Source organism: Zootoca vivipara, chromosome 11, assembly GCF_963506605.1.
Source record: "Zootoca vivipara chromosome 11, rZooViv1.1, whole genome shotgun sequence".
Classification (NCBI taxonomy): Eukaryota; Metazoa; Chordata; class Lepidosauria; order Squamata; family Lacertidae; genus Zootoca; species Zootoca vivipara.
The window spans coordinates 17,355,127-17,499,305 of record NC_083286.1 but is presented as its reverse complement, the minus strand read 5'-3'; the positions used below and the strand labels follow the sequence as shown (position 1 = coordinate 17,499,305).

The 144,179-nt window shown below is 43.1% G+C and overlaps 2 protein-coding genes and 1 pseudogene across 3 annotated transcripts; all 3 read left to right on the top strand.

Annotated features, from left to right (window-relative positions):
• Positions 1-23,165: 23,165 nt before the first annotated feature.
• SNCAIP (synuclein alpha interacting protein) lies at positions 23,166-141,797 on the top strand. 2 transcript variants are annotated; one of them, XM_060280139.1, is made up of 12 exons: positions 23,166-23,603; positions 84,249-84,352; positions 94,027-94,099; positions 101,355-102,208; positions 106,176-106,355; positions 112,685-112,798; positions 117,290-117,415; positions 120,273-120,442; positions 127,792-127,884; positions 129,797-130,844; positions 133,935-134,005; positions 140,841-141,797. In XM_060280139.1, exons 2-12 carry the CDS (start codon positions 84,293-84,295, stop codon positions 140,923-140,925), a joined length of 2,874 nt encoding a protein of 957 aa, XP_060136122.1. In that variant the 5' UTR covers positions 23,166-23,603; positions 84,249-84,292; the 3' UTR covers positions 140,926-141,797. The 2 variants fall into 2 exon arrangements, with proteins under 2 accessions (XP_060136122.1, XP_034955557.2); XM_035099666.2 differs by lacking the exon at positions 133,935-134,005 and having other exon boundaries at positions 140,841-141,796.
• Positions 74,909-80,234, top strand: LOC118076731 (uncharacterized). The gene has a single exon (XM_060280140.1). The coding sequence runs from the start codon at positions 76,682-76,684 to the stop codon at positions 77,684-77,686; it is 1,005 nt and encodes a 334-aa protein (XP_060136123.1). The 5' UTR covers positions 74,909-76,681; the 3' UTR covers positions 77,687-80,234.
• LOC118077041 (U6 spliceosomal RNA) lies at positions 89,672-89,771 on the top strand (annotated as a pseudogene).
• Positions 141,798-144,179: the final 2,382 nt, after the last annotated feature.

The window sequence follows — 144,179 nt, the reverse complement described above, 5'->3', positions numbered from 1 at the left end:
TTGTTTATATACTTCTTGGCTCCCCACTGTGGGAGGGATTGGATTCCCTGAGGCCTGGCACCCCCTTTATTTGACAATGCGTAAGTGGCAACCCATAAGGTGGAGACTGGGATTTTATCCCTCCTCTTGAAATTTTAGAGGATCTGGTGTGTGGATTTCAAATTTGAAACACGGAATATTTAGAGCTGGACAATCCTTTGTGGTCATCTACTCCAACCCCTACTCAGTGCAAGGTCTTGTAGCTGCAGCATCCCTGACAGATCGACTGAATGCAGAGGCTGGGTGGCAATGAAAGCAACTTTGCACAGCTGTTAAATTTACAACAAAAATGAGAAATGGCATCTCTCTTCCCTGGGGAGACACATGTGCGGATGTCTCACACACACACACACCCTACTCACGAGGAGAGCCTCCCTTCAGCTGTTACGTGCTAATACAACTCATCCACTCTGTCTTTCTGCATGCCACCACTAATGTCTAACACTGCTCTGGGATTAAAAGATTAAAGGAAACATGAAAGAAAGCTCCTAACATTTCACATCCCTTTTGTGCAGTATTTGTGTGAACCGTTAGAAAGGAAGCGAAAATGGAAGGCCATTTGGGGAGCCTTATTTTTTTATACAAACTTTTTATAAGATAGAAAAGGCTCGAATCGAAACAAAACCCTGTGCTCTGAAGGGGCAAAACTGACAGGATTTCTTATCAAGCCCTAAAATAATCGATGTGTCATGTTGCTCATTACAATAACAGATTTGTGGGTTAGAAACACCACACATTCCTGCTTTTTTCCCCCATCTTAAAAAGTAAAATTTATTTTAGGGGGTGAAAACTCTCTTGCCTGCATAGTAAACATTGGGGGGGGGGGCTGTGAGCATTGCCCTGCTCCCTTCCACCACCACTTCTGGAAAAGAAGTGAGGAAAAGACTCATATTTTTCTCTCAGCAAACAGTTGGACTTGTTTGGCTTATGCCCCCGTTTTGAAACTATAATCACAAAAGCTACATGTGCTAAGGAGAGAGGCATGTCAGGGTCTGGGTCCTGGATTCCATACCTTTCCCCTCAAACATGCTAATCCAGTCCAGCTCTTTTTACAAGGTCTGTGCCTCCGAATTCAATAGGAACAGGAATTGATCCAAAAACTATTTTTGCTTAGCAGACACAGCTGCTTGCCACCTTCTCTGATTCGCAGTGAACCAATGAGCACAATGTTTGTGTTGTGCCCCCCCCCCCGGCCAGCCCCAATCTCTTCCCCATCTGGTAATGGTCTCCTTTTCTTTATATTGCTTCTCTGCGTGTCATTTGGTAATGTTATTTGAAGACGTTCTATCATTAAGGAGCAATTCCCCCCCGTATATATATAGATATATATATAAAATTGGCGACTTTACCAAGTCATGTAGAAGCCAGACTAAAGGAGAGCGAACAGAAACATTGTACAAGCCAGTCTCTGAGTGTTCCCACACATCTCTCGCAATCCGTGAGCCGTATTCCATTTCGCCCTGCACAATCACACATATGCAAACACATACGGACGACGTGGAGCAGGCAATAGTCTCTTCCAGAGAGCTGAAATTAGAAGATGAAGCCAATGTTGCTCATGCTGGAGAAAGGAATTTCTTTCCCCCTATAATGGTCTCCAGTCAATCAGATTTTGCCAGTTTTTGTACTGTGTCCAAAACTCTCTATGAAATCTATTGGAACAGATACAATAGTAGAGCTCTTCAGTGCTATCCCAGGGTCAGGGGCGTTGCAATGGGGGGGGGGCGAAGGGGGCGGTCCACCCCGGGTTCTACTCTGGGGGGGGGTGCCACTTGGCATCCACTCCAAGCAGACTTTTTACCAGGAGGCTGGAGTCTCGGTTTGGGAGTCACAGGGGTGGGAGCGTCAAGTGGCACCCACCCCCCGCCGCACCGCACGGATTGGAGTCACCGCGGGGGCAGCAATACCCCGCTACGTAATACGCATGCGCAGCTCAGCTTTCTACCTGGAGTTTGTAGCTGGAGGCGCGCGGCTCTGGAGGCGCGGGGGGCGGCGATACCCCGCCACGTAATGATTCCCCAAGGTGCATGGCAATTTGCCGCCCCGGGTGTCGCGGCGCCTCACCACGCCCCTGCCCAGGGTTGAAGAGCCAGTGTTGTGTAGTGGTTAGAGCACTGGGCCCTGGGAGGAAACCAGGGTTCAAATCCCCACTCAGCCATGCAATTCACTGGGCGACCTTGGACCAATCACCCTTTCTCAGGTATGTGAGGATAACATAGGGAGGAGAAATGTTCACCAGCTTGAGCTCCTTGGAGAAAAGGTGACATGGCATATAATGTAATAAATAAATAAAATAAAATAAAACCCATGACTGCAGTCAGAGCCTGGTTGTTACTGTCTTTACTTTTAGATTTTCATATTCCATTTTCTCTAGAGAACAAACTGGAGATTTCAAAGCTCCTCACAAATGGTCCTATGGCCATTTCTTCCCCATCATGTGATGCAGTAACCAGCAACCTCTAGGGATCAGAATACAACGTTAAATCTCTCATGCTAGGGATGCATTACAGGAGGCAGCCCTCTCTTCCCTAAGAGGAGATCCGAGGTAATTATTCTATTCCTGTGTCCCTAATTGGGCTGGGACCCTGAATATATGTTTAACGCAGATGCATATGAAGCTGAGCAGTGGACAGCAGCGGCTGACAAAGACAATAGATATGGCCTTGCCTGTTGGCCAGCTGTCACCCAAACAGCTGGTGTATTGAACACTTATGCTGATGAGGAAGCTAGCTATATGTAATGCCTTTACGTCTCCCACAATGCATGATGCTCTCAGGGAGCAAGACACCAGCCGTCCTGACTGCATCAGCGGTCAAAATATTTGGCAACTGGAGCAAGTTCAATACAGTCAGGCATACCAGGAATCAAAGGATCAAGCTTGACCGAAAGTCATATTTAAGGGAATTTAAGGTATTGAAGAACAGTAGTTAAAAGGGAGACTTGTTGGCAACCAGCGGGTACCTCCCTCCGAAGTCCAGTTGCAGTGGCAAGGAAGGAGCTTTTTGTCATAACAATGGCAAGAGAGGGAAGGGTTAACAACCATCCCTGTGCACAGCAATACACAATTTGCCATGTAAAACCACACCAATGTAAAATGCTAAAATAAAAAAGGTAAAGGACCCCTGGACGGTTAAGCCCAGTTCAAAGGCAACTAGGGGGTTGTAGGGCTCATCTCGCTTTCAGGCTGAGGGAGCTGGCATTTGTCCACAGACAGCTTTCCAGGTCATGTAGCCAGCAGGACTAAACCGCTTCTGGTGCAAAGGAATACTGTGACAGAAACCAGAGCGCACAGAAACGCCATTTACTTTCCCACCACAGTGGTACCTGTTTATCTACTTGTACTGGTGTGCTTTCAAACTGCTAGGTTGGCAGAAGCTGGGACAGAGCAACAGGAGCTCAACCTGTCGGGGGGATTTGAACCGCTGACCTTCTAATCGGCAAGCCCAAGTGGCTCAGTGGTTTAGACCACAGTGCCACCTGCGTCCCAATACATGCAACACATGTAATGGCTTTTATTCTCTGTATCAGGGGTGGGGATCCTTATCCAGCCCAAGACTCTCCTTCCCTTCTGGGTTACCTTTCCAGGCTCACGCGACAGTGGTGGGTGCAGGCAGAGGCTAAAAATGGGCCGAGGAACAAATGCATGTTTTAAAGTCTTTTTTTTTTACAGTGAGCTAGTTTCTACACACTCCTCTCGGGCAACCAGAAGGCATTATGAGGGGTCGAGACACATTCCAGCTGAGCGAAATCACTCGAGGAGAGTGTGATGGGGGAGGGGAAGTCCAAGGGCCACAGAGAGAAGCTTGGAGGAGTACATTTGCCCCCATGGCCTGAGGTTCCCCACTCCTGCTCTGCCCCAAAGCTAGGGGACCTGTGGCACCCCAGAAGTGGTCAGACTTCAGCTCCCATCATCCCTGACCATTGACCATGCTTGCTGGGCATCATGGCAGTTGGAGTCAAACAACAACAAAAAAGCTAATGCTATTCTAGGGAAGAAATAGTACCACTCTATTCTGCCTTGGCCAGACCACACCTGGAATATTGTGTCCGGTTCTCGGTGTCACAATTTAAGAAGGATATTGACAAGCTGGAACGCATGCAGAGGAGGGCAACCAAGATGATCAAGGGTCTGGAAACCAAGCCTTATGAGGAACAGTTGAAGGAGCTGAGTACGTTTAGCCTGGAAAAGAGAACACTGAGACAAGATATGATAGCAAACTTCAAATATCTAAAGGGCTGTCACATGGAAGAGGGAGCAAGCCTGTTTTCTCCTTCTCTGGAGAAGGACTCGAACCAATGGCTTCAAGTTACAAGAAAGGAGATCCCGACTAAACATCAGGAAGAACTTTCTGATGGTAAGAGCTGTTAGTGGAACAGTCTCCCTCGGGAGGTTGTGGACTCTCCTTCCTTGGAGGTCTTTAAGCAGAGGTTGGATGGCCATCTGTTATGGATGCTTTAGCTGAGATTCCTGGACTAGATGCCCCTTGGGTCCCTTCCAATTGTACAATTGGATGATTTGATGAACAACTGGAGAGCCAAAGGTTCCTCTCCTCTGCTCTATCCAATGAAAGACTCTGTTGAATCAAAAGTGACTCCCCCCCCCCCTCAAACAACACACTCTTCCCAACCAATGCTGTGCTGCATGGCAAACTGCTTGGAAAGTGTTTGTGACCATGGCATGGCGGTCAGTTGTACAAAGGGGTGGGGTAGGAGCCATAGCTGCCAAGTTATTCCTTTTTTAAAGGGATTTTCCCTTATGCTGAATAGGCTTCCTCGTGAGAAAAGGGGAAACTTGGCAGCTATGGTAGGAGCCACATTCCACTGATTGGGCACCAGGCATTATCCAGGACAGGGAAGGGATTGAAGAGGCCAGAGATGGAGTTGAGTGCTGATGTCTCATAGGCAAATAAATATTCTTACTACTATTTTAGCATATGGCAGCTGTTCGGAAAAGCATCCTGCCACCAGTCACCCACTTCTGCTTTAGTGGTAGCATGCCATCAGCCAGCTCTAGCAAATGACCAATACATCAGCATAGGCTGGCCTTTGCCCACAGTTGTCTCATACTGGAATGACTGCATGAAGGGGCCTTATCTATTTCTGCTGCTTACATAGAGCAGAACACTTCTTGGGTGAAGAGGACTGGAATATTTAGAAACTCATCTTATTAACTCAAGTACATCATCATTTTATACAGTTGTGTGGAATGCAAAGGAGTATATCAACTGCAATATGGATTGTGTTGTTTGTTTCTTCCATAGCTTTGTTTTCTGTGGGCTTTGGCAGACCCTGGCGATGGGAAAAAAGGTGAAATTCCTCAACAAAGGGTAATAAAAATCGGACTGCTGCATCTTTGAGTGCTGCAGGCAAATTCTTTGAGACAAAATTATGGAGTCTAGCAAACACATTGATAGTTTCCTGTTGACATTCGTGGGTGAAGACCAAGCTTTATTTTTAGTGTCTATCCAGCTGCTGCCATCAGTTTCAATAAGCCGAATGTTAACAACCTGGAAATATCATTGCAAATTTTGTTAGAGAGATACTGACAGGCTATACAGTATAAGGAAGCCGTGCAGTTAGTGTAATGCAGTGGTTCTTTGGAACAGCCGGTGGCTGGGTTCAGATGTAATGTTAAACCATAGTTTAGCGCTCTATGAAACACAGTCGGAACAATTTGGCATCAGGAAAAGCAGCTGAACAGCCTCACGTCTCCCTGCCTGCTATCATTGTCTGTCTGCTTTGGAACGTCACCACTGTCCCATTTTAGACCACACTCTTTGCCTCTGTCCCTATGGACCTTAGTGAGTCTGGGCCACAGCCGGGTCTTCAACTGCAGGTTGTCTCTGAGCTTGGCTGGAGTCTAACATTAGATTGTGATTACGATGTGGACACTTCTTCATGCTTTTTTTTTGGCATGTGCTCATTTTATATCAAATTGCAAATTTGGAAGCCATTACTGTAGTTTAAATAGATTTGCAGTAATCTTAGCACAGTGGGGAAGACACTGACCCAGTGATCTATGTGCTTGCTCCATTTCCTTTCCAGGTAGCCACTGTTGTTGGGCAACTTCAAAGCCCCTGTTGCTCTCTCTCATCTCAGCCCTCCTTATCTGTAGACCAGACTTGGACTGGGCAGTCATTCAAATAAAAGACTCTCCTCTGAGAAGCAGGACACATAAGTACCCTATTTCAGGCTAGTTATTTTCTTTAAAATAGACAAGAGTCCTGCTTGATCAGACCCAAAGTCCATCTTGTCCACTCTTCTGGGTGATATTCAGCTCAGTTGTCCCACTGAAATTAAGGAACATGACTAAGTTAGGCCCAGTAATTCCAGTGGATCTGCTCTGAATAAAACTTAGTTGAATACCAACCCCCTTTTCCAATGGGGATAGAGACCTCTAGGACAGTGTTTCCCAACCTTGTGCCTCCAGATGTTTTGGGACTACAACTCCCATCATCCCTAGCTAGCAAGACCAGTGGTCAGGAATGATTGGAATTGTAGTCCGAAAACAGCTGGAGGCACAAGGTTGGGAAACACTGCTCTAGAAAGCTTACAAGAAGGGCATAAAGGCAACAGCCATCTCCTGTTCTTTGTCCTGGCATCTGGTTTTCAGAGGCATCCTGCCTCTGGATAGGGAGGGCCCATTTATACATCCTGGTTAAAAACCTTTACACTTATCCTCCATGGCCAGAAATAGCCATTGTGGTGGCTTTCAGATGTTATTGCAGCACCATTCCCATCACCCTTGACCGGTTGAGACTGATGAGGGTTGGAATCCAACTACTTCTACAAGGCAGTGTGTTGGCTACCCTGATTGAAGTCATGTTAAAGCTATCCAGGCTTTTTCTAACACTGAGGTCCAGCGTCAAGGGCCTTCTGGCGGTTCCCTCACTGAGAGAAGTAAAGCTACAAGGAACCAGGCAGAGGGCCTTCGTGGCAGTGGCACCCGACCTATGGAACACCTTCCCGTCAGATGTCAAGGAAATAAACAACTATCTGACTTTTAGAAGACATCTGAAGGCAACCCTGTATCAGGAAATTTTGAATGTCTAATGTTTTACCATTTTTTATGGGCTGTAAGCCGCCCTAAGTGGCTGGGGAAACTCAACCAGATGGGTGGGGTTTAAATATTATTATTATTATTATTATTATTATTATTATTATTATTATTACCACCATTATCATAATTATTATTGCAAATCAACTTTAATTGTGCCACCTGACTTTGACATCATGTGATTGAATCCCGCCCAAAAACAGTGACAGTCTAAAAGCATGCTAGACATCACATACCCTATCTCCTGATAAATGCAAGTGGAAAATCCATAATGTATACTGCAGATAGATAACAGCAGTGTCCACATTAATTATCCTAGTGTTTCTAATTTCATTTCCCCTAATCTTGAGCTTCACCTTGCCAGTTTGACTGGGACAATTCCCCCTCTTTGGTGTCAATGATTAGCGATTGCCTGAATGATGATCACATTCAAATTCCGTGACTATCATATCAATGGGAAATTGCACAAAAAATGAAACCTGTGTGGCCAAGACAGACCATGGTACAAAATATAATTCATTTTTATTGCAGTCTCAGGAGTTTAATCTCCTGGCTCTCTTCAGATGCAGCAGTTTCATTACTCTAGAATGGTAGATTTATTTTTCAGCGCTTTCATGGTACTGTTCGCTATAATGTAAAGGCAAAAGAATGACTTCAGGCTCCAGCTTGTAGTAGTTTTATAGTAATGGTCTTTTTCAAACAGAATTGTCGCCTTTGTTCTCTTAATCTAAGGGCATGGAGTCTGTAAATATACTCTCCCTTCTAGATCTGCATGCTATTCCAAATCGAATGCTACGATCCTGAAACTGGAGGGGGGAAAACATTTATTTAAATAAGCTTTGATGAGGTGATGTAAACTGGGTAACGAATTCTGCTTGCGTTGCAAAAAAAATACCAAGCAGAGAAGAGTTTTGGTTTAATTTAGAATACCCGCTGGCCCATGCAGTGCAACATTTTCTTTCATGGAAAAATATCCCCACTCCCCTCAAATTATGACAGAATGCAGTTTGCAGGAAAGATCTATGAGCAAGAAAATGAGGCTGCTGTCCACTTCCATTCACAAATCCTTCCTGTGACCAACATATACATAAGACATATTTTGTTCACACAGATTCCACTATGGCAGTGATAGTCAATGCTAAGGCTGCATCTCTCCCCAGAACAGTCTTCCCCAACCTGGCTTCCTCCATATGTTTGGGTTATAACTGCATTCCATTCCCCCCCCCAAAAAAATAATTTTTATTTACAATTTTCAGTTATATACATTTCAATAGTTTTACAGTCATTTTAACATTTCAAAACTCGGCTTCCTTGCCCCTCATTCTGCAGTTCCTTCAATTTATCTTTTATATATCCTGCATATTCCAAATTAAATTAGCTTATTCATTCCTTCATCAACTTTAAATACATGCTCTTATAAAACTGCAGGTTATTCCAATAATCCTGCCAATGTTCTTATCTGTTTACGGTTTGTTTGTAACTATACAATAAACCATTTCCATTCCAAGTTTGTCATCTTGCTTTCTTATTTTTCCAGTAAGGTTTGCCGTTTCTGCATATCCCAGAAGTTTTTGTATCCATTCTTCTTTCATCAGGACTTCTTCTTCTTTCCATTTTTGGGCAAATAACATTCTTGCCGGTGTAGTCGCATACATGAATAAATTTCTATACAGTTTGGGTAGTTCTGCCCCTATAATTCCCAAATAATGCCTGCATTCTTGACCATCATGACTGGGGCTGAGGAGACCCACGTTGAGGAAGGTTGCCCTAGAGTAAGTGCTTCGGGTGTGACAGGCAGTGTGAGAGAAAGTCTTGATTGTCCAAAGATGATGTATGGGGTTAATGTTGTCTACTCCCCCTTTATGGATCTTCTTCCACAGAGTAAAAAATAAATAAATCAAAACGGGCCTTCTGGGTGTCTCTTACCAATTAAAAATGGAAGCCAAGAAAGAAATTGCAGTTGTTGTCTCTTCCAAAAGGTCACTGCAAAGCAACAATATGGTAGAAACAATGCAGCATATCTCACTGAACATTTAGATTCATTGAACACGTATTTTTATAGGAACCAAGAATAAATAGGAACCTACAAAATTAACTGGGACGCAGGTGGTGCCGTGGTCTAAGCCACAGAGCCTAGGGCTTGCTGATCAGAAGGTCGGTGGTTCGAATCCCCATTCCCATTGCTCGGTTCCTGCTCCTGCCAACCTAGTAGTTTGAAAGCCTATCAAAGTGCAAGTAGATAAATAGGGACTGCTCTGGTGGGAAGGTAAACAGCTTTTTTGTGCACTGCTCTGGTTCGCCAGAAGCGGCTTAGTCATGCTGGCCACATGACCCGCAAGCTGTATGCCGGCTCCCTCGGCCAATAAAGCGAGATGAGCACCACAACCCCAGAGTTGTCCACGACTGGACCAGGGGTCCCTTTACCTTTACCTTACAAAATTAACACAAAGAAAAAGATATTCTTGCAACACCTCAAAATCTACCTCTCCAAAGGTTCCAGGGCTGCAGGGAGGAGGAATACTTTCAAGCTGATTCATTGTGGCATAAACCTTCGTGGACGAGAGTCCACTTTAGCAGTTGCAAAACTAATTGATTTGTCTTATATCACCAAATTTGCACATATTTCCCTACGGTGATAAGCTGTGCTTAAAATGGCAACTTAGGGTGGAATCTATTCTGTCTTTGATTCCAGTAGGCATCGTCTAGATATAAAACACCTACAGTATTATTTACAGTTAATACCATTTGTGTTTTCTCTTCCCCAGTATTATCTAAAGAATTAATTTGTAGATGTATATTGGGAATTTAATTCTTAGGGATTAACTGAATGCCTAACATCTTAATAGGAAGGTTCAAACTGACTTTTCTCAGTGCTGGCTCACTAGGCTATCGTACTGTTCTACCATATAGCGCCCAAGTTTACAAGGATGCTCTGTTCTTGCTAACCCTGAACATTACAGACATGCATTCATAAAATGGCGCACTGTACTTCAACCAAGAGTTTTCTAATTTCCTTTCTTCAGTCTTCGCTGAAATTTCAGCATCACTATTAGTGAATTTCCATGTGTTGCAAGGCTGATTTTGGCGAACAACCACATGTCTCCAAATGGCTTGGGTGACATCCAAGCACTTGAGTAATCAAAAGTTTGGATAAGGAGCAGTGATATTTAATGAGGTTAGCATGACCAGAGAAACACACAATAAATCCAGATAACTTAATTTTTTGAATAAGCAAGTAGTACACCATGGGATTCCCACTGTGTGTTTTTTTCCCAAATTGGGGGGGGAGGTGATACCGGTAATTGTACAGTTTATAATTGTAGATGTCAGCAAAAGTTTGCATCTGATTGTAAGCAGCATGAGTTTTGTAAAGCCACGGGATTTTTTTTATAAACAAGACATAAAACTGCAGAATATGGTCCACAAAGATGGCCTCTCTCATGCTTCATGTGGAAATTCAATTGTGCTTAAGCAATGAATTATTACCCCTATAGATACCGGTTCCAATAATTCCCATTGAGAAGTGCAAACACGGGTTTAAACCAAAGGCGCTGACTCTGATTGAGATATTAGCACATGTAGTGTTTTAAAAAAAAATAAAAAACAACTCTTGGTAGGCATTTGCATAATTGGCAGCATTTAGACATGGTGTGCATTTATAGTTCAAACAATTATAAAAATAAGTTTTCCTTTCATGCAGGCAGCATTCTACAAGCAGGCCTGGCTCTTTTGTGACATGCTGTTCTGCAACTGACCTGCATTCCTTTCAAAACCGTTTAATCACACACAGCTGACCAACATTCACTTTTTAAAAAAGAAGCAAAAACACAAACAAATCCGAAACCTTAATCAAATGCGTTTCAAATGCCCCAAACAGTTATTTAATCTCCATATATGTACAAGTGTGAAATGTGTATTGTCCAAATACTCTTTCCAAAGAGCGCGGCATTAGTCAGATGTTTCCAAAATAAACCCTGCTCAGTATTTCTCCACCTCATCTCATTACGAGCATGCTCCACGTTCGTAATACTAGAGTATATGGTTACTTATTTTTCATGCGGTTCCGAAATATGCTTCCAGAGAGCTACAGGACCATTTCCCAGCTCCGGGGCACAAGAGTGAAAAAAAAAGCCCTGGGAAACCATAGGAGCGATACCTTCCAGCTTATTCTACACTCACCGTCAAGGTTTTGGCTTTAATATTTCTTGGAGTAGATCCTTAAAACACAAGCCTTGCTTTGTGCTGGCTGTGCTGGTACAAATTCATTTCATCTGCAATTAGAGAGGGATGGTGTGGCTTGCAATTGACAAACCATTTATGGCAGAAGTGAGGACAACCTGTGTTCCTCCAAATGTTGTTGGACACCAGCTCCCCTTTGCCTCACCTGGCATGACTTCACCCCTCTGTTAGAGCTACTAGTTCACATGGACTATAGCTCTGTCGGTTAGAGCATGGTGCTCATAACACAAAGGTTGCTGGTTTGATTCCCATATGGGACAGCTGCATTTTCCTGCATTCCAAGGCATTGGATTAGGTGATCCTCAGGGTCTTTTCCGACTCTATGATTCTAATTTTTGCTATAACTAGGGTTTCCCAAACTTGGGTCTCCAGCTGTTTTTTGGGACTACAGTTCCCATCATCCCTGCCCACTGGTCCTGCTAGCAAGGGATGATGGGAGTTGTAATCCAGCAACAGCTGGAATACCAAGTTTGGGGAACCCTGCTATAACCTTTCAAGCCTTGAACCAGGAATGGGCAGAAAGCAGACCTCAAACCACCAGTGGATCTTAGCTTGTTTCTGGCAATTCACCCATGTCTGCCAGTTGAAATGACTCTTCCAAAGAATGCTGGACTATGGCCAGGTCTGATCCTGTAAGTGTAACTCTGTTTACCTCCCATATCTACAAAGGCTCAGCGCACAGACAGGGAGAGCCATGTGGTGATCATGTCCCTGCATTGATCTGAAGGTCAGAAGAACAGATTTTACCGTACATGCATCCACATAGACTCATGTGTAGAGTTCCCAGTTGTGCATACAGCATCTATGTAGGCACATCTTATACATTTCAGCACATACTCAGTACATACAAAAAGGATCACAAAGAATAGCTTTTAAGGAATCTTGGAAATCGCCTGAGTTCTGCGAGTGCAGCTCCCCCCCTCCCCAAAGCGCCAAGTGTTTGAGGACCAGAACATTCACAGGGAAACCACAATGCTTGTTTACAAAGCCATTGTACCACCAACCTTACTGTATGTTGTGAAACATGGACCGCTTATAAACACCATCTCCAACTCCTCGGAAGATTCCATCAATGGTGTCTCCGAAACATTTGACAAATCACTTGGGAAGACCGGCAAACTAATGCCCAGTGTACTGGAAGAAGCAAAGATCACCAGTGTTGAAGCAAAGATTCTTCAACATCAACTTTGTTGGACTGGTCATGTTGATTGGATGCCTGATTATCATCTTTGAAAGCAACTACTCTATTCCGAACTTTAAAAAAAGCAGAAGCATTGAAATTTTAAAACACCCCAATGACTCATGATGAGGAATCCTAATAGTGATTTTTAAAAGACTGCAGGGCTGTCTATTGAGCCTGTGTTGTAGTGCTGCTTCCAGTCATCATGCATTTACACCACTCCATTTGACATACATGGAGCCATTGCATGTGATGATAATCTGCATACAAACTACAGATTACCTATACAAAATGCTTTCAGTGTAAGGTTTCTACCCCGTTCTAAGCAGGCTGTTATTCAGAAACAGTCCTATTTAGTGACTGTGGAGGCCAATTCTGGATCCACACATCCTTCCACAGAGGGGACAAAGGTTTCCGGGCGGGAATTGATCATGGTGAAGGTTTGCCAAAAGTGCCTTCCTCTTAGCACATTTCTCCCTTTTGTCCCGAGTTCAAGTGTCTTCAAAGTCCATGGCACCTTTGGTAAAGACTGTTCTCCAATTGTAGCGCTCACAAGCCAGTGTTTCCCAGTTGTTGTTGGTGTTTATACTTCTTTTTTTTAGATTTGCCTTGAGAGAGTCATTAAACTTCTTTTGTTGACCACCAGGATTACGCTTTCCATTTTTAAGTTCGGAATAGAGTAGTTGCTTTGGAAGACGATAATCAGGCATCCAAACAACATGAACAGTCCAACGAAGTTGATGTTGAAGAATCATTGCTTTGACACTGGTGATCTTTGCTTCTTAATGGCATTGGCAGCTACCTGAGAGGTGCCAGAACTGAGTTCTGATGAGTTCCGGCTGAAAAAAGCCCTGTTCCTATTCTTTTTAAAAGGGATGCTATGGAGAACCAAGGATGTTGGGTGTAACCTTAGCTAATTCCTATCCACTGGTGATAGATACTTACATTTTTGAAAGTCCATGCAGCTTTCCACAAGAGTTGCATGATGGTATATGAAAAGGACTGGATACTTAAAGGGTTCTGTTCTTGCCTTGCATCTTCATGTCACCAATACGGAATCTACTATGGTCAAAAATGGGTCAGGGCTGCAATGTAATGATATTCAAAGGACAACGTTAAATAAATTAAATGCCAAGTTCACTTATATAACAGCACGGTGTGTCATTGTCTTTGAAAGCTTTATTGCATCACTCAGTAGGAAAGCCAAGAAATGAATAATCACGGTGGTGGCTAAACTACCTTCTGAACTGCTGAGGTTATTCAGTTGAGAATCAGGTTTTGGAATGCTGAGGAGGCATTGTGTGAAATCTTGCATTATTTCTAGCCATGCTACGTGAGATCTATCTATTTAGGAAATTTCTCAGCTACTGGTATTGTCAAATATTCCATATGCATGTCATTAACTTTAGCTCATGCCACATATTATTTGAGTTTCAGCTGCATCTGCTCATCTGAGACAAAAATGAAAGAATATGTTATTTCTATTTTGAAATGTAAAAGCAACACCCAGCCCACAAAGGATATATTACAGGAAAACCCCAAGGAAGCATAGAAAAAGGCATGCCTTTCACTAGGGAAAAAAATCTAGTCTCATATAGATGGAGAAAACATGCTTTAAAAAAAGGGTAAAATTAAAATATAAAACATAAGGAGACAGTGAAACATGTTTTTAAAAGCTCATTCAGTGCAGCCAAAACAATACTTACTGCACAGTAATTATTTCCCCCCATAGTCATGTGATTTCAGTGTGACATAATATCAGTTACCAGGTTAACTCCATTACGAGAATTTTATTATTATTATTACAAAGCAAGTAAAGCAGGATTTAAGTACAACGATCACCTGGCTCACGTTTGACAAATATACATACTGGGAAAATTTGGACACAGCAACATTTTCTAACTTCTGGTAACCCTCAATGCTATAAAATAAAATATGGTTTTCCAACAAAGCGAGTTAAAATTAGTTTAATGGAAATGTGCTTCGTGCATTGCAATGGTGCCACCAATTCCATCTGTATCTTCTGGAAGGAAGCAGCAAGATGTGAGCTTTCCAATGTTTTAACAAAGCCAAGAAACATGGCTTTATTTTAAACAGATGTGTATGAATTCTGTTTAGTGTTTTCAGGTATTTTTAGTCTAATGCATGCAAGTAGGTAATTAATGTTTTATAAAATGGTGCAATTTAAGAACATACGATGTGATGTGCTGGATCAGAGCAAAGTTCCATCTCAGGGGGCTTCCAGACTGTTGCTGTTTTGGGGAGAGATTCAATCACATACTGGGAAATTCAGATGGTGTAATCAGAGGCATACCTAGGCTCCATTGCACCCTTGGCAAGGAGATGTATCACCACATCTGAAGCCAGGAGAGACCATGAACTAGAAACTCAAAAGTTAGCTTTTAGTCACCTTACACACTCCACAAGTGACTTCCTCCATGGCCATTGGGTTCCGCCCTGCTGCATCTCTCCCATAGCTGCCAAGTTATCCCTTTTTTTAAGGGATTTTCCCTTATGCTGAATAGGCTTCCTCGCGAGAAAAGGGAAAACTTGGCAGTTATGATCTCTCCCCACCCTTCCTCCTCTGTCAGTCCAACTGTCTGTCTGCCTCCCTGCCTCCTTCTGCTCACTGCTTTTCCTCCTAGCTGCTCTAATAATAATAATAATTTGTTTTTCTGTATGCCGCTCATCTGACTGGGTTGCCCAGCCACTCTGGGTGGCTCCCAACACAATAAAAACACAACAAAACATCAAGCATTAAAAACTTCCCTATACGGGGCTGCCTTCAGTTGTCTTCGGAAAGTCGTGTAGTTGTTCATCTGCCTGACATCTGATGGGAGGGCATGCCACAGGTCAGGCACCATTACTGAGAAGGCCCTCTGCCTGCAGGGCCGGCTCTAGGTAGACCCCCGATGGCGCGGTGTGCCAGGGCGCCGGGCCGGTAGGCCGGGTGCCGCGCGGAAACCATGCTGCACCCTGCGAGGGTGGGGGTGGCGGAGCGATCTCTGCCCCTCAGCACCAGGGCGTGTGACGTGCTCGAGACTGCCCTGTGTGCCTGGTTCCCTGTAGCTTCACTTCTCACAATGAAGGAACCGCTAGAAGGTCATCAGAACTAGACCTCAGTGTCCGGGCTGAAAGATGGGGGCAAACAAGCTCCTTCCCTCCACCCTCATATAACCCTAGCATATTTGAATCTAATTCGTGCACGAAGGGGTTAAACTATAGTGCAGGGTTGCTCCAGCCACTCTAGGCAAATAGCACTACTGGGTGGGGAACTTTCCCTCGCCTTTCTGTTAAGACCTGCATTCACTTGGGGGCGGGGCAGGATTTGCTGGGGATTGCATGCCTCTTTCTGCTTTGGGGCGAGCGGCGAGGGAGGGCTCCGTCTGGGCCGCTTTCCCTCCCCCCGCCCCACAGTGAGCCAGGGAGAAGGGAGACGCTGCCACCCGCCCCTGTGAGAGGTAGCAACAGGATCAGTGCCCCGAAAGCACTCCTTTCGGGGCAGTCATCCCACTGCCACCTCTCGCAAGAGCAGGCTTCCCCCCCCCCCGCAGGCTGGCCTAGTTCGCCTTAATGGACGCGCCGGCCCTGCTGCCAACCCATTTCGACTCTCCCTCCTGAAACCCTTCCTGCCCAGGGATCGTAGATCACTCTTACCAAAGGTCTGCTTGTCTAGGGCTTTTCCTCCCATCCTGTTTTGTCTCTCCCTGCCCTCCCCCCAATGTTTTTTTTTTCATCCTGCCCCTCTCTTTCTCTCCCTATGGACTCCCCGCTCCACATGAAACAAGGCTACGTGCAGCTTTCAGGATTCTAGTTCCCCACCCTTGCCCTACCCGATCAGCTGTAATCAGAAAATGGCTGGTGAGATAATCATTTTTCTGCAGACAGCAGTGAGTATAGTTATTGATTATGCCATGTCCATTTAATACTGGCTAATATGTTTTCACTCACATATCTGAAATCAGAGGAGCAGGCTTGACAGCATGGCCTGCTGTTGTCGTTGGGCGTAAGCAACCGAAGAAAACATAGCCACCGTTGTGCAAGAGAAGGAATTTAAGACCTCCCAGAAGCATATGCTGACTGTCCACCTGAAAATACATACTGTCCCAGTTCTTCGTTTCTAAAATGAGAAGTGTCCTGGCTCAGGCATGACTTAAAAGTCCCTTACCCATCCATGTGCGTGGGCTTGGTTGCGGTTACAAAGTGCTGCTCTTGGCACATCATCAAAGTTATCCTCTTCTTTCTTATTAATTCGTATGTTCTAGGGCCTAGGTTTTGGCACTGGAAACCCTTTCCAAGGCTATGTTCTGGTGAGCACTTGTTCAAATTTAGTCTTGTATGGCCCCTGTTGGTTTCTGACCCATTTGCACATATGTATTACATATTCCGACACACGGGCAACTGCGAGGTTTGCATACCGACTTTTCTATCTACTTTTCTAAAGCTATTTGGAATTCCACTAAGTTAAAAGGATTGGACCAGTACAATTTTTTCTAGAAAAAGTGGTGCCTCCCTTGTTCTCTTAAAACAGCAATGGCTCCCATCTGAGAGGTGCCAGAACTGAGCTCCAGCAATTTCCGGCTGGGGAAAAAAACGCCATGGATTTGACTATGTTGTCCTCACTGGTAGACCCTTCCTAATTTGGCTGGAGGGTTAGTGTTAAAAAATAAATAATAGTATAAAGACTTTATTTTTCATTCATCATTCTATCAACGTTCCCAAGTATAATGTCTTGGGACAGACCAAACTCATAACAATTCCCCATTCCTCTCCATCCCTCCTATGCTTTGAGAAAAAGAGAAGAGATTAGTGTTCTTTAAACAAAGGGAACAAAAAGAAAGCAAACACCTTCTGAATAGCCAGACAGGGGCAGTATGGCATGTATGTATATATGTAAATCAGGCATGAGTGCACTGACAAATAACTTTCGGACACTTTCCCCAGACCTAAAACAACGAGTGTCAGCTCTTCTACATTCTCATATGTTCTGCAGTTAGGGTCGCCATATTTTGAAGAGCAAAAAAAGAGGACACATTTGCCGGCGCCTGGAGTGGGGGGGGGGTTGCGGGAGTGGGTGCATTCTACAAGGTCCCTTCAAAATATACAAAAAACAAGGACGTGGTCCTTTCCTGCAATGCAAAACTCACACAGTATGTAAATATTTTGCACTTGGTTGTCTAGTACTACATATGCAACATAAAAAGTAGCCTGCTCCCACACACACACCGGACATTTTGCCAAATTCAAAAAATCCACCCAAGCAGACATTTTACCCCCGAATAAGAGGACATGTCCTGGAAAAAGAGGACAAATGGCAACCCTATCCACCATCCTATAGCAGCAGCAGCAGCCCTGAATCCCTATCTACCTGATATATCAGTATCCCTGATAACTGTGCTCATTGATCCTCTCTCCTGCTGTCAGAGGCCCTGGGATCCTCAGGACAACCTGTTAATTCAACATCCATCCTGATTTGTTTGCACAAAGCTTACACGGCAGTTAGATTATGTCGAGTCTTCACCGAGCATTCATTCTGATTTGCTTGTGGGGAAGTTATATGACAAGCATTCATCCAGCATTGATTCTGATTTGCTTGCGGGATGTTTACACATCTTCCAGTTAATCATTTGCTCATCCCACACTTTCCCACGCATTTCTGCATCACTTTCCAAACCACAAAAGCCCACTCTGTGTGTGTGTGTGTGTGTTTAAGTGGATTTGCTAGGGCAACAGAGCGCTTTAATTCACTTGAATTGCACAAACCTACCATTCTGGTATGTACTTGAGTTTCTCCTGCAAAATAATGATAGTTTGGAGGCTGAATTAAAATTTAGAAACTGTGGGACTTGTAGTTCTTGATGCAATGAATGATATACTCCCCTCTGTCTCCCAACTACAAGTCACAGAGTTTCTTATACTAGCAACTTTCTTCCTATTTCTGCGTTGAGGCCCTGGGGCCCCCCCACCTCTGTTTTCATTAGCTACACACACACACACCCCAATCTTACAACATCTGAGCATCACATATAAATAACTGGGAAATAAGTTTGCACAAACTTCCTCAGGCCTTATTAACAATTTAGCCTTAGTTTCCCCCCATGGTAATTTACATATCCCCGGGCTGGGCCTCCCCAGGCCCCAAGAGATTGTATCTTCCCTTCCAACAATTGAACCTTGAATGAACAAGCTGTCTTTGACAGTGCATATGATAGAATGACTAGATCTGAAGAACTGCTCTGTCAATCCTGGAATTTATGGCTGAAAATGAACCTACAGGAGTTAGTGGAAGTTTTGCCATTAACTATAGTGGGGTGAGCAGAAGGTGGGAGGGCCTAGACATTCTCTCCATATATTTATTCTGTCCATGCTCACCTTAAATGACCTCATTAGAACAGTCACTAGTGATGTACTAGATAATCTGTACTAAATAAACAAAAGAGTCGATATTTATTTGGAAACAAACAAAGCAGTATCATCCTCATCTACTCATTAATTGCAGCTGGAAATAAACTCCTTTTATTTATGATCTGATCTGGCAAAGAAAACATGTATCGCTTTGCACAAAAGTTTAATTAACCCTTTATGCTCTCAAACATTAAGAGTTGGTGGAATCAGCTTCTCACCTCCCGTTACATGGAGAAGGTGCAGTTATGAAAAGGCCAAGAATTCTTTTGTATTAAAAACCCCATGGGAGTTTTGTACTTGATATGAGGGAAGGCTGTCAGATTTCCAAAGGGTCAGTTCCTTTACATGGAAATTATATTCAGCTCCAACCAACCTGGAAAGGGAAATCCTACAACAACGAAACAGAATAATGATAACTAATTACTGATTGGATCATATTTTCTATAGCTTCTGAAAGAGTAGATTTGCTGGTAACAATAAAATGTGGCAATAATACAGACCACCTTATGGTGGTGCAAACATTCATAGGGAAGAGCCTACTACAGTGGTACCTCTGGTTAAGAACTTAATTCATTCCGGAGGTCCGTTCTTAACCTGAAACTGTTCTTAACCTGAAGCACCACTTTAGCTAATGGGGCCTCCTGCTGCCGCCGCGCTGCCGGAGCATGATTTCTGTTCTCATCCTGAAGCAAAGTTCTTAACCTGAGGTACTATTTCTGGGTTAGCGGAGTTTGTAACCTGAAGCGTTTGTAACCTGAAGCATTTGTAACCCGAGGTACCACTGTAATTTGTACCTTTCCAACTTCTTTTTTCTATAACCCAGAGGTAGGCAACCTAAGGCCCGGGGGCCGGATGCAGCCCATTCGCCTTCTCAATCCAGCCTGCGGACGGTCCGGGAATCAGCGTGTTTTTACATGAGTAGAATGTGTCCTCTTATTTAAAATCCATCTCTGGGTTATTTGTGGGGCCTGCCTGGTGGCTTTACATGAGTAGAATGTGTGTTTTTATTTAAAATGCATCTCTGGGTTATTTGTGGGGCATAGGAATTCGTTCCTTTCTTTTTTCAAAATATAGTCCGGCTCACCACATGGTCTGAGGGACGGTGGACCGCCCCACAGCTGAAAAAGGTTGCTGACCCCTGCTATAACCTCTTGACTCTTGCAATCTCTCTGCCTGCCCCATCTCTCTTAATGTCATTTGTTGACTGTCCACCCTAATGACTTAAATCTTGGAAGGTGTAGAAGGTGTGGTCTGTTGTCTACAGTAGCGATAGGGAACCTGCAACCCTCCAAATGTTATTGGACTCCAATTCCCATCAGCCTCACCTGACCTCTTTCTCCAGACTACTTCTTCTAACTCCACCCCTTTGTGAAGAACTTCAGATCCTTAATGGGCCAAACCCCTGGCCTGAAGACAAGCACCCCTTCCTTCCATAGCTTCTGTCCTAGCATGTTTCCTGCTCCACTGGACTGTGGTGTGCAATTGGAGGCATCTAGTTCCTCAGCCTCAGGACCAATGTTCTCCCTATTTGGTGCCCTTGCAGCTTCTGACTCTGTGTCCAGATCATTGCTAGATTCAGAGGTCATGACAACATTAGTACAGTGGAACCTCGGTTTATGAACACCTCAGTTTATGAATTTTCGGTTTATGAACGCCGCGGACCCATCTGGAACGGATTAATTCACTTTCCATTACTTTTAATGGAAAAGTTCGCTTCAGTTTATGAACACTTCAGTTTATGAACAGACTTCCGGAACCAATTACACCCATGTTTCAGTTTATGAACGCTTCAGTTTAAGTACTTCGCGGACCCGTCTGGAAGGGATTAATCCACTTTCCATTACTTTCAATGGGAAAGTTCGCTTCAGTTTATGAACAGTTACTCCGCGGACCGTCTGGAACGGATTAATCCACTTTCCATTACTTTCAATGGGAAAGTTCGCTTCAGTTTATGAACGCTTCAGTTTATGAACAGACTTCTGGAACCAATTGTGTTCATAAACTGAGGTACCACTGTATCTGAATTCCAAGGTGTGATAGCAACTTGGATGAATTTTTAAAATTCATTTTCCCACCCCCACCCCCAGGAGCTTTCAAATCATAACTTGTTGCTGCAGATCAGCTACACTGTTTCAGATGAAAAGAGAAATGTTTGGGGTTTTTTTTTTTTAAGATACTAGATTGCTATTCCAACTAGAAACACTCATAAGCACGGTTTATGTTATGTGTTAAGGTTTTCCACAATATGTTGTGGGGCATCAACAGACTGCAGGCTGGCGTTTTACAGTATTCTCAGCAAAGAGCAGAATTCTCTAGGTAGGAGAATGTGGAACAATAACCAGGGGAAGGTACAGAAACAAATGGAAGAACCCTCCATCCCTTTTGTGGACTATTAAGCAAGGAAGAGAAAGCTACAAGGCAGTGCTAAGACAGGCACTTATATTATAAGGCTTTCTCTTGCACGTCCTGAAGCTGCATTTTCAATGCAGCAGGTCACGGAGGGAAAGGCTGCAAGCAACATGGCAATTTGGTGGAAAGTCTGGATGCAGCACGGGAGCAAGCATTGCTACTGCACCAGACACATGCAGACAATTGTTGCATGATCTTAGCGGAGCCACTGTGAAGCTGATGAGAGCCTGCTCCTGAAGGATAGCGACATGTGGAAGCATCCTGAACCGTAACAGCGCAAACATTTCACATGCAGAAGGGTAACTTGGACATTGGCCAAAACAGTCTGTTCCTACCGGTTGAGGCCTGCCTCGGGCACTTCTGCCAAGTCTCAGAAGAGGGCAAAGTCCTTAATTAAAGCCCAGGCAATCCTGCTGAAACTGGCTAATTAGGTTTGAAGGGAGTGTCTCCCATTTTAAGGGGCTGCCTCTTCCTCCCCGCCTCCCTTCACTGCTGTAGCTTCATTGGTCTTCCTTTATTTCAGATCCCAACAGGTCCTTAGAACAGCACAAACAAAGGTGAACAACAAAGATGTCATCTTCCTTGAGATTTTAATCTTAGTGACGGGAGGAGGGGTGTGCAGCAGACGGAGCAACAGAAAGAGTGTTAAAGAGAAAGAGAAAAATCGAATGACAAATTGCCATAGACATGAGCGTAGTCAGGGGGCAGGGGGGGCAGCTGTCCCCACCCCAAACACAAAAGCAAGCAAATAAATTAAAGCACTTAACTAAAAGTAGAAATTGTAGAATGGTTTTGACAAGGTTTTCTGAGCCCTTGGGGTCAAAAGGAAGTATGTTGTTGGACTCCTGCTCCCATAGGCCTCATTCAGCATGGCTTCACCCCTGAGTTAGGGCTGCTAGTTCACACCTACTATAGCTCAATTTGTTAGAGCATGTGCTGATAATGCCAAGGTTGCAGGTTCGAGCCCCATCTGGGACAGCTGCATATCCCTGCATTGCAGGACTTTGAACTAGGTGATCCTCGTGGCCCTTTCTGACTTTATGATTCTAAGTTTTGCTACAACCAGGGTTTCCCAAACTTGGGTCTCCAGCTGTGTGTTTTTTTGGGGGGGGATTACAAATCCTATCATCCCTGACCACTGGCCCTGCTAGCTAGGGATGTTGGGAGTTGTAATCCAACAACAGCTGGAGTACCAAGTTTGGGGTAGCCTGCTATAACCTTTTAAGCCTTGAGCCAGGAATGGGCAGAAAGCAGACTACAAACCATCAGTGGATCTTACCTTCCGAATCTATGAGTCTAAACAACCGTTGTCGAGACATTTCATCCGAATCTGCTAGACAGAGCCAGGCAGAGGATGATGATAGGTGGGTGTTCTGACCCCCCCCCCAAAAAAAACCAACCCACCATAAATCCTAGCTACGGGCGTTGGAGAAAAGTCACCCCAAAAGGTGAAGAAAGCCAAATGCGGGGTGGGGGCGGAAAAGACGGATGAAGAGGTAGGAGCGTGAACAGAACAAGAGAGGATGGGGAAGACGAGAGAAAGTGTGCCGGATGGGCAAACATGGAAAGTGTTGCCAGAGAAAAATGACACGGGGGGGGGGGAGGGCGTGAAGCAGAGAATCGGGAGAAGGAGAGCAAAGGAATGCGTGCCAAAGAACAGCAGAACAACTGCGCGAAAGAGAGCGAGAGAAAGCTAACGTGTGTCGCGGAGAGGGGGGGTGGCGAGGCGACTGGGAGGGGGGAGAAAAGCGAGCGCCAGACGAATGAGCAGGAGAGCCTGGGAGCGCGTGGCCGGCGAGGGGCGGCCGGGGGAGGGGGCTGCCAGGGGCTATTTCAGCATCCAGCGCCGGCCGAGCCGGGAAGCTCCAGACGCAGCGGCGAGCGCGCGGCGGCCGCTTCCCATCCCGACCACCTTTCCCCATCTCGCCGTGCCTGCTCCTCTCCTTCTCCTTCTTCTTCTCCTTCATTCCGCCCCCCCCCCGGCTCAAGGCCTTCCTTTGAAGTCACGTGGAAACCCCCTCCCTCCCCCGCGCCACGATCACAGCCCCCCGAATTCCCGGCGCGTGGGGGGGACGGCCTCCGCTTCATTGTGACGCAAGCAGCCTGGAGAAGCCGGCGCTCGCGTCCCGCCAAGCCCGCGCGGGGCCGCGTCGTTGCGCTGCCGGAGCCAGACAGCGGGAAGGCAGGAGTGGAGAGAGGAGAGTGAACGAGCGAGCGAGCAGGAGTCCCCGGAGGCGTCGGCGGAGGGAGACCCGAGAGCCGCGACCGGGCTGGGTGAGTGCAAGTAGTTATTCCTCCGCCTGGGGGGAGAAGAGCGGGAGGGCTGGAGCGGAGGGAAGCCACAAGTTTGCGCCCAGGGTCCCGCCCCCCTCCGAGTCGCTTGAGGCGCAGAAGGCGAGCCCGGCTGGCTCGGGACGCCCTCCGCCTTCTCGGCCGCCTTCGAGGGTCCGAGGGAAAGAGCTTCTCCTTCGCGGGAAAGGGTTTCGCTGGGAGAGGAGCGAAGCGGCAAGAGCAGCAGGTCCCTCGTGTTGGCCGCCTCTAGACTCTGGCGCTTCTTTCGCCGCCTGCTCCCCGCCGAGTTCCCTGCCCACGAGGCGTGAAACAGGATCCCCGTCGCGGGACTGACACCCCACGCGCGCCGAGGAAGCCAGGGATGGAGAAGGGTGCAGGAGAGAGAGGGGGCGGGGATGTACGGGAGAGCCAACTCCTAGGGGCCGAGGTTCTTTAGGCTCCCCCCTCCACCCCATACAATATTGGCCAGGGCCACCCCAAAGTTGATGGGCATTGCCATTCAAAGAGTGTCACGTGAACGATGGTATGGGGCGGGCTTTACCTGGAAACACCCCCCCCCTTATTTATTGAAGTTGACACACACACACCCCGGAGAGAGGTGTGACTGTGTCTGTAATCGCAAGCATCGCGCAGTCATCCACTCGCTAAGGGTCTCGAGATGCTTTTGAATGCGCGTGGATCGGATGACATCAAGAACTAAGGGATATATCAATGGAGGGAGAGAAAACACACAGAGAGGTGGAAGTGCTCACTACTTCCCACCTCCGTTTTATAAACTCTTGACATCTCCAAGGCACCATGATGTGGGGGCAAGAGCTTCTATGTTCCTGCAGCCTCTGCTGAAATCTCTACCTCTCTGCAGCCTCTACCTCTCTCTCTCTCTCTCTCTCTCTCTCTCTCTCTCTCAAACACACACACCTTTCCTCCCTGGTGGTGATTTTTTTTAAAAAAAATGTCTGCAAGGTGATGAGAGTGGCAAACATTTCATTGTGGCCGTTGTAAAAATGCCATGTTTTATTTTGCTTTTTGCTTTAAAAAAATCATATAAAGGAAAAGAATCGGTGGGATGTCACCGGCGACAGCAGCAAAACTAGTTTCCACAGGAAATGTGAGCATTCTCTGCTGAACTCTTGTGTGCAGCGAAGAGGGAGCCTTCAGAAATAACCATTGTTGACAATTTCCAATGTTACTTCGGCAAAACCCTCAGATATAATTGGTTTTTCCTGTTGTGCGTTTTGCTTGCATGAGGATAGCTGGTGAGAAGGGGGTGCCATTGCCCTGATGTCGTTTTCTGCTTGCTGGGTTTCTGACGTGAGCAACAAGGACCTAATCAGCCTGTGGTTGACAGGTATCCTTCAAAGAATAGGAGTGTTCAGGTTTCTAAAGAATAAAAGCCCAGTGTAGCATTTTCCTTAAAGAGATCTGGACTGGATATGGATGGCTTTATTAGTAAAAAAAAATTAACCACATGCATGATGTCAGATGTAAAGTGCCACTGTAAAATTCATTTCATTTCAATTTCTCTGTGAAATATGAAGCCTAGCCAATATTCTCTGTTCTGAGCCAGGCATCCCGTATGGGAAAATCACTTTACATGATGCATGAATTCAGCTTGCACATCTCAGAATTAAAAAGAGACTTGGAAATAGATTTCCTGTTGTCATTACTTGTAACAATATATTGGTGGAAAATCTCAGTTATAGCCTGGTGCCTAGTTCCTTTTTGACTTCTGTGAGACAGTGTGTAACAGAGAGTACAGGATTACAGCTATGTCTCAGTGAAGCACTACTTTTTAGATTCCAGTTCAATCTATGACTTGTAATCTACATAGGAACTCAGTGTATTTCTGCTCATGTTTCCACTGGAGTGAAAAGTCCTACACATTAAGGAGTCAGCAGTGAATTCTCAAATGTCAGGAAGCAAAATAACACCTTTATGCCATTTAGAACAGAAATTGGATGTGTTCAGCAGGTTAGTTGTCATTTTATACACTTCTACGCTCCTGTCATACTTAAAGAATACTGTATAGTCGAAGACATTGGTCTTCCAGGTTATGGTTGATACTATAGTTGAGAAGTAATCTAATCTGTATTTGTGATCATCATCACAGAGCCAAAGAAGATAACTACTGTATTCCTAATTAATCCTGAATGAAAGAGTCTGAATTCGAGTATACAGAGTTTAGTGCTTGCTTTGGATGGAGTTTTCTTCATGTTCAGGGTCTAAATTATTACTGGTTTTGGAATCAAGAGTTTTTAGACAAATCTGAGGGGCTTTCTTGCCTTCCTCTAGTCTAGCATGCAGCATGCGTCACTTACATGAGTTAACTAGTTTAGTTATATACAGAAGTACCGATATGTATCATGTTTCATCATTGATATTAGATGCATTTATGATATTAGATGCATTTAGGTTAATGTTTAGTAGTTGTTGGCTGTAGGGAAGCTTTTCATAGTATAGGCTGCTACTCTACATAATGTACAAATCCAATCTAGTATGACGATCCTTCATGATCAGATTGACAAATCACAACAGTGGTACCTCAGGTTGTGGGTTGCGATTGCCCACGTCTGTGCAGGCGCATGAAATCATTTGTTGTGTCTGCGCATGCGCAAAGCACAATTTTGCACTTCTGCGCATGCGCGCGGGTTACGGACGCACCAAACCCGGAAGTAACCCGTTCTGGGACTTCTGGGTTCAGCGCGTCCGTAACCCGAAAAGACGCAACCTGCAGCAGACGCAATCCAAGGTATGACTGTATAGCCCTAAACCTAAGTTTCCCAAACTTGGATCCCAAGCTGTTTTTGGACTACAATTCCAATCATCCCTGACACTGTTCCTGCTAGCTAGGGAGGGTGGGAGTTGTAATCCATAAACAGCTGGAGACCCAAGTTTGGGAAACCCTACCCTAAACATAAGTTTAGCAAACTGGGTAAAGCCACAGTCAGGCAGAGAGTGTTGGCCTTTCTCACTCCTGGACTCTATGGTCATAGATAGAATCACATAATCATAGAGTTGGAAGGAATGTTCCAACCATTGTGATGCAATGTTTTTGATGCAAGTTCTACACTGCATTTCTGCACATCAAGTTTTATGTGTTCACCCAGGGTAGTGTCCAGCTAAACAGTTCTGCTTGTGAAAACATTTTTGACTGCCCTCTTCCTCTCCTCTCCCCGGATGCCCCCTCATGCTTCCTAAATAGGTTCTGGGGTTTCCCCCAACCTCTGGAGCAGATTGATGTGGAGATGAACAGGGAGGGGAAAGGGAGGGAAAGTTTCATTGTGCAGCCAAAAGTGCTTACACTGACTAGCAGAACTGTTTAGTTGGATACCATCCTTAACCATTACTTCTGATTTTGAAGGACAGAATTCCTACAGAAGCAGCTTGCTGGGTGGGGCAGAACTTCTACTTTAGCTTCCTGGAAGGTGGGTTGCTGTTGCTTGCTAGGAGGAAGACAAGCAAAGTGGTAGGGTGGTTGGTGCAATGCAAACACCATTAGGAGCACCAGGTTGGCTCTGTTGGTGGGACACCATGCTGGCCTCCCTGCCACCTTACCCTTTCCCCTTTCTCTTCCAACAAACATCAATGATCCACCTGCTAGTGTATGTCTATGCAACACATCTACGTCTTACCAAAATTGTGAGGCGGTCAGGGTGGGGCAGGCACAATCCTAACTTTTCCCACCACCTGTTGATTCCCTGGCTTGCTGAAAGTGAGCATAATGCTGAATGTGAGCTTAAGAATTATTAATCTTAGACAAGGTTATGTATTATTATTAAACAACATGCTGAACTTCTTGGAAGAAAACAAGATACAGGTTTAACAAAAAATAGTATGAATCATAGAATCATAGAGTTGGAAGAGACCACAAGGGCCATCCAGTCCAACCCCCTGCCAAGCAGGAAACACCATCAAAGCATTCTTGACAAGCCTCTGCTTAAAGACCTCCAAAGAAGGAGACTCCACCACACTTCTTGGCAGCAAATTCCACTGTCGAACAGCTCTTACTGTCAGGAAGTTCTTCCTAAAGTTTAGGTGGAATCTTCTTTCTTGTAGTTTGAATCCATTGCTCCGTGTCCGCTTCTCTGGAGCAGCAGAAAGCAACCTTTCACCCTCCTCTATATGACCTCCTTTTATATATTTGAACATGGCTATCATATCACCCATTAACCTTCTCTTCTCCAGGCTAAACATACCCAGCTCCCTAAGCCGTTCCTCATAAGGCATTGTTTCCAGGCCTTTGACCATTTTGGTTGCCCTCCTCTGGACACGTTCCAGCTTGTCAGTATGCTTCTTGAACTGTGGTGCCCAGAACTGGACACAGTACTCCAGGTGAGGTCTGACCAGAGCAGAATACAGTGGTACTATTACTTCCCTTGATCTAGATGCTATACTCCTATTGATGCAGTGTGAATTATTTAATGAACATGACTTATGGCCTCTCCGTCACTATGAAGGTGGCCCAGCTATGCTTTAACCATTACATTATAATTTAGCAGCAATAGGATGCTATTTTTAGAGGTCCGGTGTGTGTGTTAAGTGTGTGTGTGTGTACACACACACATTTAAATTCAGCCTGAAATATTGACGCTGCCCTAAATGCAGATCATTCAGTCCAGGTGGTAGCTATAACATGAAAAACTTGTACCACATTGAATAACCTGTCAACTCACTCCACACTCTGTGCCAATCTTTCCTAGTGGCATGGAAACTCTGTGATCAGTGTTACTTAAATAATATTGTGACTCTCATACATCATAAGCCTGTTGACTTGATCCATTGCCACTCAGAAGCACTCAAGCAACTTCCACATTATAGAAGAACAAGGCCTGAGTTATACAGTTTAATAGTGCACAATGGAATGACATGCTTGCACTATCTTAAAAAATCACATTAATTGCACAGCAAGGTGCATGGAGTACTAAAAAATAATATTAAAACCTAAAATAGAAATGATTGAAATATTTCAGACTTGGCATGGCAAACCATCAAGTAATTAAAACAGGTAACAGGAACTTAGTTCTGTCCAGTCTTGTTAATTATATAATAAAGATATATCCAGTAGGGTATACATACTTGTCTTACATCTACATTCCACCAACAAATGTTGTATCTGAAGGAAATACCATATTTCCTGGTGTAAGATAGAATGTACTGAATGTTCAAAAAATGCAAATACTCCTCAGCACTATCAGCAAAAGCACTTTTATCATAGAGCCACAAATATGTCTGCCAATTCACATCTTTTAGTCTTGCGAGAGCCCCAGCCCTTTCCCGAAGCCAGCAGAAGGGTGGGGTGGGGTCTTTCCTTGATCTTGCCTGGACTTCAAAAAGGCTTGGGAAACTGTGAGATGCCTCGCTATTTTATTTTCAGAACCTTTCTGAGGTTCAACACAACAGGAAACCACACAAATATGTGGAGAAGGATGGGCCATACTGCCTGAGTTTTGCTAGGCTTTGAAGGGGCTTGGGTTGGCCCCAATGTCAGTGATATGTCACAGTCAAGGCCTCACCTTTCTCCTTGGGAAACAGGCAGCAATGATGGCAAGCCAACCAAAATTCATAGATCCTGATCATTAAAGTTGTGCAGATTGCATATGTAGAATAGGGAACAGACATTAATTAATTAATTATACCCCACCCATCCACCTACTTTGGGCAGCTCCCAGCAGAATATTAAAAATCGAATCAAACATTAAAAACTTCCCTAAACAGGGCTGCCTTCGGATGTCTTCTAAAAGTCAGGTAGTTGTTTGTTCCCTTGACATCTGATGGGAGGGTGTTCCACAGGGCGGGCGCCACTACCGAGAAGGCCCTCTGCTTGGTTCCCTGCAACCTCAATTCTCACAGTGAGGGAACCGCCACAAGGCCCTCGGAGCTGGACCTCAGTGTCTGGGCTGAACGATGGGGGTGGAGACGCTCCTTCAGGTATACTGGGCCAAGGCCATTTAGGGCTTTAAAGGTCAGCACCAATACTTTGAATTGTGCTTGGAAACGTACTGAGAGCCAATTTAGGTCTTTCGGGACCAGTGTTATATGGTCTTGGTGGCCACTCCCAGTCACCAGTCTAGCTGCCGCATTCTGGGTTAGTTGTAGTTTCTGGGTCACCTTCAAAGGTAGCCCCACGTAGAGCGCATTGCAGTAGTCCAAGCGGGAGATTACTACTGTACTAGAGCATGCACCACTGGCGAGACAGTCTGTGGGCAGGTAGAGTCTCAGCCTGCGTACCAGATGGAGCTGATAAACAGCTGCCCTGGACACAGAATTAACCTGCGCCTCCATGGACAGCGTGAGTCCAAAATGACTCCCAGGCTGCGCACCTGGTCCTTCAGGGGCACAGTTACCCCATTCAGGACCAGGGAGTCCCCCACGCCAGCCTGCCCCCCATCCCCCCAAAACAGTACTTCTGTCTTGTTAGGATTCAACCTCAATCTGTTAGCCGCCATCCATCTTCCAGCCCCTTCCAGACACTCACACAGTACCTTCACTGCCTTCACTGGTTCTGATTTAAAAGAAAGTTAGATAGAATCAGAAATTCCTTGACAGCTTGTGGTGTTATGTTTTATTTGGAGGAGTCTTATTTCCAGATACAGTTGTACCTTGTGGTTCTTGAACGGATCCATTCCGGAGGTCCGTTTCACTTCCGAAAACATTCAAAAACCAAGGCGCGGCTTTTGATTGGCTGCAGGAGCTTTCTGCACTCAATCGGAAGCTGCAGAAGCCGCGTTGGACGTTTGGGTTCCAAAGAACGTTCACAAACCAGAACGCTCACTTCTGGGTTTACTTTATGGCATATGGGAGCCAAAACATTTGAGTCGCAAGGCGTTCAACAACCAAGGTACTACTGTATAGATGTTGAGTGGTTAGGAATCAGCTAAGCACTATTAAGCTAAATTCTCCTGGCTTACACATCACACTGCTATCATGAATAAGCAATTTGCTTGACAAAAGAAAAAGCTGTAAGCTGCTAATGCAATGTGCTAATCTGTCTTTCATAAGAAATAGTTAAACACTATATTAACTGAGTTAGTGGTAGTCAAACAAAACAAAGTAATAAGGTGAATAGGTACATGTGTAAAATTGCATAAATCCTTTATGTGTATAATAAGAAAATTAGATTCCAGTGGTCAAAAGAAGAGAGACAAACCAGCAGCCAGGAGGAATAAAAATTTATCTTCAAACCAATAGTGTGAAAGCTAACATCTTTTTAATAAGATGCAGACCCTTGCTTGTTTGGGGGGGGGGAGCTGGAGTTGTGTTGCAAACTGCACCCGCTCCTTGTACAAAAAACCAGCAGCAGATTGCATGAAAAACGGCTTTGCCTAGATACACCCTAAGGTTGAATAAACTGATATCCTTTGGGTGTGGGTGTGCGATATTCATTCTCTGTTCTTGGAAAAAGCTGTTACACTCTTTCACTAGGAAGGGGAAGGGGAAAGGGAAAGGCAGCCATCCAATCATCCATGGCTGTGATTTAGTTTATCTCCCATGACCAATTATTCCCAGAATGAAATTAATGCCCATCAAGTGACAGTCATGAAGACAAAATGAAACCGCTTTGGAATCATTATCTTAATTTCTATGTGTGTGAGTTCTGTGTTAGGGTTGGTCGGAGTATAGCTCTTTGATGCTAACTTTGACTTGGAATTGTTGACTAATTGTTTTAATAATGTTTTAGAAAGAGCCAGGTTTTCCAGCTTTTATCCAACTATATCTCATGCAAGATAATTACGCTGAAATTCTTGGGTTTCAGCCACATTAGGAGTAAAAATCCAAGGGCATAATCCAGCCAGAGTTAATCAGTTTTAAGCCCCATTGATTCCACTGAAAGAAAAGTATGTGCATAACTCTTCCGTGGAAAGTAAAGGGACTTAGGCCAATTCAGATGTTTTGAATTCTTCCACACAGTACAGCCTGAATCCATTGGCATCTGTCTTGAGAGACAATGGAAGTGTGTGCCATTGGTGATAAAGTCAAACCATTGGAGAGGTATACCACCTGCTGTGGCTGTAGAGACCAATACAGGAAAGACATGTTTGATTGCAGCTAGGGCAAGTGGTGGCATCCTGTTTCATTGCTACAGGTGCACTAAGGAGTTTCTTCTCTCTGCACTCCTCCCAGTGGTCCTTTATCCTCTGGTCACTGCTGTGGATACACAACCTGACAGTCTGCCTCCAGGCACTGCGGCCATCTGCAAGGGATTCCCACAGGGCAGGGTTAATTTTGCCAGCCTTCACGTCATGTTTACAGACATTTTTGCAGATGTGTTCGCCACATTGTGATTTGGGATAAGCACTGTCAGCAAGGGACTGTAATCCAGGCATCCCCAAACTGCGGCCCTCCAGATGTTTTGGCCTACAACTCCAATGATCCCTAGCTAACAGGACCAGTGGTCGGGGAAGATGGGAATTGTAGTCCAAAGCATCTGGAGGGCCGACGTTTGGGGATGCCTGCAATCTGTTGAGAACTACTTGCGTGAGGTCTTTTCCCAGTACCAAAGTGGCCCCTGTTGTTGCCCCATGTCTGATGATCGTCCCCAACACGGGCACTGGACTCTTTCAGCAGCAATAGATGTTTTCAGGCTGGAACCCTTCTGACAGCCTGCTCTAGTTCCTTGCAGAACTGGTCCTCAATCTGCATGCCAGAGGTACTGCCCCTCCCTTAGCACGACATACACCCTTGAATACAGGAGGAACACATTTAGGTGCTATTTTCTGATGGACATGCATGCAAGCTTGGTGTTTGTAAAATATATTACCATGCTTCCACAATGCCCTCTCATCGGGTCTGGCGGTGGGTGAGGTTTGCGGCCTGGCACGTAGCCCTCTGTCCTCCTGAAGCCATGCCAGTCTGCTGGCCATTGCTGCACCTCCCTCCATGGTTGCCATGATGTCTTCTGGTTTCCTGCCAAACCTAATTTCAAATTGTCCAGTCCACGGCAGCCTGGGGGGCAGGGCCAGAGGAGCAGACCGTGACTGAGCAGGCTTCGCTCCGGTCCACTCCAAAGGTTGAAAAGGGGGCCAGAGCTGATTCTGACAGCGAAGTGAGTCCGAAAGTGGTGCCTCTAATCATGGACAAAGGGCCAAGTTGTGTCTATTCCACATATCTTTGTTCTTAAAGGCTACTTCTCCATATAGCAGGATCTCAAGTTCTAGACCTGGCTCCATGTTGGGTTAAATGCATGTGTCTGAGGTATATGCCACACACGCATAGAAAAAGCAATCGTTTTTGGATGAAGAAATTATTCCTATCTTCATATCTTGCAGATTCCTACCGTCATATCTTGCAGACAAATGCACTGTTACACCCTTTTGGTATTATGGTTGTTAATATCTGGCAATATTGACAATCCCTTTGTCAGAGTGTGAAGAATATTAATATAGAACTGGTTCCTCCAAAGTACAAAGAGGACTGAAAACTAAGAACAGAATCGAATTGTTGAATAGATTAACATGAGCAGCTCATTTACTGACAGCTGTACATCATGGCGGAAATGTACTATGAGTCCTACTCAGGAGGCCCATTATAACCAGTGCACTTGAGTAATGCAAGCCCATTGATTTCAATAGGTCAACTCCGAATCAAACTAAGTTGGGTTTAAACATATGCAGCATTATTATTACTATTATTATTAAATTAAATGTGTATATCGCCTTTCATTTGAAGATCTCAGGATGGTTCACAACAGTCTATGCATAACATATACTTCTGACTTAGAATTACACAGAAACCTAATGTAATGGAGAAGTACAAACAATAAAATGTTTGCTGGTCATTTATCAAGTTGCTCACCTCTCAAAAGTAGCGCATTGTGATTTCACCCTCAAACCAGTTACATTTCCAACAACATATGGCTACAATTACCCAAAAGCCAATCACTTTGTATTTAGCCTATCATGGGTTTGCTACAGATATTCTTGTGGTGTACACAACATACTGTTCTTTTGTTTGGATGACAATAGTAACAAGTTGTTTTGAATATTCCTTTGAGTGTAGTGTGAAGAGCATGATGACAGTTTTTATATTGCACTTGGCAGTTTTTAATTTCAAACAATGAAAAAAAGAATTGTAAGTTTACCAGTTGTATCCCCCAAAGCATGCATGTAAATCTGTTGTTTTTGTATGCATGCTGGGCTGCAGGCATCTGTGGAACAATAAGGGTTCTACTGCTTTATAAGTGGAACTCAAGTGAATTACATGGACATTTAAAATTCATGGACTGAAACATAGTTCTGTTTTAAAAAGACAACCACACTCTTAACATTTAGGGTTAAAATATTTTGAGAATTTTACATCACAATTCTGTACATGCATATTCAGAAGGAATTCAACCGGACTTACTGCTAATAAATATGTGTATGAAAAGTTCCCTGTCTCCACCCAGGGTCCCTAAGATTTTCAGAGACCTAGAGTGCGTCTCCATTCCCTGGTGAGTCTCTTACCTGGAAAGTCTGTGTACTCTTTTTATCACTGGATCCTGTGTTTGTCATGCTTTTTCTTGAACATAGTGGCTCCTCTCAAGCCTTTTCCCTCTCCTGCACCTCTCAAAGTTGGCCACCAGGCTTGCAAGCCCCATATCCTGTACTCTGCCTTTTGCCTGCTTCAAGCCACCATCTCCTTTATGATGCAGCTGTTTTCATTGCCTCCCTATCTTCTATCTTCCACAGTTCCAGGCTCCCAGTCCCTTTGTGCACGACCTGTGTCAGCAGCTTCCCTTTTATTCTGCCGACTTCCTCTTATTGAGTCTGTACCTCTCATGTCACACCTCTCCACTGTTCCCAGTCTGTCCACCTCAGTGCCTAGTAGGGGTATTAAAGGGGCAGCGCAGAGATTGGTGCTATGTGCTGCAATCTCTTGACAGTGTGTATAGCATGGGTAGGCAAACTAAGGCCTGGGGGCCAGATCTGGCCCAATCACCTTCTAAATCTGGCTCGCGGACGGTCTGGGAATCAGCATGTTTTTACATGAGTAGAATGTGTCCTTTTATTTAAAATGCATATCTGGGTTATTTGTGGGGCCTGCCTGGTGTTTTTACATGAGTAGAATGTGTGTTTTATTTAAAATGCATCTCTGGGTTATTTGTGGGGCATAGGAATTTGTTGACCCCCCCAAAAAAAATATAGTCCAGGCCCCCCCCCCAAGGTCTGAGGGACAGTGGACCAGCCCCATGCTGAAAAAGTTTGCTGACCCCTGGATAGGATTTGAGGCTTAAAGTGTATTATCAGTGTCTAATGCTATGGTTACTTTTTTCAGTCATGTGCTCAACCTCTAGGACTCTTCCCATTTCTTTTGTAACTGTTAGCTGGTCTTTCCTTGGTGGAATCTACACACATATTAAAAGAAACGCTGTGAAAATGCTTTTTTTTTAAAAAAAAGTTTTGAATAATACATTGAATTTGGCATAGCTCGCTGTTGCCATCCAGTGTCACATTTGTATATTGCACTTTGCAACACATTTAAAATGTTTTATTTGCAGATGTATAGACGAGTCCCTGACATTGTAGTGGAGCTTGTAGGTCAAGTGGGTTGATGGCCACCTTAGAAGCCAATAACTCACTGCTCTGTTATCACAGTGGGGCCTGTGCAGTTTTTTGGAGGGCAACCAGTTTAAAACAAAAACTAGACGCCTCCATCTTTGTATAGACAAGGAAATTTCATCAGGTGAAGCTTGTAATGGGATGAATTGATGCTTATGGACAGATGAACCCAATATTGCCATGAGCGGAGAAGCTTTGTTGGGACTCCCACATGTGCATCAGATCCCCTTTTGAGCTTTGAAGCAGGTCATACTATTTCGGAGTATAAAACTTTCCATACAAAATGGAGCTTGTCTTCACAAATAGTGGCACATTTTTTAGAAGGTAGAGTCAGCTAGTGTAACATGAAAGTGAGATCCCAGTGAGAATTACTTTTGGAGTGGCTCTGGATGTCCAAGATTAATTTGTCAGCATGATGAAAGTGCTAATGGAATTTATAGAAATGTTGTTGCCTTTCCCTTTTTTTTAACCTTTAGAAACAGGGCAGATCAAAATTAAAATAACTGCACAGTGCTGTCACTGTGGTGACTAAGGTAACCTTAAATGAATTGCATTCATTTTGGCATATGTTCATAAGCAGGTTTAGGGTACAAGTGCCAGGCATATGTGCTGCTGATGACCTTATTCCAATTTGCACCACACACAAAAAGCAGCAAGAAGTTTAGAAACAACAACTCTCATTCCAGTGGAATGAGTGGGATTTATATGCCTTAGCATCTCTTTACGATTAGGGCTGAAGGCTGTAAAACACACAAAAAAGTGCTTGAGTAGGCAGTATCACATTGAAGGATTAGACCAAATGTAAGCAAATGTACATTACGGAACCCTCACAGTTCAAGCACAGTATAAACTCAGCGCAGTGGAATCTTTGTTGGTATCCACAATATATACTCAAATTAATGAGAGTTGAGCAATCAGAAGTCATCAAAGCACGAAGGATTCCCAGTGGAAAACAAGAGCTTTTCAAGTGGTCGCTATCCTCACTCTTTCCATAATATATATATATATAAGCTATTTGCATGTGTGAAGGCCAAGCCAGGAATAGTTGGGTGGCATTACCAGGAACTGAGACTGGGATAAGCTGCTGTTGACTCAGAGCCACTAAGGGAGGAAAAGATAGATCTAGTTTAGGGAAATAATCCACAGAGCACAGCATGGACTAGGAGAGGAGGCAGGCTCAAAACTCCCTCCAAAACAGGTCACAGCTAGGAGGACAATCTGAAGTCTCTGAAGAAGAGGGATGCAACACAGAACAAGACTGGAGCGGCTGAAGTAAGCGGTAAATTAGCAACACAGCGATTCCCTTTTGAGCTTGAAGTGGGCTCTGGTCCTAAGCACATTACTTCAAGATAACCTAACAGGCTAAATTCCAACCAGTCTTCTACTCCTGCCTCTTATCTCCCCTGACAATTTTGAGATTCAGGATTTAAAGAAATCCAATTCTCAGGGACATTATATACTAAGTTAGCTCAAGAAGTATGTGGAGATCTTTTAAGATGCAAATTACGATATAGGAATTTTACGTTTGTCAGAAGAAGAGAACAAGTTCATGGAAGATTAATAATCTTGCTGTATTATTGTCCAAAATCTGTCAAATATTTTAATTAATAGGCTGTAGGTATGATGTGCCATTAAAAGGTGGATTAAAAGGTTAAGCTTGCTGAGCGGGGAGGTCGTGTGCATGTTTTAGTAATTTATTCTACTCTGTGAAAGATTTTTTTTGATAGTTGGTGTTTTAGTCACTTTACAACATGATCCATAGAGAACTATGCCCAGAGATGAGGCCAACCTGTTTTAATTATGGCCTTATCTTATGTTGTGCTTAAAGCATGATAGCTTTAGAGCTGTTGTGTGCTATGCCTTTAAAGGTAAAGGTAAAGGGACCCCTGACCATTAGGTCCAGTCGTGACCGACTCTGGGGTTGCGCGCTCATCTCGCATTATTGGCCGAGGGAGCCGGCGTACAGCTTCCAGGTCATGTGGCCAGCATGACAAAGCCACTTCTGGCAAACCAGAGCAGCACATGGAAACGCCGTTTATCTTCCCGCTGTAGCGGTTCCTATTTATCTACTTGCACTTTGATGTGCTTTCGAACTGCTAGGTTGGCAGGAGCTGGGACCGAGCGACGGGAGCTCACCCCGTCGCAGGGATTCGAACCGCCGACCTTCTGATCAGCAAGCCCTAGGCTCAGTGGTTTAACCACAGCGCCACAGATCTCATGCTGTGGAAAAATGCTAGTCTGAGTCTACTTGGGAAGGGAAGAATCTGAAATTGGCAGCGTATGTGGAATTAAAATAACATTTTATTTATTTTGGGGGGTTTTTGTGACAAATTTATACACCACTTGATAGTAAAAAAAAACCCACTCAAAGAGGTTTACAAAAGATAAAACAGTAAAATCAAGCAATAGTCACAACCATATTTGAAACCAACACGAAAACTTATCTGCACAGTGTCATATGAGAGCCCAAATATTTCCTATAGTTTAGGACTTCACATGTGACAAGCTTTCATAAACTAGGAGCCAAACTAAATGTCACACCTCAGAAGTGTATAATGATAGCTGTTGGACTCTTGTAGGAGAGGAAGATCTCTATCTCTATAGGATGTGGGGAAGGGAGTGCTTTAGTTAGCATTTATTAAGAATATTTTAAAACCCACCTGCCATCACAGTGGATCCCAGAATGGGGGTGCAATTACAACACACCTATTACATAAAAATCAATTACAGTTAGAATTGGAGAAGGGGTGCTAGTGGCTGCTCCCACTCAGGCTCAGAAACTCCTTGCCAAGGAAGGTCCATCTTGACTCCACTCTAAGGACCTTCCCTTGAAAGGCAAATACTAGTTTTTCAAGAAAGATCTGTCAAGCTGACTTGGTAGGTGGGTGGGTTTTTTCTGTGAATACAATGAGTTCCTCAGCTGGCTATTGAATTTGTTAATTGCTGTGTGCAGTGCTTTTTTTTCTAAAATAAAATAAAATGTTTAGGGTTACTCTCATTTTGACTCTAGAAAATAACCGTTTTATAGTCCAAATCGGGGAAAATAAATAGAGTAAATGGACAAAAGTACAAAGATACACAAAATGTTTAGGGGTATGTGTACCCCTGCGTCCCCCCAGAAAAAAGGCACTAAAGGTAAAGGGACCCCTGACAGTTAAGTCCAGTCGCGAACGACTCTGGGGTTGTGGCGCTCATCTCGCTTTACAGCCCAAGGGAGCTGGCGTTTGTCCGCTTCCACAGACAGTTTTTCCCGGTCATGTGGCCAGCATGACTAAGCTGCTTCTGGCAAAGTCAGAGCAGTGCACAGAAACGCCGTTCACCTTCCCGCCGGAGTGGTACCTATTTATCTACTTGCACTGTGTGCTTTCGAACTGCTAGGTTGGCAGGAGCTGGGACCGAACAACAGGAGCTCACCCCATCGCGCCTTAAACCACCAACCTCCCAATCGGCAAGTCCAAGTGGCACAGTGGTTTAAACCACAGCGCCACCCGCGTTCCCCCAGAAAAAAAGCACTGGCTGTGTGTTAATTCCTGGGGGGTTTTATGTTGTTTTGATTATCTGTATTTAGTTTGGAATTTGACTTTACTGTTGTTAGTAACCGTGGGCACTGTTTAACGGAAGAGTGTGATATAACTTTTTAGTAATAAATAGAAAGAGCCACAAATTCAAAGACTCTGTGGGTACAGGGCCTAGTTGTATGATTCTGGGTATTTTCCATCCAGTACTGACTGTGAGTTATTTCAGCACCAATTTTTAATTAACATTTATGATGATGCTATCGTGCTGTTTTACCAAGTAAAAGTTGAAACATAGCTCCATTCTTAAGCCTGAGCTTGTGTAAGAGAGCATTTATGCAAATGCTCCATATGCTATTCAAATATATTATGTGACAATTGTTAGCATAAATTTCGGAAATAAGCACTCAGATGCACCAAAGCGTGTAGTTTTATGAAATAACACATGATTTAAAGGAGGGAAGCCGAATACAGTTTTGCAGCCGTTGAATACCCATACTGTGGTTCTGTTCAAAGGTAGGAGTTCAAAACTATATACCTGAATACTAGGAAATGAACAAGTTGGGGGATAATATGGGTGTGTCTCAGATTCCCTTGTCCCCCAAAACAATTGTTGAGGCAGGAAGAGGTGATTGATGGGGGCTGATTTTACTAATCTTTGGAGAGGACAGCGCTGAAGGAAATGTACCTCGGCATACGTTGCGATTTAGCTAGGTATGCAGAATACTCCAAATCGATTGGCACAGGGCCACTGACTGTACTATTAGAGCATACGACAATGATATAATTTAACTCTGTAAAGGAGAAGTGGTGGAAGCCAGGTACGATGACCCTGTTCCAAGGATCCATCTGTTTAGAAGTGGGATTGTCTGTGACAATCTGTGAGTGTATCTGAAGAAGTGTGCATGCACACAAAAGCTCATACCAATGACAAACTTAGTTGGTCTCTAAGGTAGTACTGGAAGGAATTTTTATTTTATTTTGTTTTGATACTGGCTAAATAATCAGGTCTCCACTATCAGTTTTGACGGTACTGTACAGTACTAATCATCTTCTCATGGAGGAAGACTGGTCTCAGGTGCGGTATTCCCTCCCACTCATACAAATGATTAACCATGGCAGAACTTTGATTCTCCATATGGCACACACATGTGGCCCAAATCCTGCAGTCGGCGCTACACCCAGATTTAGCACATGCGTTTCTTGCTTCTGTTCAAATATCGTCAATACTAAGCACATATATACAAGTATCATAACATCTTCCTAGGACAGTGAGGACATCCCCAAATTTGCACTCCCCCCCCCATAGTGCTTTTGGGTTCTTTGGTGTGTATTTCCCCCCCTCTCATTGAATAAAGCACTGGAAACCATGTTTGCCATTGCAATGCATTGCTTTGAAGTCATTTCTGCACCAGGTAAAGTAAAATTTAACACACACACCCAATTGACCGTACCTGCCAGGTCTCCCACTGAAAAATGCGGGGTCAGCAGCGGCGCGGCACCGGAAGTTGCGTAGAAGCAACTTCCGGGGCCGCTTGGCCCATGCGTGGGCACCGGAAATAGGGCAGAGCGGCACCGGACGTCGCTTCTACACAAGCCCGGTGGCCATGCAGCCACCAACAAGATGGCCGCTGGGCATGCGTAGAAGTGACTTCTGGTGTGCTCTGCCCTATTTCCGGTGCCCACACATGGGCAGAGCAGCACCCAAAATGGAGACTTCCTAGCAGGTAGGAAATCCGGGGGATTTCCGGGATTTTCCTCCATTCGGGAGAACAGCGGGAAATGGATTAAAATCCGGGGGTTTCCCGCAGAAAACGGGATACTTGGCAGCTAAGCCAATTGACCCCCCCCCCCAACCTGTTCTGTATTTCACCTGACCTGTCCCTTATTTTGCCTTACCAAAGGTGGCGGCAACCCTACATGCAGAGAGAGCAGAGATGTCTGCAAGCCTAAGCATGCAGATTTCTCTTGAATTGGGAACCACTGTTGGATGACGTTCCCAGCATTGTTCATTGGGAGGTCCATATTTAATGCACCAATGACATATTTGGACGAGGGGACGGGAAGACATTGGAGGCAGGTCCAATTGCACAGCTATGCTACCTTTTGATCCAATGAGACCCCTTCACATGGTTGATGCCTGAAGCGGGACCATATGTTTGATTGCTCTATTGGTGTGCAAGTCTTCTGTGGTTCCGTGATATGACATATAAAATGTTTTACACATACCGTAAGAGATAGGAAGTGCTGCACATTTTAAACATTAAGCAGATAAAATTTGAGAGACGTTGAAACAGTTGGAACACACATTATTACTTTTTTTCATAATTGGGGATAATATGAAGCAAAGAGTGTCTTCATATTAAACGCAGGGTATTCTTGTTGGCAAGCAGTCTTAGACCAATTAAGCTAAATAAATTAAAGTGACTACCATCTGGCATTAGTCTCAAAGTGTTTTACAATAAGAAAGTAACTACACAATGCTCTGAGAGATTACAAAAGCATTGAAATTCTAATGGGCGATGATTTCATTTGAGCTGGGGAGTATAACACAGAAGATCTACACACCAAATTTCAGGAAACAGAAGCCAGGGATCCAAAGAACAGTTCTGTGGACTCAAGAGAGCTTTAGATTCGTGGGTTCCCCCCTCCTCAAGCAGCAGCATCCTGTGCCACATGGCAAACTACTTTTGAAATGGAGGTAGTGATAGGTGTACTTCCTTCGGCTTATTCAGAGTTGGGTCAGCAATTACAACCACCTTTGGGAAATGCTCTGCACACATGCCTGCCAACACTTCTAAATTGACTTGTGATGCTGGATGCATTGCATCATATATTGCCTTAACATTTCATCCACATTTTGTCTGAGCGCTTGGCAGTCATTGCTACTCAGATAGAGCTAAGCAAATCCCTCCAAAGGGGAATTTTTAATAGCTGCAGTACACTGTGGTAAAGCCTAGGAAGATGCTCGAAGGGGGTAAGTAACTATGCAATCCCTATAGTGAAACATAGTGCGAGTTTATGGGCGCACTCAGATGTGGGAAATATTGCATTAAGCTTTCCTGGTTATATTGCTAGCACTTCTGCTCCATTTCCTAAAGTTCCTTTCACACTGCAGGACCTGTTGCATTCTGGAATTGTAGCTTTTTGACTGCTACCCCAGCATATCGCACCAAATTTCATTCACACGAATGTTGTTTGGCAATGTAACTGCTCCCTCCCCCTTTCCACACACATGTGCTTCTGTTCCCCCCCGATTCCTGCATGAAAACAGGAGAAAAGAACTGTATCCCAGTGTACGACCACAAACTTTGCCACTTTACCCTTGCAGTTTTATGGGTTAAGGGGTGTGTGTGTGAAAACACATGTTTTTTCTTGAGCCAAAGGAGTGCCAAACATGCACTGTATTCCATGAGTTTTCCAAAAGTGGCTTTTAAATCGTGTGAAAGCTCAAATATAATGTGGAAATTTACCGTTAGGGAAACTCAAGCGAAATGGAACAAACTGCTGTGTGAATTAGAGGTAAAGGTAAAGGGACCCCTGACCATTAGGTCCAGTCGTGACCAACTCTGGGGTTGCGCGCTCATCTCGCATTATTGGCCGGGGGAGCCGGCGTACAGCTTCCAGGTCATGTGGCCAGCATGACTAAGCCGCTTCTGGCAAACCAGAGCAGCACACGGAAACGCCGTTTACCTTCCCGCTGTAGTGGTTCCTATTTATCTACTTGCATTTTGACGTGCTTTCGAACTGCTAGGTTGGCAGGAGCTGGGACCAAGCAACAGGAGCTCACCCCGTCACAGGGATTCGAACCGCCGACCTTCTGATCAGCAAGCCCTAGGCTCAGTGGTTTAACCACAGTGGTTTAACCACAGCGCCACCTGGGTCCCTTGTGAATTAGTATTCACTTATTCTCTAATAGTATTAGAATGAGTATTAGAAACTCGTATATAAGCTGGGTGTCAAATGACTCCTTTAGCCAAGGTTGCAGTTGCCCAAACGGAATGTCTGGCTGCCATTTTGGGGCAAGATGCCTCAGTCTAAAGTCTTATTTTTCAAATGATGGGCTGGCTGTGATTGATTCTAAGTTAAACATCTGGCTAATTCAGATGACAACCTTGAGCTAGGTTAAGAGGTTTGAGAACTTGAAGAAGAAAAGTCATTTGATCCAGGGACAGTCCAACCTCTTTTTATTAATGGTGACACCTAGCACTCATTTCCAAATTATTTGCAAACAGGGTTTTTTTCTGGAAGCAAACAGCATGGAAATGACTAGTAAACTTGCACTATATTGCTGCAGAGTTCCAGAAGTTGGCTTTTATGTTGTGTGAAAGCTGAATTGTGAAGTGAATCATCAATTATATCTTTCGATAAAGTAAGATATGCAGAGACATATATGGTCATAAAAGTTCATAAGTAATAGCTCCTGTGAGATTTCTTTCAAGTGGTTTCAGTGCTGAGGTCAGAGCAGACACACACACACACACACACACACACACACACACACAACTGTTTTTGAGGATTTGGCTTTGGAGCCCGTGTAATTTTTGTTGAGAAGCAATTAATAAATGCCACATTTCCATGAACAAAATGTTTCCAACTTGGCTTATTGTTGAAGATGGAGATTTTCAAATCATCGTGAATAATTCACTGGGAATGTGGTAGAGTTCTTTAAAATAATGAAAAAAACTTGCAGTGCCTTTTCTATCATAAATGCTGTAAATATAACATTAAAGACGCATACCTCTTTCTGCCTCTGCTTTTAATATTTGTGCAGTACAACGTCAATGTTACAAAACACTGACATGTAATTTGTAGATTTTTCTAATCTTAGTAGAGAACATTATTACAGGGAGCTTTTTTCCTCCAGAAACCGAAGTTTCTTATTCAGCATATTTAATCCGTAAAAGCCACATATCCCCTCATGGGAAGAAACACTGGTCCCTCCTCCCACATTTCACTTACATGGCAGGTAGTGACAAATTCTAGAAGAACAACCTTGTTAGCGTGTTTTTAGCAAAAGCATCATGGAGAACTGCGGCGCCGTAAACCAACAAGTTTATCACAGCATAAGCGTCTAACAAAATAGACCTTAGTCCGCAAGAGCTTTTTGTCAAAACAGATTATTCTAGCAGGATCACCCTCATGTTTTGATAGGTGAGGAAATAGCTGCAAGGGACAGAGGTTAGATATGTGTCGTCTTGTCATTGAGCCATGCTTTCATCAGGCAGGCTGTAAAAAAGAGGTCATACATAATGGGGACTTAACTATCTATTACTATCCTACTGTGACAGCTCTCTGGAATTATTTTGACACTTGATTTAAGAGGCTGCACAGGGTTATCTTATTACCTTGTTTACATTAACAGGGTACTTCACATTTAAGGGGCATTATAAGCTTATCTTGCTGTCATCTAGTACTATAGTGTTGAGGAATACAGACAATTGGTAGCTTTATAATCTGGCCCACAGCCTGCTTTAAAACTGGGGTGGTGAACCTTTTTTCGTCTGATGATCTTTTTTAGCATTGATGATCAGCCAGCCCTCCAAGGGCCATATGGCAGTGGTGGGTGTGGCCAATGTATACATACAGACACACTCCACACCAGGGCCGTCTCTAGGCCCGGGTCCGGTGGCGCGGGGCGCCATGGGCGCCGCTGCACCCACTGCGCCCGCTGAGAGGCGCGGCAGAGGCCACCCCAGGTGCGCCGGATGCAGCCCTAGGCGCGCCTCTCAGCTGTTCAGGCCGCTCTCTGGAGGCGTGCGGGCCTGGGGCCGCCTCCGCCGTGCACAGGGGCGCCGCAACAGGGGGCAGCCAGGCTGGGTGGCGCAGGGCGCCGGCCCTCCAGGCGGCAGCCGTGCTGCGCCCGCCCGCCACGACGGGAAACAGGGGGGCGCCGGAGGGATCCGTTGCACCAGGGCGCCAGGCATGCTTAAGACGGCCCTGCTCCACACACATAAGTAGATTCAGCCCACACATGTGGTCACTACACATAGGGACCACGAATACACACTCAACACAAATAGAGCACACACAGAGACACACATACAACACACTCACTCACTGAATTTGCAGGCATCCAGACCCCTCTCTCTCCTGCATGTGTTTGCATGCACGCACATGCAAACACACACACACACACAGAGAATTGTATTTCTATGCATACACCATAGTCTCCGACATTTCTCCAATGAAAATAGGGATGTCCTGTTCAACAACAAAAACCATCTTCTTATTTATTCCCTGCTCATCTGACTGGGTTGGCCCAGCCACTCCGGGTAGCTTCCAATATATATAAAAAACATAATCAAACATTAAACATTAAAAAACTTCCCTATACAGGGCTGCCTTCAGATGTCTTCTAACGGTTACATATCTCCTTGGCTCAGGGTTTGCATTACTCCATACCATCCAACGTTTCTCCGATGAAATTAGAAATATCCTAAAGAAAAGCAGGGCATTCCAGGATCTAATCAGAAACCAGCACGGCTTCTGTAAATCTGGAACAGTCCCTGGAAAATAGAGACACTTGGAGGGTCTGCATACAGTCTCTTGCCCAATGCAGACTGAGGGTTCTTACAAAATCACCCCCAATCCAGTGCTGGGGTGCATGGAAGTGCTGCCTTTTTGTTTTCACAGAACTGTCTATGAAGAATAAAAGGCAGCTAGCTCAGGGACCCCTCCCACAGAAAGAAAAGGGGGGAATGTTGCCTCACAATGCAAACAATACCCACGTATGTCAGATTGGGGTGGCCACTGTCCCACCACAGAGCTCTTCCAGCTGAATTGGCCACCTACTACGGTTGTATCCCTGCTGTAAAGCACAAGCTGAGCATTTTATCATCCAATCTCAGTGCAGAGCACCCCAGTGCTGAAATTGGAAAATAAAACTGGGAGGGGGCTGGAGGCTGCCTCCCATGTCTGGTCAGACTGAATCAAGGTTAGCCCCCTGTGCTTTAAAATAATGAAGGGAACCACAGGTAATTTCAGTGAGAACTAGTATGATATAATTCTTTCTGAGTTCCAGCTTGTAATCATGACATCCATATGTCTTTGGTACAGTCTCACATGTAATTATTTTACAGCCAATTCACAGAATTGTTGGACTGTACAAGTATACAGTATGTGTGTGTTTGGTGCAGTGTTCACTATATATTGCATATTTCTCCATTACAAATTGTTTTGGGTGTTTTAGTATTAAAAACAGATGACAGCACATATTTCAAGCATTCATGCACATATGTTCAGAAGAGTAGAGTTACATGTTCCAGGTCTCTGTATGCACCAAATCCCCCCCCCAGGGTATTTCTTCCTTTAGCATCTTCTCTGACACACCCTTCTCTACCCGTCCCTGCCAAATTGGCATTTTCAACTCACCAAATGTAAAACCATCACAGGGAGTTACTAAAGAGGAACAGCTGGTAAAATCTGAATGTTTATTGCTCGCACGCACACAAATCACATCGCTGGATTATGGCCACATAGTATATACAGTATGCGTGTGAATACTAACTCTCACTCCAAGCTTCCTTTAACACTTAGAACTGCTCTTCCAAAGTAACAGCAGCAAGAATAATGGAAAATATGTGCACTCAGCCAAATATGTGCACTCAGTGTGCATGCATAATAAGTCAGCATCCTTCAGCATGTGCGCAACCGTTAATTTTGTTCCTCTCAGCGTGGCTTGTAAATGTCTCTGAATTCTTCTTTGCGGATCTGGTGTTGTGGTGCTGCCTGTGTTAAACGAACGAATGTAGAATGCGACTTAGTGGAGGCTTGCAAAGACGTTGGAGGAATTAATCAAATGGCAAGATCCACCTTCCTTCCTTCCTTCCTTCCTTCCTTCCTTCCTTCCTTCCTTCCTTCCTTCCTTCCTTCCTTCCTTCCTTCTTTTCTCTTTCCCCCCACCCCAGTTACATCTGCACACACGAGGGCTTTCAGGATAAGACTCATCCGCAGCTTGCCCTTGGCTATGTGTACTGCGGCAGCTGGTCATTACTTTCAACAGGAAGCCTCCACGTGCCTCCCATATACACATCCAGCTGTCCCTCTCCTCCCCAGGGCCTTTGCCTGCAAGTTTCTTAGGATTGCCTAGCCAAGGGCTACTTGAGGGGAAGGAGGCAGGAAACGAAAGATCAGGCTCCAATGATCCCTGTCCTGATCCTTCTGCTGCGCATACAGCTGTGGCTGCTGGGAGGAGGGGAGCGCCTTGGTGTTCACAGTTTTTTGTGGTTTGATTTTTAAAAGAGTCATGTCACTTCCTTGGAAGCGTATAAACAAAAGGGTGAAATATGGGGTTGGTTTCAAACATTTTGGCATTTTGCAATATGCTGCTCTTACCGTTCTTTGTTGTGCAATGGGAAATTGGTTTATCTTATATCACTGTCTAAAGGGGGTCTCCGAACCAAATGGCTGGGTGAAATCAATAATAAAATAAACCAGGGTTGTCAATCTAAGGCCCTTGAGCCCGCGAACCGAGCTCGGTGAGTCTCCGCACGCTGCGCTAAACTGGCGCAGTGCAGTACAGGGACTCTCTTCCGTGGTGCCAGAAATCGCATCTGCACATGTGCATACACCGAAAATTGCGTCTGCGCATACACAGACAATAGAAATCGGGGGGGGGCGGGATCCAGCCCACGGAGGGATCTCCGCTGCAGTGAACTGGCCCAGGCAAGGTAAACCTTGCTGACCCCTGAAATATTTAAGTTTTAGTCTTTGCAGTCTCTAAAGTAAGTTATTTTAGCAGCACGACCCAATGGCTGCTTTACCAGCTGTTCCAGCCGTGTGTGTTAATCACCATCGTATTGTATCGTTGCCATCCTTTCTGTGAGCTATCTGTTCAGAGATGTATGGAAGCAGGCTTCTGCATGTATAGTCTTAGGTAGATGGGGAACTGTGTGTCCACACAGTTGCTGGGCACCCAGTCCCTCATCCCACTTTAGCATCTGGTGCTGTGTATGCCCATCCCACTTGCATATTCAGCATTAGTTAGAAACAATTCCCATTGAAAGCAATGGGCCTTACTTCCAGGTAAGTGGTGTTAGGATTGCAGGCTTAGTAATTGAAAAAAGCGATGCAGGGAGCTGACAAATAGACACCTTTTATTTCTGTTAACCACTGATTGGGACTTCTGTAAGCATAGCTGGATCAAAGTCCTCATTTTCACCAAGTGGGTGAATGCACTTTGTTCAACGCACTCTCTGCTCACTATCTTTTATTTGGACATGTCAATATGTTGCCGCAGTTCCTCGCTTGGTCAGTATGGGGCATAGAGTTGTCACAGTGTTCCTGCCCACATTCGAGCTTGGTATGAACTAGATGCCTTCGCACTTCATGTGGATGAAGAATCCAGGATGGAGAATTCCTGGATTCATGTTCTGCAGTTGCCGTCATATAGGAGGGCAAAGGGATGTCTCCCTGGTCTTGATATGATTGCTTTTAGCACTACCGCATTACTGTTCTAATACTGCCGTGTCTGTCTAAGCACCATATCATGGGTTCCCTGGTGGTTTCCCATCTGGGCACCTCAGCAGACCCGCCAAGTGTCCCTATTTTCCAAGGACAGCCCCAGATTTACAGAAGCCATTGTGACACCTCCCTCTGCTGGCTCACTGGTCTCCAGAGAAGGCCTGGTGAGCTCCTATGGTTGGATCGTTTCGTGTTTGTTACAGAAAGAAGATAGACATGTAAGTAGGATTTATCTCAGCATCTGCATTCTGTGATGATAGTGAATTCCTCTTGAGCGTAGATGCGCGAATGCCCAAACCAGTTTAGGGACATGGATCAGGAGAGCAGTGGTGTCGCTAGCCTTCTGGCTGCCTGGGGCAGCAAACCCGAAGGCACCCCGCCAGGGGGGCAGGGCGTCCGTCGCGCGCATGCATTGCGCGTCACGACACATGCATCATGACACACAACACACGCATCATGACGCGCGTCGCACGCGTCGCACTACGGAGCGGGTTCCCGGGGGGCGGTGCTCCAGTGCCTGGATCCGAGGATCCTGATGCTAGAGCGCCGGCGCCGGCAACCCGCTCCATAGCTCACTGACGCCCCTCGCCACTCCGCCTGAGCAGGAAGAAGCACAAAGTGAGCTACAGAGCGGGTTGCCGGTGCCGCCGCTGTAGCATCAGGATCCTCAGATCTGGGCGCTGGAGCACCGCCCCCTGGCAACCCGCTCCGTAGCGCACTTTATGCTTCTTCCTACTCAGGCAGAGGCAGAGCGGCGAGGGGCGTCAGCGGCTGCCAATGACGCGGCTCTCTGGCCCGCCCTTTGCCTCCGCCCCACCAGGAAGAAGCGAGGGGCGAGGCCAGCAACATCGGGGCCTCCGCGATGGTGCTCGCGCTGCTGCCACGGTAGTGGCAGCCGTCAGTGGAGGTGGTGAGGTGGCACCGTGCTGCCCCCCGCCCCCTATTGCGACGCCCCTGCAGGAGAGTACTAACTGTGGGTCCCATTTTTCTCTTTCTTTTCTAAGCATCAGGGACACCCCATGCTTTGCAGCACCATTGCCCCAACACAGATGCCTTTGCATTTGATCCCATCCATTTCCCACAGCAATTTTAAGCCTGCAGTTGTACACATAATCATCTCTATATAATTTCCATTTAAATTCATAAGAATTATGCACGAGCTGCTCTGTATAATATTGAAGTTTTGGGATTTGGTAGCAGGCATAGGGAAGGTTCTTAACCATTTGAAGCTTGCCTAGTTTTGCAGTTCTTACTCATATATGTTTACTTAAAAGTAAGTTCTACTATGTTCAGCAGGGTTTCCCTAGGTTCCTGTGTTTAATCCTAACTCCATGTTTAGGATTGCAGCCTTAAATGCCCTGATTAAAGAAATGTTTATTGTACTTTTTTTCCAGCCTCACATATTTCTAAGGAGCAATTTTTCATATGATTTTTTTCCTTCTGATTTCAGTATAGATTTGTTATTTTAACTTAGGTTTAATGTTGCAATTAAGTTACCAGTGTTTAAAACAAATGTATTCAGAAATGTCTTTGGACAGGTTTGTTTAAGGAAACATTTTCTTGGTCTGAAAAGTACGATGAAGTATTAGTTGTCAAGTTAAATATGAAGTATTGTGTATTAATCAACTCAGAATATATGTAACCTCATTCCCATTACAGCATGCATGCCATACTTCATAACTGATTGATCCTGGTCTTCTTTCTTATCCAGTTTATTTCTATTTTTTAAAAAAAATCTTAGTGGCTCTGTTATCTTGTTAATTTGTATAGAGTTGGATTTTAAATGATTTCAGGTTTCTGTGATAACTTTGATAGCCTTTTCATAATATTTGAAGCAGAAAACTGTGTCGCACAGATGTTTGTGATTAGCCTTTTGTATTGGAGGTGAAATGCTTTATCTAAGAAAAAGATAAAATAAGAACATACCGTAGGAAGAGCCTGCTGGGCCAGTTCAATAGCCCTTCTAGTCTAGGGTTGACATACGGTATTTCAAAAGGTGAAAATCTGGAAAGTTGTTGAGTTTGTTTGTTTCTTGGCCTAAGTTGTTGAGCAAAATCTTGACTTCTGACATGGTTTGCTATACGTCTGGATTTTTCCAGACATTCTAGCGATTTCTGCCCGGACACTGCTTCCAACTGCTGTATTCCAGCTATATCAGGGAAATTATGGACATTTGGCAACCCTGTAGTCCAGCATCCTGTTCTTACAGTGCTAACAAGATGTCTGTGGGACCTGAGCTCTGAGTGCTCTGTCTTCCTGAGGTTTCCAGCAACTGCTATTAAGAAATATTACTGCCTCCAAATCATATGGATCTTGCATCTTGCAAGAACTTAGCCAGATTATTGCTAATTTTTTAGTTTAGTTTAGTAGTAAGGTGTTAAACTAGGACCTTAGAGACTAAGTTCAAATCCCCGGTAAGTCATGCAGCTCACTGGATGACATTGGACCAGGCATGTCAAACCTGCGGCCCTCCAGATGTTTTGGCCTACAACTCCCATGATCCCTAGCTAGCAGGACCAGTGGTTGGGGAAGATGGGAATTGTAGTCCAAAACATCTGGAGGGCCGCAGGTTTGACATGCCTGCGATTGGACCATTTGCTGTCCCTCAGTCTAGCAGCAAAGCACCAGAAGGCCTGTTAAGTAAACCACATGGTGGTTGGGAGGATGAAATGGGGAGGTGGAGAACTGTATATGCAGCCTCGAGCTACTTTTAGGAAAGCAGGGATATAAATGTATTAATGCAGTTAAACTGTGCTTGGGAGATTTAGAAAGCAATGGAAGAAATGGGAAATTTCTTTCTCATAAGAACTCCAGGCCAACAACATTTTAAAGGTGCGCCAATTAAGCTTGCAGCTAATGATGTGCTTGTGTGTCCCTACTTAAAACAACTTTAGCAGAGATCAGGTGTTTTTTTCCCCTTCCAAGACTAGAAGCTCTTGGGAAATTGCACTAAAAGGTAGCAATTGTGGGTCCAACATGTTTCAAAATCTGTGTGAAATCCTATGAATTCATAAAACCTGCATTGGGCCTGCACACCCTCAAGGTAGTGGCTATGTCCACTTGAAGTTTGAGAGTACATTTGGCTATTTTTTGTAGAGTTGCAGCATTAAAGAGACTGTGCTGAGTATAGTCCTGTAGCCTAGTCTTGGTAATGTTTAGGACTACAATGAATGAGGGACACGGGTGCCGCTGTGGTCTAAACCACAGAGCCTAGGGCTTGCCGATCAGAAGGTTGGCGGTTCGAATCCCTGCGACGGGGTGAGCGCCCGTTGTTCAGTCCCAGCTCCTGCCCACCTAGCAGTTTGAAAGCACATCAAAGTGCAAGTAGATAAAGAGGTACCACTCTGGCAGGAAGGTAAACAACGTTTCCATGCACTGCTCTGGTTCGCCAGAAGCTTAGTCATGCTGGCCACATGACCTGGAAGCTGTCTGCGGACAAATGCGGGCTCCCTTTGTCTATAGAGCGAGATGAGTGCACAACCCCAGAGTCGTCTGCAACTGGACCTAACGGTCAGTGGTACCTTTACCTTTTACAGTGAATGAATGTACAAAATGTACCACACCTTTCTCAAAATTAAACATAAGCTGAGGATTGCTACCATTCTGGAATGCGAGGGGATGCAGAGAACAATTTGGATGGTATAGACTCATTAAAATTACATGCACTTGAAAGGATAAATGTAATATAGTTCCTAATTATAAGGAAACAACTTTATGAAATCGGAGGTACCTTTTAGAGATTATCTGCTATGTCTTTGTAATCTTTTATGACAAGTAGGAGCCTTAACCTCAAGAACCCTTGAGAAAGATCTTATGTGGTGCTTAACAATGTAAAACCGACCCAGGGCCGTCTCAAGCAGGTCGGGCGCCCTGGCGCCTTGGCGCCTTGGCGCGGAGATCACTCCGGCGCCCCCGCCCTGGTGGGTGGGCGGGCGCAGCGCGCAGCATGGCTTCCGCGCGGCTTCGCCGCACAGCACCCACCTGCCGGCCCAGCGCCCTGACGCCCCACACCACCGAGACTACCCCTAGAGCCGGGCCTGAACCGACCACTTAGTTTTAGCAAACATCTTCATAGATTTAACCAAAGAAGGAAACAAATGCTGTGATATGAAACACAAGTCTTAAGCAGGAAAATAAACTAATGTTTCCGTTTATTTGTTCCTCTAATTAGAAGGACAAATTTGGTTCTAAGCCTTTCATTTAACTTTAAAGGAACAAAGCAGATCATTTGTTTTCTGTTGTTGTTATGTGAATAGCTGTTATCTTTTTTAAAAAATAAAAAAAGGGAAGAAGAAGAACATTCTCCATTCATATGTTGTGGGCCATCCTGGAGTGCTGAGCTTGGCTGAGAGAGAAGGTAATTTGAAGCCAGTGTCGTGAATGCCAGAACTACTAGTTCATTTCTTGGCTAAAGTGCAGAGACACTCAGCACCTTGTCTCTTTTAAAGTCAAGGCTCGCTTTGAACTGAGATGCGCACAGATCTCATGGCTTGTGTCGTCTGGGTTCTTTGGCTTTTGAACTTTACTGTTTGAATTGGCAGCGAAGCACCAGAAGGTCTGTTAAGTAAATCTCAGCTGCATTAGCAGCCAATCTTTTGTAACTGCCGTTTAGTGCAAAACTGCCATTCAGACTCTGAGGATAGAAACTTCTATGTGATATTTATTAATGGATTGCTCATTCTGTGCACCGAGATTTCCTTTGCCAATGTGGAACAATCTGTTTTCCAGACAATGAGGCCTATTAGTTGTTACTCATAGAACAAAAGAATATTGTACATGTATCTTAAGTTCAGCGTAGTGGAAATGGCCATTTTCATCCACTGTGGATGGTTTTGACACAAGCATTATTACTACACTCTTTAGCTTCTTTTGGATAAAAGAGCACTTCAGTGTCTTCCTAATAATTGCTTAATATGAAAATATAAAAGCAGCAAATCTAGACCCCTGTAGCAGGTTCTCCCACCCCAAAGATAATGTCCAGTGCCACTAAGTCTAAAGGTAAAGGGGCCCCTGACCATCAGGTCCAGTCGTGTCCGACTCTGGGGTTGTGGTGCTCATCTCGCTCTATAGGCCGAGAGAGCTGGCGTTTGTCCGCAGACAGCTTCCAGGTCATGTGGCCAGCATGACAAAGCTGCTTCTGGCAAACCAGAGCAGCGCACGGAAACGTCGTTTACCTTCCCGCCGGAGCGGTCCCTATTTATCTACTTGCACTTTGATGTGCTTTCAAACTGCTAGGTGGGCAGGAGCTGGGACCAAGCAACGGGAGCTCACCCCATTGCAGGGATTCGAACCGCCGACCTTCTGATCAACAAGCCCTAGACTCTGTGGTTTAACCCACAGCGCCACCTGGGCCACTAAGTCTAGCAAGAACTATTAGCTTTCAGTCTATATGCCTCTGCCCCTTCAGAATTGCAATTACTGTTTCTCACATACGGTACCTATGCAGAGCACTCATTTCAGACCTCCAGCACTGCAAGTGAATTGCAATTCTGGAAATGTTTGTACCCATAAAAAACACATCAAGGTGCTTTTTGTCAAATCCCTTGCTCCTGTCAGACAGCTCTTCAGGCAAAACCATAGTGACAGACGGTTTCATAGCAATCAGATGGTGAAACTCTCAATGCCATTTAACTCCTTTCTTTACTTCATCATAACAACTAATAGACATGGCAGAGTCTCACACATTAATGACTGTTTTGGGGATGTGTCAGGGGATTGTTGTGGCTACGCCTTCTTGACCATTGAACCCACTATTGGTCTTGTCCACCCAATCTGCTGGAGCCTATCTTCACATGCAGGGGAAAGTCCCTAATTCACTGTGGGTTTGAGACACATCAACTACCCTTACCTAGTTTAACCGGCCAGTCAAAACCGTGCCTGGTGTGTGGCCACTGTCACATACTGACAGCTTCTAGGAGCCACAAGTGAGAGCTTAGTGTAGGGTAAGGACCAAAGATGGACAAAATACCCCAGAAGGAACACAATGTGTCCCCCACCAGAGATCCTACCGCTACCCTAATGCCTCATACACCCCACATTAATGACTACTGCTATGAAATATATGGATAACATACAGATCTTAAGCCTTAATCATACTCATTTATTTATTTATTTATAAAACAGGGATTGCCATTTTTTTCATTTATCCTTCCAAGCTCAGATTTGATAAAACCATCAGTGGCTATTAGCTATGATTAGCTATGATTGGTAAATGGAACCTTCAGAAGCAATACGTGTCTTTATATCAGATGCTAGGAAGCAAGTGATGTGGGGAGATGGCTTTTTCAATCCTGTTTGAGCTTCTTGGGAGCATCTGGCTGTCCACTGGTGGAGACATAATGCTGGTCTCCATGGACCGTTGATCAACACTAGACAGGTACACTTTGCAGGCCCACATGGTCACTTAAACCACTATGCCAAAGCCTCTTAGCTACAAATGTGCAGAAGTGATTCAGAAACCAGTTAAACTGAAATGGATTGGATTGAGCCAGTTTAGTCATAGCTGACTTCAATAGAACTAATGCATATTGGCTTTTATTGAAGTGTCTCAGTCACCTAGTTTGTACAGTGGTTGAGGATAAACTGTGATCCTCAAAATACTTTCTTTTGGTTCAGGTCTTTGCTCCCGAATCCCAGATTCTGAATATATATGTCCCAGTAATGCATTTAAGAACAACTTCCCTTTAATTAGACTGTTGATTTGGCACCAGAGCTATTTTAGAAATACCTGTTATCCTTAGTTACATGAGATATATACGGTAATATTTTGCTTTCACTTACATGAGAGATAGCTTGGCTTGCTTGCTTGCATCCTCTCGGTTTACCTCCTATCCTAGCATTTTCTGCATTGAATCTTTTCTGACGGTGACTTTTGATTATTTGCTTCACTTGACTGTTGGATGGCTGATCAGCAATGCCTTGTATTGGGTTTCTTTTGACTGGGTCCTTTTGCTGGTTCTTCTGACCTCTGAGAGCTAGTGTAGTGTAGTGGTTTGAATGTTGGGTTAGGACCCAGGAGACCAGAGTTGAAGTCCTCACTCAGCTATGAAGCTCACTGGGCTATTTACTGACTCTTCGCCTAGCTAGGGTTGCCATATTTTGAAGAACAAAAAAGAGGACACAAAAAAGATTATCCCTCTTTTTTGTGCCCTCTTTTTTGTCATTCAAAATATGGCAACCCTAGCTAGGGGGAGGAGAGATCACATGAGAAATGAGCACTATGGAAACTGTTCCATTAACTTTCACTGAAAATATTCTTCCTTTAATGGTGAAATATTCTGGAACAGGTTATATATGCCAAGAGTGGATATACACTATCTAGTATAACTCTTTCCCATCTTTGAACTTATCCCATTTTAATGATTATTTTCTCTGCTCCAAGATCCCTATCCATAAAAAATTTCCAATTCCCACAGTTTTATGGGGAGTCTTGCGGCATTTCATATGAATACCCTGATTCCATACTGCGTATGTCTTTTTATTATCTGGTACTTTCAATGAGATTATCAGTTTGAAGTCAGTGGGGACTCTTACAGTTAGAGAACCCTATGGATCTGTACTTGAGCTAAAGGATGTGAGTCTGTGTTAGCAAATTAGCATCCAGAATGTAGATAAAATGTTCCGAGCGTCTCGCCATAGCCAGACTTTACAAGGACCTGAAACCAAGGATGAAACATGTATCTGCAGTCTGCTGAAGGGATACAGCTTTGTTTTATTTGAACACAGCTGCTGGCATAAAAGATTGAAAATGACATGAACAAAGCCTGGTGTGTCAGAGAACCTGAATCGCAGCTGATGCCATTGGCAACTGAGCTTCTGCAGTTCTTTCCAGCAGAGTTGGAATTACACTTGCATTTGTTCGCTTGCCAGGCCTGATGCTGGGTTTCATAGATGCAGAAAATTATGTTCATAAAAGTTCAAAATATGGAGCTACTTGTATATGAAAATCAAACTCTTCTGTGATGCTCTTGTTTACTTGGAAGCTAAACACGATTAGGTTAGAACAATGCTATGTGCTCAGCTTTTAAATGGAAGGCCAAACTAGATATGATGTTTATATGTGTCTCTGCATATAGTGAGGGAAATGCTGATTTTAAATGCAAACAGCATCAGCTGTGAGGGGCTGATAATTGTGGAGGTCTCAGCAGGCATGGAGGGGGAATGTAACTCTTTGCTACCCTGCTGCTGCCCAGAGGAAAATCCATTGCCTGAAGCTGCTATTTGCATTGGGAGGAAATCCCCCATTGACACCAGTGAGGGATTACCTCCTAGCCCAACAATAGTTTCTGAGGAGGCACTTTCCCCAGGACCACAGAAGGGGAGGATAGGGTTAAATTTCCCTCCCATCCCTTTCATTACTAGCTTTCCTGTCTCACCAGAGTAGTGCATGCTTTAGTTATCTCTCGCTTGGACTACTGCAATGCGCTCTATGTGGGGCTACCTTTGAAGGTGACCCGAAAACTACAACTAATCCAGAATGTGACAGCTAGACTGGTGACTGGGAGCGGCCGCCGAGACCATGTAACACTGGTCTTGAAAGACCTACATTGGCTCCCAGTATGTTTCCGAGCACAATTCAAAGTGTTGGTGCTGACCTTTAAAGCCCTAAACGGCCTCGGTCCAGTATACCTGAAGGAGTGTCTCCACCTCCATCGTTCTGCCCGGACACTGAGGTCCAGCTCCGAGGGCCTTCTGGCGGTTCCCTCCCTGCGAGAAGTGAGGTGACAGGGAACCAGGCAGAGGGCCTTCTCGGTAGTGGTGCCCGCCCTGTGGAACGCCCTCCCATCAGATGTCAAGGAAACAAACAACTACAGTACCTGACTTTTAGAAGACATCTGAAGGCAACCCTATTTAGGGAAGCTTTTAATGTTTAATAGATTATTTTATTTTAATTTTTTTGTTGGAAGCTGCCCAGATTGGCTAGGAAAACCCAGCCAGATGGGTGGGGTATAAATAATAAATTATTATAGTATTATTATTATTATTATTATTATTATTATTATTATTATTATTATTCCAACTGATGCTACTTGCATTACAAAGCAAAAACCTGCATGTTAAATGCAGATATACATTTAATATCATGTCTAGTTTGATCTTTAGTCAATCACTCTGGTGTTTGTTTGTTTTTTTGGTTTTTGCCCACTAAAGATGGCTAAATATTTCTCCATGGTACAAGACTGCTGAACACCACACACATTTGTTAAACAGATTTAGAAACAACTCCCTTATTCTCCTTTCCACTAAAGTGAGAAAGGTGCTTTTTCTGTGATGAATATGCTTACTTCAGCAAGCTGTTTGTACCACCTCATATCAGACTAAATACATTTGCATGACCCCAGCCTTTATAAGAGGATTAATGTGTTATGATACAGTATTGCTTTTCTTTCTGTCAGGACTTGAGCTCTTAGTGAATGTTGACCTGCAGACCTGAGGGCATACAGTCAAGAATTCAGCTTATTGAGTACTACTTGCTTCTGCCTTAAGAGGAATGCCATTCAAGGAAGCTTCCTTACCTCAATAATAGACCAGACTGTGTCAAGTGATACTCTCTATCTCTTCTTGTTGTTGTTTAGTCGTGTTCGACTCTTCGTGACCCCATGGACCAGAGCACGCCAGGCACTCCTGTCTTCCACTGCCTCCCGCAGTTTGGTCAAACTCATGTTTGTAGCTTCGAGAACACTGTCCAACCATCTCGTCCTCTGTCGTCCCCTTCTCCTAGTGCCCTCCATCTTTCCCAACATCAGGGTCTTTTCCAGGGAGTCTTCTCTTCTCATGAGGTAGCCAAAGTATTGGAGCCTCAGCTTCATGATCTGTCCTTCCAGTGAGCACTCAGGGCTGATTTCCTTCAGAATGGATAGGTTTGATCTTCTTGCAGTCTATGGGACTCTCAAGAGTCTCCTCCAGCACCATAATTCAAAAGCATCAATTCTTCGGCGATCAGCCTTCTTTATGGTCCAGCTCTCACTTCCATACATTGCTACTGGGAAAACCATAGCTTTAACTATACAGACCTTTGTTGGCATGGTGATATCTCTGCTTTTTAAGATGCTGTCTAGGTTTGTCATTGCTTTTCTCCCAAGAAGCGGGCGTCTTTTAATTTTGTGACTGCTGTCACCATCTGCAGTGATCATGAAAGTAAAATCTCTCACTCTACAAACAAACAAAAAACACCAAACCAAACAAACTTGATTGTGGGAGACCCCTTTTGGTTACCGATTGTCGACATGTACTTTGAAATGGGAAACTGATTACAGGGACATTTTGCTTTAAAAAGTCGCTACCGGTATTATCAGTAGTTCACTTTTGGTATAACGCCTTTGTATACACTGGACTTCCGCACCAATGGAGCAGAGGCCTCTCAGACATGCAGTCAATTTGTGCATTACACACACCCATCTCTCTTTGCCTTGCCTCTTCACTGTGATCCAAAGGTATGATCATCTTCCTTGTCCACACAAGTTCTAACTTAACTCTAACCTTTCAAATCCATTCTGTATCTGAAGAAGTGTGCATGCACACGAAAGCTCATACCAAAATATAAACTTAGTTGGTCTTTAAGGTGCTACTGAAGGAACTTTCAAATCCATTTTAGCCCTACGTCAATTCGTCTGACTTTGTCGGGCATTTCCTGTGACGTACTTCCCTGTGAGCCTGCCAGGGCTAGTCTTAGGCTCAGGTGAATTTCTCTCTCCCACTCGCTGCCAGACCTTCTTCCTCTGAAGTGTGAAAAAAGAATTGGTTAGAAACAGCTCCCCTTGCTGCTTCACCCTTTTCTAAATGTGCCCAGGGGTGTGCTCATTGTGGCAAACGTAGCTTACAACTATGGAAGAGAAAATAAAGGTCTTTATGTCTATTAGTTTAAATAATTTATATTGTAGGAGCTTTCACTTCATGTACCATGATGAATTTAGCAGCTGTGGCCTGTTCCTTCGTTGTAATAGGAAAACATGGTGTCTGGCAAAAACTCAAAAGTCCAGCTTAACGATATAACATTTATTTTATGATGGGAAGAATAAGAAATGAAATATCTGACTAACTGTTGTATCTTGGAAGAGAAGGAAAAAAAGCAGAAGTCTTATGACTCAATCCCACATGCACAAACTGAGTCTGTGTACTACTGTTCTACACCTGGAGTAGCAGTTTTATATAATCATAGTGGGAGCACTTGGCAATTCAGACCTATTGTGCATGTGTACCACTGGGGGTATATAATTGTTAATCTGGATCCAGTCATACTGAACTCTTTTGATCAGGGGACCCCCAAACCAAGGCCCAGGGGCCGGATGCGGCCCAATTGCCTTCTAAATCCGGCCCGTGGACGGTCTGGGAAGCAGCATGTTTTTACATGAGTAGAATGTGTTCTTTTATTTAAAATGCATCTCTGGGTTATTTGTGGGGCACAGGAATTCATTCATTATTTTTTAAAAAAATATGTAATCCGCCCCCCCACAAGGTCTGAAGGACAGTGGAACAGCCCCCTGCTGAAAAAGTTTGCTGACCCCTGCTTTTGATGATGAAGATGTAAAGAAATGCATGTGTAACAGGGCTAGCGGAAGCTGACTTTCAGGTGCCTCCTGCCTCCAGCAGGCTCCCCAGACACACCTCCCCCTCCCCAGAGGAATATCCTATTCCATTTCAGCCTTCTCTCCCAGCATGTTCACACTTCTGTCTCAGTGACATCTATGCTGGCTTGGTCATGTACACAGAATGGAAAATGGCAGGGTCCCCAAGGATGTGCTTTAAGGGGAGCTGGCTTCAGGGACCAGGCCTGTTGACAGACCAACTCTGCATTATAAAAGATAGCTACAAATGTGACATGAAGACTGGAAACATTAATCCTGCCATGTGGGAATTCCTTGCGGACGACTGTCTGGTCAGGTCATGTATCCACAACAGTGACCAGAGCAGAAATGACTGCTGGGAAGAGTGGGGAGAGAAGAAACACCATGGTGCATATGTAATAGCAAAACCAGATACCTTCATCTGCCCCACTTGCAATAACCCATCTCTCTCCCATGTTGTTTTCTACAGCCACAGCAGGCACTGTAACTCTCCAACAGTTTGATTTAACCCCTGAAGGTGCAGTCTTCCATTGTCCCCCGAGACAGATGGATGCCAACACCAAGAAGAATTTCAGCCTTTTACGCTACATCCCATCCCTTTCAGTAGGGTTCTCTGATTTTGGGGGAGCCTTTCAGGGGGAGAAAGTAGTCGGTTTCTGCTAGCTCTTTTACACATACTTTTCTCTAACCCGTGGTTCCACATTAAGAAAAACCCATTTCAGAAATGTATCTACAGTATTAGAAAAGGGAGAATAAACATGCTTTCATTCATAGGAATGACCATAGGACCCCCCCCCACACACACAATCTGTTGTGGTTTTCATTCCAAAGCAACCACACACACATCCATACACATACAAGTAATTTTTTTATATAAAAAAAAGCAGTATATAATTGCTGAATCAACCGGGCTGGTTAGTTGGTAAACTGGGTTTATACCGTATATGATATGATATGTGATATATAATTGAAAACTTAATTGCAGCTGGACATAGGTAGGGAATCTCATTTTGGCAACCAGAATTCTGCATTCTGCATAAAAAAAATCTAAAAATTATAATTGGAACGTGCAACTCTTGCAAATATATAAATAAGCTGTTGGGTGGATAATGAAAAAATATGTTGCCATAGCATATTGTGGCAGAAGGAAATTGGTACAGATGGAGCCAATACGTGCTGAGAACCTATGAAGGAGGAGCTTCGAACCATAGAAAGGGACAAAACAATATTCAGAGTACAGACATCCTGGAAACTCTACTCCATTGAGTCTAGGATGGGGAAGAAATTCAGTTTTGTTCCCTTTTTAACGATAAATTACCCAATTTCACTTCCTAAATCAATATGCAAACCTGAAATGCAAATAACCTTCAAAATTCGCACTTCTTGAAATTTTGATAACGTTCTCCACATAAATAATGTGCCCCAAAATGTGGGCATTAAACTGTGTATAAAAATGCATCTATTAGTGAAAATGGTGAACAAAAATATTAGATAAAATTGTTTGCCTAAATGTGCATCTCAGTCAAAATTGCACACAAAAATAGGTTTATTAGGAGAGATTCACATGAAAAAAGCTGACAAATTTCCATGAGGAAAAGCTTCCGAATTGCTGCAGGAGTGTGTAGGACTGAATTGAAGATTGAAAAAATGAGAAACTGTGAGAAACCAAAATAGATAGAATTGCCCATCCCCATACGAGCTTCTTAAAAAACAGTTCTCAACTGTTTTCAAGCTTTTTAGTGCAGAAACGTAAAAACTTCGATACACTACTTTGCCTGAATATGACTACTTGAAACTGCATCCATTTGACAGCGCGTCATATGGAAAACGCCATGCAAATCAGCCCCTTAACCCCCTTTTAACGTGCTCCCATCAGCTGCTGGCAGCATCGTTTTTTGGCTCAACAAGGAGGGAACAGCAAGGAAAGGCACTTTGCTTGGCCACCTTGTTGATGCAGCCTTTACATTACTCATTGGTCGCATGAAACAGGCTTTTCTTTGTGCATGAAAGCAGAAATGATATCTATGGCATACATGTCACAATAGACACAGGTAGGTAGCCATGTTGGTCTGACGTAGTCAAAACAAAAATAAAGAAAAATCCTTCCAGTAGCACATTAGAGACCAACTAAGTTTGTCATAGGTATGAGCTTTCGTGTGCATGCACACTTCTTCAGATACACTGAAACAGAAGTCACCAGACCCTGTTGATGGCTGTTAACAACTGTTAACGACTGCAATTGGTCGTGCAGGAAAAAGCAAGGGGTGAGGTGCTTAAGAAAGCTTTATCATGTATAATGAGATAAGAATCCAATGTCCTTATTCAGACCAGGTCTCTCCATGGTTTTAAGCTTGGTAATGAGTTGCAATTCAGCGACTTCTCTGTCATCAACAGGTTTATCACTCCTATCAGCCAATCACCCATTCCCACCACCCTTCTGAGTAATACCCCCCACCCCCACCCTCTGACTATACATAAGGGTCTGGTGACTTCTGTTTCAGTGTATCTGAAGAAGTGTGCATACACACAAAAGCTCATACCTATGACAAACTTAGTTGGTCTCTAAGGTGCTACTGGAAGGATTTTTTAAATTTTTGTTATGTCACAAGAGAGATCCAAACAGAAGTATCCAGCGCTGTACATTGGTACTGGAACAGCAGCTCTCCAACAGCACCATGGCTGCATCTTCCTGGGGTGGGGAGCAAGCAGTGGGGAGCTGAGGTTGGAGCTGTGGAGGTGTGCCTACTATAGAGGTGCGCCGTCACGAGGGCGGCCCCACCATGGCCAGGCATAGCTGAACTTAAATAACTGAGTGACAATTAATAAGGGAAGAATGTTTATGTATCTTCCTTTTGACATGTGAGTCAATAGTAATTTTAAAAAAGCTGGGAGGTCAATTATTTGTAGACAGATAAAAAGTTACTGTATTGACTCTACTCATAATTGCACTTGATGGTCAGTGGAAGACACCTTAATGACCAAAATACGAATAAAGCATTTGTGAGTGTATTTGTATAGCCTTTAGGGGCACCTTTTGTTTTACGACCACTGTAAGGAATTCCAGCAGATTACCAGAAATTAATTCCCAGATGTACACCCAGATGCACAGGATGAACATAATCTAAGTAGCTGAGATAAGACGGCCATCGCTGTAGTGTAGTTAGATCGCATGAAAAACTATTAGTGTGTTGTTTCTTACAAAAACTAGTGAGTTGAAAGGGCAAATTTCATATCATCTGCCAAATGTATGCTAAATGCCTTTAGGAAAGATACTACGAGAAACATCTTGCAGAGCAATATAATGAAGATTAGGGTATCTTTACTAGAGAGAACATCTGTTTGCCAGCATCAGCTTCCTTTTGAAAGACGCGTAATCACTGCTTTCAAGAATTATTTTGCTTGGAGACTAAGAGAGGGTGGGCAGATCAAAACGATATCCGTAATGCTGCAAAGCATATTGCAATGATAAGCCTTTTCTAATTATGACTTATTTAAACAACAACTATGCAAAGATGGTATTTTTCATGTACACTCACCCATTCAAAGAGGAAACATATTCCCATGCTTTCCTTCCTTTGTTAATTAAATACCAGTAATATGTATCATTGTATCACTTTTGACTTGAAAGGATCGAAAATGCAGCAAATACAAAACCCTGTGGTTACTTTCGGGTTTTTTTTAATCCAAACATCCATAACACAAAGCTTTTTTGTATCACCAGAGTACCCATGACTGCTCTCAGGCCTGCTTTCATCGTCTCTTAGTAAATGTGGGACGATGCCACACACCAAAGCATTTTTTATATATAATATTTATTGAGTTTTCTAATTTAACAATCAGATAAAAACCACATTAAATACATTCCAAATTATAATACAACCAAGAAGACCGAAATTTATGCCAAATTATATATCTTTGGGTGACTTCCCATGCTCTGAAGTTCATATTCATTATTTTAGTAATGAGTAATTAACAATAGAAACCCATTGGAATTAATGGGCATGATTAACTGAAGTCCATGAATCTCAATGGATATGCAGAATTTAGTTGGATGCAAGCTAATATTAGCCAGAACCCAACTTCCCATTCAAGGAACATGGGGAGCGCCTTACACTGAGTCAGACCATTGGTCCGTCTAGCTCAGGATTGTCTAGACAGGGAAACAGACTCCCACGAGAGGAGTGGACTCTCCTTCCCCAAAGGTTTTTAAGCAGCAGTCCGATGCCCATCTGTCATGTATGATCTAGTTGAGATTCCTGCATCTCGGGGTCGGACTAGATGACCCTCAGGGTCCAATACAATTATCTGATTCTAGACTGACTGGCAGCAGTTCTCCAGGGCTTCAGATCTGGAGATTGTGGGGCTTGAACCTGTGACCTATTGCATGCAAGGTAGATGCACTTTACACCAAAGCATTTCTTTGTTCTGCGAGCATTACTGTGTTAGCTGAACCCTTTTGTGTGTAAATTTACTTCCTTTGTCTGAAAGCACAAAGGGGTTTGTAACAGGAAGAGGTCAGGGAACAAGTCCAAGCCAGGGCCAGAATTAAATTTCAGGCCCTCAAGAGTTCCCAAGCTTGCACTCCATCACAGGTGATGATTCATATTACAAAGGTACTCTTACCTGCCCAAGTGTCTGAAAATACAAGCAATAGTTCTCCTTGGAAATCTGTCTATTTTCTGCTTTATACCTGGGGGTCGAGAGGTTCCTGGCAGCTTGTTCTTAGACCTTTCTTCTTACCTTTAAACAATTCATTGAAATGGTTATTAAAAACGATTTCTCATATAACTTGCCTGACCTGACCTATTGGACTACCATAATTTCAAAACACTTGTTTCTTTTGAAAGCCAATAAAAATGGTGGTAGCTTACAGGCCTTTTCTAAGCATATTTGCATGGGAGTTAAATCCCACCAAGTTAAATGGGACTTACTTCCTAGGTAGCAGAATTTAGGGTTTGCATCTCTCTCTTTTTGCAGCATTTGTAGATTTACTGTCGCTGTGAGAATAGGTCTGAACTGAGGGAGGTTTACTGTCTGAAACCACAAAGGGGCTCGTAATAGGAAGAAGTCAGGGAAGAAGCCCATGGGAGAAGCAGAATTAAATATCAAACCCTCAGCGTTCCCAGACTGGAGCTCCATACAGTGGAACCTCGGTTTATGAACACCTCAGTTTACAAATTTTCGGTTTACGAACCCCGCGGATCCATCTGGAACGGATTCATTCACTTTCCATTACTTTCAATGGGAAAGTTCGCTTCAGTTTATGAACGCTTCAGTTTATGAACGCTTCAGTTTATGAAGAGACTTCCGGAACCAATTACACCCATGCTTCGGGTTAAGTACGCTTCAGGTTGAATACTCCGCGGACCCGTCTGGAACGGATTAATCCACTTTCCATTACTTTCAATGGGAAAGTTCGCTTCAGTTTATGAACGCTTCAGTTTAAGTACTCCGCGGACCGTCTGGAACAGATTAATCCACTTTCCATTACTTTCAATGAGAAAATTCGCTTCAGTTTATGAACGCTTCAGTTTATGAACAGACTTCCGGAACCAATTGTGTTCATAAACCGAGGTACCACTGTAATAGTTGATGATTCATTGTACAACAGTACACTTAGCTTTGCTTCACACATTGTTATTACATTTATATTCCAGCTTTCCCTCAGGTTCTTCCCTCCTGATTTCATGCTCAGAACAACACTATGAGTTAGGTTAGACCAGTGTTTCCCAAACTTTAGGCTCCAGCTGTTTTTGGACTGCAATCCCCATCATCCTTGACCACTGATCATGCTAGAGAGGGATGATGGGAATTGTGGTCCAACAACAGCTGGAGACCCAAGTTTGGGAAACCCTGGGTTAGAATAAAAGAAAGTGACTGGTACACGGTCACCCCATAGCCATGTTGCAGTGAGGAGACACACTTAGTGCATGTGGGGGTCCATAGAGGATTTCTTGCTCCAGAATCTGGAGTTGATACTACCCTGCATCAGACCCAAGCACCACATGATGCAACAAGTGTTTCCTCATTGGCCAACCATATACCTATGAAAAGCCCGCAAGCAGGACATGAATACAGCAGCACTTTCCCACTTGTGTTCCCAAGCAACTAGTATTCGGAGGCAAGCATCTTCTGATACCAAGGGACGTGGTCTAAAACCACTGAGCCTCTTGGGCTTGTCGATCAGAAGGTCAGCAGTTCGAATACCTGTGACGGGGTGAGCTCCCGTTGCCCTGTCCCAGCTCCTGCCAACCTAGCAATTCGAAAGCACACAAGCACAAGAAAATAAATAGGTACCACTGCAGTGGGAAAGTAAACAGTGTTTCCATGTGCTTTGGTTTCCATCATGGTGTTCCGTTGCGCCAGAAGTGGTTTAGTCCTGCTGGCCACATGACCTGGAAAGCTGTCTATGGACAAACACCAGCTCCCTCGGCCTGAAAGCAAGGTGAGTGCTGTAACCCCATAGTTGCCTTTGACTGGAATTAACTGTCCTAGGGGTCATAGAATCATAGAGTTGGAAGAGACCACCAGGGCCATCCAGTCCAACCCCCTGCCAAGCAGGAAACATCATCAAAGCATTCTTGACCCTTTACCTTTATCCTCTGATACCATAAGGAATATATAGTCATCATAACTAATAGCCATTGATATAGCCTCTCCTCCTTGGATTTCTCTAATTCTCTTTTAAACCCTTTCCAGCTGGGCAGCCACCACTATATCTTGTAGTAGCAAATTCCAGAGTTTAACTATGTCCTCTGGGACAGAGTGCCGTCTGTCCTGAGTTTCACACCATTCAGCTTCATTGGATAGCCCTGGTTTCTAGTATTGTGCAACAGGAAGAAAAACGTCTCCTTTCTCCACACCATGCATAATTATAGCACCCCTCTATCACGCCCCCGCCCTTACTCTAAGCTTCAAAGTTTGTATCCTTTCCTCCTAGGGGAGTTGTTCCAGACCCTTGATCAGTTCTTCATATGCAACAGTGCTATTAACATGCACTAAAGACATATGCACTCAACAGCAGCGCAACATCTTGAAGTGTTTGCATATGAGATACATGTGGTTGCAGTATAAAATAGAGTTCCTGGCTTTCTTTTGTTATGACAGTGGGAAATAAGAAGGTTGAAACAAAATATAGAAATAAGGTTGAAGTGCTTAGTTGCTCTCTGTTTCAATATGGCTCCTTTAACAGTTCCTTTCGCCTTCGATATCACGCACGGCATATGGAGAATGGATTTTTCCATATAATTTGGCTCCCGTCTGCATAACAATAAGGCCAAGAAGCTATGGAAAGCTGGTTAGAAATGCTTATAAGTTTTCTGCAAACTACAATTCATATGAAAATTGTTCTTCCTGAAATGAAGGGTATTTGAGCTGGGCCACATGAAATAAGTGTGTTAATCTTACATGACAGAAGGATATTTTATGTTATCAGTGAATCGCCTTGTCGGAATTCCAAGTGAATGCCAACATATATTAATCAAACAAAACAAATCATATACAACAGTTTAAACAAATAAGCTGACCTCTAATTTGTTTGGGCATTTTCAGAAAGATTAAGCTTAACAGTACATTAGCATTTGCAGAAAGCATGAACTGTGTATATTGTTTAAATTTTAAAATAACAAATATTAATTTTTGGCTCTCTGATTGGCCCTTCCGAGTTAAATTGGGGGAAAAAAATAATGCTTGTTTTTCTAGGCAGCCTTTCAAAATGTGCAAGTGTATGCCAAACAAGTTTTTGTGCTCTGATACTGTAAGAACTATTAGGGAGATAGCACGGGTCTATAAAAGAATCACAGTTATTACCCTCATATGCAAGTATGGAATTTCCTTGCAAGTTTATTGCTTTAGTGATTGAAATGAACCATACTCCACCGATTTATTTATTTATTTAATGTTTATCCCATCCATCATCATAAAAACTATCTTAGGGTAGGCCTGCAACATGGAATCACAAAAAATCAAGTCCTCAATGTGCAATATAAATTCAGAAGACCATCCCTCCATCTGGTTGCCAAGGCATGGATTACTAGGCTATTACTGTTCAGGATCAGCCATAGTTGGTGTACTACCTGGGCTTTTAGTGACAAGGAAGAATAAAGGAGTACCCCAGACCATCTCTATGTGATCCTTCATGGGAAGTGCAGCCTCACTCAGAGTAGGCCATTAACCTGATTCTGGAATGTGGGAACCACCAATCCCCATAGTATCTCCATCTTGTTGGAATTAGGTTTAGGTTTATTCGGGTTTATTTAATTTCTATATCACTTCCCACTAAAAAAAAAAAGTCCTGAAGGAATTTACAGCCAAAGTTTAAATCACATTCACATTATTAATAACAGATTTAAAAGTACATTATCATATTGTAACTTCTGCCAAATGCCCAGAAAAACAAATATGTATAAAAAATGATAACTGTCAGGCTTCGGGGAATCAGATCGCTCCCCTGGTGGCAGTAAATAAGCAGATCAAATGAAAGGGGCGTTCTTACCAGATAGTTTACTTAATAATCATAGCGAGACATAGGAATGCATATCTCTCTCTAGAAATGGCGTTGCTCCCAGTAAAGGTTCACCCCCTCTGTCCCCATTAATCTACATCACTCCTACGTTGGGTAATCTGAGCTCAGATCTGGACAGATGGCAGTCCATGTGTAAAATTAAGAGTGGTTAATATTCTCCAGGGCCAACTGTTACCACTGGTCTTATAAAGGACCCGTGAGCAGGCTAGGAGGCCTCTTTAATGTTTATTCTCATACAGAAAGAAAAGAATCAGTCTTAGGTGAAGGTGGGGGGGGGGGGTCTGGAATGCTTTCCAAGGACACTGAATCTGCCAGCTGTCTCTCTCCTGGTGTTCCATCTTCTAGCTATTCCTCACCCAGCATTTCCCAGCTTCCCCCCTCTGGACTATGCCCCTCTGCAAGCCACTGTTCTAAATCAATACTGTCTGTCTTTGGTTAGGTTCAGGAAAGGGGGGGTGACTCCACCATTCCTCCCCAGCCCAGCCCCTGTCAATAACAAAGTTGGCAGCAGGTCACACTCCTTGGAGATAGCATGCGGTAAATGAGGAAGGGCAGGTACTACACACACACACACACACACACACACAGACGCACACACACACACACACACACACGGAAATGGCATAAAGGTTCATCTTCAGTCCTCATCCAGTACATGACAGCCTCCAGACACCAGTTAAACACCTGTACAGCGTCACTCGCCTCCTATGGGAAGGAGAGGTGGAGCTGGATGTCACCTTCTAATGGTGGTACTGAATCGCCGGTTCAAATATTTGTGCAGTATACGATCTCTTTGCAGTCTTGTTGGAGCAGCATGACTCTTGCACTGTGTCAAGAATTCTGAATCCTTCCAGATGCCAGGATGCCAGCATTGGTTCAAGTGTACTGCTGGTGTGCACAAGTTGGGTTTGTGATCTGATTCCAGCACCCACCTCCGCTGATGCAGAAACAGCCTTGGAAAAAGAAGCATATAAGCATCAAGGTCAGGCAGCACGGCTCACCTTTTTGGGGGAGGGGGGATGTTTCACTCCCTCTCCCTACAACAAGATCAGCACTGTAAGAGCTGGCCAGTTTCTCTCGTCTGCCCCCTGAGGTTGATGAATCCATTTGACTTCCTGACTGTGCTTGCATAGTTCCCTGCCGATGTACTTGGCAGTCCTGTTGACTCTGTCTGGGCTCTGGATTAAGTGGGTGTCATGGGGAGAGATCTAAATTACTCATAGATATTCCCTCCAACACCAAAAACCCAACATCTTTGTAGCTTCTCCTTACATTTGCAACAAAACCCCTCTTTTCTCTGTCCACACAGACCCTGAATACTGAAATTTGTTTCACTTAATAAAAAAATTCCTTCCAGTAGCACCTTAGAGACAAACTAAGTTTGTTATTGATATGAGCTTTCGTGTGCATGCACACTTCTTCAGATAGATGCACATGAAAGCTCATACCAATGACAAACTTAGTTGGTCTCTAAGGTGCTACTGGAAGGAATTTTTTTATTTTGTTTCGACTACGGCAGACCAACACGGCTACCTACCTGTAACTTGTTTCACTTAGGCATTTCCTGAATGTTTTTATAATGGCCTTTTAGTTATTTTGTACGCTGTTCTCTCTTTTTAAATAACTTTGTATCATTGCTTGTTTTAAGCTATTTTGTGGTCTTGAAAGGCAGGGTACAAATTTGTTAGGCAAGTGAATAAAAAATTGCATCTTTGGGGTTTACGAAGCAGCAGTGAAAAAGGAAGTTTAGAACAAAGGAGGAAGATTCAGAGCACACTAACTGGACATGGGCTGGACATTTTAAAGCCTGCTTCATGGCAGTGGAAGGCAGTACAGTGGTACCTCAGTTTAAGTACACAATTGGTTCCGGAAGTCTGTACTTAACCTGAAGCCTACTTAACCTGAAGTGAACTTTCCCATTGAAAGTAATGGAAAGTGGATTAATCCGTTCCAGACGGGTCGACGGAGTACTCAACCTGAAGCGTACTTAACCTGAAGTATGAGTGTAATTGGTTGTGGAAGTCTGTACTTAACCTAAAGCGTACTTAACCTGAAGCAAACTTTCCAATTGAAAGTAATGGAAAGTGGATTAATCCGTTCCAGACGGGTCTGCGGAGTACTTAAACTGAAAGTACTCAAACCGAAGCATACTTAAACCGAGGTGTGACTGTACTGGTGGTGAAAAAGGTTTATATTATTTCTGTGCAGTTCCACCCAACATTTGTTTCTGGTGGTTGGGGGTCATTTACAGTCAGAGTTCCAGAGTACAGTGGTACCTTGGTTCTCAAACTTAATCCGTTCCGGTAGTCCGTTCCAAAACCAAAGCGTTCCAAAACCAAGGCACAATTTCCCATAGAAAGTAATGCAAAATGGATCAATCCATTCCAGACTTTTAAAAACAACCCCTAAAACAGCAATTTAACATGAATTTTACTATCTAACGAGACCACTGATCCATAAATGAAAGCAATAAACAATGTACTGCAGTCACACAATCAATCAATCAGTGGCTGAATTGGGTTCCACATACTCAGAAAAACAAAACAAAAAAGCCGCAAAAACAAAAACACAAAATAAATAGCAAAGACAGACAGACCTCAGTGTAACACTCAAAACAGAAGTGTGGCACTCAAAATGGAAGTGCGGCACTCAACCCAGAAGCATAATACTCAAAACGGAGCACGTTCGACTTCTGAAAAAAATTCACAAACCAGAACACTTACTTCCGGGGTTGCAGTGTTTGGGTTCCAAGTTGTTTGAGTACCAAGGTGTTTAAGAACCAAGGTACCACTGTAGTCATTGTGTTTTGCAAGGCACTTTGCAGATAACACCACTTACATCCATGACCAGTGAAAGTTCTTTTTTGTGTGTGTGCTTGAACCCAGACGATTAGTGTTTAAATCTGCAAAAGAAAGAAAGAAAGAAAGAAAGAAAGAAAGAAAGAAAGAAAGAAAGAAAGAAAGAAAGAAAGAGGACTGATCTGCTGCATCAGAGTAATTGTAAGTGCTTACCTGGGATGACAAACCTAGACAGCATCTTAAAAAGCAGAGACATCACCTTGCTGACAAAGTTCCTTATAGTTAAATCTATGGTTTTCCCAGTAGTGATGTATGGAAGTGAGAGCTGAACCATAAAGAAGACTGATCGCCGAAGAATTGATGCTTTTGAATTATGGTGCTGGAGGAGACTCTTGAGAGTCCCATGGACTGCAAGAAGATCAAACCTCTCCATTCTTAAGCCCTGAGTGCTCACTGGAAGGACAGATCCTGAAGCTGAGGCTCCAAAACTTTGGCCACCTCATGAGAAGAGAAGACTCCCTGGAAAAGACCCTGATGTTGGGAAAGATTGAGGGCACTAGGAGAAGGGGACGACAGAGGACAAGATGGTTGGACAGTGTTCTCAAAGCTACGAACATGAGTTTGACCAAACTGCGGGAGGCAGTGGAAGACAGGAGTGCCTGGCGTGCTCTGGTCCATGGGGTCACGAAGAGTTGGACACGACTAAACGACTAAACAACAACAGCCTGGGAGAGAGAACAGGCCCCACAATATAGAAGGAGGAAGTGGTGAAACCACTCCTCAAAAATATCCCTGTATGCCGTGGAGCCATCAAACTGCAGGCCAGACCTCATTTTACTGTCTCTTGCTGAGGTGTTACAGCATATAGTGGTGATCCAACTCCAAGCATTCCTGGAAGACATAGACTATCTCTATCCTTATCAGTCACTTTTGTAAGTGTTCTCTGTGTTGTGTTTTTTAAAAGCAACCTGGAAGGTGATCTGTTATCACTTGTGCAGTATGTTTTATGATATCTGTTGTGTGCTGACTGAAACCATGACTTTTATTCTGGCTTGCTTCAGAAATCCCAGGTCATTATATGCATGCAGCTATGAACTTTTGAACTTAAGGAAACTTCTGAATAAACATGATAAGGGATAAGGTAATCCCAGCCCCAGAATTCACTCCTCCACTGAAATCAATCACATTATTTTAGCGGCCCTGCTGCTAGCTTTTTGTTTTTCTTAGACAAAAATGCTGCTTCAGATCCATGCATGGACAGTGAAAATACACCTAACCCTTCCCTTTAAATTTTATATGAGTTGGCTGAGCAGATAATTCATCCTGTACCATATGTTTTTCTTGGCATACATGGTTAACAAGAAGGGGGGAAATGAATAAAATAAGTTGGTGCTACAGAGATGCTTAGTCAACGAGAGAAAAGCCAGACAATGCAGATGACATCTAATAGAAACAACACTATTTTACATCATTTTGACGTGGTGTGTGTGTGTAGGTATCGTGCAAAGGGAGTTCTAGAAGACAGAATAATCAATGCTCCAGAGACTGCATTACATATCCTTATCTAGCATATTACTGTCAAAACAGTGTCGCAGTATGTCAGGTTGTCACTTTGTTTGAATATGTGAAGCTGTAGCAAAACACATTTAATAGCAAATCATCTCTGCAAATGGGCAAACAGACATCTCCGTTTTCTCTCTTGGGTTTGCTCATTGAAACACTCTTGCTGTTTTCCATAAATATGAATACTGTAAACAAAAGTAAATATATAATTGTGGCTTGTTGGGAGAAGGGCTTTTTGAAGAGTATCTTGAAACATGTTCAAGCATTTGGCAAAAAAGAATCAGGGCAGATCCGAAACGTGAGCCGTGGCGTTCCTTTACACCTGAAGTTAAAGCTTGTTGAATGGTAGCTGGAGAGATTCAAAATTTCATGCTTGGAAATTGATTTTAAATAACAGCAAAGCTACGTGCAGCCCCAAACTGGAAAATTGCCTAGTCTCTTACATAACGGGGTTGTAAACTCTGGGACCTTGTAATGATGCAAAAATTAACATGTCTTATGCAAATGGCTCAAGTCCTCTGAGAAAGAATGTATTTCTCAAAAAAGAGGCCAAATGAGTGTGCTGGCTTGGTAGTGAGCACAATAGCCAGAGGTTAGGTGTGTGAGAACTGGGCTGGAAGCAGGTTGCGAGCAGAAGCCTGAGAAGGGGAGCCATTCTTAATTTCTGCCTGAATGCAAAGCTGTGGCTATACAAGAGGCAATACCTTCTGGGATGTTAATGCTGCGAGCCCCTCCATTGTAAGCTCAGGTTGTATATACAGTGGTACCTCTAGTTACGAATGTTTCTACTTACGAATGGAGCTCTGTCCGCCATCTTGGATGTGGTTTAGATAGGATTTTTTCTACTTATGAATTTTTAGATAGGGTTGCTTCTACTTACGAATTTTTTGACTTACAAATGTGCGTTCGGAACGCATTAAATTCGTAAGTAGAGGTACCACTGTATATGTAAATAAAACATATATCATAAAGACACCCTAGTCTCCACTGTCCTTCAATCTGAGGAAACCAAACCCTGGGTAAGTGCCTGTAAATCTCACACCACTCAGAGATCGGGGTGGCATGCAACAATATAAAGAGTGACAATATGTTTATTTTGAATGAAATATTTGATATTGCCTTACACTTTGGGGGTTGGATCTAGAAATATTTGAGCAGCACTCTGCTCGTGCCATAGAAATCTACTAGCTCCTCCGCCCCTGTTCTCTCCTATCATCTTCTGCTCCCTGAAAAACTGCACCTGGCAGCGGATAGACATTTTGAAATGGTGTGTAATGGGGCATGGCAGAGGGGAAACTGGAAGAATTTGGCAGGACTGCTTTGCACGGGCAGAATAGTGTTTCTACTCCTGCAAGACACTTCGGAACTAGAAAATTTAATGCAGCTCTTTCTCATTGTCATAATGTTTATAACCATGTTCTTTTTTCTTTTCTTCTCATAAAAAGGCAGTAGCATTTTAAGTTTAACAGGCACACATTTTGAGAACACTAGACTGAGCCAGGAAGGTTTACTTTCTATGAGCTGTGGAGACAGTGAAAAGCTCTATCATTGTGTTGGTTGCTGTTTTAAAAAATGAAGCCACAGCCCCCGTCGGAAAACACACATTCATCTTTAATCTTTGTTCAAAGCTTCAAGGGGAGCTTTCAATATGGCATACGTTGGATAAGGCTGACACTTACCAAAGAAAAATAATTCAGTGCAAAACCTTATCAAAAAGCCGCTCACAGCTGATAAATACTTGAAGGATTTCTCTCCCAGGCATTTACTAGAGCCAGAGAATTAACATTAGATTTGTGCCTTCTGAAATACACTGAAAATCATCCTTCCTGAACTGCTATACACTGGGAACAGATGATCTGAACAATACAAGCTGCACTTCTGTGTCTCAGGAGACACAATTGCTTCCCACCTCCCCACCAGTTACTGTGACGATAGGGTAAGAAAGGAACTCAACTTCTGTCAGAGAAAATCTCTTTCCGTTATATATTTTGTCCTAATAGAAGGCCTTTTCTCGGTCTCCGAAGCTTGTTTATCTCAGAGCTTTTGTTCTTCTCATACTTCTGATGTACAATTGTATGGGAAAAAAGAACTCTAATTAAAAAGTGTCTGTCATGATGCTACTGGACTGTAGTAAGGATCCCATCCCAGAGTTATTTATGAGCACTTCATATCTCCTTGAATGTATACAAGTTCTAAGTGGTGACACTGTGCAGTTTCCATTCATTTCATTAGATAAGCTTCAGAAATACCATTGACAAGCACAACTGCTGCTGTTGGCTGAACAGCAGTAGAGCTTGTTGGGCTGAGACATGATGATAATAATAATAATAATAATAATAATAATAATAATAATAATAATAATAATACTTTTACTATTTGTATCCCACCCATCTGACCCAGCCACTCTGGGCAGCTTCCAACACAAATAAAATATCAAACGTTAAAAACCTCCCAATTTGTGTGGATAGGTAAATTGTTTTATTCACTGCAGAAACTTCAAATTAATCCCCGGCAGCCACAATGAAATCCTGAGATACTTAGCATTTACCACATTAAAATTCAGGCTCTATATCATCATCGTACCTCATTACACAAGGCAGTAAAAAGCAATACTGCTTGTTTCACTCTTCTAATTCAGTACATATGTATATATACCGTAATTTCATAGACACACAAAATACAATCAGTGCTGTTATTAGCACTTACCACATCCTGAAGGTAACATTTTGATCTTCATAAAATATTGGTGCTCTATTTTTTTAGATGTTCTGGTGCTTTCAGAGTATTAGGTTGTACACACCTAACATTTAGTCTGAGTAGACCCATTGAAATTCATGAACTTAAGTTAGCTATGGGTCTACTTTGAGTCAAAGTTAGTTGAATGCAACCCACAGTGTAGAAAGTCAAGGAGCGTCGCTGCTCTTATACAAGCTCCACTGTTGATTCTTAAATATTCTACTCAGCGTTGGCAGAGGTTTTCCTTTTAGTGAAGTCACCTGGAGATAAAAATGTGAAAATGGATGTTGAAATATATCTTGCTAAACTATGTATTTTAAGTTAAAAGGCCTACAAAATGCAGATTTTTAGAATAAAATACATAAAAGGCATATTCCCTGACAAAATATATTCCAAAAATGCAAAAAAAATAATAATCATGTGTGTGTTTTAAAAAACCACAGATGCTGAAATGAGACAGAATGAATTTAAGAATTAACTCATGTAAATCTGACTGGGACTCCAAATAGACTGATCTGCTCTTCCCCATTGTCTCTTTTGTCTATGGTAAAATCAGTGCTTTTTTCTAGAAAAAGAGGTGCCTGAACTTACTATGAATGCCTCCCTTGCTCTCTTATAACGGCAATGGCGCCCACCTGAGAGGTGCTGGAACTGAGTTGCGGTGAGTTCCAGATTAAAAAAAAAGTCCTGGGTAAAATTATGTTTCCAAGGAAATGGAAAGAATTCCAAGTTTGGCTTCTGCAATAGTTAAGCTTTTGTCGGATCTCTCTCCCCACCCCCATTTAAAGTATGTATTCAATGGTTATTTAATAAGTACGCTTTATTTCCCCTGACAAGATTTTCAGTTGGCACGGACTAAAGTATAACTTTTGTACATGTATATATATCGACTGTATTTCAGAATAAAGATAGTAAAAAGCATTTTTTAAAAGAAATATCCATAAACATTCTATTTGTTTTCATAGGGCTTTCTAGATTTCTTTTACCTTAGGTCTGGGAGCTTTGTTATATTATTCGCTGGAAAGACCTGCATCTTAAGATATGTTTTTAAGCCAGCAGGCTTCCAGGTTGTTGCCATATTTCTGTACCCTTTCATTAAATGTTGCTCATGTGATTGTTCGTAACGATGGCACCACATGAGACAAATAAAGGTCACTTGAGTGCATGTGCTGAAACAACACTGGCTTGGCTTTGTTTTTCAGTTTTGCGCTCTGTGAAGAGACTGGTTACTGGTACATCCCTTTCTCTGGCATGATACATAATATGAACATTCACCAGGAGGGGAAAAGCCTTTGAACTTGGGGATCATTTTTTATGAAGCTTCTGAAAGTCCAAAAGCTTTGCGGATCAGATGAGTTATGGAGAAACTTAATTGGCTAAGGGACACGGACCTGTGTGTGGGCACATTGGAGATTGTCGCCTGCGCTGTTGCGATTGCCGTCAGTGTTCCTGGAAATATATTGTTGATTTTCTGCACAAGGAGATGCATCGATGACCAGTTGCGCACCTCGTTCACGCTTATTTTCAGTCTTGCATGGGTAAATCTTATACACAACTTGGCGGTGAATGTCTTGAAGATTGTTTATGCCTCTGCTGTGGGGTTGGATTCAGCCGGCTGCAAAGTTCTCGTGTTCCTAGCAAATTTTACTACTTCTGAAGCCATATGGTTCACATTATATATTGCTTTGCTCTACTGTTTTAAATTGTGCCGAGTGGTGCATCCACCAGTTGAGGCTGCATGCAGAAAGCATCTGACGTGTCACATGGTGCTGATTTCTACTCTCTGGGTTGCTGGCATTGCAGTGTCCTGTCCCCTGTTACTGTATACAGGGAGGACTGAAAAGCTGTATACAGAAAATGAAACTAGCCAGCAACTTAGCAACGTGATATATGCTGAATGTAAGACGGAATACAGAAATGACCTGATGGAGATTTTGTACGGAAAAATCTTCCTAGTGGCTATCGATCTTCTTCCACTGCTAATTATGCTCCTCGCTGGATTCCGAATAGTATACCTCCTTTGGAAACACAAGATGGCAACGTGTGGTGGCATATGGATTGGGGGCGATGCTACTGAACTTGAGGTCGTTAGGGCATGTAAACTTATTTTGTTGTTAATATTTCTTATTATTTCTCTCTGGGTATCTTACTTCAGCCTGTTTTACTGCCTGAAGAAATTTAGATCTTATTACTTTGGTCCACCAGTCCTGACAGTCCTGTCTTCAGGATACTCGGTTATCAGCCCTTATGTGCTTATGTTGTTTAACTACAAACTAATAGTGAGGATAAGGTGCTTCTGTTGCAAGAGTGAGAAGAAACTGGTAACTGTGTCAGCTATTGCTCCCGTGTCCCCATACGCCTAGCAGCCAGATTTTTTTTTGCAAAAGAATTTTGAAAAAAGAATGTGGGAATTGGAAACAAGGACAATGTCTATTTTTATTATATAATGGTATACATATATTTTATTATGAGCTCCCTCCCCAACCTGCAATCCAGTGGATTAGGCATGGCATCAATTCCAGCAGGCGTTCCGGCATCTGTACGATGGATGCCATTGCCATTCTAAGAGAATGAGAGAGTTGTTCATAGTGAGTTCTGGAGCACCCCTTTTTCTTAAAAAAAAAAAAGCACTGGTTTCCAAGGCATACATGACTATGGCTAGGTCAGATCTCACCGTAACGTTCTACTCAGGAACACTTCAGATGCAGAGATACTCTGCCCTTAGTTTGGCACACAGCATCAGTTCATGTATGTGCTGGTTGTGGAGGCAATTAACATGGCTGGGCATCACCTAGCAGATCTTCTTCTCTCTGGCATTCCTCAGTTGCTGTTTGGTGTCCGCACCCTGGAGCTGCACTCTCCTGCTCAGCCATGATTGACAGGTGGCATGGAGCCTGGTGCCATTGCCCAATCTCTGCAAAAGTGTGCAGTCATTGTGCCCATGATTTACGATCAAAGCGTATCCTAAAATGTGCTTTATAATGTGCAAGGCATGGATTATGTATAGAATGGATTATGATAGCCGCATCTGTTTCATTCTACTTTAGAATGTAAGTAATGTGATTTCCCCCAAAGCCTTAAACGCCTATTTAAGTGGCTATATATTTTATGCTGTAATGTGTTGCACAAGTAAAGCAATAAAGTATTTTATATTACATTGATATATATTTTTTGCTCTTTTTTAAAGTGGAAATAATTTTTATCGCAAATTTAGATAAAATAATATGAGTACATAAATAATTAAAAAAGTAATAAAGAGCTGCAATTTCCTTCCCAGAGAAGTTCTGTAAGCTATTGATTATAGCATTTTTTCTCATAACTCGGGCACTATTGCATATATTTCTGATTGACCTTTGTTCAGTAAATTATCCCTCCCCCAACAGAAATATTCTGCTTGATTTCTAAGAATCGCGGTGTCATTCACAAGGAACCAGAGTGGGTTCAGATGATAACCGGGATACCAGTATTCTGCCTCAGGAGGTTGCAGTACAAAGAGGCTAAGTGTGTGTAGGAGGGATGGGCAAGAGTTCTGGTTCTGGCATGGCAAGCCAGGCAAGGCAAGTTCCATTCTCAGCAAAGCAATTACAGGCAAAGTTCAGTTTCCAACACAGAAAAGCTATGCAAAGTTCGAGTTTGAGGCAGCACCTTGGATAGCTCTGTGTGGAGCTCAGGGTAGAGATTCAGACAAAGAGGCCTGCATGTTGCTTCACAACAGACAACACTAGACTTAAACAGGACTTCAGCTCAGACTGGGTGGTAGAGCCATGCGCTCCTAGTGAGTAGGGGTTTCTGGGAAAGCAGGGCTAGGTACTGAGAGCAATTCCTGCTCCAATTCTGGCACGTCCTCTGATTCCATTGCTTCATCCTTTGATCTTGGTATGTAAGACCGTGGGTTCATGGCAGCCACTTACGAAGGCTGATGAAAGGACAGCTTTTCCAAGCCAAGTGTGAATCGCCATCCAAAGCATCTATTTCTCTATTTGTAGTATAGGATATGAAACAAATACTCTTCAAATATATGATCTTTTTCTTCTTTGCAGTTTAATTTTTAAATGCACGGGGAAAACCAGGCCCTGGAGCCTTGCTTTGAATATTGCTTCTGCTATTGAAATCCCTTTCCCTCTCATCGAAACCCCCCAACCCCACCTGGGTGAAAACCTGAAGATTTCAACTCAAGAGAAGGTTCTTACTCTTTGGGCAAGCTCAGTGCCAGTAGTGCACTTTCCCTTCTGTCTAGGGCCAAATAAAAGCCTTCCTCTTGCAGTTGCTGGATCAAATGAGTTGCTTGCCAGTTGAGGAAAACTCTGCTGTCATGATGGAACCTTGGTTGAGGGCCAAACAAACATATTGATTATTCCCACATATGATGTGGGAATTACAAGAACAGATACCCTTAAATATTTTTTCACTCTTTCAAAACAGCTACAGGGTGCTGCTAATTTGGTTTGGTATGAGCAGAGTATTAAGGGGGGGGGAATCAATTCCCCAGTCTAAATTGTCCCCGTGGAAGTTGCTGTGTGCATCGTTGAAGCAAGGTGGTGAATACATGTGCCATACAAGTCATTGTTTCCCCCCCCCCACTACGGCAGGGAGGATGATTCTAGATGTGGGAAATGGTGTTAAGTCAGGGTCCCCAAGCTAAGGCCCGGTGGCCGGATGCGGCCCAATCACCTTCTAAATCTGGCCCACGGATGGTCCAGGAATCAACATTTTTTTACATGAGTAGAATGTGTTCTTTTCTTTAAAATGCATCTCTGGGTTATTTGTGGTGCCTGCCTGGTGTTTTTACATGAGTAGAATGTGTCCTTTTATTTAAAATGCATCTCTGGGTTATTTGTGGGGCATAGGGATTCATTCATATATTTTTTCAAAATATAGCCTGGCCCCCCACAAGGTCTGAGGGACAGTGGACCGGCCCCCTGCTGAAAAAGTTTGCTGACCCCTGTGTTAAGTGATAGGATTAATGTCCCCCTACTGGTGCCAGACCTCCTGTGTCACAGAAACCTAGGAAGCAGCCTTATAACAAGTCAAGCCACTGGCCAGTCTAGCTCAGTATTGCCTGTGCCAAATTGCCCCAGTCCTGCCAGCAGATCCCAGGGATCTAATCTCAGACCTTGAGAATACGAAGCATGTGCTCTACATTTGAGCCGCAGCTGTTATGAATAGTTTAACCATAACCCATTTTACTGTCAGCTCCTCCTGACCCTCAGACCTAGCTGTTCACAACATTTTAATTGGCCAAATCTCCACTCATTTCCCTTGCCATTGTGATTAAACACACGCACAAAGGTTACAGAGACTCATAGCTGTTCCTTTACCATTGTTAGATGTGATTGTTTAGTTCCTTGAACATACTTCCTGTTGCCTTATAGCTGCAAAGGACACACAATTGCAGGACAAAAACACCCTTAAGGTTGATTATACTTGTCCCAACAAGCTTTCTTCTTTGCCATGTCTTTTAAATTAATAGTAAATTTCATTCACATTGTTGATGTAAATTTAGTCCTTTGGAAATGAGGGTCAGTTCACCCAGTTGCTGGGTGGAAATCCTGTGTATGTTGTGGAGCAGCTGGCTTGAAATCCTGTGGGCAGTTTTCCCACAGGGATCCGGTCGGCCACTGTGAGAATGGGATGCTGGACTAGATGGGCCACAGGCTCTACTTATGCTCTTAATTCTGTGTATGTTGTGAATCAGCAAGCCTATGGTATGTGATGAGAAGTTTGTGCATGTATGCCCAAATCCCCGTGGCAGCTTAACAACACTTACTGTTGCTTGTGCAAGACTCAAGGCTTGGGTGCTTCCCTTCTCTTCTCATCTGGTGCATGAGGAGGAAGAAAGCTTTCACTTCCACTTTCAATTAACCAGGGTTACTTGTTACAGCCAAGCCTGGACACTCTGGTTTAGGAAAACAACCCAAGATCATAAACCATGGTTTAAAGATAATCAAGGTCAAACTCAGTTTGGGTTTGGATATAATGAGTAGCCATGGTTAGTTCAAAATAGAACCAAAGCTTTCAGTGATCTCACAGCCATGTGAGAGGAGCAGAGGAAAGTGGGGAGCCCACAAGCCCAAGACTCATGCACTTAATAGTAAATAATAATTTACTGTTGTGTCTGAACAGCAACAGTGGTTCTTATTCTGTACTATCACCTTTCATGTCTGCATTAGACTTTTGGTGCAATTCAGTTTTAGGTAGGCTCTTAAAAGTTGGTTTCATAGCCAACCTAATTGACCCAATTATCCTTTAATTGCTACAGCCCGAGTCAAAGCTTACGAGCAAGTTTTTCAGAATGTACCTATTGAGTTCAAATAGGGTTGCCACAACACTGAAAAACCAAGGTGTCACGGTCTGGTCGGCGGGCGGTTGAAGCCCTGACTGAGGACGTCAGGACCAGAGGCAAGATAGCAGAGTGGAAGCAGGAATGGGAGTCCAGGTGGTGCAGGGCTGAGGGTCCAGCAGCAGGCAGTCACAGGGTCAAGGAACTGAAGGTCGGGAAGCAGGATGTAACAAAGGCGAAGGTCTGAAGGTTGAGGAGCAAGGCAGAGGCGAAGGTCTGGGAGTCAAGGAGCAAGGCGTCGGCAAGGCAAAGGTCCAAGGGTTGAGGATCAAGGCGTCAGCAAGGCAAGGGTCCAAGGGTTGAGGATCAAGGCGTCAGCAAGGCAAGGGTCGAGGATCAAGGCGTCGGCAAGGCAAGGGTCCAAGGAGCGAGAGGCCAAAGGCAACCAGGCAGGGGTGGGGTTGCTGTGGCAAAGAGCTGAAGGGAAATGCTGAGCTTTTATCCCTCCCAGCTCCTGCCACCAGGTGCAGTGAGGTATCAAGTGGCCTCACCTGAGTGACCACTCCTTGCCTCTCCAGCACAAGCTGAGGTTTTCACCTGAGTGGCCACTCCTTGCTTCTCCAGCACAAGCTGAGGCAGGCCCCAGTCCTGCAAAGCACTACAGGCCCCAGAGCCTGACTCCTGCCCATACTCCTGACACAAGGAAAATGGAAATGGAAGGAAAGGTCATGTAGTCCCAAAAACACCACTTTCACTCTCGATTAAAATCCGTACTTAGAGTGAAGTGCAGAAGTAAGGTTTATAAAAGTTGTGATTTTAGTCCCGTCCCCCTTCTAGGCTGGAACAGAGCCCTGGAATGGGCATTTAAAAACAGAGAGGATGAGCAAACAATTGGGCACACTTGATTGATATGCTTCTTCACAGAAGAAATCAGCTTTGAGAGTGCCTGATGTGCTGCCACCATTGGAGTGTCTGAAAAGCAGAATTGTACAAGGACCGCTTCACTGAAGACTTCCAGAGAATAGTGTCTGCTACATGTCTTCCTTAATGAAGCATGGAGGACACTTTGAAAAATAAATCACCAAGCCATATGCAAGGCTCTTGTAAGCAAGAACCATGATGCTTGAATGCCATTTTTAATAAAAAGTCTTGTGCCTGTGTACTTTGTGGGGGGAGGTTAAGTCTCACATTTATGTTGCCAAAGTTTGTGACTGGTGTACAATGTGTAATTGTTAAGTTAATAACACTCCCATGTAGCATTTTCTCCAGACGTTTTTTCTCTGGCTTCAAATGTAAAACAAGACAGTTTACACGCATGGTCAACATTCAAACTGACTTGGCCATGTTGTGGACACATACACAAAAAAGTTATTTTGTATCAAACCATTACTTTTAGTAAAATTGTTATAGATGCAAACCTTTGCAAACCATCTGGCCAGGCAGCCCATTTTTTGTCCAAATCCTGGATCCTAAGCCAGATAGATCTCTGTTCAAAAACCCCTAAATGTTTAACACTCTGGTTAATTCTGCAACTACAAAGCTGGGCTGCAGGGGACAGATCAGGACATTTTTAGGCCTTGAGACGAATATTGCTGGACAGTCTCTTGCATTTGTATGACCAAGCTTCGGGATATTCCCTGATCTGAATGCTTAGAAAGAGGTTTTTTAAATGTATTATCTGTAAGCCAAGAGTGTGCATCAAGAATCCGTGAAAACCTAGCTGATCCTGAATAGAACTGAGGCAAATTCCGGCATTCTTCAATAGACAGGTGGCATCTAGTTCTGTTTCTCTGTGTTATCTGCATCAGATAAAGCTGTGCAGATGCTTGATCAGTATCTGGGGGTGGTAATGGGCTGGATGAGGCTCAATAAACCAAACTGACAGGTTGGAGGCGCTGCGACTTTGTGGTTCCTGGGACCAGAAAATATGAAGGTGACATGTTTTGGATGTGATTGCACTCCCCCTAAAAGACTGCCACTAATGCAAAGTGCAGCAACCAGAGTTTTGAGAGGCCTTTCTGCATGAAACGAAATCACAACAGTCTCTAAAGAACTGCCCTGGCTACCTATTTAACACTGAACCTTTTGGGGTATACCATCTTTGAATGAGCTCAGAGGGCTTTCTTGGCATTAGCACCCCAGTTTAGGAACATCGTTTCCCTTGAATTTTGGTTGGTGTCTATACTTTCCATCTTCTGGTAGAAGCTGAAGACACCATAGTTCTGCCAGACATTTCACACATGATTTTATTACACTGGGACAGGCAGATGTTGTGAGATCCCCCCCCCCCATTTCAATTGAATTGTTGTTGTTTTTGCTTTTATTGTATTATAATTTGTTTCTACAGACTCTGAAATCTCCCTTGATGAAGGAAGGAATAGAAATCTAGGGCGATATTACCTCTAGTACAATGGGACTTCTCTCTCTCCTCCATCTGTGTCCACCTGCACCCTCTGCAATTCTGTTTCACAGGATTAGGGCAACCCCAAAACACATTTAGGGGCTGCTCAGTGGAAGGAGAGAACAGGAAAGTTCCATTACACTAGCAGTCATTATTGCACAAACAGGACTTAGTGCTATGTTGAATGCAACCCCAGGAAGTGTACAGTGTTAATTTTTGTCTTTCTTTCTTCTCTTTTAAATAGGACTTTTATTATCCAACGAAGCCAATGAAGATGTGCATAGCAGAATGATGGAAGCACCTGAATACCTTGATTTGGATGAAATAGATTTTAGTGATGATATATCTGTAAGTTATCAGGCTTTTCTTTTTTTCTTCCTTGCTGAATGAAAGGCAGTCTTTCTGTTGTTTTGGTTTTCAGCTTAAAAGTTCCATCAGTTTCACCAAATGAGTGAAAAGCCTGAAAAAGAGAAAAGTAAGGTGTGGCAAGATCTTTTTTATCTCTTAGGGCACTATTTTGTCCTTAATATTAGTTTGCATCTATATGAAACCATTGAGACAGCTACAACCATTCCTGGACCAAGATAGCTTGATCATTGTGGTCCTGGCAATGGCTACCTCAAGACTGGATTGCTCCAGTGTGTTCTATGGGGGACTTAGAGCCCTTGGGCTTAGCCTGGAAGATACAGTTAGTGTGGAATGAAGTTTTTTGACTTGGGGTATCCTCTTGATAGGGACCCAGGTGGCGCTGTGATTAAACCACTGAGCCTAGGGCTTGCTGATCAGAAGGTCAGCGGTTCGAATCCCTGTGACAGGGTGAGCTGCTGTTGCTTGGTCCCAGCTCCTGCCAACCTAGCAGTTCAAAAGCACATCAAAATGCAAGTAGATAAATAGGAACCGCTACAGCGGGAAGGTAAACGGCGTTTCCATGTGCTGCTCTGGTTTGCCAGAAGCGGCTTTGTCATGCTGGCCACATAACCTGGAAGCTATACGCCGGCTCCCTCGGCCAATAATGCGAGATGAGCACGCAACCCCAGAGTCGGACACGACTGGACCTAATGGTCAGGGGTCTCTTTACCCTTTACCTTTTTATCCTCTTGATACCATGGTATCTGCTGAAGGAGCTGCACTGTCTGCCGATATGAGGTTCCAGAAGCATGCAGTGTTGTGTACTGTAAGTCTTCATGACAGATTGTGGACAGCTTATATCACCAAAGCAATGCCACAGCCACACAACATGCCAATATTCTGTTTTTAGGGTTAAGTTCCATTAATGCAACAGGAGATTCAGTTGTGGTACTGATGGGTTGATAGACTAGTACCTGCCATGAAACACACATGCGCACACACTGAAGACTTAAAGACCTACCTCAAATATTATTTAAGGCCTGTGTGTGCTCTTCTGAAATACCTGGGTAAATCCAGTTGCAATATATCCACTTGGGCCCAGGCTAGTCTTGAAAGGTCATCAGCAGTACACACATTCAAATGTGCAAGAATCCAAAGACACTCCAAAAGCAGTGCTGCCACCCGTTCCAAGAATAACTTTGCATTAAGCACAGGGTATAGATGACATATGATGCCCTGGTTGTGAATCTGCTTAAAGTATGCAACATTTCTCTGATGAAAATAGGGACATCCTATTCCATAATAATAATAAGAATAAACTTTACTATTTATACCCTACCCATCTGACTGGGTTGCCACTCTGGGTGGCTTCCAACATATATAAAACATTTAAAAACATTTTTAAAAACTTCCCTATAGAGGGCTGCCTTCAGATGGCTCGGGGGTCAGATACTGCAGCGTTTCTCAACCGCTCTTCCGCGGCACACTAGTGTGCCGCGACGTGCGGCGACGAGAAGGGCGATTTGCATTGTCACGTGCCTGGCGGCCGCCAATACGCAGCACTGACCCGCCGGAAAGGAAGCCGGCCGGGTCACGACGCGGGGCGAGCGCAGCTCTCAACAGCCACCACCACGGGAGGATGGTTTTAGACAAACTTAAAGAAGCTGGCTGGATGAGCTCAACCTGAAACTTGCTGAGCAAAGGATTGTGCTGGCAGAGAAATCAGCGGCTTGTGAAGCCTTATTACAGGAGATTGCAACCAACACAGCAATTGGCAAGTGTTTCTTACAGTCATAATTATATAGTCAATATAGGGCGGCACAGAGTTAAATTTTTTAACTTTTTTAATGGTGGTGTGCCTCGTGATTTTTTTCATGGAACAAGTGTGCCTTGGCCCAAAAAAGGTTGAGAAACACTGAGATACTGTAACTCCATACCCTCCAACATTTCTCTGATGAAAACAGGGACATCTTAAGAAAAAACGGGACATTCTGGGATCAAATCAGAAACTGGGACAGCTTCTGTAAATCGGGAATGTCCCTGGAAAATGGGACACGGGTGGCGCTGTGGGTTAAACCACTGAGCCTAGGGCTTGCCGATCAGAAGGTCGGCGGTTCAAATCCCCATGACGGGGTGAGCTCCTGTTGTTCAGTCCCAGCTTCTGCCCACCCAGCAGTTCGAAAGCACGTCAACGTGCAAATAGATAAATAGGTACCGCTCCAAGCGGGAAGGTAAACGGTGTTTCCGTGTGCTGCTCTGGTTCGCCAGAAGCGGCTTTGTCATGCTGGCCACATGACCTGGAAGCTGTACGCCGGCTCCCTCGGCCAATAACGCGAGATGAGCACCGCAACCCCAGAGTCGGTCATGTGTACCCTGGAAAATAGGGACACTTGGAGGCTCGGGGATGGATCAGTTTCATACCTTATAGTGTGATCCTAGCAATGTCTACTCACAACAGGGCTGACTCCCAGGCAAATCAGGTTAGGATTGCAGCCTAAGCTTTGTAGTGTTTATATTGCTATTACTATAATTTCCAAATATGGAAAGCCTAGGGGATAAAATTGAACTGCACTCTGAATAAACAACACTTCCATATATTTCTGCTGTTGTTACATTTTCCTATTTTATACTCCCTATTTCACACTACTTCCTAGAATCTACAAAGGCTAACAGTTCTGAAAGTGTATTATAACGATCTCTAAGGGACGTTAAGGATCTATTTAAGCCAGCAATATGCCTGGAGGATCTGAATACAGTAATCAATTGTGATGCCATTATTAAAATTCTATCATTCTATGGTGCATACTTTGCAATTCTTACCGAAACTAATGATGCAGCTTATTCCAATGTCCCTAATGAGATCTTGACTATAGGTTATTCTGTTTTATGAATACCAATAAAAGCTCCAAACCAAATATGTGTTAAATGCCTAATTAGCGAGGGAATTAGACATATGATTGCTGAATTTATGTTTTATTCTGGCCTTTATAGGGATATTGTTCATTTTTTAAAGTTTCAGCTGCTTTATTCAGAAGTCATTTTCTCCTAAAATGTATTTTAAACCTTGACTATCTTTATGTAGATTATTAATGAAGGCAGGCTAAGATTGCAAATTCATTAGACTGTGATCTAATCTCAAAAGAATAATTTATTTGAGGTAACTGTGCTTTTTATCACTGTGGGGTATAGGGACATGTCCCAGAGCATATTTCTAGACTCAGTTTTATAGCAGCATAAAACAAAGAAGGTGTAACCTCTTCTTGACTTTCCCATTGTGCCTCAATAATTACCTTTAGTGTCAGTTTCAGAAATGGGTTAATAATGAATGCTGTGAAATGCAGCAGGCCATTCTGATGTTTTTATATATATAGAAGCTTAATACATGAGAAAGGTATTATTCTTAATTTTCAGCTTCCACTCTCACAGGCAAGATTAGCTTGTAATGAAAATATAGGTCTCAATAATAAACTTCAGGCTGCTTTCAGTTAGATTAAAGAACAGTTTCTGTTACTTTCGATAAAACATTGCACTCTCCCTAATGTGTCATCATTGAGTTCTGTAAATAAAATCTATGCCATTTGCATTCCGGTCCCACTGAGTGGACTTCATTCTGGGGTATAGATATGTTCTGTCACGTTTATTCATGTTTTATTCGAAAGTTGCAAATTCACAGATTTGCAGGGAAATAACAGCAGAGCTGAAACCGGAAGCAACATTCAATCATGACTCCTTCCAAAAACATTCCAACTACTTCCAAAAAAACATTCTTGTCTGGTTTTTTGCTAATTTATCATGTGCTATCTTACTGCCGCTAACCTATCTTCTTAAGGTTGCATACTCTTGAATTGTAAGGATACAAGCTTGTTTTCCATGGATTCTGGGCACCATTGAAGTTCAATAATTTTAAAGTACTTACCTTTGGTTAGAGTCTGCTAAATGTTTGTTTCAACATCTAGTGCACTATTGGAAATAGTAATAAATAGTAGCTGAACAACCAAAATAATAACCTTAAAATGTCAGTGGGTGGTATTCAGCGAAGTTTAGCTCAGAGTAAACCAACTGAAATTAATGAGCATGACTAAGTTAGGTCCATTCATCTGAATAGGTCTACCCTGAGTAAAACTTTATTCAATGTCTGCTATGCCTAAACATTGTCTATACTAGATCTGCTGTTTCTTCCTTTGATGATGAGATACCAAGCTTCACCCAAGTGTTCAGTTAAATAAAATTGTAGTGCAGACATAGCCAATGTGGTACCTTCTAGGTCAGTGTTTCCCAACCTTGTGCCTCCAGATGTTTTGGGACTACAACTCCCATCATCCCTAGCTAGCAAGACCAGTGGTCAGGAATGATGGGAATTGTAGTCCGAAAACAGCTGGAGGCACAAGGTTGGGAAACACTGTTCTAGGTGTTGTTATAAGAAGGTAGGAGGAGCCTGCTAGTTTAGGCCAGTACCCCACCTAGTCCAGTATCCTGTCTCACAGAGGCAAATGCCTGCAAGGAAACCAAAAGCGGGACCTGAACACAATAGCACTTTCCTTTCCTGCCGTTTCCAAAAGCATACCATCACTCACTGCAAAGGTAGAACGTATCCATCAGAATTAGTCACCATTGGATTATCACTCCCACCATCCCTGACAATTGGCTTAGCTTGGTTGGAGCTGATGGGAGCTGTTGTCTATCAACATCTGGGAAGGTACCACGTTGGCTATAGTGTGTCTCAATAATAAGATGAAACAGGTACAGAAAAAGTAATATTTAAAACTCAATGGCAAGACTGATCAGGAGCCAAGGAAAAAAGTGTTCTCTGTTAGTAGCCTGGGAAAGAAGTAAGTAACGTTCTCTCTTGGCACCTTAATAGTTTTTCTCAGCTGAAAATCCTGTTCATTGTATTGATAGAAAAGGCAGAAATTTCAAGCCTTCATATTTTGTTTTGGGACAGGAGCTGAGGAGGAGGAAATCTGCTACTGCAATCAAACACACACAATCAAATTTATAGCATGTTTAATAGATTTTTCGTAGGGAACTGAATATATTTTAATGCTGTTAAAAATGGAATGGTTTGTCATTCCAAGAGAGAGGGGAAATAATATATAGAGAAAAACACCGGACTAACAAAACATATTTCAATGGGGTATAAAAAGCCTGCTTGTAATTGATTTGCCATTTGTGTAACAGTTCAACCTGCACCACCTGGCTTCAAGAAGTTAGCGTTTTCCTTGGAGACCTGATACTTCTCCTTCTCCTGGTACCTTTTCACTGCTGAAATACAAAAATACATTGCTTGATATGCGTATGAACATGTGACGACATATTTTTGTGCTCGCTTCGGCAGCACATATACTAAAATTGGAACGATACAGAGAAGATTAGCATGAACATGTGACGACATTTTTATTTCTTTAGTTTTAAGGTTTGTGAAATTTCTGGTACTGTTGTAAAAAATGGTGTTTTGAACTCATCCTCTGTTGCTAGCTTCTGTTGTGTAACATTTTAATGGTTAGCGTTTTACAGTAAGCCGCCCATTTAACTTTTGCAAGTTGGGTGATCCATAGAATAAGGATTTTTCTCAGGTGTTCTACAGCCTGGGTGTCGGGCCAAAGACTATTTCCCAACCTTCTTAGAAAAGAGAACTAGGATTTCATCATCAAAAAGTGAACTTGCCCCACTGTTTTTTTTAGTATCTGGCCATTGCCTCCCCTGGAATGGCACGGCCCATGATTCACCACAGCTTAGGGGCTGAAGACCCTAAGAAAGGTTGCCTAGGCTTGCAGTTCTAAACACCAGGAATGGGCAACCTGTGCCCCTTCAGTTGCTGCTAAACTACAACTCGCATCATTCCTGATCAGTGGCTATGCCGCTGCTTCACTACGGATATAAAACATCTAGTAAATGGACTGTGCTCTCAGATTCTTAGAGCTAAAAGTCCCATAGACTTAGCAGTAGGTGCAGTCAGAGTCAGGTCAACAGAACCCAAGAACAAAAAAAGGAAAGGCAGCTAAAGAAATATGGGTGTGCTAGGTAAAATCTGTGGAGTGACAGGCTAATTCAGCTTCATTTGAATCAGCCAAGTAAGTTATTTCTGTAACTGGTCACCTGAGACTGACTGAATCATTTGATTTTGACATATAATTGGCAAATTATCAGTTCCAACAGCAAAGCCACTCATAGAACAGTTCGGCTATTATGTGGGAAGCTACTGGAGTTTTCCAAGTAATTCAGTTTTCTCTGCCATGTCTAAATATATCCTAAATTTAAGAACATTATATCACCATATAATCTCAAAAATGTTATAATGTTTTTTCTTTCCTACCTATGTCTTTTGGCTTTGCAGACTGCTGTTACTAATGTGCAGAAAGGTATTTATTGTCAAAGGTATAATGAGTACCTTTGGCACCGAGAACAGTGTTGGCATGAATTAACATTTTTGTGATGTGTAGCATTCAGTTTTGAAAGGGACCACGGGGATCAATATTAAATTACCTACAGAATTTTGTTTGTGGGAAAATTCTTTTTACAGTGCTGGATCTATAAGGGTGAATGAAGGCATTCCACAAGTTTATGAAGAAATTATTGCTGCTTACTCAGACATTTGACATTGGTTTAAGAGTGAATCCAATGAATAGCTTGCTGATTAACATCAGGTGTGCCGCTTGCAGCAAATGTATGTTTGCTGTGATAATACTTACTCTTTAAGAAACTGGTTTCTCCCCTGTATACATTTACTGCATAAGGAATAATTTCTGTAGGATCCTAACATTTCAGAGAATTACATATAGATAGAAATTTGAGTCTAACCATATGTTAGGCAAACTACACACACACACAGAGTGCTTTTTTTCTTGGGGTACGCAGGGGTACACATACCCCTAAACATTTTGTGTATCTGTTTGGCCTCATTGAGAGGAAGTATTTCAATATGAGTGGGAAAATGAGAGTACCCCTAAACATTTTTTAGAAAAAAAGCACTACACACACACAGACACACACAGACACATACACATATACACACACATATCTGAAGAAGTGTATCTGAAGAAGTGTGCATGCACACGAAAGCTCATACCAATGACAAACTTAGTTGGTCTCTTAGGTGCTACTGGAAGGAATTTTTTTATTTTGTTTCGACTATGTCAGACCAACACGGCTCTACCTACCTGTAACTAACACACACACACACACACACACATATGTTAGGAGTCGTCCTACACACGAGTAGGACCTTGGCAAAGACACATGCCCAACTGGCATGTTCTCTCCCTCCTGGTCGATCGTTCGGGAGCTTCAAAAGCTTTCTTCGGCCCGAACATCACAGCGACTGATACCAAGAAACATCAGCACACTCAGGGATCCGCAGAGTCTTCGCAGTTCGTGTAACTGTAACAGACCTCAGCAACTCAGCATTTGGCTAATCTATTTTATTTGCATATAAACACACACGGAGCACTGCAACATGGCTCCCTCTATCATCAGACAGCAAAGAAAAAGAACAAAAGACAATAGTCCCACTTCACAGAACACAGTAACACAAACATCCTATCTCCATCACTTCCCACTCTGTGGAATGAAAAACATACACCGTCATGTGATAAACAACAATCCCTTGACTGCAGACACGGGGAATGAATCTACAACAACATACATATGTATATGTATATACATAAATATTTTACAATATCAAAAGCCTTAATGGGACAGGTGAACTGGATTACCTTTATTGTCATTGTACAACCTGTGTACAATGAAATTAAATGAGCCTCCCTCCCCCCTACCCAAACACTCAATCTCATTCCACTCTGTGTGCTTATTGAACAACACACCACCTCGCAAGTCAATTGCACTATGTTTTTTTCTACAAAAGTAACAAAAATAAAAACGAACCATCACAAATACTACTACTACTACAACAACAACAACAACAACAACAGGAAGGAAAGAAAAAGAAAGAAAGAAAGAAAGAAAGAAAGAAAGAAAGAAAGAAAGAAAGAAATACAAAAATGATATCAAATCCATAAAATTGGATTCCCTGAATCCCATGACTTTCCTCTCCCCCCTCCCCTGGTTCCTTAAATTTTCTTTTCAACTGCTTATCATTTCTACTCCAAATTATTTTTTACCTCCAATTTCCTATACTATCTCTAAAATTACAAGTGTTCTTAAAACCCTGCCAATGTATTAACCTGTTTACAATTCTTTTGCAAATACATAATAAACATTTCCCATTCTTTTTAAAAAATTTCTCGTCATCTTGATTTCTGAGCTTCCCAGTTTGTTTCGCCTTTCAGCACAGTCCATTAACTTGGTTTGCCAACCTTCTTTGGTCGGGACTGCTTCCTCTTTCCACCTTTGGGCTAACAGTATCCGGGCGGCCATTGTAGCATACACAAGCAATTTCTTCTGGTCTTTTGGAATCTCTGCTCCTACAATACCTAATAAAAAAGGCTTCTGGTTTTTTAACAAAGGTTAAAAATGGTCCGTCGCTATTCTGTGGCTTTTCCCCATGACATTTCTTTATGGCAGATGAACCCACATATGTAAAAACAAAATGGGGATATAGGATATGAGTGTGTTTCTTTTTTAATTTGATATGTGTTAGTTTATTGAAGAATGAATTATGTATGTACTCGTGTCTTTCCTCTCCTTTTTGTTTTCTTCTTTTCTTTTCGTTTAAGATTTAAATGGATTAATGAAATGTATATGTTTATATTCTTTGGGTTTTTTCCCCTTTCAGTGCTTCCATCTTTATTTTTTCTGTTCTTTTATTATTATTTTAGATCTTATTATACTTTTGTATTTCTCTGTTTTAAGTGTGTGTATCTCGATTTGAATGTATATATGTGCAATATAAATTTTAAGAAAAGAAAAGAAAAAAGGACATGAGTTTCTCACACTTAAGTGGTCCCTCAGAATTGGTGGACTCTTATTTCATTGGAGGCTGGATGGCCACCTGTCATGGATACCTTAGTTGAGATTCCTGCATTGCAGGGGGTTAGACTAGATGGCCCTGGGGGGTCCCTTCCAACTCTATGGAATTCTATGATTCTATGTTTCTGTGACATACCACAGCTAGGGAGGCTAGATGACTGAGCTGCCAGGCTTTGTGTGTCAGATTGTTCTAAAACAGGCATGTCCAACAGGTAGATCATGATCTACTGGTAGATCACTGGACATCTGTGGTAGATCACTGGTAGATCACTGGCTCTCCCCAAAGCAGCTCAGCAACTTTGGCTCCCCTAAAAAAGCTCTACATCTTTGCCCTGAAGCCCCCAAAACAGGGCTTTCCTTCCTAAAAAAATGCTCAACTTTAACCCGAACCCGCCAAAACATGGATGGCTTTCCTTCCTAAAAAAGCTCAACAACCTCAACCTGAACCCCCCAAAAGGGGGTAGATCACTGCCAGTTTTTAACTCTGTGAATAGATCACAGTCTCTTGGAAGTTGGCCACCCCTGTTCTAAAAGATCCTTTGTACAATATCTTCCTCTGGCAGCAGAGTGCAAATGTCCTTAAGTGGTACTTTTATGTTGTGCTGAGATGAGTGTGGCACCTTTGTTCCAAGCCTCCAGCAGAGCACTGGGTAATATATTGCCTCATTAAAATGAGGAATTTTCTTTACTCATAATGTGCTTAGATTTCATAACAAAATTACTGAGCCAATGTGATTTTTGTTTTTCAGTATTCAGTAACTTCCCTCAAGACTATCCCAGAATTACGTAGGAAGTGTGACTCACAAAATGAAGACAGAACAGGTATGCTGTTCATTTCTGTTCTGCAATCGTCATTTTTATAGGGAATTCTTGTTGAAGTAAAGACTGTGACAGACTTTCTTCTTTAACTGTCTTCTTCTTTTAAACTTTGGTACTTGTGTGATAGCTGTCTGGTAACAATGAGTTTCTTTCTCCCCTGTTGCCTTTTCTCTGAATTTCTTCTCTCTTAAGATGTTAGGTTATTAGCAGCAGCAGCAATAACAACAAAAGTTCCATAAAAGGATTTGGCGGCACACAGATAAACACAGGGGTCTAACCTCCAAACCACAGTATATGCAACAATTTACTGAAAAAAACCGAGAAACCATTAGTGACAAGACATAATGATGTAGGCGCCAATGAAAAAATGTTGGATACATTTACTACCCATATGGTCATGACCAGTTTGAGGCATGATGTTTTGCCAAATTCTGAAACTCTATCAAGGATGCTACAAGATAGAATCTACTCTCAGGCATACTGTAACAGTTAAGATGAAAGCAAAGTTTTTGCGTTTAATAGTGTAAACTAAATGAAGAGCCATGGCACACAGATGAGAACCAGCTGGAGACCTTTTCTCCCCTACTGACAAAAAAAGTGCATTCAGTGTTGTTTTTCACTTTGTAAATCGGATTAAGGCTCTTTTGTTTCTGTCTTCAGCACAGAGCAAAACTATAGTGGTAAGAGTAACATCTCTGCATTGCGCTCTGAAAATTTCATTGTTCTTACATCAAATGGTAATTTCATTAATATATGTGAAACTAAAATGCCAATGGTAGAAACCCCGGGGCCTTGGGGGGGGGGGTTAGGAACATTTGAAGAGCCAGGCGTTTGCAAGTATTTTATTTATGTAGTGGAGAAAATTGCCATAGCTTGTAGCGTAGGTGTAGAATTTCTCTGCCACAATCATTAATGGCTAAATTGCCACACCTCCTTACTGAGTCACATATGAGAACAAACCAAAAACAGTATCTTTCTCTCTTCTCACTTCTGCCTTGAGCCCTCACTCCTAATATTTTACTTCCAGCAACGGTGAGGAAAGCATTGCTTTTGCATGTCCTGATGCAAGGGAATAGGCAGGGTGCTGCTGCAAAGTGGAAACAGCCCCCGTTCTACAAATTTCCATATGCTAGTCAGGATTCCTGAGTAAATGAAAGAGTTAAACCAATTCAGAAGAAAAAGAAATTATGTAAAAACGGCTCAAAATTATATTTAAAATTATACTCAATTGAGTTATACATTTATGATTGCAATCCTGTGCATAGTCTTTTCTAAAAGGTATTTAAGGACAGTGAGGTCGCTAGCCTTCTGGCTGCCAGGGGGCGGGTGTCCGTCGCACACATGCGTCGCGCTACCGAGCGGGTTGCCAGGGGCGGTGCTCCAGCACCCAGATCCTCGGATCCGGGCGCTGGAGCACCGCCACCGGCAACCCGCTCTGTAGCGCGACGTGTGCTTCTTCCTACTCAGGCGGAGCAGCAAGGGGCGTCTCCGCTGATGCCCCTCGCTGCTCCGCCTCCGCCTGAGTAGGAAGAAGACAAAGCACGCTATGGATCGGCTTGCCGCGTGCTTTGTCTTCTTCCTACTCAGGCAGAGGCGGAGCGGTGAGGGGTGTCAGCGGCCGCCACCATAGCTGCCAAGTATCCCGTATCCGCCGGGAAAACCCCTTTTTTCTCACCGTTTCCCGGCGGTCTCCCATTTGGCAGAAAATCCCGGCATTGTCCCTTAAATTCGATTCTTCCCGGCGGCCATTTTTCTGGTGCCGCTTTGCCCTTCTATGGGCACCAGAAAATGGCGGCGCCGGTGCCGGCAGCCGCTTCCGCGCATGACCGGAAGTTGCGTGACGCGACTTCCGGTGGCGCTTCGCCCTTCTATGGGCATCAGAAAATGGCGGCACCGGAAGTCGCTTTTACGTGTTTCCGGTCATGTGCGGAAGCGACTTCCGGCGCTGGCGCCACCATTTTCTGGTGCCCATAGAAGGGCGAAGCGCCACCGGAAGTTGCGTCACGCAACTTCTGGTCGTGCGCGCGCTGCCGATCCCAGATCTTTACGATCCGGACTTGGCAGCTATGGCCGCCACTGACGCTGCTCTCTGGCCCGCCCTTGCCTCCGCCCCACCAGGAAGAGGCGAGAGGCGAGGCCAGAAACATCGGGGCCTCCGTGATGGCGGTCGCGCCGCTGCCACAGTAGCGAGGGGGCGCTGCAAAGCCCCCCACAGAGCGGAGCCCGGGGTGCCCCACCCCCTATTGTGATGCCCCTGTTTAAGGATAGGCAAGAACACACTGGATTGTGGCTATTTGGTGCAGATTAGATCTGATTGAGACACCCGTCATGTTCATTGGATTGACTTAGAAGCAACGCAAGCCACTTCCCAATATTTCTGGAAATAGCTCATTTAGTTTCCGAGTCAATTCACATTCAGCCTAGCCTGCTCCCATACCCCTGACCGAAAGTCCCCAAACCATCTCCACTGTCCAGACTAGGTCTTCAAATTCCTTTCCTTCCTTCCTTTCTCTTGCCCGGCTGGCACTTATGGGGGTTCCACTCTAGCAGCAGCAATAGGCTGCGGGGAAAGGAAAAAGAAGAGTCTCTCTTTCTCCTCCCGGGCACTTGGTGCACTGTATATCAGCATTCCTAGAGGATACAAGTTCACAGTAGACCATGTCACATGGTGGTAGCCCTTGAAAAAGCTACCCTTTCCCAAACACTGCTGACCCCTTGGGTCCTGTCATGCTTCCGTACAGCCCATCAGGCACTGGAGAGGAGAGAGAGAAAAAGAACATGGGCGGACTTTAATCTAAGCCTGAAGAAGCGTCTCTACCCCCATCATTCAGCCTGGAAACTGAGGTCCAGTGCCAAGGGCCTTCTTTTGGTTCCCTCACTGCGAAAAGTGAAGTTACAGGGAACCAAGCAGAGGGCCTTCTCGGTAGTGGCGCCTACCCTGTGGAACGCCCTCCCATCAGATGTCAAGGAAATAAGCAATTCTATCTTAGTTTTAAAAGACATCTGAAGGCAGCCCTGTTTAGGGAAGTTTTTAATGTTTAATGCTGTATTGTGTTTTTAACGGTTGGTTGGGAGCCGCCCAGAGTGGCTGGTGAAACCCAGCCAGATGGGCAGGGTATAAATAATAAATTATTATTATTATCAAAATAATTTGGTAAAGGGACCCCTGACCATTAGGTCCAGTCGTGACAGACTCTGGGGTTGCGCGCTCATCTCGCATTATTGGCTGAGGGAGTCAGCGTATAGCTTCCAGGTCATGTGGCCAGCATGACAAAGCCGCTTCTGGCAAACCAGAGCAGCATATATCCCAATTCCAGTAATTATAGAATTTGTATTGAGTTCTATGCTGAAGGCTACCTTGTAGGCACATTTCTAAAAACATTTAGGGAACAGAAAGGTTTGTCCCGTTATGTATTACACAGGAACATGTTGGTTCATGTTCTCTTGCATGCATCAATGAATTAGGTCTGTTGGGGGGGGGGGCAATTTACATAGTGATGTAAATCATCACTATCCTGGATAGCTCAGTTGGTAGAGCATAGGACTCTAAGTATTATTATTATTATTATTATTATTATTATTATTATTATTTCATATCCCGCCCATCTGGCTGGGTTTCCCCAGCCACTCTGGGCGGCTCCCAACAGAATATTAAAAGCACGATAAAACATCAAACATTAAAAATTTCCCTAAACAGCACTGCCTTCAGGTGTCTTCTAAAAGTCAGATAGTTGTTTATTTCCTTGACATCTGGTGGGAGGGTGTTCCACAGGGCGGGTGCCACTGCCGAGAAGGCCCTCTGCCTGGTTCCCTGTAACCTCAATTCTCACAGGGAGGGAACCGCCAGAAGGCCCTCGGAGCTGGACCTCAGTGTCTGGGCTGAACAATGGGGGTGGAGACGCTCCCTCAAGGTGGTGGGTTTGAACCCTATGTTGGGCAAAAGATTCCTGCATTGCAGGGAGTTGGACTAGATTATACTCATGGCCCTTCCAGCTCTACAATTCTATGATTCTGTGATCTTGTTGCTGTTTTGGGCTCTGTGGTTTATTTACTACCGTAGTGTATCTGCTGATTTTTCAGTTGCCATTTCACCGCCGCCAAACAGTTTCAGCCTTCTTTCCCTTTCAGGAATGATTGGAATTAATCAGGACTCATGTAGCGACCATGATTAGCAGCACAGCACTATGTACCCAGTCCGATTTAATTATGCACTAGCATTTCTGAAAATGCTTCCTTAATAGCATTTTGCCTCCCCCCCTTTTTTCTTTTTTGAAGGACGCCTCAAAAATTGCCAGACTGGAATGCTGTTGAAATCACACCACAGTTTCAGCTTAGTTCTAATATGAATAAATAATAGAATCATAGAACAGGGATGGTGAAGATATTGTGGCAGACCAGGCAGCTTGGTCTCACTCGCCCCTTTATACATTTGTTACTTAAATAAGAGGAAACACCTGGCAGGAACTACATACTGTACCCAGATGAAAAAAGGTGCCTGAGTATTGTCTGTGTGCGCTGATACTTTGTGTTCAGTATATTTTGGGAGGAAGACTTGGGAAGGGAGAATTGAAACCAAGAATGTAGTAAGCTGGGGAGCTATGCCTAAGATAGATATTTTGGTTAGGGGCCAGGTGATCTCAGAATTAAAACTATCTAGCATCCTAATAACATTATTTGTGACATTTAAGTTTGAGATTTGCATCTCTCTCTCTCTCTAGAATAGCATGTGCAAGTTTGTGTCTATGGGCCTGTGCCCCAAATCTTTTAAGTACCTAGCAGTGCTCCTGGATATATTGTAACCCCTCATCCTTGGTATAGGCTAAGAAATGAAATCCAGATAAAGGAGGATAGATAACCCAAATGCATTAATTTTCCAACCCTAAATGCTTGAGTTTCTTTTGTCTGAACAGATCGATTTTATGTATTAAGTCTGAACCTAACTCATAGAGCCATAGCTTCAAATTGATAGCTAAGTCAATACTGAAAATATTACAATTCTTCTCCACATTACCATTTTGTCCTCCAGGAAAACAACACAGGGAGAAAGTGGATTCTCTGAAAACTTTATACAGTATTTTTCAGCTATGGCACAGCCATTCATGTGCTGGGTTTTTATCTCAGCCCAGAAGCTATTTGCTTAGATCCACCATATATTTTGGATTGACACTAGAAAGCTCATTCCACCTTAAAAGGCAAATAATCATCTCTGTGCAAAGAAGGTGATGACTAACAAAACGCTAATGCCTTGTCGCTGTCTAGACCCCCTTTGTCAAAAAAAAAAAAGTATTTTCCTTGAGGCTAGGACAAAATTTGCTTTCTGTGTAAAGTCTTGGTCCCTGTTAGAATGAAACAGCTGGGAAACATGTGGTATCCATTTCCCTCTATCACTTGTGGGGGGGGGGAATTCACATGTAAATAAAACCAGCATTAAACTGTCACCCTTTGAACTCAGGATCATATACAATATATAAATAAATCTGTGCAATGGGATTTTTGTATTGAACATCTTAAGCTGCATGTTGTTGTTGGAATAATAAATAATTAGCTGAATAATACCATTCCAAAAGCTTCTGAAGATATCCAGGTAATAAGTCAAACCTTCTTCTGTTCCTTTCAAAATGTACTTCTTTGCTGTTTTGATAACAATGTTAGCACAGCTGCTTCTCGAAACAGAGTGTTTCTTAGAAGCTCAACTTGAGTGCAAGATAGATGCAACTGAAGCATTGCATTTAGTACATGCAATAAGTCGAAGTGTGCCTCTGCGGAGACACACTTTTACGAAGTCCAATCCTACACGTTAAAAGGTGACCGTCAGAGAGTTTTGTGAGGCCCTCCCTACTAAATGAAGTGGACTTTGATAAAATCAGCTAATACTTAGGATAGCAAGAATCCATTTGAATTCTGAAGAACATGTGATAGGGAGAGATGATACATTTTGCAGGAGATCTGACTACATCTCCCGACTTTTGTTTTAAAAATGAAAAGTGGCATTGGCGGCTTGTGAACAGTGCCGGATTTATGTATAAGCTAAACAAGCTATAGCTTAGGGGGCCCCCTCACTTGGGGCCCCCCAAAAAAATTAAAGGAAAAAACCCCCAATGTACATTTCCAAAATATAAGATAAAAAAATAAAACCTACATACAGCAACAGTGTTTTGTGTTGTGTAGGCTCCTTTGATGTAAGGAATGGGCCCTGCCTGCTAGCCTGCTCCCTAAAATATCACTGGTTTGCTCATTTCTATATGAATTACTTTGATAAAATACATATTTTGTTATGTGCAAATGGCTTTAGATACCTGTTAGGTCCATAAATTACCATATAGCATATATTCAATATAAAAAAAAAACAGTGACAATTTGTTGTTGACCAAGGACAGCTGGACACACAGGGTGAGTCTTTAAAAAGAGACCCTGTGGAACATGTTCACTCTGTATCCACGGGGCCTCTTGTAAAGGACTCACCGTGTATAAAGGGCCCCATTGCCTTCAGTAGCTTAGGGCCTCATCAAACCAAAATCTGGCCCTAGTTGTGAATGTGGACATGGCAGTAGGGAATAGGTGCTTAATCGTCTTTCACCCTTCTGCTTAGGATTGTGCCCCATTCTTCTATTTGTCCCATGGAGGGCAATATCTGTATCCCTCTTTCTGTGAGGCAGGTAGCCTGGGGGAGATTTTGATCAAGAGGACTGCATGAGAAAGAGCTAAACACCCCTTCCTTCCTTCCTTCCTTCCTTCCTTCCCTCCTTCCCTCCTTCCTTCCCTCCTTCCTTCCTTCCTTCCTTCCTTCCTTCCTTCCTTCCTTCCTTCCTTCCTTCCTTCCCTCCACCACCACTGAAAGCACATTCACAACCTTCTCCTCTACTGCCTCTGTAGCTTCATTTCAGAATAACAAAAAAACACTATTTGACCTTCAGATTCAAAACTAGAATACAAGGCTGGGGATATTTTCTGATCATTCTCTCTGAGCCAAAATTACGATCTAAATTTAATTTGGCTTCCATGATTTTTCTTGTTTCACCCTTCTGCCATGAATAGTGCTCTCTGCATTTCTGTAGCTTAATTTTTAGCAACCGAAACCTTGTGGTGTGCAAGGTGGTCATTAAAAATACAAGGTATAGTTTTCCCCATGGTACTTTCACAGTACTTTAATTATGGGTAATTATGTTTCCAAGGTATCCTCTTTTCAAAGTATAGAAGATAGGAAGAATGGAGGCATGGGTGATGATGAAATGGAATTCATTTGAGGTTGCTTTTTTAGTTCCCAGCACGAATTGGAGTTCAGGAGTTTCGACGGTCCTTGGAAATGCACAAAAACCAACAGGCATTGCGGATATGTACAGTAAATTCAGACCGGTGAAGAGAGTTTCCCCCCTTAAGCACCAACCAGAGAGCTCAGAAAATAATGAAAGTGATGACCAAAAGAACCAGAAGATGGAGTGCCAAAAAGGCAGTGACTCTCCACCTGCACCTCAGAATGGTGATCAACTTCCAGGTAATGGAGAGAGCCTTAAAACAAAATGCATTGAGCCTGGAGTTCTGCTTGGTGAGTTGGAGCACTACGACCTAGACATGGATGAAATTTTGGATGTGCCTTACATTAAATCAAGCCAGCAGCTAGCTGCTTTCACCAAGGCTGCTCCAGAGAAACGGATTTTGAGTGTGTACTCAACGCTGAATGGTCTCAGTGGCAAGTCGTGCCCAGCAGGGAACACAGAGAAGGCATCGACAGGGACAACACAGTTCTGTGTTCTGTCCCCTGTGAAAAGCTCCCAGCTGAGAAAAGGGCAGCCCATTGTCCCCGATCAGCACAAGCATTTAGCTGAAGAATTGGAGTCCCCCCAGCCGCTAGTTAAATGTGGTTCAGTCCATGAACCCGAAGCCCAGACCAAGGGCTTCCTCAACAGGACGTTGGCTGATAAAATGGAGAAGACGGTGCCCCACTGTCAGTTAAAGACGTTTCATCTGCAGGCAGCATCACCAGAAAGCAAACGGGATGAATTAAACCTCAGTATGAACTGGAGCAGCCCCGGAGGTCCAGAAGAAAGGAGCAAGGATGTGAAGAAAAACAAGAGCATCTTAAATATTGTGAAAGAAGGGCAGATATCTCTACTGGTAAGTTTTTTAATCGTTTGTTCATTCATTCCTAAGGCACACAGAGCAGGAGGGGAAAGTTGCCGTTTAGATTTTCCCTGGAGAAAACCACACGTTTTAATTTGCAAAAGGGACATTTGTTGAAGACAAGTTGAATGGGACTATAAAAACTCCAGATTATAAAAACTCAAGGATGGTTGATTTTAATGTAACTACTTAGCAGGGCGTGTATACGTTGCATCCTCCATTGTTGTTTTAAATCTTTTCAGAATGGCGAGGCTCCACTTGTTCATTTATTAGCAGATTAACTCTGTTCCTACTCAGAGGCCAATAATAGTAACAGAGAGGCTTCTGTTGTGTGTTCTGATTAATATTCAAGAGTGTTTACCCCAGCTTATTGCAACAGCTTTCATGAACAGGAGCTCACACAGAAGCCCCAATTGGCCTCTGACCCACATGGAGATTTTAGCTAGTTACAGCTTTGTGATAAAACATCATTAAACAGCGTTTCCAGAGCAACTAGATGTAAGCTAACAAGGTTGGGGGGGAAGCAAGCCTTATCTGCATTCATATTCATTACTTCGTGCCTACTTTTGTTTATGTTTTACCTACAGCTTTTACCTAAAGCAGGACAGAGACAGATCATGAATGCAGCAGCAAACACAAAAACAGAGAGCTTAAAAAAATAGGGGCTAGTATTCAATTGCACAGTAATAATAAAAAATAGTCAGCTGTGAGACCAAAAAACCCTTGCTTTTTTCCTTTAAGCCCTTAAAGGAAAAATAAGGACAGTCCCTTCTTTTCTCTATACGAAAGTACTAAGTAGAAACTAAGATTGCAATGTATCCAAATATTCTCATCACAGTTTATTTTGCTTTTCCCTCTCTATTTGTTTCTTCGGCTATTCGTAATCTGTTGCTTTTTTTCTTATAATAATTATCAGGCATGATATCTTCAGTCTAGTGCAGCGCTTGGCCCAGTGGGATTCTCGTAGTTAATGCTTTATAACATTTCTTGCTCCTTCAGACGAGCTGAAGTTTTCATATTCTAGTAAAGCGAAAAGCTGAAAGACATATTGCTTCTGGAACGTAATATAGAAGATGCCATGCAAATAAAAATAATAATGTTTGGGTCTGTTTCTAATGTCAAATATGAAGAGCAATCCTATGGTGGTACTGGCTTGCATTTTCCTTTATCTGACGGATTAGTACACAAAGAACAGTACAACATAATGTAACCTTATATTGTTTTAAGGGCATTCCCATAGGAACATAGGAGCTGTCGTACTGCAGCAGATCAATATTCGTTCATGCCTATTCCAGAACTGCCTTCATAAAACTGAGTGACATTATACAATTAATTCAATCCAATGCTTCACCAGTCTGGAAGGAAACTCTAGGGTTGGGGTTTTTTTCTTCTTCTTAATCCTCCGGGGCATTCCAATTATTTTCTTTCCTTTGTTTGAAACATTATAGATGTCTACTCCTTGACTTAGGATATTAGACAGCATGTCTCAAGCTCTAAATCATTACTTCCAATCTTTTGATTGTGCTCACATATTAAAGTTAGAAGGAGCTGAGGGAACTCACAAAGAATCTATCGGAATAACTCCGCTATTGGAGGAATGCTTAGAACACTATAAATCCTAACTAGTGCCTTTTCAGAAGGACACTTTTGTGGGTCCTCCTACCCCCTTTTAAAGGACTATATTATATTTATCATAATTTAATTAGGAGTTTTAGGTACAGACAGCAGGATAGGATTAGATGATGTATCACATAGATATACTGTACAGCAGTGTTTCTCAACCAGTGTGCCTCCAGATGTTTTGGGACTACAACTCCCATCATTCCTGACCACTGGTCTTGCTAGCTAGGGATGATGGGAGTTGTAGTCCCAAAACATCTGGAGGCACACTGGTTGAGAAACACTGCTGTACAGAATCTAAGGGCACCATAGAATCTAAGGGACCCAGGTGGCGCCGTGGTTAAACCACTGAGCCTAGGACTTGCTGATCAGAAGGTCGGCGGTTCGAATCCCTGTGACGGGGTGAGCTCCCGTTGCTTGGTCCCAGCTCCTGCCAACCTAGCAGTTCGAAAGCATGTCAAAATGCAAGTAGATAAATAGGAACTGCTACAGCAGGAAGGTAAACGGTGTTTCCATGTGCTGCTCTGGTTTGCCAGAAGCGGCTTTGTCATGCTGGCCACATGACCTGGAAGCTATACGCCGGCTCCCTCGGCCAATAATGCGAGATGAGCACGCAACCCCAGAGTCGGTCACGACTGGACCTAATGGTCAGGGGTCCCTTTACCTTTACCTTTACAGAATCTATGTAGATCCACTTTTATTTTATTTTTGTTCTTTTGCTAAGAATTCTTATAACATGGTGGTACACAGCCAGGTTCTTGACTCCCAGCGGGGATGTGTACATGGCCAATTACTACAACAGTTATTTGTATCAGTTAGTGACTGTAATGCTTGGAAAACTTTTAAAATGGGCTGTAATGAAACAGCACTCTGTGCAAATCCAAATAGTTTTGATATTGCCTCTCACAAAAGAGAGACTCCATAACAAAGCCTCTAATCACCCCTGGAGCCAAGGCTCAGAAAGAGTTGCTCCCATATAGTAAAGAACTCTTAAATCCATACAGCAAGTGAGATTACCAGCAAGAGTTGCGTAGGGGGTGGAAGAATGCAGCAATGAAAGTGATACAGGACACAGTTCTCAGAGTCTCTTCCAACGGATCTTAGTCAGAAAGGTATGCAAAGTCAGAGAGGTGCTCAATGATTTAGCATTATTAGTGCATCCCTAATGGGTTATTTGGCCCCATGCACAACAAATAAAGAGACCCAAATAGCACCTGTATTTGGGTGTGTTTGTTTGTTGTGTAGACAGTGGCACCACTAAGACTGGACTAATGGGCGCATGCTTGGAGTCCCATGCAGCCCAGAGGTTCCCTCAAACACTCAAGCAGCCCCATGGCTATAAGGGGTGTTTATTTTTCAATGCTGTGTAATAAAAATTATGCCTGCATCGTATTCATCGTCGCAGCAGCACAGAAGTCTCAAGCTGGCTTCTAGCCTGGCAGGCACTTCCCAGGCTGCCCACGAGTTCCCCACGAAATTCTGCCACAGTGGCAGAAAGCTCTGCATTGCTGTGAGTACATGCAAGACTAGGCTTCTTTTAAAGCCTTGCGCGCACACACTTGCGGCAGTGCAGGGCTCTGTGTGGCGACTGGCAGCCTGGCAGCACTTCCTAGGAACACCATGTGAATACATGTCATCACAGAGTCAAGTGGGCATGTGGTGATTTTATGACATAGCATTTAAAGAAAACTCTGTCACTTCATACAGTAAAATAAGGCAGGCAATTCAGCCTGCACCCTACTCAGGGAGGGAGAAGGATAGAGCAGCCAAAGTGAGCAGAGGGATGGGGCAAAAAGCACGTTTTCCAGGACCATCTCAAACTTGACCGTATATCTGTCTGTTGATTATTTTTACAAGACTCTCATAGTCTGTATCTTTACCTTTGTCTGTAAATTAAATGTGATCAATGAAAGAAAACTGAGACTGTTGCATTTCCTTTGTCAATGGTTGTACTCAGTCTCTCTCTCTATATATATAGACATATACACCAGAGAGAGAGAGAGAGAGAGTTTGCTAACTTGATGACCTCCATATGTTGCTCCCATAGTTCCCCAACCATTAGCCATGCTGTTTGAGGCTGATGGGAGCTATAGTTCAAAATATCTGGAAGGGACCACCTTGGCTTACCCCTAGTCTATGTGATGTGCTGGTCCTTCTAGCAACCTAAAAAAAAGGGTAAATATAGGTCTCCTCGAATGGGCAGTTGTACAAGCCAACTAGGTAGACAACAGGCCATTCAATCAGTATTTTATTTATTTGCAGACACATAAACCTTAGTAGCTGCTAAAATGGGCTAATATCGAATTAAGTTACTAACTCTCCCATGCCGACTTTTGCACAGCCCCACCTCGCAGCTGACAACCTGGACAAAATCCACGATGAAAATGGCAACAACCTTTTGCATGTTGCCGCATCACAGGGGCATGCAGAATGCCTACAGCATCTCACGTCTCTGATGGGCGAAGACTGCTTGAATGAGCGGAACAGCGAGCAGCTAACCCCTGCTGGCTTAGCAATAAAGGTAATGTGACTTCCTACGGTGTCTAAAGGCCAAACTCGAAATTGGCCTGGGAACCCAGTTTCTTTCCAAAATTTAAAAAAGCAGTGGTGCGGGGGGGGGGGAGTGTTGTTTAAACTTGTTGCAGAATACAGCACTGCCTCTCTGCAGGTTTGGAGCAATACCTGAACAGCGCTGAACGCAGCACTTGCCTCCTCCTAGAGCTGCTGTGTAGCACCCACTGTTTCTACTACTTATTTGATTTATATCCTGCCTGCCCTCCCAAAGGAGCCCACTAGTAAACGTTTTGAGCCCATAAAAACATACATAAGATGTGACTACAGCAGCAAGAATGTTACTTGCCCAAAGATGGAAAGAAGAAGAAGTCCCAGCAAGGGAAGAATGGATACAAAAACTTATGGAATATGCAGAAATGGTGAAACTTACTGGAAGAATAAGAAATCAAGATAACAAACTTTTTATAAAAGAATGGAAATGGTTTGTTTCTATGACGCTGTAACATAAAAACTTTATTAGGGCCAAAATTCACAATGTGGTATGTGGTTACAAAGAACCGTTCCTACCGTTGCCATATTTTGAACTAAGGGCCTTGTAGCTATATCTAACAGTAGTTTGATCTCCAGTAATGAGTACATGAGGGACGCAGGTGGCGCTGTGGTCTAAACCACTGAGCCTCTTGGGCTTGCCGATCAGAAGGTTGGCGGTTCGAATCCCCGCAACGGGGTAAGCTCCTGTTGCTCAGTCCCAGCTCCTGCCAACCTAGCAGTTTGAAAGCAATGCCAAAAAGTGCAAGTAGATAAATAGGTACCACTCCAGTGGGAAGATGTTTCCATGCGCTGCTCTGGTTTCGGTGTTCTGTTGCGCCAAAAGCGGCTTAGTCATGCTGGCCACATGACCCGGAACAACGCTGGCTCCCTCGGCCTATAAAGCGAGATGAGCACCGCAACCCCAGAGTCAGCTGCGACTAGACTTAACTGTCAGGGGTCCTTTACCTTCTTTTTTTTAATGAGTACATGATCATGTTTAAATCCATGTTTAAATCCATGCAAATAACATATTTCACTGGTAGAGCTCCACAGGCTGGTCCTTTTTGAAAGGCAAAAAAGGAGACCAAGATACAGTCAGTTGGTAACCCAGACTCTTTTTCAAACTACAATTTCTGCTGACTCTCCCAAGAAGCAGATGTTGAGATATGAATATACAATGACTCAATAGAACCCACCTATGACATCATCATCTACTCAGCCAATCACCTTTCTTCTCTCTGTCCCCTTATGATTTGAAGCTTGCTCAACAGATGACAACCAGCAGTTGATTACTGGTGCTTGAGTGTACCAAATCATCAAAATGATTGTCGATTTGATTATTTTTATCTATTCTCTGCTCAAATCCCTCTTTAAGGTAAGAGACAAATAAAAGGAAGCACTCCCAAATATAAGCCGCACCTTTTTTTTCCAATTTCAGACCCCGAAAAGTTAAAGTGTGGCCTATATCCGCGACTCTTTACCATATGCTGCTGAAAGCGGCTGGGGAGCGTGGGCCACCAACCAGCTGGCCTCTTATGATTTGAAACTTGTTCAACAGACGACGACTGTCCCTAGAGTGCACTAGAGTGATCTCAGCAAAACGATTGTAGGTTTAATTACTTCAATCTATTATCGGGTCAAAGCCCTCTTTAAGGGAAGAGGCGGTGGCTGGGGGAGCCGCACGCCTGCCAACCAGCTCCTGAGTTCCTTTCCACCGGCAGGACCCAGAAGCCATGGCACCCCTGCCCGCAACACCACCGACCAAGGACCCACCCCAGCTGCCTGTCTGTCAACCATTTCTAGTTAGTTTAGGTCCAGGACCCCAGCCCCATTGAAATGATTGTAGGCTTAATTAATTATCTGGTGAAAGCCCTCTTTAAGGTAAGAGACAAACAAAAAGGAAGTACTTCCTTACGCAGCGCATGGTTGTTGTTGTTGTTTAGTCGTTTAGTCGTGTCCGACTCTTCGTGACCCCATGGACCATAGCACGCCAGGCACTCCTGTCTTGCACTGCCTCCTGCAGTTTGGTCAAACTCATGTTCGTAGCTTCGAGAGCACTGTCCAACCATCTCGTCCTCTGTCGTCCCCTTCTCCTAGTGCCCTCAATCTTTCCCAACATCAGGGTCTTTTCCAAGGATTCTTCTCTTCTCATGAGGTGGCCAAAGTATTGGAGCCTCAGCTTCACAATCTGTCCTTCCAGGGAGCACTCAGGGCTGATTTCCTTAAGAATGGATAGGTTTGATCTTCTTGCAGTCCATGGGACTCTCAAGAGTCTCCTCCAGCACCATAATTCAAAAGCATCAATTCTTCGGCGATCAGCCTTCTTTATGGTCCAGCTCTCACGCAGCGCATGGTTAAACTATGGAATTTGCTTCCACGGGAGGCAGAGATGGCTTTCAAAAGAGAATAACACAAATTCACGGAGAAGGGGTTTACTACCGTATTGGCCCAAATATAAGCCACACTTTTCCCCCCAATTTTGAACCCTGAAAAGCTAAAGTGCGGCCCATCTTCGCAACCTTTTACCATATGCTGATAAAAGCAGCCAAGGAGCATGGGCTGCAAACCAGCCAGGAGGCAGACGCACAGCACACTCACCACAGCCACCACCAAGCAGCCAGGGAGCAGCGTGCCCGCCCCCCAGCTGGCCGGCCGTGCGCACAGCTCCCCAACCTCTTGGCGTGGGGGGGGAGCGTGTGCAGGGCAGTTCTTTGGAGCAGCAAGGCATCTCTGGATAGAATATGTAGCATCCTTCTCTCTTCTTTCCTTTCCCATGGATTCTCTCCATTAATTGAAGATCTTAATGCAACTGGGAATTCTTTTGAAACCCCATTTGTTGATCTTTCCTATGGGCAAGTCTGAATTTGTGCCAGAGCCAAGAGGGATTTCCCTTCCAATACCAGAGCCGAGTCATTAAATCAAATAGTCGTTTGCCACCCTCTCACGACACTCCAGACCAGCCTCGTTTGAGGTGAGCCGCCTCGCTTTAACCCAGCAGCTGTAGAAGTTTCACTTGGCCGTTGGGCAAAGCGGGGCAAACCATTGGAGGGCATGAGAGAAGGCAGTGGATTCCATGGAAATGGTTTATTGAATATTTACAGACAAATTGTAAACAGATAAAAACACTGGCAGGATTATTGTAATAACCTGCAGCTATATAAGAGTACAGTGGTACCTTGGTTCTCAAATTTAATCCCTTCTGGAAGTCCGTTCCAAAACCAAAGTGTTCCAAAACCAAGGCGCACTTTCCCATAGAAAGTAATGAAAAATGGATTAATCCATTCCAGACTTTTAAAAACAACCCCTAAAACAGCATTTTAACATTGATTTTATTATCTAATGAGACCATTGATCCATAAAATGAAAGCAATAAACAATGTACTGTAATAATAATAATAATAATAATAATAATAATAATAATAATTTATTATTTATTATTATTATTATTATTATTATTATTATTATTATTATTATTATTATTTATACCCCGCCCATCTGGCTGGGCTTCCCCTGCCACTCTGGGCGGCTTCCAACAAACATTAAAATACATCAAATATCACAGATTAAAAACTTCCCTAAACAGGGCTGCCTTTAGATATTTTCTAAATGTCAGGTAGTTGTTTATCTCTCTGATGGGAGGGTGTTCCACAGGGCGGGTGTCACTACTGAGAAGGTCCTCTGCCTGGTTCCCTGTAACTTGACTTCTCGCAGCGAGGGAACCGCCAGAAGGCCCTTGGCGCTGGACCTCAGTGTCCGGGCAGAATGATGGGGGTGGAGACACTCCTTCAGGTATACTGGACTGAGGCCGTTTAGGGCTTTAAAGGTCAGCACACAATCAATCAATCAGTAGCTGAACTGGGTTCCACACAAAATTTAAAAAGTTCCTTCTGGTAGCACCTTAGAGACCAACTAAGTTTATTATTAGTATGAGCTTTCATGTGCATGCACACTTCTTCAGAGACCTTCTCCTGTGAGTTGGTTGGTGACCATTCACTGCCTGGTTGGTTGCCATTGAGCAGAGTACAAAGCCATCACTGGCTGATGCTTTTTATTTTTGGTTTTGGGAGAGTTTTCAAAGCAAACCATTGTGAGATCCAGCTATGTTCCAAGCAACATTCTTTAGAAGCAGGTCATTCAAGCAGCTTCATCTGCAACCACAGATTATCAGTTTTATCACATACCTGTGACAATTTCCCATCCACACATTAAGGGGTTCCACTATGATTCCACGGTGCAACAGTATGCTAACTGACTCAGGTTTTTTGTTTTGAAAACCCTTATTTCCAGAATCAAACCTGAGGCACAAGTTGATTATGCTGTAATAATATGAGTGTATTAAGGAAGATGAATGAGATGAAAGGTACATATGTGAAGGCTGCTGATACTCCTGGGTGTTTCTTATGCAGTGTCTACTTTAATGTGCCACAGCCAGAGCTGAAACGTCTTAGATATCAAAACCACTTTGGAATATCACGGGAAAGTAAACATTTACCTCTTGTGGAGAACAGCAGGCAACCTGTCAGAAACAAAAAATAATTAATGTCATCTGGAAGAAAGTTCAGACTACAGGAAAATCTGTAATACAAGAAAACACTACGTTTTATAGCACTGCCGTGCCCTTGTAAAATACAGCGGTGTGCACAGGAAGGACAATGATGGAGTTAAACTTCTCTTGGGATATTCTGAAAATGAAGCAAAATACTGGGGCCACTTTCGCAGGGTAAAAGCAAGTGGTTTTGGAAAAAGCACAAAATAGGAATGGCAGGTTCCTTGAATTTTATCTCCCTTTTAGGAAAAGCTTGGAAGTATGTTCAGGTCTGATCTCTAGTGGAATCCAAGGCTTTGGCCATGAGAGAAGCAAGGCCCCCTTGGAGTGTTAATGCTGTGGGCCCTTCCATTGTAGGCTCAGGTTGTCTATATGTGTAACTAAGCCATATATCATAAAGACACCACAGTCTCTGCTGTTCCTCATTCCCAGGAAACTGAACCCTGGGTAAGGAATCCCTGTAATCTCACACGGCTCAGAGATTGGGGTGGTGTGCAAGAGTATACTTACTCAAAAGTTACTCCTAGTTATGTGTGTTTAGGATTACAGTGGTACCTTGACTTACGAATAATTCGACTTACTAATGTTTCGAGTTACGGATGGAGTTCCATCCGCCATTTTGGATGCGGTTTAGATAGGATTTTATCGACTTACGATTTTTATTAGTTTTTCCCCCCATTGGCTTCGACTTACAAATTTTTCGACTTATGAAGGTCCGTTCGGAACGGATTAAATTCGTAAGTTGAGGTACCACTGTACAAATGAAGGATGCCAATCTATATTCACTTACCTAGGAGTAAGCCTGATTGAATTTCTAAGTGGAGGTGTATTTGATTGCAAAATGTTGTTAATTGTGTTATTCAAATTCATTTATAATATCAGTGCATCTGCCTTTCTGTTCTGTGTTCTGTTCTCTCATCTACATTTTTAAAACTATGTGAGTATTTTTTTATACATAAAACTATGTGAGGATTTTTACGTCTTATGGTGTTCTATAAGCCATCCTGACGGGACTCCGTCCTGAAAGGCAACTTTTTAATAAAAAAACTAAAATAGGGATTTTTTAAATAAAAAAAGAAATCATATGAAATGTAGATGAGAGAACAGATGACAATAGATTATGAATGGGGTGAATATGAAATAAACAAGTATTTGCAAAGGGATATACAGTGGTACATCAGTTTATGAACACAATTGGTTCCGGAAGTCTGTTCATAAACTGAAGTGAACTTTCCCATTGAAAGTAATGGAAAGTGGATTAATCCGTTCCAGACGGGTCCGCGGAGTACTCAACCTGAAGTGTACTTAACCCGAAGCATGGGTGTAATTGGTTCCGGAAGTCTGTTCATAAACTGAAGCGTTCATAAACGGAAGCGAACTTTCCCATTGAAAGTAATGGAAAGTGAATTAATCCGTTCCAGATGGGTCCGTGGCGTTCGTAAACCGAAAATTCATAAACCGAGGTGTTCATAAACCGAGGTTCCACTGTATGCAGGATTTATAGGAATTTCAGAAGGGACGTCATTAAGCAAACACTGCTGCTGTATTCAAGACTGTTTTTATATTTAAGCCCCATAGAACTAAATAAAAATTGTGTTTCAGAAATGACCTGTGAATTCCAGTGCCTGTAAATAGGCCTACAATCACTGCGATTACAATGTTCAATAGAAAATATGTTTCCCATGCACATACACACAAAAAGATTTAAAATTAAGTATAAATGTACAAAAAAATTTACATCTTCATTTTCTTCTCCTTAGAATGGCCAGCTGGAGTGTGTGAGATGGATGGTGAGTGAAACAGAAGCCATTGCAGAATTAAGTTGCTCAAAAGACCACCCAAGCCTTATTCACTATGCAGGTTGCTATGGGCAGGTACAGTTACATTTTGAATTCTTGTTTTAATGCAATGTGTGTTAGTCTGACCATTGAGATCCCTGGAAGGGACATTTCTTATAGCCTTCAGGCAATGTCAGAGGGGTGATGATGATCCAAACTAGGGCCTTCTCAGTTGTGGCACCCTCTTTGTCTCTAATGACGCATTGTCTTTGTTTTTCCCATTTTGCCAATTACTTAACATGTATCTTTTCATCCAGACCTTCACAAAAATGGCCAGTGTTGTTTTAAGGTCCTCTTCGAGACCTATGATTTGCTGAATAATGTATTATCTCATTGAGACCAAAATTATGTGTTGGTTCTATGGATTTCATTAGTCTTGTTCTTTTATTAGTTGTTTGTGATTATGTGTTTTATATTGCCTTTTTATGAAAAGCAATGAATGAATGAATAAAAGATAATTCACTCAGGTTGCCCATACAATAAGTTATTTTTTACCCTTATCCATAAAAAGTGAAATTTTGAAATGTGGCCTGTGCCAGTCATAGATAAGGGTTTTTTTTAATACACTGAGAGGAATTGCATTCCCCCCCCCAAAAAAATATTATTTTTTCAAGTATTGGGAACTTTAGAAACAAATATTGAGTAATTTTAACATACATGCATTTGCAAGACACTTTCCATCTTATGCAAAGTTGCTCATGCAAAAGATAGCCCATGTAAACACCAGACTTGGCTGCAATGCAAGGGAAATATTTTTATAAAGAAGAAGTGTTTTTGAATGGATTCAACGCACAATTATTTCCTCTAGCACTTGGCACATATGGTACCTGTTTTTTAAGTAAATACTTCCTATGCTGGGGAAGGCATGAGAAAAAAAGCACCCAAAGAATAGGCCCATTGATGCCGATGTTGTCCTACAATGCTCGTACAGGATGTTTTATTCTTGAGAAAAACTTGCCCTGCCTCAGTTCCAAGTCTGTCTTCAGAAATATCCTTGAACCGAAAAAATGGTAAATGAGCCAACTGAGTTGTTGCCAAGTGTGAGATCAGGAAGAGATGGGGATCAAGCATGTATCCAAGAATGTGTGTATCTCTAGACTCTGAATTCACTTAATACTTTTAAAAAACAAAAAACAAAAAAACCAGCCCTGTTTATTTTCTACTTGAACTTTCTGCCAAACAAGCAGACTTTCAAAATACATATTGACCCCAACAGGGCAAAGTTTGTCATGTTTGGAACTTGAGTATTTTTCGTATACAATGGTGCCTTGACTTACGAATTTAATCCGTTCCAAAGGCACCTTCATAGGTCGAAAAATTCGTAAGTCGAAAAGCACCATTGGAAACGCGATTTCCCATAGGAATGCATCAGAAACGGAAAAATTCGTGAGTCGAAGCAACCCCATATAAAAATCCGCAAGTCAAAAAAACCCTATCTAAAACCACCGCGGTTTCCGTTCAGATGTTGAGAAATTCGTAAGCATGCGGCCATTTGCCCCACTCGTAAGTCGAAAAATTTGGTTGTCGAGTCATTCGTAAGTCGAGGTACCACTGTACAACTCAAACCTACAGCAAAATGTTGCAATGCAGCCTCACCTTCCAACATTTCTCCGATGAAAACTGTGACGTCCTCAGAAAAAGTGGGACATTCCGGGGTCAAATCAGGAACCAGGACAGATTCTGTAAATCCAGGACTGTCCCTGGAAAATAAGGGCACTTGGAGGGTCTGCTTCTAACAGATGTGTTCCTGTTCAGAGTTCCAGGCAATTAACCATGTTCTCCTCTAGGACACTGAATTCCCCTCTTTCCCCCAGCCTTCCCTTTCTCAGTTAGCATAGAACATCCTTTGGTTATTATTGAGCATGCTCAGTTGACTGTGGGGAAACTCCACACACACACCTCCTTGGGGTTTTAACAAGGCTTTTTAAAAATTACTGCTGCTGTCTTTGGGGTTCCCCTGAACATGCTGCCACCTCCCTCTTGTTTTTCTGTGTCTCTCTTTGGGTGACATATGTGTTAGCAAGAACCACCTGACCTCTTTGTGAGATGGAGTGATTAATTCAAAATCCCCAGTGAGTGTTGGTTTTATATATATTAGGCATGCCATTCAGTTAAAGATAGTTGATGAGTTTTAGTCAATAAATTCATCAATAAATCAATTAAGGCTGGAATTCAAGAAGCACTTGCCCTGGAGTTCAAAAGGCCTTACTTCTGAGTAGACATGCTTAAAATTGCATTGTAAATTGGCCTGTGGGGGGGGGGAGACACACATTTTTAAAAGGTATATTATTTCCTTTTTTTAGATAATGCAAGACTGCATTGCAGTTGATAACATCTTGGAAGAGGCATTGTGCCTTCTCTCTCACACAGGAGAAAAGGAATCTCCAAAAATGGCACTCAGTAGTTGTGCTATAATAAAATGTTACAAAAATAGAATGAAAGAAATCTGCCTGAATGAGGATACACTTTTTAGTTCATAAAATGTTTTAAATCAATTAACCAACTCAATGTTGCAACCAGTGTTACATTTGTAGCTATCTTCATTTCTTCCCCATAGCAGTTGTTGCCTTTAGTTTAACTGCTATAATGATGACAACATTAACCAAGTTCCTTTCATAGAATTCATGCAGAGGGGTTAGAGGGATAACATTTTTTTTCATTCTCATTAATGTGCACCTTCCCGACAAAGGTCCGTATAGTTAAAGCTATGGTTTTCCCAGTAGTGATGTATGGAAGTGAGAGCTAGACCATAAAGAAGGCTGGTCGCTGAAGAATTGATGCTTTTGAATTACGGTGCTGGAGGAGACTCTTGAGAGTCCCATGGACTGCAAGAAGATCAAAACTATCCATTCTTAAATCAGCCCTGAGTGCTCACTGGAAGGACAGATCGTGAAGCTGAGGCTCCAATACTTTGACCACCTCATGAGAAGAGAAGACTCCCTGGAAAAGACCCTGATATTGGGAAAGATGGACGGCACAAGGAGAAGGGGACGACAGAGGACGAGATGGTTGGACAGTGTTTTCGAAGCTACCAACATGAGTTTGACCAAGCTGCGGGAGGCAGTGGAAGACAGGAGTGCCTGGCGTGCTCTGGTCCATGGGGTCACGAAGAGTCGGACGCGATTAAATGACTAAACAACAACAACGTGCATCTCATATTAGGGGGGGGGGAAATAGTTGCCCCATAAGGCTGTCCAAATAGCTGCCTGTTTTCACCTGATTCACTGATTGCTTTTGCCAATTTGTGGCTTATGTGAGAATGCACACATAATGGCCCGTTTTGTGTACAGTGTTAAACCATGGTTTTTAAGTTGACTTTTTCCAACTCATCATTGTTAACAATGTCCACAGTTTAGAGCTTGGGCAACACGCTAAACTTTGGTTAATCTCCTTAAAGTCATGCCAAAGGAGTGAGGAAAGCAAGATTTGCTGAGGCTCATTCTTGTAACAGAAAGTCTGCTAGCCTAACCCCTCTTACCTGGGAGTAAGCCCCATAGGACTTAGTTAGCAATGCACTCTAAACTATCACATTTTGTCCAGATCATCCCAATGAAAAATAAGTAGCTTAAAATATATTTCTAGCATATTGAAACCAATTGAGAATCAATACTTTTCTATATTTGACATTTCTGGAGTTTAACAGCTGCCTGAGAACTTGCTGTGTGTGTTTTAACATGTTTGTTTTAAATTTAAATTTATTTAATTTTAAAATGCAAATCATAGAATTCTTCCGGAACCAAAATTAAACAAAATAAACCGTGGTGGAAGTGGGGATCAAAAACACAGAAAATGCAATACAGTAAAAATATAGAAGACACAGAAAGGGGATAATACTGAGGGACAGAGTATTGCAGTAGCTTATGGGAGGGCTGCAGAATTTTGAGGACTCCCTATTGAAAAAATGGCCAATATTCTTTTGAGAAGTCAATATCTAAGATCTGCTCCATGAGGTAGCCCTCAAAAACTGCAACTCTCCAATACATTGTGGTGATTTTTTGTCAGCCAGCTCTTCACCAGTCCCTTATTCATCACTTGCCCTGGCACTTTCAATCATTTCATTTTCTCACCCAAATGCTGGACAAAAAAGAAGGAAGGAAGGAAGGAAGGAAGGAAGGAAGGAAGGAAGGAAGGAAGGACATTTCAATCAGCAATTTTTTATCTACAAATATTGCCTACCTGTACCAATATTTTGTGTATACTTAATATATGAAGCCCAAACCTTTGCATGTTTGCTTAGAAGTAATTCAGTGGGGATTACTCCTAACTAATTGAGTTTACAATTGCAGAATGAGAATGCTTAAGGATCTTACTAAAGCTCAAAGTAATCTGAGCAGCATCTAAAATGGGATAAGTAAGGATACCTAAGGCAGTTCCTCTGTTAGATTCTGCGGTGCAGCTGTTATGTAAATGTATCTTAAGACTTGGAACATATTCCATAATTATAAATACCTTCAACAGAGAAGAAGATGGCAGCTACCTTTCAATTTTATTTTATTTTTAAATCTTTTTCTCTCTATGTGTGTGTAGGAGAAAATCCTTCTGTGGCTACTTCAGTTTATGCAAGAACAAGGGATTTCTTTAGATGAAGTTGATCAGGATGGCAACAGTGCGGTCCATGTAGCTGCCCAGCATGGGTATCTGGGATGTATACAGGTAAATAATAATAATCTACATTTATTTCAGACAGTTGTTCTAAGTGAAAGATCCATAGTAGCCCATTACACAATGCAGAGTGCTAACCACTATACGATACGACATATGCTGGAGATGCAACAATGGGGTTGGCACTATATTTAAAGAATACCTTAAAAACTATGTGGAGAAGGTAGATCTCATGACAGACAGTGAATGAATCTAGAAAATAAAGAAAATATAACGAACTTCGCTTGGAAAATATTTGGAAGAATAGAACATCCAAAATGAAATGCGTACAGATTAAATAAATGTAAACTAGCACAACGAGATTGGTTGGAAGTCAATTCACTGTGGGTGTGTTCATGTTGGGTATGTATATAGGAAATGTATGTGCATTGTACTGTTTGATATATGTATTGCATTGTATGTTTATAGATTCTGATGTACAATAAAGGTATTTAAAACCAAAAAGAACACCCCAAAACATACTAGCCTGTTACATGGAAACAGAAGATCAGTTATATCAGAAGACGCTAGCCCCATTCATATATACTTTTTAAATGGTTTAGTGTTGCGTGCATGAGCAAAACCTCAGGCTCATGTGCTTTCCCTTCTTCTCACCTGCACCCATGTGACCAGTGTTTAGCTTCACTTTCCAGTTCCTGGCTTGCTGTTGAGCACAAACCGGGGCCATACTTCACTGCCTGCCTGCCCTTGTAGGGGGGAACCCAGCTGGCCAACACGGCCCTTGGCAGATGTATCCCACCCCCAAGACTGCCCAAGCGGCCATTCAGCAAGGGGACCAGGGGTGCAGCAGCTGAGCTGCACCCCTCCCCTGCCCGAAGCTGGCTTGTCTTGAAACTGACTGAAGTTTGTGATAAACTGCAGCTTCTGGTTCATATGCAACAACAATCCAGGATTTTGTGGGAAGTAAAACTTAACGCTGCAGAAGTTTATCTCCCGGCCGTGTGAGATGAGAAGGAGGAGATGTGTGAGCTGGAGGCTTTGCTTGGGGTCTTGCCCATAACACTAAACCAGGCATCCCCAAAGTTCAGCCCTCCAGATGTTTTGAACTGCAATCCCCATCATCCCGGACCACTGGTCCTGTTAGCTAGGGATCATGGGAGTTGTAGGCCAAAACATCTGGAGGGCCGCAGTTTGGGGGTGCCTGCACTAAACCATGATTTAGCATCATTATGATGTCATTCATTGTACTTTTAAGAGTTTGAATCTCTGGGCGGGTTACAAAGCAGTGAAATAAAAAACCACATACATCATATAAGCACATTGAATGGAGGGGGGACCATGATTTTCACTTATTCCTCCTTCCGTCTGTAGCTCCCCACCCCCCCGGTCATTTGGAGATGCACACAGACCTCCACCCAGGCAAGAAGAGACATAATCACAATTCAGAGACTCATTCCACCAAGACACATTCCACCCAAGCAAATAAGGAGGGCGTAGAACAGGGCCTGCAAAATGCATAGTCTCTGAAGAGGGGATGTGGCTTGGAGAGAGTCCAGGGGCCTGGAGCTTTCCAGCCCTTGCTCTAGATGCAGGGAGAACTCGCACATTTCTCTACAGGGGAAATATGAGTGTGGCTTCATACTTTGGACATTTGCATATTCTCTCCCCTCTGCATTTGGGAGGATCCAAAAATGTTCCAGGAATGTGGTGACATGTGAGATCTTTAATTTCATCTTAACCACCTACCCATTGTTTATTCTGCAATTCTGTAACCCATAATAATAGTGGCACCAGACAAACACGGCAGCAAAAACTTAGTCATCTAATTATGAGCAGAAATTGCAAAGCACAGGAGGGGAAACAATAATATATTTTTGTTGATTAACTATCTGCACTGCTCAGTCATGCAGGCAGCTCAGAGTCTTTAAGAAAACAAACACCTTCAGGTGATCAAGTTTCCATGGATCCCAAATTTAAGTCATTCTGCAAGATTATGTTTTTGGAATTTTTAAAGCTACCCACAGAGCAGATTGCACTCCAGATATTTCGTTGCATAATTAATAATTTAGTTGCAGTATCTACAGTGGCACCAGATTTATCGAGTCCTGTGCTTATCACATGAGCAAACCATCTGAACTAGCACAGAATCAAAATCTGATATGACTGCTAATTAGGATAGCATAATTTCAGCCATTTGTACACTACATTAAGTAAGGGTTTGTGGTGGTGGAGAAATGAAATGTAGGAATCAGTCCAGCCCTCTGGCTGGCAGTAGCAGGATTGGACGGCTGCTCCCACAGCAACTGCCAGGTCCCCAAAATAGCATCTCCTCATCAATTAATTTGTATAATCCTAAAAAAAAAAATTATTGATTTAAAATGTAGACATATAGACAGTCATATAATCAATAACATTTCAGTACAGGTCCATAATTTCCTTTAAAAAATAATTCAATAACTATAAATGTTATCCATAAACGTAAGTGTACAAAATTTGCAAGTTCACAATCAGACCAACAATATGTTTACAACGAACTACTCACTGCTTGTAAAACAGGAAAAGGGTTGCCAGTTTTAGTACTGGGTTTTGCGTGTGAAAAAGACTTCTATTCTTCCTCAAATCTATTTATATTTCTTTTCCCTTATATACGAGGTGATTTGATTCAGCTTCTCTCAGTCCCAAAGCTTAATATACCATTCTTTTAATCAGAGCATCTCGTCTTCCCCAGTATTTCACATGTCTTGGCTGCCAGTGTTATGCATAGCCCTTTTTAAAACCCATCTAGTCTAGTCCCTGTTGCCATATATCATGGGAGTGGGTTCTGTTTGCTCTTAGCGTTGAGGAACTTCCCTTCTGCCTATGATGAACCTAGCTCCTACTAATTGACCTATACATGTATATATTTTAGACTCTGGTTGAATATGGAGCAAATGTCACTATGCAAAACCATGCTGGAGAAAAACCTTCCCAAAGTGCTGAGCGCCAGGGGCACACCATGTGCTCACGTTACCTGGTTGTGGTGGAGACGTGCATGTCGTTGGCATCCCAGGTTGTGAAGTTAACGAAACAACTGAAAGAGTAAGTTTTCATTCATAATAGTGGGATTCTAGCTGGTTTTTTTTAAAAAAAAAAGTTCTGTCAACATATCCAGGTGCTGGTGAATGTACCATTTGAATAGAACAGGGTTTCCCAAATTTGGATTTCTAGTTGTCTACAACTCCCACCCTCCCTGGCTAGCAGCACCAGTGGTCAGCAGTGGCGGAAGAACCCTCTCCGGCACCCGGGGCGGCGCAGCCCGAACGGACTACGCATGTGTAGCATCCCGCGCGTGCGCACGGAATGCCGCACATGCGCACTCTGTATGGGCTGCTGCTCGTGTGCGGTGACCATATTGGCTGCCGCTTGCACGACGACTGTATGGGCTGCCGCATAAGCGGCATCCCATATAGAGTGTGCATGTCCGGCAGCCCTCACGGATGTCGTGCAAGCGGCATCCCGTATGGACTGCGCATGTGCGGCGACCGTATGGAATGCCACACATGTGTAGTCCGTACGGGATGCCACACATGCGCAATCCATACAGACTGTGCATGCACGGCAGCCCGTACGGTTGCCTTGCAAGAGGCAGCCCGTACAGACAGCGAGAGAGAGCTGGGGAGGCAGGGGCCATCTTGTCACCCCTCCCAGAGTGGCACCCGAGGTGGCCTGCCCCCTCCGCCCTCCCTTCCTATGCCTCTGGTGGTCAGGCATAATGGGAATTGAAGTCTAAAAACAGCTGGAAACTCGAGGTTTGGGAAACCCTGGAAAAGAAGATGCATCCTGTTAAAATAAATTGTCTGCTGTGCATTGCATATTCCCCTTTAAACTTTACCTTACGTTCACCTTGTGACACCTGGGGGCATAATGAAAGTACATTCCTTGTATAAGCGGTAAAATGGAGCTTGAGTTCAATGGGGCTTTCTCACAGGTAAGTGGTACGATTGGCAGCCTTGTTTTATTTCCCCCGTTTTATCCATTTATACATCAAATGTCTGTGGCTCTCCTTTCATCTGCCATTCCGCTGCCTATGTGGGAAATTAAAGTTTAAAACATTTTCAGGCTCATGACTAACCACTTGCCTATTGTTCTGAGTGTAAAAGCTTTTTCTCGAGGGTCTGGCATCGCACTCCCAACATTCAGACTGAACAGTAGCTAAGTGCTAAATGTAAGAGACCTACAGGTTATTTTCTCTCACACTGAATTGCCATGGGCTGGTTTTCACAAGTCCAGCTGTGCTCCTTTCTAAAGAAGCAGTTTAGACCAGCAGGCACTTCCAACGGCTAATGTAGCTGCTGCAACTAGGCAAACAAGAAGTGGGGGGGCATCCCAGCCAGAACAAAAAGTCTGCTGTCAAAAAGGAGAATAGTGCTGGTCCTGGATAAATTATTTAGTTATATATCAAATGTCTACGCCACCCTCCCTCTGAAAATCACAGGGCGCTTTGCAATATTACAAAAACCCACAAAAATACATACCATGATAACAAGAACAACAACCCCCTGCTCACAATTTAAAAGGCCGTAGATTGTTTAATTAGCTAGAGGCCTGGGAGGAGGAAAATGTTTTTGCCTGGCACTTAAAGGTATGTATTATGGTCCTGAGCTGCTTAAGACCTTACGGGTCAAAAAACAGCACTTTGAATTGGCCCCAGAAACTAATTGGCAGCCAGTGCAGTCAGGCCAGGATTGGAATTATAAGCTCAAACCATTTTGCCCCTTTGAGCAATCTTGCCGCTGAATTCGCCACCAGCTGAAGTTTCTGAGTCATCTTTGAGATGGCCCTACAGAGAATGCATTGCAGTAATCTAACCTAGAGGTTTCCAAAGCATAAGCAACAGAAGTTAAGCTATCCCTGTCCTGATTAGGGGTGTAGCTGGGCTGATGGAAGACACTCCATTCTACTGAGTCCACCTGAGTCTCAAGCAACAGCAGGGGATCGAAAAGTACCCTCAAGCTGCATAGCCACTCCTTCAGAAGGAGTGCAATCCCATCAAGAGCAGGCAGCCTCCTATCCAACTGGTCTAGGGAACCGCCCACTAATGGTGCCTCAATCTTATCTGGATTGAGCTTCAGTTTATTGGCTCTCATTCAGTCCATTACTAAGGAAAGACAACGGGCCAGCACATCCACTTTCTCACCTGGAAATGTAAAGGAGAAGTACATCTGCGTGTCATCAGCATATTGCTGACAACATATTCCAAAGCTCTGGGTGACCCCACTCAGCTGTTACCTGTCGATGTCAAACAGCATGGGGTATAAAACTGAGGAACCCCACACTGAATGCTGCACAGAGCCAAGGAGCACTTTTCAATCACCACCCTCCAGAAACGACCATCCAAGTAGGACCTGAACCACCACAAAGTGGTGCCACCCACCCTAACTCCAGAAGGATATTATGGTCAATGGCATTGGAAGCCAGTGAGAAGTCAAGGAGAATTAACAAGGACACATTCCCCCCAGTTTCTCTCTCGACATAGGTCAACATACAGGGTGACCAAAGCAGTTTCTGTGCCAAAATAGGTCCTAAACTCCAATTGATTGTTGTTGTTGTTGTTGTTTAGTCGTTTAGTCGTGTCCGACTCTTCGTGACCCCATGGACCATAGCACGCCAGGCACTCCTGTCCTGCACTGCCCCCCGCAGTTTGGTCAAACTCATGTTCGTAGCTTCGAGAACACTGTCCAACCATCTTGTCCTCTGACGTCCCCTTCTCCTAGTGCCCTCAATCTTTCCCAACATCAGGGTCTTTTCCAAGGATTCTTCTCTTCTCATGAGGTGGTCAAAGTATTGACCACCTGTCCTTCCAGGGAGCACTCAGGGCTGATTTCCTTAAGAATGGATAGGTTTGATCTTCTTGCAGTCCATGGGACTCTCAAGAGTCTCCTCCAGCACCATAATTCAAAAGCATCAATTCCTTGGCGATCAGCCTTCTTTATGGTCCAGCTCTCACTTCCATACATCACTACTGGGAAAACCATAGCTTTAACTATACGGACCTTTGTAGGCAAGGTGATGTCTCTGCTTTTTAAGATGCTGTCTAGGTTTGTCATTGCTTTTCTCCCAAGAAGCAGGCGTCTTTTAATTTCGTGACTGCTGTCACCATCTGCAGTGATCAAGGAGCCCAAAAAAGTAAAATCTCTCACTGCCTCCATTTCTTCCCCTTCTATTTGCCAGGAGGTGATGGGACCAGTGGCCATGATCTTGGTTTTTTTGATGTTGAGCTTCAGACCATATTTTGCGCTCTCCTCTTTCACCCTCATTAAAAGGTTCTTTAATTCCTCCTCGCTTTCTGCCATCAAGTTTGTGTCATCTGCATATCTGAGGTTGTTGATATTTCTTCCGGCAATCTTAATTCCAGTTTGGGATTCATCTAGTCCAGCCTTTCGCATGATGAATTCTGCATATAAGTTAAATAAGCAGGGAGACAATATACAACCTTGTCGTACTCCTTTCCCAATTTTGAACCACTCAGTTGTTCCATATCCAGTTCTAACTGTAGCTTCTTGTCCCACATAGAGATTTCTCAGGAGACAGATGAGGTGATCAGGCACTCCCATTTCTTTAAGAACTTGCCATAGTTTGCTGTGGTCGACACAGTCAAAGGCTTTTGCATAGTCAATGAAGCAGAAGTAGACGTTTTTCTGGAACTCTCTAGCTTTCTCCATAATCCAGCGCATGTTTGCTATTTGGTCTCTGGTTCCTCTGCCCTTTCGAAATCCAGCTTGCACTTCTGGGAGTTCTCGGTCCACATACTGCCTAAGCCTGCCTTGTAGAATTTTAAGCATAACCTTGCTAGCGTGTGAAATGAGCGCAATTGTGCGGTAGTTGGAGCATTCTTTGGCACTGCCCTTCTTTGGAATTGGGATGTAGACTGATCTTCTCCAATTGATATGAATCTAGAAAACCTTCTCCAATTGAAAATCTTCTCCAATTGATATGAACTCCAATTGATATGAATCTAGAAAACCAGTTTCCTCTAAGAGCACCTGAATCTTATTTATGACCAGCCACTCAAGAACCTTGCCCAGGAAGACAAGGTTGGCAACTGGCTGGTTCTGAAAGAGCATAGTTATATATAGTTGTACATATGTACTGATATTGGGAGTACATAGACAAACAGGGTGACTTTCCCCCCTCCACTTAAAAATCCAACTTTACTTTAAGACAGCACTGACATTTTGATGACTGTTCATATTAATACAAGAAAAATAATCTTTACAGTAGTACCTTGGAAGTCGAATGGAATCCGTTCCGGAAGTCCATTCGGCTTCTAAAACGTTCGGGAATCAAGGCGCGGCTTCCGATTGGCTGCAGAAAGCTCCTGCAGCCAATCAGAAGCTGCGGAAGCCATGTTGGACGTCTGCGTTCCAAAGAACATTCGCAAATCGGAACACTCACTTCCAGGTTTGTGGTGTTCGGGAGCCAAAACGTTCGAGTCGCAAAGTGTTCGTCAACCAAGGTACAACAGTATTTCTAACATTGTTATAAATGCAATCCCCGGACATTGTTCAAATCCAGGTTGCGATGTTTTCTGTGTGATTTGTGTGTCACTCGGTATAAAGATACATCCAGCTGTTTCGTATAAATGAACTTTATGGAGAACTCATTTGCACTAGAGGCAGCTCTGGTTCCTGGCCAAGGCACTAGAGCATGAGAAGGGAAATGATGAAGGGAAAGTGAAACAGGTAGACCAGCAACGGTCAGGAATAAGAAATGGAAATAAGAGGTCAAAATCTGCAAAATCTTGGATCTTTGCGTTACAAGCCAATGCTGACAGAAGGTGGGAGCGATTTTTAAAATAGTGTAAGGAAACATGTAGGCGGGAGGAAGGAAGAGGGAAAATTGAAGGAAGGGAAGATCTTTATAAAGTGCATCTGGTTTCTACAAAATAGCATATTGGTGTCCCACCTAAAATACTTTTGCATTTTCCAGATCCTTTACTGTGCCAATATGAGCATTTGCTTTTTGTGAATACAGCAAACACAGCCTTGCAAAGAGGCTGAAGTCATGTGGATGGTTTCTGGCTCCGACTTTGTCAGTTCCAAAGCTCTAGAATTGAGAAGTGAGTTAATAATCTAATGTCCTTTGAGCCAGGAAATTATCCAGTTAAATATCCCACAGTTGGACTTGCGCTGTCAGTTTTGTTCTGCTATATATTTTTTTAAAAGGAAGTCATTCTGAAAGTGAAAGCAGCAATGAGGAGGTGGCTGTGTTTTTGCATGCTTGCTAGCATTGCCACATGCTTTTAAATGGGGAAATAAATCACTGCTGGGGAAATTTAGAAATTTACTCTTACAAAAGTAAACATTAGCTAGGGTATAACGGAGAGGGAAGACGCAGAATTCATGGAGGGAAAGAGCTGTTGATTCCTTGCCCTCTGCTGATGTAGAGACAGCTGTGTCCCTCATGACATTTTCCCTACATGGAGATAATATCAGTGTTGGGGAAAATGTGTGCACTGTAACTTGTTAGGAGAGACCCAATAACCCCCCCCCCGTGAGTTACACAGCACAGAAAGCTGATGAGAGCAGAGGCTTTCCAAAACCCTGAACTTGCAACAGACTAAATTCATCACAATTCACAAGGGGCAACGTACATGTTTGTTTTTTTCCCTGATACAGAGATTAACTAATAACATGAGACGTGCTGACTTAAACCCAGAGTCTAACTTCTGGGGAAGAACATAATCGAGACAACAGCCTTCTTCTAGTTTGCCCCCTAGAACGATCTCTGCAAGCAAAGCTTGTACATCACACCCATTCTGTGCCCCAGGATCTGGTGGTCAAAAGAGCTTTTGACAAAGGCTCCCCTGGTGCAGATGTTGTCCTGCATGCCAAGAAGTGGGGCAACCTACAATGGATGGTGTCAGGGCAGGGCTAGTCATATGGCCCCTTTACTTTGTATCAATGCCTGAGTGGTGTTTCTAAACGGGGCTGTGGTGTTATTGCGATCAACCACCTCATTTACTACCTGTCCAGCAAAACTATAGTTCAGGAGGCCAATGGGGTGCCCTCGAGATGTTGCTGGAATCTCTGGTGCAGTTGAAATGGGTAGAGAGAGGTGAAATAAAGCAGACAAGTGAGCAGAGGTTGGATTCTATTTAGATGGCTTGAAAACCCAGGCAATTTATCTTTGGCTACACTGCTCTGTCTCCTCAAGTGGCTGTGACTAAAGTAGATCTACACTAGGACCCACCAAAGCTTGAGTGAACCATCTAAACCAGGCACCCCCAAACTTAGGCCCTCCAGATGTTTTGGACTACAATTCCCATCATCCCTGACCACTGGTCCTATTAGCTAGGGATCATGGGAGTTGTAGGCCAAAACATCTGGAGGGCCGAAGTTTGGGGATGCCTGATCTAAACCACCAAATGAAAATCTAGCCTCAGGACACATTAGTTTTTAAATTGATATTATTTTTATTTGATTGTGTTTATTATTTAAGAAAGTATGAATGAGTCATTGCAAACATTAATCATGTGGAATAATAGACAGAAGAGAACCCATTTAAAAGTGCATATGCATTCTACACAATCGTAGAATAACAGAGCTGGAAGGAACCCTGAGGATCATCTAGTCCAGGGTTTCCCAAACTTGGGTCTCCAGCTGTTTTTGGACTACAATTCCCTTCATCCCTGACCCCTGGGGGTCCTGCTAAGCTGGAGAATGATGATGGGAGTTGTAGTCCAACAGCAGTTGGAGATCAAAGTTTGGGAAAGCCTGATCTGGTCCAACCCCCTGCAATGCACTGATATGCAGCTGTCTCTTACAGGGATCGAACCTGCAACCTTTGTGGTATCTCTGCACTCCATCCTTCGGTATAAAATATACTGCTCTGCTCCATTTAGCTCTGATCCACAACCCTCAGCTATCCTTAACTTTTGTATGGTATCATTTGCTCTACCAAGCAGCTAGCACTTTTCAGGAGAAACTTTGGGAGGTAACTTGAGCCAATTTTCCTCCCCAGTCACAGGCAAGATTGAACTAATTTCAAGTTTGCTGAGAGTTCAGTTTTAATTGGACACAGGTAAGCTAATTGTTGTGGGTCCCACAGCTCCAGCAACTGCTTCTTAGGATTCTAATCTTGCCACTTACACCAGATCCACTACCAGCAATAAATAATGTATACAAGGCAGGCAGCATTCAGAAGGTACAATAGAGTGATCACAGCGTTTCCACAGGGATTAGAAGCAATTTGCGGAACAGAGACCTCCTTTGTGCATTTCAGTATTTGTATGCACTCTGTGTGTGCAACTCTTAAATTATAAATGTACAGAGGCTTTCGCCTCAAAGTGATGTTGAGTGAAAACTATCATTTCTCTCTTGCCGCATCCACTAACAGCTTTTCTCTCAAGGAAGAAGTGGGCTTAACAATTTAATATTCCCTTATAGGCAGACGGTAGAACGTGTGACATTACAGAACCAACTCCAGCAGCTTCTAGAAACACAGAGATCAGAGGGCATGTCACTGCCAACATCCCCAAGGTAACTAGGCGTACTGGAATAGAATTCCAATGTACTTCCAACTGGACTCTTTTCATGGTTATTGCAAGAGAAGGTCACGCTCCAGCTAAAGGTCCAATCGTTCTTGCTGTGGAAGACTAAAAAGCAAAATGTCACATGATGGAAATCCATACCTTTTTAATTTGGCAGGTGTGAATACTGGACTCTGCGAGTTTAAATGGAATTAACTTTCCTACATTTTTCAGTTTGATTTATCGTGGAACTTTAAGATGACTCATAGACATCACAGGAAACATCTTGTGAACTTCCACAACCTCACCTTATGGTGGCTTACAGTAATCTTACACTCCCAGTAATTCATGAAAAGGCTCTCTCTCTTTTTTGCTGGCAAAAGAGGCAGGCTGCTGTTCATGTACTGTAAAGGCGATTTGTCTTCACTGTCTTAATGTAAATGGACAGCACCAGAAGCAGAGATAGAATTGTACATTTCAATGTTTTAACCTCAGTTACTCGACTTCAGCTGAATGAACATTGCTGCAGGCTTCCCATGTGTGAGTTGGGCCAGACCATTAGGAGCAGTATTGGGCAAAGGCATGGAAGTAAATTCAGTTAATGAGCACCCCTTAAGCACCTCCATTTAGATGGAAGTTAGCCTGAAATAATAGGCTTTGAATGGAGCATCAGAGTTCTGCCTTGAACAAAATTCCCTTAAGTGTATATAAAATTGTGTCATCTACTAGTGCATTTAAAACTTCTGATGAAACCTGTGATCCTGTCACCGTGCAGCCCATGCAGTTTTTAAAACCCCTTTTTTTTTGCCAGCTTATAAACAGTAAGCCATTTGATCTGCAAGGCCATGTTTCAGCAATACCAATGGAATTGCTCCAGAGCAAACCATGCTAGATTGCTATTGCTCTTATTCATCTTGAATGCTCTTCCACTTCGTCATGGTTTAGATATCATTCTTAGATAACCATTTTGGTTAAACAGCTTTCATACTTCTTACCGTTTGGGACCTTGTAAAGTTGACCTCTATGCTAAGCATAAAGGGTGGATCCAGACTGCCCTCTCCAGCTGGAGACACCTTGATTCAGTGGAGGTTCCCAGTGGAAGAAGAGGAGGAAAGTAATTTTTTGCCAAATTTCCTCTTTACCCTACAGCCACCAGTGACATCTTTGCACACTGTTCTAGAGGTTCCTCCAACTCTCTGGAGCAGATTTTGCAAGAGGGAGGGAGGATATATGACATTGAACTCTTCTCTCCCTCCCACACTTGCTCCAGTGGAGTGTTGCATGGCAGAAACTCTGCTTGTTGCAAGTATGGATCCAACCCAAACAGTTTCTGTAAACTGGCTACAGAATCCTACTTCCACAGTAATTCTTTTCTCCTCATCTCTCCTTCTTCCACTTCCCTCTCTCTGTTGTGTTCCCCAAATCTCAAAATTTGCATTAAAAACTCTTTGCGGCAGGATTCTTTATCATTATCATGAAGTCAAAACTCCCATTAATTTTAATGAAGCAGAATTACATATTTGAATTTTGGAACATGCCAAAGCAAACCTGGTGGTTTTTATGTAAAAGATCCAAGTACATTTTTGTACTCCGGTTTTCCCCAAGCTATTCTCAGAAATTTTTCTGAGCAATATCTAATGCAACTCTTTAATCAGAAATCTTTCTGTAGAGATTAGCAAAGAAAGGAAATAATGGATCAAGCTTAGCCTGGAAACAGATTTACATTCTTAACAAGGGAGTCAATAGTGTGACTCCATAATACATTCCACGTGGATAAAGGTCAAGAAAAAAGCAGTAGAATGGTTTGGAAAACATATGCAATAGAAATGTCAGGCTTGCACTATATGTATGTATAACTTTGGTTGTGGTTGCCTGTACTGAACGGTGCTTTTGTTTTTGTTTTTAATTTATCCCGATTGAAGTTCGCCATCGTCACCTACTTCTGGCAAGCTTCAATGGAAACCATCTGACGCAGACGACTCGACTCTGCCGAAAAGTAAATTGAACACCCATGATGGGATGCAGATTCTTGGCAGTGTGGGGACTCCACACCACAACCGCCCCAAGATGAAAGACGAAGACTCAGATAAAATACTGCGCCAGCTGCTGGGGAAAGAAATCTCTGAAAATGCCTGCATGCAAGAAAAGCTGTCCCTGGAATTTCAGGATGTCCATGCCTCCAAGAGTACAAAGAAGCTTCCCCCGGAGAAAAAGGAGTTGAAGCTAGCAAGATTGAAGCATCTCATGCAGCGATCTCTCAGTGAGTCTGATACAGATTCAAACAATTCAGAGGATCAGAAGTGTGCGCCCGTGAATAGAGTGGACAAGCCAAGGCCACAGCCCATAGTAGAAAACATTGAAAGCACCGAGAACTTGCACCTGATGATTAAGAGGCATGCTTTAACATCTGGGCGCCGGTTCCCTTTTGGGATGAGAGCCTCAAAATCTTTGGATGGCAACAGCCCTTCTCCCACTTCGGAAAGTAGTGACCCTGATAATGAGTCCCAGTACCAGACTGGGGCTATATCTCAGAGCCAGGTCGTGGGAGATACCTGCCAGCCGAGCTCTGATGCCACCGCCACTCACAAGGTGGCCACGAGTCCCAAGAGCGCCCTCAAATCGCCATCTTCAAAGCGCAGAACTGCCCAGAATTTAAAACTCCGAGTGACCTTTGAGGAGCCTGTGGCGCAGGTGGAACAAACGGAGGCTGGTTTGAATGGGGAAAGGGACAAGGAGCGAAGTAAGGCCCTTCAGCGGCCTTCGTCCAACGCCGAATCCGGAGACCAGCAGAAAAGGCCCTTTGGAACCTTCCGCTCCATAATGGAGACACTGAGCGGGAACCAGAACAATAATAATAACTATCAGACTTCAGGCCTAATCAAGACCTCATCACCCTTTACCTCATTAGGAAGGAAAGCCACAGATAGCAAGGGGAATTCAGCAACTTCTGCAAAAGGAAAAAATAAGCCAGTGAGTGATGAATGGGGCAGAGGGAATGTTTTTGTATGTTAATGAATGAAGAAGTCTAGAATGGTGTTTTCCCCCCCTCAACTGCATTGAGCAAATGTCAACACATCAACACTGGAAGGGCTTTAGGCAGGGAAGAGGTAATGTGGGCACATCTGGAAAGAGATAGTAAACTTACTGAAGTGTCTGATAGAGATTTTCAGGGATCAGGTGCTGTTTGTTCTGTGCATCCAGTCTCTGCAAGCAAGACATGAGAGCCCTGAGATGAAGTTGACCCTGTATGGATTGTAGGGATAGTGTCAAAGCCCACATGCTCTGCTATACACGTAAATCATGTTAGCTCAGAGTTCTCCTATGCCATTTTGTACTTAACTCTTTTGAGGAATACAGTGGTACCTCTACTTACGAATTTAATGTGTTCCGAATGCACATTCGTAAGTCGAAAAAAATTATAAGTCGAATCCCATAGGAATGCATTGGGAGAAAAAAATCGTAAAAATTCATAAGTAGAAAAATTCGTACAAATTCATAAGTAGAAAAAATCCTATCTAAACCACATCCAAGATGGCGGACGGAGCTCCATTTGTAAGTAGAAACATTCGTAAGTAGAGTTATTCATAAGTAGAGGTACCACTGTATCTGAATTCAGAAAAAGAGCAGTTCCCATGCAAATACTTTCTAAAATACAAAAAAGTAGAAGACAAGGGGGATGTTATTATTATTATTAAATTTTATATTCCATCCATCATCACAAGGGCAGTTTACAACATAGAACAAAGATGTCAATAGATAACATGTTATCTATACAACATAAAAATCAAAACAGTGATATAAATATAACAGTTATAATAAAAAATAATAATACATACAGTTTCCCATAAAAGACAGATTCACAAAGCAGCCGCAGCATAAAAAAAAACCAAGGGAGGAGAAAAATCGGCATCAATATATGAATTGGATACATCCAAACATAGAACAGAGCCAAACGATGAGATAAGAATCTATGAGAACATAAGTACTTCTTTCTAAAACCATACAAGGATCCAAGCAAGGTGTTAAGTTCAGACCTCCTTACCAAAGTGCTTCACCTGGCAGCTATTATTATGTGGTTAAACTATTCATGCAGACTGCCTTACCACAGGGCTGGGGTCATTTCCTCCATGCCATTGCAAAGCTTTCTCTTTCAGCATCTGTTCTGGAAAGGAGAAAATTGTCCTTCGCGTGCCAGTGAGTCACTCGGCACAAAAGCCTCGTGTGGAGTGCTTTAAACTGGCCTCCCTCTGGTGGCTGTAAAGGAGCAAGACTCCAGAGCTCAGCACCTTTGCTCATGATAAGAGCGATGGCTATAGAAATACTGGGCCTTGTGGAACTGGACAGTCGGGTTGGATTATTAGCTTCTGTTGATCTGAAGAAAGGCAGTGGTAGGTAGCACACACCCAAGCAGATTCCTGTCTTGGGACTGGAAAAAAGTGAGCATAAGACTGGGAACAGGTTGCAACAAAGGGTTCTTAATTCCTGTGCAGTGGGAATAAGGCAGATTAAAACAGGGCCCTGGAAGCAGAGTTTTATACAATAAACAAGAGGTTTGTATTTCAATACATTATTCAAACAAAACATAAGGGGTTAACATTTACAGAAAAGGAAATCCAAGTAAAGGCAGACAATTCAGTTTGCTTTTAGCTGTCCAAAACCAAAGATTTTTTAAAAAATAAACTTTATTTGCATAGCCAACAGCCATAGCAACAGAATACTCGCAATATAGAATTAAAAACAACATGGATAAAAGGATCATATGACCATAGCTGCCAAGTTATCCCTTTTTTAAAGGGATTTTCCCTTATGCTGAATAGGCTTCCTCGCGAGAAAAGGGAAAACTTGGCAGCTATGCATATGACTATGATTATCGTTTAAAAGGTAGCCCTTAGTCTCATTGCACCCTCGATGAATCTGGCCACTATTGTTGTTCTTAAATATTTGAAACTAAAGATTTGAAACTGAAAGATTTGAAACTAAAGATTATTGCTGCTGCTGCTGTTGCTGCTGCTGCTGTTATTGTTATTAATTCATCGCTTTAATTATAAAAGTGATTCAATGCAGCTTACGACGCGGTATAAACACTAAAACCAATTGCAGCATACAACTAACAGAACCCTGAAAATTCACAGCTATACATATAAAAGGTTTTTACAGAATCTGCCCCACTAAAAGAGGGCAGAAGTATTTGAAGTCCTTAAAATTAAGGGCCAACGGTGCAGGTAAAGAGCAAAGTTTTTGCCGGGCACTGAAAATGAGTTCCTATAATGTTTAACTGAACTTTGTCATTTAAAAGGCAAGCATCCTACTTCCTAGCCAAGCTCCCTTAATAAAGACTTGTGTTGAAAGAACACCTATAGTGTTCTATAACGAAGTGTAACAAAAGAAGGAGAAATATTATGTTAGTCCATAGTACTTTGCAGAATTCATATATGGAGACTGAACAACTGGGAAGAAATTCAAAAAGCATCACTCGCAGCCAGTGATGAAGAGTGGAAACATGTTTTTAACATTTTACCAAAAAAAAATATGCTAAAAACAGTGCTGGATGAAAATTACGTTTCCCCCTCATATTGTTCCATATTGTTTTGCTGGCGCTCCATGCCTGTCTTGTTCCTGCCTCCTTTGACTCGTTGCGAGGGTGGAGCATTCCCACTTGCTTCAAAACGCTTGCCAAAATTTGCATGCTTTCAGATGGCACGTACAGTCAGAAATGCATAGTTTCATAACGATTCACAGATGTGAACTAGCGCCAAACCCCCGTGCCATTTCCCTTTTACCTGAAGAGGCTTATGGGCACAACCTAAGGAGCTTCAGCCTTCCTTCTAGGGGGAAAGAATGCCTGCTATGAATGGCGGAAGCATTCTGTAGCTCCTAGAAGCCAATGGAAGCGGCCCTACCATATGCCAAACTCTGCATAGGCATCTGAGATCCAGCGAGGAGCTAGATTGTGGCATACAATCTAATACACTGTGACTTTTAATCATTGCCTTTCTACTATGCATGTGAGAAGCTTGTTGCATGATATTTCGACTGATTAATGCATTGCACTCCCCCCAGGCTCCCTACCCCGGCTGCATCAGTTTTTCCACTGGCATGCTGATTGAACACCGCCTGTGTAACTATGCATGGTATGTGCTGATGCAGAGCGAAAATGTTGGCTTTCCTATTACTGGTTTTTGTTTTTTTTATCATCCCCTCATTGCATGTGCAGCTTATAATTGTTTGCAGCTTAAACTAATGAAACGATTGATGACAATTGTAAAAGAAAATGAAATCTTGATCTCCAAAAAAAAGAAGTAAACAAATCCCTGTTACAGTCCTTTGCTAATAACCATCGCTGAGCTCGTTTAATGTCTTCAGCACAAAGTAATGCATAAAAATCACTAGCGCTCATAAATCCAAAAATGCATTTTCGTTCGGCTTGGCATCACAGATTTTCTTGAATGAAAGTCAAACACCAAATGAGAATGGAAATTAAATTTCCTCTTAGGAGCAGGCCAAGTCAAACTCCACTTACGGTCAGAAGAGACAGTGAGACAGTGCGCTGCAGTCTCCATTATCCCATCTCTTTCTCACACTTGATTTAGTTTTCTAATTTAAATGTAGTGTCAGGTAGGCCAAAACCAATGTATTTTTAACCCTTGTAGGAATAGAAACATGCCAGGTGATATCCAGCTAAGTCATATTCAGGAGTAGACCCATTGATATTAATTGATTTAAGTTACTTTAGACCACTGATTGCATTAGGTCTACTCTGAGTAGGACTAACACTGGATATTATTATTAGAATTTATATATCGCCCTATTCCTGGGGGTCTCAGGGCGGTTCACAGAATTGGGATGTCACCCAATGTTTCTAACACAGAAGTGCAGCTTTTGCTAAGCACTTGTCGGATCGGGTGGGATTAAGGTTTGGGTGTTCATATTAAATAATCAACTGGCAACTTTGTAATTAAGGGTGAATTCAAATATCTGCATTAATGGGATTTTCCTTCTCAAAAAAATATGAAAAATGAATATTGACCACAATAGAAAAGATGTATCGCAAGTGCCTGCTCACCTATATCTTGTTAGTTTAAAGTTAACTGCCTTCACTTGTTTGGGATATTTTATTTCTAGTGTAGAAATACACATTGTGACTCTAGGGTCCAGTTCAGATCTGTGAGCAAACCATGCAACCCTCATGCTTCCTCCTCCCATTCAAGTACAAAAGGAAGAGATTTAAAGCTTCCATTCCTGGTTTGGGAGAAAAAAACCTGTGCTTTGTTGCTGTGTTTGAAGTCCACAGAAGATGGTTGGTTCAGACCACTGTTGATTAACAGGCCCAAATATCCTGGCTCTTTAACAAACTGTGGTTTGACCATACCACTATTCTCCACGACACAGCTGCACCAAATATCCTCTTCCCCACTTTCCCCAGGGCTGCAGTTACCTGCACACATAACCATAAATTATAGTTTGATGTTGGTCTGAAATGGACCTCTGTCTCCAATCTCTTAAATATCTAACATGGAAATATTTTAGGAGTGGAGGGCAGAGAATTCATGGCACTTTCAGGAACATACAATGTATGTAATTTAATCATTTCATTAGCCAACTATGCTAGAACCGAATTCTGAGTTTGCATATGCTCACGTAAATTAAGTCAGACATTTGTACGCTGATTAAGAACTAGGTATTTGTGAGGAAATGGTGGATTTGTCATGCTTGGCAATGCATTCCTGTGCTATAATGTCTATAAGTTTTTTTCTAGGCCTGTAAACTCCTTCAGGCCACCAAGCTTCTCCTTCTCTGTTGTCATTTGATGAAATGGTTTAGGATGCAGATCACATCAGGGAAACCAAGCAATAGGCCTCGGAAGGGCGATAATTGGGTTCCACCCACCCACTAATTCATTGGTTGCCCTGATTCTTGTCCATTGGAAACACATGGGACATTTTGGCACTGACTGTGGCAAAGCAGCAGGCCATGATAGGACAAGACTAGAATTGAGGTTAAGAATTAAGTCCTTTTAGACAGCTGGTTTCAATGGAAATCCCTTTATCGATATACAGTGCAGTCTTGGTGGTTAAAATGCTTCTCAGATCCATACAACAGACTTCAGACCCCACTCTAGTATTAATCATTTGTTAAGTATGGATTCTGCATACATCATGGCTTTGGCTTTACAGCAGTTTCCCATGGGTAATTTAGTTTTGTCCTGGTAGCTGCCATATGTCCTGTATCCAGCGAACCACATCCAGCTACAGTTAAAGAGAATCGCTTGCTAGAGCCATGTGGTAAATGTGTTAACTCTCTCTACACCAACCCAGGGACAAAATGTATCACATGTAAAAGGCTACAGGGTGTTTTTGTTTTTTTAAAAACCAGCCAGTGTTTCTTCTTGTATTTTAAAATTATTATTGCATTTTGGCAACAACGTTAAAATCTCAGCCACCTCCAAAAGCCCTGATTATTATTTGTTTCCTAATCAGCTACAGCTTGATGTTGGTAAAACAATTAACATTCCTTGGCGCCCTGTTAAAATTCACTAGATTTCTTTGTGCAAGCATACGATCTGTTTCATTTGCTCGGTGCTTTTCTTCCCCTTTCTTTTAAAAAACATACGGGCCCATTTTTTATCACTGACAGTGCCAAGCAAATGTTTGCAATTACATTAGCCATGTATTGCCAGTGAAATATTCGCTTCCCATGGATTAAGTTATTGCGAAGCATGTAGTGCATTAAAGTGAGAACATATTTATCTTATCTGCAGGAATCACTCTAGTAACTCGTTCACGTCAGTGCGTAGTTTTCTCTGTCCCCACGAAAGCTATTTTATTACTAGGATTGCATTCAGATGACAAGTGCCCAGAGATTTTTGTAAGCACCATAACCGTGGAAGACACATGGAGCTCAGATGTCTTTACGTGCTGCTCTCATTCCCAAAGTATTTTGGGAAACTAACAAAAGTCTAGACTTCTAGAAGTGAGTGGACAGCAGAATGCATCTTCCAGTAGACATCTCCATTCAACGAAGCTCCATGGGAATCCTGCTTTTATTATCTGCAAATAAAACCAGTGCTTTAAGAGGTAGGACAGAGAGGCTGGTTTGCATGTAAGCACACACACACACACACTACTAGAATCTGGAGTAGGACACAGTGTCAATAGACATCCCAACAGTGGAGCCAGAGTCCAGCATCAGAGGCAACTGCCTTCCAAGCTTTCTATTTCCCATAGAATGCAATGGCAGCCTTTAAACATATACAGTATAGGAATCTTCCACTTCTATGGCAAAATTAAATGCAATGGAGGCCGGGGCTACCACTGGTGATCCCAATATCCAGCAGGAAGCAGGTTTTGCATCCTTCTCAGCTTTGTCTCAGATTGCAGCCTGCTCAGTTTGCCCTTTTAAAGTTTAATGGTACCCAACGAGAGCCAAGCCTACTGGGGCAGTTCATCTGAAAATATCCTGGGTTTTCGCAAAGGAAAAAGTAGTTTTTTTGGTCTGTTTTTTGACAGGGAACATATTCAGTTCAAATCATAATAATCACATCTCGCCCTAACTTAGCTCTGAGTACTTAAACCTTAGGAGAGAGTCATAGAGGAGATTTTATTTTCATCTGAATTCAGCGGAAATACTTCTATTTGCTCGGACACAAAAAAGGTCTCAACATAGCTATTACGATCACAAATATGCTTGCAAATGTTATTCCACAACTGCGGTATGTGAGTGAGTTCACTGGTATGGTTTAGAATTGCAGCAAGCAAAACCTTTGGCAAGCAGCACACATCTAAGCAGTGATACCCTCTCCGTTTGGCTGGCTTAGGTCACCATGATGAATCAGCAACTGAAATACCACAATTTTTCTTAAATGTAGGATGGGCAATAACTGTGGTATCGGCACTATTTTGTTGATGAAAGTCAGTTTTCTGTGGGTGATTTCTTCAAATGGAGCAAACCAGCCAATAAAAGGCTCAGAGCAATTCTAACCCTTAAACTGGGTGAAGTACTACATTTTGGTTCTAGTTTCCTTGGGCTCCACTCAAAGCAGATCAACACATTCCAGAGATTTTTTAAAAACGTGTTGTTGTTGTTTTTAACTCTTACGCAGCTTCCAATAGTTTTAGGCACTTTTAAGGCACTTTTTTCTGACCTTTTGATCACATTGTAGAGTTCTCTGATCCTCTGCTGGGTCTCTAATAATATATTATTTTGTAGTTAATAAATGTATACAAATGCAACAGGAAGCACCCAAAGTCATCCTGTTAATGCAAGGACTTTTGCTTGCACAATGGAACTTTCTCTCCTTCTGTCCCTGCATCGCCCCCGGCCCCCAGCATTCAGTTCTGGGGGTTGCACTGACTCTTTGGAGCTGATTTGGGGGGCGCAGAGGGAGAGGGGAAGTTCCACGGTCCAAGTGGAAGTCCTTGCACTAACAGGGCAACTTCACTGGATGCAACACATAGTGATTATTTACCGTATCTAACACAGATGGTCCTCAGTGTAGCAACTCAAGGCACTTGGCTCCTTATTTAGCATGTCTGGGTTTTTTAATTTAAAGGTAACAGCCTCAGGTACAGCACAAAGATTGCACGAAGGATTCCTTAACCCTTTTCCTCTCTGTGTGCCCTATGGTCCTGGGGAAAACACACACACCCTAAACTATTGTTCATACTGCAAAAATGTCAGCATTAATGCTGGTTTTCAAAGAAAAAACAGACACATTAAATGCAGCCATGTATCTCACGTATCTTCTCTTCTAACATACCCCTGACCCCCTTTTACGCAAAATAATTTATAGAGCCCTGATTTGTAATGCATGATGGATTTGTTACATACTTTGAGCTCTGTAATGGTGGGTTTTGCTTAATAGGAAATCCAGCCCCTTTTATGTGTTGCTGCCCAGCCGGTCATGACTGTGGCCAATGCCCAGCTAGCCAGCAAAGGGAATTCCCCAAGACCTGGACCCTGATTGGCCCATTTGAACCTGGCTACTGGCTGGGAGGTAACCCCCATGTTTGTGATGGCCAAGGCAAACTCCCTATTGGTCAGCGACCACGTGGGTCCAGCCGGCTGGGAAGGAGCCAGAAAGTGAAGGTCCAAAACTGATGCCCACCAGAGAAGCGGTGAATATATGTCCCTTGTTATTTGGGAGAGAAAAGGAGAAGGGGACCATTGATTGTACCCAAGACATACAGAAAGTCAGTGGTATTTCACAGATCCTGCACCCATAGCCATATGTAGCCTCCAACTCTCTGGCCGTCTTGGTGAATGTCTTGCTATTCAGGCTACAGGTTGACTTTTGCCAACCTGATGTCCTCCATCCAGGTGTCTAGGCAAAAGCATCTGGAGGGCACCAGGTAGGCAAGGGCTGATGGCTATTTTTATAATCCCACTTAATTACAAATGTCTCTAAGCAGACAGTGATAGATGGGCTTTAAAAGCACAAATAGACAAGACCCTGGTAGTTGGGAGCAGAGAGAAGCATTAGAGCTCTTACTTAGGCTGACTGCTGCTATGGAAAATAATTTCCTGTTTACATTGACTTTGAAGAACAAAACAACTCCCATATGCAAGCACACACAGCCCTGCTTTCTATTTAATACACAGAGCAGTTAGCACAGCTACTATTAAAAATAAGAAATACACAAACTGCATCTGGCTTTCTTTTATCATACCGATATATTTACATTTAATAGGAGAATATGGGCAGTTTATTGGGGAGGGAAAGGGTTGCTGGAGATTGTGTGATATTGCTGCATTTTCAGTACATCAATATGTTCCTTTCTGCTAAAGCAAATAAGCACATGTTGGAAGATGTCTGCTATGGTACCAAGTCAATCTGGCAGGTCCCTGTCCAAATTTACAGTTGTTCTGTGGTTTTAGTTTGGGGGGGGGGGAACACATCATAAAGGAGCCACAAATGTTGTAATCCATTTTTGAAATTCCCAAACAAAGGAGTTCAGACAAGCCTAAAATATTTCATTTTCTTCACTTCACAAAAAAGAGATATTAACGCCATTCAAAAGTAGTTGTAGCTGGTTTCATAGGATCGAATCTGTGTTCATAATCTTCACCTTAGTGTTTTTAAACAGGTTTTGTAAAAGCAACCTAGTTCTTTCACTAATCAAAGGCTGATTTTGACTAATCCAATATTTATGTTCTGCACATTCTGATATGGGACCTGAATCCATATTTTTACAATTAGCATATGCACAAGGAGACAAAAAAGTATGATAAATGACTATATATTATCAGCAGTTTGTTTTTATTATCTACACATGTGTGATGAAACATTCTCATGCTCAGTTTTACTTCACCAGCGGAAGGTCTGTTTGCAATACAGTACAATCCTATACATATCTTCTCAGAAGTGCCATTGAGTTCAGCGGAGGTATACTCTCAGAAAAGTGGGTATACGATTTCAACCTTAGTTGGTAATTTTGTATTTTATAATATGAAGAAAGGAGTCTTAGTTTGACTTCCAGGTTTGTTTTAACTTCTCAATTTTACACTTTGATCCCTAGCTGCTTTGCTGGAAGTACTCAAGCAGGGTATTTCCTAGACGGCCAAAGAGTACAAATTTCACATATGCGGTTTCTTCTGTGTAACAGAACATGCTTTTATATGTCTACTCAGAAGGAATTCCCATTGAGTTCAATGGGCTTTACTTACATGCAAACAGGGAATATGACCTTTTTGCCAGACTTCTTTACCCTATTTGCTAGGCATAGGATTTAAATTTAGCACCAATAGCACATTATTGGTATTGTCAGTCCATGAGATTGGAATTCCTTTTCAATCATCTTCAAACAGCTGTGGCAGTTTAAGCCCAACTCAATTCAGAAGGGACTGTGTTGGCACCGCTGTTGAATTAAGGCAGTCCTTTGATGATGAAATAAATCAAATTACTGGGCCTCTTTTAAATGACATGGGGTGATTTTTTATTTTTGTTTTTGTTTCTGCTTTTCCTTGCAGGCATAACAACATCAACAGGAAACTCCAGCGATCTTACAGCAAAGATTTTTCTGAAGAACCAGAGCTGCAAGAATTCTTCCTTTGACTCGCATCTCACGGGATCTCAGTCTTCCTCCAAACATGGCCTGAAATCTTCCCACTTGAAAACTTAACTATGAGACGTAACTTTCACCAGCAGAATAACAGACTCTTAGGATGCCTTAAATTTGTAGCAGCTAGACCATATAAAACAATTAATATGTGTCTATGTCACTTGTTTGTAAGGTGTACTGTTTTAAGGCAAAGGTGAGTAAAAAGCCATGATTTGGAAACGTAGCAATGCAAAGAGCCTCTGGAATGACCTTCTGACATCCATCATTTTGTGGCCATTACTTGTTGCATGGATATAATGTAACATGTCTTGTATTTCCTTTTCTCAGAACCTAACTGTGTCTGTAAAAATAAGGACTCTGATTAGCCAAATCCTCACTGAGCGCAGGACAAGCGCTCTCCCCCTGCCCCTGGCCACCCTCTTGTTGAACTATGTTTTGTTGCTATTTCTAATTTTTTGTATAAAAGAAAATAAACCAGTGTTAACCAAAACACAGTGTGAACATAACTAGATGTCGCTTCTGCTTTGTTTATTTATGTGATCCATTGTGACCCATTTCATTTGTTAGCAAATCCAATTACAGTATAAAACTTTTAAAGTATCAGAACTTGAGTCATTATTCGCAAAAAACAGACTATATTTAGGGGACGTATCGCATATTAAACTATTTCTTCATAATTATACAGGGTGTTTTGATGGCACTTGCCCTTAAAAAAAACACCTTAAAAAAATAGGTGCATGTTGCTTTGCTTAAAAAATAGGTGCAAATTGCTAAGAGAAATATACACGTGTTGCAAAAATAATAATAATACCTGCAGGTTGCCAAAACCAATGTGTGCACATTGCTTAATACACCCTCAAATAACATTGGTAGGAAACTTTGGCAGATACAGGATACTAGTGTGGTTAACCAACAGAGTCAAGGAGGAGCAATTTCTTCCTTTGGAAAATGAATCCAGGTGATCTGATCTGCAGCTTGATCATTATAATGAACAGCAATAATACAACAAAGAGAAGAGTCCACACTTAGTCTTCCAACTGCCATGCATTCTTTAGAAATAAAAAGTCAGACATGCTTTCCAGTTATCTTGAGCGCTGACAGTTATCATCCGAATAACAAAGCAAACGTCTCCAAACCATGTAACAAATTGAAGATTTGTGCTTTAGAAAGTGTGAAATAGGTGGACAGAAATTTGTATGAATGTGACCATGATGTGGTTTAGGAAAGACAAGTGAAGAGTCGGTTCTGAGCTGTTCATGAATGTTAAAAACTGTTTACCCTTCCACAGCTATTCTACTGTAACAATGTGCTGCAGAGATGACAGCTCTGAAATTCTTTGCAGCCCTAAGCTTTGCATGAAGATGCGATGGAGAAGAGATGTGAAGAATAGTTGGAACCTGGGGAAATCTCTTTTTTCATTCTTTTATATTTCCAAAACAACAGCAAAAACAAAACCCACCAATGTTACAAAATAATAGAGATATGGGGCAGGTACCGTTCTACAACTGTTGTTCCAATATTTCAGGGAAGCTGAAATTCCTTCAATGACCTCGTGTCGTCAATCAACTTTTCTTCTGTTGTTAGTTTCTCTATAGTTGCAATATCCCCTAATTTAAATTTTTTTTGGCATCAGCTATTTACAGGCTTGCTCTCAAGGTCAAACAAAGCATGCAAGTACTGTATAGTAACACATATGTAATACAATACCTGGATTGTCATTTTCCTGTACATTTGGGTTTCTGTTGTTATTCCGCTCCGAAACATGAAAAGCTGCCTTGGGCCCAACAGTGGCCAGTAAGACAGCATAGAGTGGGATTGTCCTGCCCTCCTGGCTTCACAATGCTATGTGCCACTGCAGGTTACCGAGATGGACTTCTGGTGACCTTGACCTTTGCCCTCTCAGTAACCCTGTCTATGCTGCCCTGCTAGTCACTGCTGCTTAGACCAAGTCAGACACTGGTCCTTTAGCTCAATGTTGTCTTCACTGGCTGGCAGTGGCTTTCCAAGATTTCATGTCGGGTCTCTCGTAGCCCTACCTGCAAATGCCAGGGAATAACCTTCTGCACTGAGCCATGATTATACAAGTTTGAGAAATTTTAGACTACCTAACTAACAATTCTCAAGTGGCTTCCTTCTCTCTACTGTCCCCCTCTGAGGACACGCTATTAGTCAGTGGGTAGGGACGCAGATGGTGCTGTGGTCTAAACCACTGAGCCTCTTAGGCTTGCCGATCAGAAGGTCGGTGGTTCGAATCCCTGCGATGGAGTCAGCTCCCACTACTCTGTCCCAGCTTCTGCCAACTTAGCAGTTCAAAACCATGCCAGTGCAAGAAGATAAATAGGTACCGCTGCAGAGGGAAGGTAAATGGCATTTCCATGCGCTCTGGTTTCCGTTACGGTGTTTCGTTGCGCCAGAAGCGGTTTAGTCATTCTGGCCACATGACCCGGAAAGCTGTCTGTGGACAAACGCCGGCTCCCTCGGCCTGAAGCAAGAAGAGTACTGCAACCCCATAGTCACCTTTGACTGGACTTAACCGTCCAGGAGTCCTTTACCTTTTACCTTTAGTCACAGGTTATTCTTCTTTCATTTCATTTCCAAACCACATATATATATATATTTGGGGGCGGGTCTCAAAGCGGCTTGCAACCAACATTAAAACATCAAGTAAAACATTACTGAAGAAAGTCAAGTCAAGGCAACATAATTAACAGGAAACTAAAATATTACCAGAGAGATTTCAAAATGAAACCTTGCTAATGGAAGTCAAATATAAGATGATCCTTTTATTCCATGGGGGTGTAGTCTAGGCAAGTGATAAATTTCAGGTTAGGAGCAATCTTTCAGATACTGGAAGGTGAGGTGTGGAGGACCCAGTGGCGTCGCAAGGGGGGGCGGAGGGGGCAGTGCACCCCTGCTGTCCCCAGGCATGGCGGTGCAAGCAGCCATCGCCCCACCACCACAGCCGCATATGGAGGATCCTCCACAGCTGCAGCCGCAAGCAGAGGGTCCTGCCACCGTCCGTACAGTGTTCGAGCGGCGCTGGTGGCAAACTGCTACGTACAATGCATGTGTCGTGTCGCACGCATACACTGTACGTGGCAATGCTGCACATGCGCCCTACATATTGACACCGCGCATGTGTCGTACGTAGCGGCGCAATGTGTGCACAGCCAGCGGTCTGCCCTGCCCCGGGTGTCGGTTAGCCTGGGAGGAGCTCCAGTTATTTATTATGGCAGATCTGTACATT

Bases quoted from the DNA above. Each gene is read 5' to 3' on its own strand.
- LOC118076731 (XM_060280140.1), top strand. From the start codon at position 76,682: ATGGAGAAACTTAATTGGCTAAGGGACACGGACCTGTGTGTGGGCACA.
- SNCAIP (XM_060280139.1), top strand. From the start codon at position 84,293: ATGATGGAAGCACCTGAATACCTTGATTTGGATGAAATAGATTTTAGT. The intron at 84,353-94,026 runs GTAAGTTATCAG...TTTGTTTTTCAG, and splicing joins ATTTTAGTGATGATATATCT to TATTCAGTAACTTCCCTCAA. The intron at 94,100-101,354 runs GTATGCTGTTCA...TTGCTTTTTTAG, and splicing joins ACAAAATGAAGACAGAACAG to TTCCCAGCACGAATTGGAGT.